The following is a 144,179-nucleotide window of genomic DNA, read 5'->3' on the forward strand; positions in this document are numbered from 1 at the left end:
TGTTCTAGTGCTTTTAGGTATGTTGTCAAGCTGCTAATGTGTGCTCTCTCTAGTTTCCTTTTGGAGGCACTCAGAGCTATGAGTTTTCCTCTTAGAAATGCTTTCATTGCGTCCCATAAGTTTGGGTATGTTGTGGCTTCATTTTCATTGAACTCTAAAAAGTCCTTAATTTCTTTCTTTATTCCTTCCTTGACCAAGGTATCATTGAGAAGAGTGTTGTTCAGTTTCCACATGAAGGTTGGCTTTCTATTATTTATTTTGTTATTGAAGATCAGCCTTAGTCCATGGTGATCTGATAGGATGCATGGGACAATTTCAATATTTTTGTATCTGTTGAGGCCTGTTTTGTGACCAATTATGTGGTCAATTTTGGAGAAGGTACCATGAGGTGCTGAGAAGAAGGTATATCCTTTTGTTTTAGGATAGAATGTTCTGTAGATATCTGCCAGATCCATTTGATTCATCACTTCTGTTAGTTTCACTGTGTCCCTGTTTAGTTTCTGTTTCCATGATCTGTCCATTGGTGAAAGTGGTGTGTTGAAGTCTCCCACTATTATTGTATGAGGTGCAATGTGTGCTTTGAGATTTACTAAAGTTTCTTTAATGAATGTGGCTGCCTTTGTATTTGGAGCATAGATATTCAGGATTGATAGTTCCTCTTGGAGGATTTTACCTTTGATGAGTATGAAGTGTCCCTCCCTGTCTTTTTTGATGACTTTGGGTTGGAAGTCAATCTTATCAGATATTAGAATGGCTACTCCAGCTTGTTTCTTCATACCATTTGCTTGGAAAATTGTTTTCCAGCCTTTCATTCTGAGGTAGTGTCTATCTTTTTCTCTGAGATGAGTTTCCTGTAAGCAGCAAAATGTTGGGTCTTGTTTGTGTAGCCAGTTTGTTAGTCTATGTCTTTTTATCGGAGAGTTGAGTCCATTGATATTAAGAGATATTAAGGAAAAGTAATTGTTGTTTCCTGTTATTTTTGTTGTTAAAGTTGGCATTCTGTTCTTGTGGCTGTCTTCTTTTAGGTTTGTTGAGGGATTACCTTCTTGTTGTTTCTAGGGCGTGGTTCCTGTCCTTGTATTGTTTTTTTTTCTGTTATTATCCTTTGAAGGGCTGGATTCGTGGAGAGATAATGTGTGAATTTGGTTTTGTCGTGGAATACTTTGGTTTCTCCATCTATGTTAATTGAGAGTTTGGCTGGGTATAGTAGCCTGGGCTGGAATTTGTGTTCTTTTAGTGCCTGTATAACATCCGTCCAGGATCTTCTGGCTCTCATAGTCTCTGGTGAAAAATCTGGTGTAATTCTGATAGGCTTGCCTTTATATGTTACTTGGCCTTTTTCTCTTACTGCTTTTAGTATTCTATCTTTATTTAGAGCATTTGTTGTTCTGATTTTATGTGTCGGGAGGTATTTCTTTTCTGGTCCAGTCTATTTGGAGTTCTGTAGGCTTCTTGTATGTTCATGGGCATCTCTTTCTTTAGATTTGGGAAGTTTTCTTCTATAATTTTGTTGAAGATGTTTGCTGGTCCTTTGAGTTGAAAATCTTCATTCTCATCCACTCCTATTATCCGTAGGTTTGGTCTTCTCATTGTGTCCTGTATTTCTTGGATGTTTTGAGTTAGGATCTTTTTGCATTTTACATTTTCCTTGATTGTTGTGCCGATGTTCTCTATGGAATCTTCTGCACCTGAGATTCTCTCTTCCATCTCTTGTATTCTGTTGCTGATGCTCGTATCTATGGTTCCAGATTTCTTTCCTAGGTTTTCTATCTCCAGTGTTGCCTCATTTTGGGTTTTCTTTATTGTGTCTACTTCCCTTTTTAGGTCTAGTATGGTTTTGTTCATTTCCATCATCTGTTTGGATGTGTTTTCCTGTTTTTCATTAAGGACTTCTACCTGTTTGATTATGTTATCCTGTTTTTCTTTAAGGATTTGTAACTCTTTAGCAGTGTTCTCCTGCAATTCTTTAAGGGATTTTTGTGCTTCCTCTTTATTGTCTTCTACCTGTTTACCAGCGTTCCTTTGTATTTCTTTAAGTGTGTTATTAAAGTCCTTCTTGAAGTCCTCTATCATCATCAGGAGATATGCTTTTAGATCCGTGTCTAGCTTTTCCGGTGTGTTGGGGTGCCCTGGACTGGGCGAAGTGGGAGTGATGGGTTCTGATGATGGTGAGTGGTCTTGGTTTCTGTTAGTAAGATTATTACGTTTACCTTTCACCATCTGGTAATCTCTGGGGTTAGTTGTTGTCGTTGTCACTGTTTAAAGATTGGAGCAGAAGCTGTGTTCCACTCACCAGCAGTCTCAAAATCCTGTGGCTGGGGTCGTGGGTAGCTGGAGGTACCCGGTGCTGGTCCAGCAGGAAGAGGCCTGTGGTCCTACTCAGGCCTGTTTTCTGCTTCCCTAACTAATGCAGTCTCAGGTCCCGCTTGCAATTGGATTGGAGCAGAAGCTGTGTTCCACTCTCCAGAAGTCTAAGATCCTGTGGCGGGTGTTGTGGGTAGCTGGAGAGTGTCTGCCGCGCCCTAGCTTCCCAGGTGCTTTTCTGACCGGAAGAGGCTTGTGGTCCTATGTAGGCCGGATTTCTGCTTCCCCAACCAGAGCAGTCTCGGGTCCTGCGTGATTGGACTGGAGCAGAAGCTGTGTTCCACTCACCAGCAGTCTCAAAATCCTGTGGTGGGGGTCGTGGGTAGCTGGCGGGTGTCAGCAGACCCTGCGCTCTAGCTCCCCTGGTGCTGATCCGGCCGGATGAGGCCTGTGGCCCTACTCAGGCCGGTTTCTGCTTCCCTAACTAATGCAGTCTCAGGTCCCCCGCGCAATTGGATTGGAGCAGAAGCTGTTTTCCACTCACCAGAAGTCTTAAGATCCTGTGGAGGGTGTTGTGGGTAGCTGGCGAGTGTCTGCGGACCCTGCGCCCTAGCTTCCCAGGTGCTTTTCTGACCGGAAGAGGCATTTGAAGTCTTAACACTGTCAGCTCTTGGGGGAGCACTTCTGTTTAAGTGGATCATGGCCAAGATCAATGTACCTTTATCACAAAGTGATCTCTCTTATCTCCCAAATTTTACCTAGATATTAAAGTTACTATGTCTGTGTCCAGTCTCTTTGCCACTGCTTTGTTTTAGGTGTGAATTACACTTGTTAAGGCTGCAGAGTTGGCTTAATGTTTAAGAGCACTGGCTGCTCTCAGGGAGGATGGGGATTTTACTCCCAGCACTGTAGAGCACTTATAAATATCAGTTACTATCGTTCCAGGGGATCTGATGCCCTCTACTGACCTCACATATGGTGCCGACATACATTTAGGGAACACACACACACACACACACACACACACACACACACACACACTACATTTTGTAGAATCCTATCTGATGTCTATCTAAACTACAATGTTTAGGTTTGAAATCCCCAGGTGACAGGGCTGCTGATGCCTGCTCCAGCATGCAAATCCTCCTTGCCAGTCCGTCGCTGTTCGACTTTTATTTCATAGCATGAGTTTCACATTTCCTTTTGCCTGTCCATCAGTTTTCACGTGTCTGATGCCATTTCCTGCCAGAGCCTATTTTCTTTTTAAATGATGTGCAACTCCTGGCAAGAGAATACCCTTTTCTTCTCATTGTGAATGTGTTACTTCAGCCCAGAGCAGCCTTCCTTCCATCTGCTTGTAAACTCAAAGAAGTGCTTTTATCCAGAACAAGACATTTGTTTATTTTTTCATTTAACTTTATTTCCAAACTTAAAATATTCTTTGCATTGGGTGGATATGGATAAGAATTGAATCCTCTTGATGATAAACATTTTTAAATATTGTCTAGCTAAATAGGAAACACTGTAATTTTTTGGTACTATCTATTCTAATTTTAGTTTGATGTCCTGATAAAACACTCTGGCCAATGCAATTTAGAGAGAACGGGGAATTTGGCTCACATTTCTAGGTTATAATTCATTGTAAAGGGGAATCAGGGCAAACTCAAGGCTAGAAATGGAAGCATAAGGAGGAATGCCATTTGCTGGCTCACTCTCTGGCTTGCTTTCAGACTCATGGTCAGCTAGCTTTCCTATACAACCCAGGACCACCTGCCTGGGGATTATACTTCCCAGAGCTGGCGAGGTCCTTCTGCACCAATTAAGCCAATTGAAACAATACATCACAGATATGTCCAAGGAACAACCTCCTAGACAACCACTCCAAGATGTTTTTAAAGTAACTCTAGGCTATGTGAAGTTCTTAGCAGTGAGTGCAACCAAGGGTTTCTGGAGAGATGGTTCAATGATTAAGAGTACTGATGCTTTTCCAGAGGGAACATGTTTGGTTTCAGCACCCACATTAGGGGTCTTACAACCACCTGTAACTCCAGATCAAGGGGACCCGATGCCATCTTCTCACCTCTCTTGGCACTCTCACCCAGGTGCCATGCACACATAGACATACACAGTATGTAAAAAATAGAAATAAGTCTTTCAAAATAATGCTGAGTGGGACATTAGCTTCATCTTACCTTGTTCTTAACACTTAAAATAATTAAATGAAATAACAAGCTGAGCAGAGACCTTTTACCTTCTTAGTTAATAAGGAACCGATTTTAAAAGGCTATGTTTGAGAGGCAGTGAGCTGGCACATAAATCATTTGAATATAACCTGTTCCCTCTCTGCAAGTAAGTACATCTTAATAGAACGAAAAATGCCAAGTTCTACCTTGACTTGAGAAGAAAAGTAGTACTATAATGTACTTAAGGGACACCAAAGCGCCTAATGAATTAGTAACATTAAAAAGACAACTATACTTACTTCAAATATATTTACCTTTTAACCTTAAGAAAATTGTAACTGTATTAGTTTATTGTAGCTTTGTTTTCCTGATAGCCGCAACTTAAGGGAGCCATAACAGACATAACCTAAGGGAGAAGGGGCTTATGGGGCATAACATTCAAGATTATGGTCTATTATGATAGAGGAAGTCAAGATGACGGGAGCTTGAAGTAGCTGGAAATACCCACAGGAATGGAGATCAATGGATTTGTGTTCTTCTTCAGCCCATTCTGTCCACAAATATAGTTTAGGAGCATAGTCATGAAACGGTGTCACCCACAGTGAATAGATCTCTCAGCAGCAGTTAGGAAAGTTAAAGCAGTTTCCTAGAGACCATTTACTCAGATTATTCTAGTTGGTGATTAACAGCAACCATCACAATGACTGAGATATACCTCAAGATATCAAGAAAACATCAAGAGAACGAGAACTAAATAAACATAAAACGTCAAAAACAGTTTTTGGAAAAAAATTCTAAATAAAAGTTATCTGTATGTTATATCATGTACTGGATGATTAGAGCATACCTGGGAGTGCCAAGATCCATAAACAAAGGTGACTCACACTTCAGCTGAGGTCTGGACAAAAATAACCTAGTCCATCCTCAGAGAAATTTGGACATGACAGCTCTTACACAAGGCATCATCTTTGAGATGAAAACTCTAGATATGCATTTGTTTTTTTCCATATCTTAAAATTAAAGTCTTGTATCTGTGATATAGTTTTAGAAACTCTAAAAAATTGACTTCCTGAAACTATATGCATATAAGTACATTTGTATTTTTCCCCTCAGTTTTGCTTAACACTCATATCTTTGAATTTTCTAGTACTTTTAAATTCCTGGTTTTCTAAATGATTTTATTCATTTATTGTTTATTCAAACTGTCATTATAGTGCCAAATGCAATCATAAAAAATAACATAGCACGAAGTGGAGGAAAATGAAGAAATAGAGGTAATAAGTAAAGCTATTAGAAGAAAGTTAAAAGTCGAGTGGAGATGGTTGCACATACTATTGGCCATGACATTTTGTATATTTACAAAGGTGGGATGGAGCAGGCTACAGATTGACTTGTTATCCTTCCAACCCTAGGAATGTTTCTCTAGAGTGCTATTATGGTGTATAAATACACAAACACAAATAAACACACACATACACACACTTCCTCTGCAATAGAAGACAGACCTACCCATGGTTAATATTAGGATGAATTCAAAATACTGAAGAGTAATAAAAATATTGCTAACACCTATAGAAAACTTTGCTAAAATACCATTTTCTGTGATAGGTCTTGAGATGACAAAAGGTAGAAATTAGTTCTTTGCGTTTTTTGTATCTATGGTTAGCTTCTAAAAGCCTATCTGGAAGTCTGTTGCTAATGAAGCCCCAGGTGGCACCATCTGATAGCGGTGACAAGTTTAATTTTGACATATATTTTTTAACATAAACTATTTTTAAGTTGAAAATTCATATCAGGAAGAACCTCTATGAGTCTGACGAAGCTAGACTGTGCCCATTTTACCAGAGAGGAGCAAAGCTGTATAATTTAGGTCATGGGATGGTGAGCGTATGTTGAAATGTCCTGAACATTAAGAAACCAAACAACAAAGGGGCTAGACAGGCATTCTTCCAACCCTAGTTAGATATGGGAAGATGGAGCCACAGCCTTTCTCCTTGAGACCAATTTGCAAACGCTCTAAAATGAATAAATGAATTGTTGGCCCCTTGAGGCACAGATAAGTACAAATTGAGAGGGAGAGAAGAAGGGAAAAATATCCACACAGCCAACAGAAGCCAAGAAAAAGTTGGTATGACTATTAAAATACTTGATAGAAAAGATATCAAACACAAAATTATCAAGGAAATATGAAGACCACTACATATTTAAAAAATAAACAAATGCAAATACTTATGCATTGAATATCAGGGATCCTAATTTTTTCATAAGACAAACACTAAAAGGCCTGACTGAGACATCAGCTAAATCTTGCTATAATAATTATAGTAATGGCCAGAGACTGCTACACTTCATATTTATCATTAGATAGATCTTCTAAACCCAAAAACTAAAAGTGAAAATTTATAACATAACTCAACTGGACTTAATAGATATTTATAGCATATTTCATCCAACTTGCAGGGAATATACATTATTCATAATGGTACATAAAACCCTCCCTAAAACTAATTATAGGCTTCCAAGCAAGTATTTAAAAGTACAAAAGAATCAAATGTAGAACTCAACATTAGAGAACCCGCAGTGTGAGGGTTAATGCTGCCCACTTGAGATTTATAAGCTCCCCTCCCCGCTGTCTGTGAGGATGTTTTCTCTTTATGTTGCTGCAGATCAACACAGTAGTGAGTAAAACAGTGAATACACATGGAAGCAATACAAGTGACTGGAAGCAAAGCAATATACTTTAGAAAGAACACTTGTGGGCCACTGAAGAACCAGTAAGGACATTCTAAAAACCATAAAAGCAGAGAAAATAATGGTATGACTTTTTCAGGTGTCTGAGATGTGGCTTAGTCAGGATTAAGAGGAAAGTTGTCATCTGTAAGTACTGCCATTAAAAAGTCAGAAAGAGAAGAAACAAATATTCGAATGATGTGCCACAAGGTCCCAGAAACAGTAACAAGCCTACCACAAATACAACAGACAGCAAGAACTATTAAAGATTGGGGGAAGTGGAAACCAAAGGAACAATGCACAGAATCTGTCCAGAAGTTAATTATTTGAAGAGATAAGTGAATTTGACAAAGCCCGATGCATACTAATCATGAGATAAGATAAGGGACCAAAATAGAAAAGATTAGAAATTAAAAAAATTGCTCTAACAGGCTCTAGTAAAATACCAAGTTTTATTAGAGAAGAAATATCCTGCAAACTTACTTATATCCCCTTTAAAAAAATGAAAAGCAGTAGGAAATGGATAAATCTCTAAACACATTTGCCCTCCTGAAATTAAATCAAGAAGATGTAAACAGCTCAAATAGGTTCACAACAGGCGATGGGACAGATAATTAAATATCTAACCTAAAGGGAACAGTAAGCCCCGATGGAGTCACTGCTTACCTTCAGAAAAGAAGAAAAACAATGCTTCTTATGTTCAATAGGAGTTGGCCTTCTTCTCCAGGGAAGGGTTGCCTGATGCAATCCCAAATGGTCAGCCCAAACACATAGACATGTCAGCAACACTGAACGAACTCAGCACTTATTTACACACACACATATGTGACAATGATCATTAAAGAAGAAGCGGTCATGAATTTAAAGATTGTAAAGAAAGAGAATAATAGAAATTCAGTACTCACACATGAGGTTCACCAAAGAATAAATTAAAAGGATGAAATGTGTACAAAATAAAAGAACTGTTTCACAAAGTAGAAAGAGAAGGGGCCCTCTTAAACTAAGAGTTCACAGTCCGTATTATTACCAAACCAAAGAGTGATAAGGGCACAGAAAAAGACAATACCTATAATCCAACTTACCTGATGAACATAGATAAAGAGCTTCAGAACAAAATACTTGGAAATTGATCTCAAGAACACATTATAATTGCCCTTCACCAACATGTTGGCTTTATCCTAGAGATGAAAGGTTGGTTCAACATATATCAATGGGACAGTGTAGTACAGCATATAATTAGAATTAAGTGCAGAAATCACATAGCATCTCTATGTATACAGGAAGACCTTTGAGGAAAAGGACAACATGGCTTTAGGACAAAAGTTCTAAAGAAATTAAATGTAGAAATGCACTGTAGGTGTCAAAAGTACATTGAGAAAAGACAGTTTCTTCAACAAATGCTGGTGTGACAATGGTTGTTTATGTGGAAATATAAATGTAAAGGTTACATATTACTTATGACAGAACCACAACCAATATTATATTAAATGGGGAATATTGAGTATTCTTTTGCAACATGGAAGAAGATATATGTTTCCACACTCTCCACTCTTATTTCATAAAGTGTCCCAAATCTTATCTAGATAATAAAAACGTATATGTGTGTGTATATATATATAAAACACACACACATATGCTATCTCTCTCTCTCTCTCTCTCTCTCTCTCTCTGTGTGTGTGTGTGTGTGTGTGTGTGTGTGTGTGTGTGTGTGTCTGTCTTTCTCTCTCTGGATATAAATAGAAAAGGTAATTTAAAATGACCCTGGCAGATGACATGATCATTTCCTTAAAAGAATCCTAAGATGCCACCACATCTCTAATGTCTGATAACCACTTACATCTAAGTAGGATACAAAATAATTAAATAATAATCAGTAACTTTTCTACAAATCAATAAAACATTTTCCAGCAATGGGATAAAGATGAGAAGCTCATTAAAAATAAACAATAACAACAGACAAGCAAACCAAACCAAATCAGACAATCAAAACAATGTATCTGCTTATCGAGGACAATGGCATGTATGTGGTTCCTAGAACTTAAGTAAATAAGTACAGAAATAAATTAAATCAATATACAAATAAATAAACAAACATAAAAGTAAAACATCCAAGAATAAACCTTGTAGTAATAATTTTAGTTTTTTCAGAAACAGAAATATTATAAGAATCTCTTTTCTTTTTAATTCCAGATGTGGGATATGGGCTGCCTCAGATTATCTACAGCAGCTGACTATGATTTGCTTAGTACTCTTACAGAGGTGTGATAGCTGCAGATAGTCTCTCTCTCTCTCTCTCTCTCTCTCTCTCTCTCTCTCTCTCTCTCTCTCTCCCTCTCTCTCTCTCTCTCTTCTTTCTCTCTCCCTCTCTCTCTTCTCTCTCTCTTTCTCCTCTCTCTCCCCCCTCTCTTTTTCTCTCTCTCAGAGAGAGAGATTTGGAATTCTGTGCAATCTTCAGAGGGTATATAATTGCTAGAGCCTGAGAGAGTGGATTGTGGTAGGTTGTTTGTGGGTTGTGGTTGATTACTGTTGGTTGCTGCTTGTCAAATAGTTGTGCACAAAGAGATGAGACAAAATTAGATATCCTGATGGTGAAGATCAAACTTGCCACAAAGAACTTGGTGCCTCTAATTAGCAGAAAGTAGTCTGATGATATCTGATTTTATTCTGGGATCTCTCTCTCTCTCTCTCTCTCTCTCTCTCTCTCTCTCTCTCTCTCTCTCTCTCTCTCTCCTTTATCCTTCTTCTTTTTTTCCTAGTGTTAGGGGATTGAAAGTGTGGAAATAGAGGGGTGGAGAACTTGAAAGAAAAAGGAATTCACAAACCAGCTACAAAACCTAGCAATGGAGGATGACTAAAATGAAATCTTTAAATAATTACATAAAATACTTGAATAGGGGTAGGTGCATGTTCTCTGGCAGCCCCAGGGAGTTTAGAGGTCTGGTGAGATGGGGAGTCGGGGGGGGGGGACATCCTTGTGGAGATGGGGGCTGGGGGACAGGGGGCGGGTAGGAGTTATGGGATATGGAACAGTTGGAGGGTGAACCAGGAGGGAAATAACATCTGTAGTTTAAGACAAACAAACAAATAAGTAAATAAAAGATTTTTAAAAAGTATTTGAATAGGACACTAGATGCCTGAAGCACATTTGATGATGCCAACAGATAGGTAGACTGTTGGGAAAATTTCTATAATATAGAAAGTATTTGACTGGTTCAATGTAATCTCCAGTGACATTCTTCCTAGAATTATAAAGAAATCCTCAACTTCATATAGATGAAATGCTTTCAAATAGACAAAGCAATGCTAGAGCTATCTTATGTATTGATCTCAAGTTATACTATAGTCATGGTTGAAGACCAGGTGCTGGCACAAAAACATACCTTCAGACCAATGGAGAAGAACAGGGGCATACACATGAATCAGTACAACTAAAACTACTTGGTTTTCAACAAAGGTGTCAAAAGGATACTGAAAAAAAGACAACTTCTTTAACAAGTGCTGCTGTGACAATGGGTATTTATATGGAAATTACCTCCATATATCTCATCTTGATCAAAATTTCATAATGGGTTTAGCTTAGTCCAAGTTCTCAAACTCTCAAATTTCTAGAACAAAAGAAGGCAAACATTTCATGCTATAAGCATGAACAATGACTTCTTCTTCTTCTTCTTCTTCTTCTTCTTCTTCTTCTTCTTCTTCTTCTTCTTCTTCTTCTTCTTCTTCTTCTTCTTCTTCTTCTTCTTCTACGTTGTCGTCGTCGTCTTTTTTTTCCCCAGTTTTTCGAGACAGGGTTTCTCTGTGTAGCCCTGGCTGTCCTGGAACTCACTCTGTAGACCAGGCTGGCCAAACAATGACTTCTTAAAACAGATAAATAGGACAATATGGAATTTAAAAATATTCTATACAGCAAAGGAAACAACCAACCACCAAAGCAAGAGGTAGAATGCAAGAAACATTGTCTCAAATATACATTTGACTGGGGATTGATGTACATGTGTATGTAAAGATGACATCATCATTTACATACATATGGATATGCACACATATGTCTCATCAAAAACTGAACACTAGCAAAACACATCCTCTAGTTCACAAAAGAAAAAAACACAAATGACCAATAGATACTTGAAAACTTGTTTATATCATGAGCCATGAGGGAAATGCAGATGAAAACTTCTTTGATATCTTACCCAATTAGAATTTCCACCACCAAGAAAACAAACAGCAAATCTTAGCAGGAATATAGGAAAGCAGTAACTTTCTCTCTCTTCTGATATGAATGTTTCTGGTACCAACTCAATATCAAATATCTAAAAATAGAATGAACAGAAGACACTGCTATGCCTTTCCTGGACGTATGCACAGAGGTCTATTGGTCCTATCATGGACATTCTAGCAGTTCCAAGTTTATTTCTTGGTGATAAACTGTGAAGTGTCTCTTCCTCTTCCTTTCTCTATTTTTTCTTGAGCTTAGATTCATTTGCTTTGTAGTGTGCTACTTGCTCACTTCAGGAGACAAGGAGAACCTAATGGAGTTGGATGATACCTGGCTGGTGAGTGGTCCTGGTGCTTTAGATGGCAGGGCAAAGGTTAATTTGGAGGAAAGTGGAACAGGTTGAACAAGCAGAATCAGATGATGAGGACAGGACCAGAGAATGCCTCAACAAGTTCTCCTCTGTTACACTCGTGGTACACGGCCATTGGCTGGATTGGAAGTTAGAAGACTGTGGATAACTCCCTCAACATTCTCATCTCTGAGAACCTCCTCTTTGAACTTCAATGCAAAATGGCTCTTTTCCTCAAGGAAAGCCAAATAATATTCGATTATACCTCTGTTTTTAAATTTTTTATTTGTTTACATTTCAAATGTTTTCCCCTTTCCTGGTTTCTCCTCTGGAACCCCCCTATTCCATCATCCCTCCCCCTTCTGTGATGGTGCTCCACCTTAGGAGTCAAATGTTTACCCCTGTAAATAGAATAAAATGTTCTGACTAAGAATTGGTTTTAAGAATCATTTAAATCATTTACACTATAGTTTGAAGTCCTTGATAATCAGCTGGCTCAAAAAAAAATAGTCAACTAAAGGTATTGTTTAAAAGTTTAATATTTTATACTCATGCATTTTCAGACTATAATAATCATTTGTAAACTAAGGGGGTTATTATTCTAAGTCACAAGCAGAGGAAAATTCTGACTCAGACAAAAGCTTTGATTTTTACTTCTATAAATGTGTGGTTTTGTATAACTTTTATGAAATATCTCTGTGTTTAATATTAACTTTTATTATAGTACCTCCTCTTAGAAATAATATTAAAAATCTTTTATATCATAATTATCCCTGGTTATATAAACTTATTGGAAAAATATTTTGGTCATCAAGTACTGCACCAGGGTTAATTCAATCCTTAACTGCAAAGATTTGACAATAATTATGAGCAAATATCCAATTTATGTATTGAACAACAACATCATTTTTCACATAGGACAGCAGGACAATGTGGATGTGATTATGAATTTCTCAGTGACATTTTACTTAAAAATTACAGAATTCAACCTTCACACTGGGAGACATGTAATCACATTTTTTTATACAAAAAAAAAAGATTTTCATGAAGACACAGTACAATCAAGCATAAAGATATAATTATTTTAAATAAATAATTATTGAGCAACTGTCATGCTGATACATACATAGATACAATAATAAAAACATATTCATGAAAAAAACCTAGATTTTCTAACTCCAAAGTCTATAAAGAAAATCTAAAAGAATAGAAATACGTGGCAAGGCAGGGGAGTCTTTTGTCCCCCTTTTCAAGAGTGTAGAAAAGCATTCCCTTTGAACTTTGAGAACTAACAGTGATTTTCATGTTTATGTTGTTTTCTTCTGTGCATAAAGTAATAGAAAGGATTGTAAATGAATATTTTCCTATTTATATAATGACCTTAAAATACCATTGTTTTGCTTCAAGCAATGTGGAAACTATTTGAAAGTAATCTAATGGAATTTATGCTTTGGCCTGTGGTTTGAAGGAGAAGAGTAAGCTGTTGAAAGTTAAGTTCCACTGAAGGGTTTCTAATTGTAAGGACTAGCCATGTTTCTTGAAATGCAGTTAATTCCTGTTATGACTCACAGCTAATGCAAACCTGATATTATTACATTGTATCAAAGTGCTAATAGCCCTCATTTCAGTTATTATTAGTAACAACTCTAGACACATTCAGATTGTCACTTAAAAGCATAGTTAATTATTCTTCCTGAATTAATGTATACTGGAGTGAAACTAGGTATTACTGTGCCTGACACTTTTACACTGAACTTATCAATAGTTTATAACTACTTAATTATTCCACATTGTGGAAAATGTAGAACTCATTTTTTTTCCTCTCTCTCACACACTTAGGTTAATATTTAACCCCAAAGGAATAAACTCAAAATATCAAGGTTTTCATGATATTATAAAAATTCATAAATCATTCATCTCAAATATATTTGGTAAAATTATTACACTGTCTTATTAGCAACAAAACTAATGACATTGACATCTCACATTGAAGGCTTGAAATATAAAGGAAATAAAGGTAGGTCACTGTCCAATGTTCAGCATTGCTCAGTTCTAAAGCAAAACTTTCCTATGAAGTCTTCTCATTTGCATCGTTAGCACACAATGAAGTAAGTAGTTAAGCACCCCAACACCATTGCTATGTTTGGGGGCCTCCTATTTTTTAACCACTTGTCCTATGAAGGTCACCACATTAATCCAAATCTCTCAGGATTCCCGGGCCCTAATGCTGAGAAGTATATACGCGGTTCATGATTCCATCCCCCGCATCATTTATGCATGTGTCTTATTCATCAGTTTTCTTCCAGGCAACAATTATTCTTGAACATGAATGGCTTCCACAAGACGGAAACTTTAGTAAATGAAAACTCAAGTCATCCGGGTCATGTATAAAGCGCATACGTGCCTTAAAGTCCATCTTCTTTAACATCACACTAAGAACACAGTGGCAATTGTTTTGTAAACTGTTATCTCTTTGAGCAGACATGGGTGAGATTCCATAAGGATGCTCGGGCCTCTTCTCTCAGACCTCCAGCCAGGTGGACAGGAGTGAGGATGGTACTCCCTGCTGTAGATACCTGTGCAGCAAAAGACTTTATTTCACATGGGCTAATACGTTGAGGCCAGGAGACACCATTTAGAGCAGTGGTTCTCAATGCTAAAAGTGCTTTGTAATCATCCATAGGATTTGTAAGCCCCTACATTCCTGGTTACCAAACCCACAAGATTCAGGTTCAGTAAGTTTGGGATATGTGTTTAATATTAACTTTTGCTAAATGTGGGTGTGCTGGTTGCAGGGAGCACACTGCACTGAGAATCACTAATTTAGAACACTGAAATTCTGACTTCTGATGGCCATACCAACACCATCTCTCCTTTCCTCTCTTCTCCTCTCTGGGGCCCTCATCTTTTCCTCTCCCCATGTCTCTCTCCATCTCTCTCCACCTTTCCCCTCTTAAAGTTTCTCCTCTTATTTATATAACATGAACTATCATCTTGAGATCTAATACTGTCTCACAGCTTACAGTTAATGAACTCAATTATATTGGAGAAAAATCGTTATATCATGCTTACTGAGCTGCAAGGCTATTAAGGCTTATTACCAAAAAGATTTGAAGATAACTTCAAATCTGAAAGTGCTAACTGTCATCACAATCAGAAAATTACAGCTCTCCTTGCATGTAGTGTATAGTAGACAACACTCTCAAAAGGGAGAAAGGAGACATTGAAAGTGATTGTGTTCTAGATATAGAACATCATGATATTCAGCCATATAATTTTCATAAACCTCATAGAAGAGGGTAGTCCTGGCTTAGAATACTAAAAGGCACATGGTAACAAAATCCTAAACCCTTGAAAAGAAAGCATGGATAATTTGAATGTGTTACTTTTCGCTGAGTTGGGCAAAAGACAAAATGACAATGTAAGTATTTTCAACTAAAATCTCTCCCAAATATTAAATATATCCTGTTTCTTTATAATCAGAGTGCCTACATACTACCACTACACTATGAGATGAGGAACAACTTGATATGTACACTTTCAAATTCTTAATTTAGAAGTGGATACTTACATCATCAGAATTTTGCAGAGAAAGAATTTGAAATAATCATTCCAATCTCATAATTTAAATATATACAAAACATACTCTAGAGTTTCCATTTGTGTATGAGTTAGTATCAAGCCTTCCACTTTTCCAGCTTCCTGTCTTTTAGCCTAGGCATGCTAAAATTAGTAACACAGAGAGTGTGTGTCATTCAATGGGGGTGGGGTGGGGGTTGTAACAGTCCTGCCAGAGTTGTGGTGGGGACCACTGTCTTTGGTTGTGTGACTTCTGTGCCATGCCTGGGAATCTTCAGCCTTCCTCTCTCACTAGACTACAGTAAGCCTTGGTTCATTTATTTGATGTTGTTCATTTTAACTGATGAGATTTGAACCCCAGTCTAGTGCAGGCTGCTAGGGAAATGCTGAGCCACTTAGCCCTATCCCAGACCTAGAGTACAGCCCTTCTTGAACCCTGTCTGCAGCTTCTTTGACTCACTTCCTATTACCTAGTGTACAGTCACATTCTTAATCCAGCAAGGCTGACTAACTCATTGTCCTTAATTAGAAGAATAATCTGATTTTTATCTCTTAATTTAAATCTTAAATCCTTCCCCAGAGATGAAAATGATTGTGTATTAGCAGTTGCTGCAACTTTTTTTTTACTTTAATACAGTCATTTTGATTTTGTATTATACACACACACACACACACACACATACACAAACTTTATATATTGTAAGGTTATATACCTGAGAACATTTAGTAAATGGAAAATAAAATCAGTGGCAAATTAAGCTTAATTGTATATATTTTATGTGGTTTGGAAAGATATACTTTGAATATATACAAATTATATGCTTTTCCATTAATTAGTATTCTCCCAGGTAGCACATTGTAATGATAGTTTTTATGATTTTTTTTAAAAAATTAGTCAATTAATATTGCTTGTTGTTAACTAGGAGTTAATAATTGTTACTTCCCTTATTAATGATTAATTTTTGGTGATTTTTATCAATCAATTTAAATTGTTAAATTAAAATAATAAAGGGTTATAGAAAGAATTAGAAATGTTCAAACCCTTAACGGCCACAACTTCAGTTCACAGAATTAAGAAAAACTAGCTTGAAATAAATTCAGCTTAATTTAAACTTATAATATGTTCGAGTAAATGGTTCAGGAACTATTTCAAATTTGCTTTTTATTTCCAAAGAGTGATCTATTAAAACCAAAAATGGATTGACAAGTAATTTTAGGTTTAGATCAACTGGATACTAAAACTGTTCACAGAGTTTGTATAAAAGAATAGTTTGAGTCGGGCATCCTCATCATAGCAATAGATATTCTACCAGTTTTGAAGCGGTCCTGCCCCGTTGGCTGCTGGGAGTGTGCTTATGCTGGTGAGCGCCACGTGCTCTGAGAGTTTTGATACATTGTCCAAGTTGCTGATCTGTGTGGTCAGGGACTTCCTGCTCTCTGTGCTCGTGCGTCCCCTGGCGAGGCGGTCTCCTTGGCGATGATGAACCCCAAGACAACAAGAAAAGGCAGCTTTAAATTCCTCTCGAAATTTTCCTGTCAGACCAGAAAGCATGAAAGGAAAGTGAATTATGCATAAACAGCTCAACACCTAATGCGCAGGGTACAAATGAGGCGTTCCCTTGAGCCAAGCTAACAGTGAGGTGGAGCATTTTGCATCAGTAAAGGAAATAGAAAAAGGAAATTAAACGATGAAGTATTTTCATATGTGATACTTGGCATTTGTTTTCCTTCTTTAAAGTCAACCCCCACTGTGTTTCTCAAGTTAGTTTTTAACCCTGTAATAATATCAAATAGCTCTTAGGAAAAGTTTTCCTAGACTTTCAGTTGCTTTAAAAGCAATGAAATCTACCCTGTGTATACGCAAGAAGAGAGATACATTATATTCTAAGGATGTTGGTATCTAAAAGAGTTCAACAAAACAAGAAGGAAATACACTGAAATATTTATGAAAAAAATCGTTTTCATAATCCAAGTGTGGCAAAATAAGAAAATAAAGAAACTGGAAAAATCTGAGGAGGTAGTTATCTTTAAACTATTAATGAGATGGTAGGCAGTTAAGACAATGCAATGATCACCCCCATTAGAGAGCCAAGGGCATGCTAGGATTCTGTTCTTCGTTCTCTTTGTGCCTAGGTCACTCTGCACTAGGCTGCTGGGGTGATTGTTCACAGGCCTAGGACAATGGCAGGCACACACCACGGGCTTGTCAGTGCCCTCACTAGCTCCTCTTAACCTCATACCAGAACTCTGCCTTGCTCTGTGCCTTCTATTTCTTGTCTCCCTATTTCTTTCTGGGTCTCAGCTACTCAGTGCAAGGTCAGAGCACTAGTCAGTATGCAATGATTATTTCAAAGTGACAAAATCCCTTTCCAGAATGAAAATTGGTTGTGCTTTTCTTTTACCTATTATAACTTTTTAATACACGATATTATAAAAATTATATTTCTAGGCTGCCATGAGATATTTTAGGAAATGTATGTAATTTTCAAGGCTTGAAAGGAATTAAATGGATGTAAATGTTTGTTATGCATTCATGGTAGAAACATTTAAAATCCTGTTTTGGTTTTTAAATTTTTGAGACTGATAATAGAACCTTCTATTTGTAGTTATCTTTCTAGAAAGTCTATATCCCTATCTATTTGTTTAAGTTCTAAGTACTTAAACAAATCAAGCAAACCAAAAAGGACAATATGAAATTGGAAGACACTCACTGTTTATTAAATATATAACAAAAATTTAAAAGCAAATAAAATATATGTATAAAATGACTGTATTGTTAGACATGAAAGTAAGAAACAAGCATTTTGGACTAAAACTGTACAAAGATGTGGTTAATCACAGCACAGTTCTGACATGGCCACTTGTTGGTTTCCTAAGTGCTGGTGGATGGCCCTCCCTCATAACTTACAGACAATTTTAGAAAAAAATAAACATAAAATTGGTAGGGGTACATTTGCCAGATTATGAGGAGAATTTGGGGGGAAGAAATGGGGTAGATGAGATCATATCTCATAGTATTTTCTTGTGTATGTATGTGTTTTTCAACATAAGTTTAATGTAAGGCATGCAAGATACCCATTTTTCCCTTTAACATTTATTCTAAGTTTTCCAAGGAAAAAGATTAGATCATTTTCTCTGACAAGCTAGGTGTCATGTATTCACTTTCTTTCTTTCTTCTTTTTTTTTTTAACAATTTTTAATTAGATATTCTCTTCATTTACATTTCAAATGCTATCCTGAAAGTCCCCAATACCCTCCCCCAACCCTGCTCCCCAACCCACCCACTCCTGCTTCCTGGCCCTGGCATTCCCCTGTACTGGGGCATATGATCTTTGCAAGACTAAGGCCTTTCTTCCCAATGACAGCCGACTAGGCCATCTTCTGATACATATGCAGCTAGAGACACGAGCTCAGGGGGTACTGGTTAGTTCATATTGTTGTTCCATCTATAGGGTTGCAGACCCCTTCAGCTCCTTGGGTACTTTCTCTAGCTCCTCCATTGGGGTCCCTGTGTTCCATCCAATAGCTGACTGTGAACATCTACTTCTGTATTTGCCAGGCCCCGGCATAGCCTCACAAGAGACTATAAGTAAATGTGCAATTGACACGGGGATACTTGAGGAGCCCCTGAGCTGATGTGTAAGCTTTTCTGTTTCCTGCTTACTCCTCTTTCATGAACTATTCTAGCTCTACTGGGCATCAGGAGAGTGGCAGAACAGTCATTCTACACAAATCTACTCAGGGGCAATCACAGCTCAAACAGAAACGAAGCCCTCTGTCTACTTTAGAGTTGCCTCAGGGCATCTGCTCTAGAAACTCCACCCTTCAGTAGAGGCTCAACAAAGAAACATTGAAAACTCACCACTGAGAAAATTATAAATAATTGGGTTTGCAGCACTGTTGGCATATACAAGCCAATGAGAAAAAGTGAACCAAGCGTAGACAGTCTCTCTGTCTTCTGTGTGTGTGAACATCCCAAACACTCTGCAGGAAAAGAAACGGAAACAGAACATCAAGAGTCTTAAATAATTGAATCCTAAGGAGTACAAACATCATAGATATTTCTGACCCTGTCCTCTGTAAAGGTACTGACAGCATAGCCTCTTGGGAATGGTCTCCTGTACCCATCAGAACCCCCAGCTCAGAGAAAAACTCTCCATGTCTTCCAACCAGGAAATGCAAATCTCTTGTCAAGAAGAGAGAAGCTGAATATTTATCTCCCTTCTTGTTATCTTGTTTCTGAGTGTGCTTGAGTAACTTTCTGTTGGTATTCCACCATGTGCATGCATGTTTTTATTTGTTTGTTTGTTTTAAGCATGTGGGTGATATGCCTACATGTCTGGGTACCACTTGTGTAAAAGCCAGGTATCTACAGAGGTAAGAAGAGGGTGTGGATTTTCTTTAACTGGAGTTATAGATGGCGGTGAGCTTCCAAGTGGATGCTGAGAACTGAACTGTGGCCACTTCCTGTAGTCAGGCAAGACTCTCAGTGGAGAAGTAAGGACAACAACCTACCCAGGAAACCTTTGATCCAAAATGTGTCCTGCCTACAAGAAGTGCAGGGACAAAGGTAGAGCAGAGACAGAAGGAATGGTCAACCAATGACTGCCCCAAATTGAGCTCCATCTCATGGGCAAGCTCCAATCCCTGAAAGTGTTAATGATACTTTCTTATGCTTGCAGACAGGAACCTAGCATAACTGTCCTTTCAGAGGCTTCACCCAGCAGCCAATAGAAAGAAATGCAGAGACTCACACTCAAACATTTAATGGAGCTCGGGGAGTCTTACAGAAACATTGGGAGAAGGGTTGGGGGACCAGAAGAGGACAGGGACTCCACAGGAAGACCAACAGAGTCAAGTAACCTGGACCCTTGGGGGTTCTCAGAGACCAAAAAAGTGAGCACAGGCTGAACTGAGTTCCCCTGCAAACGTAGCAGAGGAGCAGCTAGGTCTCCATGAGGGTCCCCAACAACTGTAGCAGAGGCTGTCTCTGAGTCTGTTGCCTGCCTGCATGTGTATCCTGCACCCTTAAATGGACAGCCTTGTCTGGCCTCAGTGGAAGAGGATGTTCCTAGTCCCGCAGCAACTTGATGGATGTGTGTGTGTGTGTGTGTGTGTGTGTGTGTGTGTGTGTGTGTGTATGTTAGTGGGGGGGGGGCTATCAGAGGGGGATTCTCCTTCTCAGGGGAAAGTGGAATGGTGGAGTGGGGGAGGGGATCCTGGGAGGAAAGAAAGGGCTGGTATTGGGTTGTAAAGGGAATAAATAAATAACTTTTTAAAAATTCCTTTGAGGAAGTTAGTTTTAACCAACAAGGCTATACATTCTATAGCTTACATGTCAAGAAAATAAAAAAGGTAGGACTTTACATTGTATGAGCAATAAATGAAAGCAAGATTTATATGCAAGGCAAGATTAAATTTAAATACATATCATTTTTAAAAACTGTATTCAGTAAAAACATTTTCAAAGTTATTTTAAAATGTGTGTGTGTGTGTGCGTGTGTGTGTGTGTGTGTGTGTGTGTGTAAAAACACACAGATTGCTCAAAAACTTAAAAAAAAAGTTTTAAATTATACTTAGATTTCTTTCCCACCCTGGAAAAGGAAGCTATTTAATTCAGAATAATAACATGGATATTATTGACAAGAGGGCATCTGGAAATAACTAGAGGGAGAGGTGCAAGCACAGAGGTATAAGAAATTCAAATATGCATCCCACAGAGTGCTAAATCCATTTTCAAAATATTTGATCTGGATTGGTAAAGAAACAAGGGGAGAAGGAAAGAAGAGGGGGAGGTAGAGGAGGAAGAAGGGTAGGGAGAAGAAGGCTAAGGGGAGGGAGAGGAGAGGGAATAAGAGGACAGAGAAAGGGAGAGGGGAAAGGAGGGATGAATCTATTCATTATCATTCATGATTCTGATGCCCTTTTTTTCATTTATTTATTTATTTATTTACTTACTTATTTGTTCACTTTACATATGAATGGCATCCTCCCCCCAGTCCCACCTTTACAAGCCCTGACCCTCCCACTACCCCCTCATATTCTCTGAGGAGGAGCCTTGGGCACTGCCCTGACCCTGACCCTGACCCCTCCCCTTGCCATGGAAGTTGCCTGCCACTGGATTCCCTTCTGCTAGCAGGACTGCCTGGTTTATGGTGTTCTTAATAATCAGGGATGGGGTGGCGGGGCTAGCTAGCAATGCATTTAATACATTTGTGTGCGAGGAAGAAATCGAGAGGGAACCTTGGCAGGAGCAGAGGGTAGATTGTTTTGTGAATGGAGTTTTCAAAACCCTTAAAACATACAAGGCTATATTCTTTCTGAACAAATGTTCATTTTCTACTTTGTCATTGAGGAAACCTTTAAAGAATGGAAAAACAAAGGCCAAAGAGGAGAGGTCTTCGCAGCTGGTTTATACCACTTTTTGTCTGACTCTGGCCAAACTTACCTGTCTCCCCAGCTGTGAGGAATATGACTCTGACTTTGGGAAAAGAGACACGCGAAATTTCAGGCTAAATTTGAAGCCTCTTATAAAGAGAATTAAGGCTGCCTTGGGACCAGTGGGTGTACGTGTAACAGCTTTGATGTTTCCTGAGAAAGCTGGCTACTCATGTCCTGCACTGGACCTGGGACTCAGCATCTGCTCGCTGTTCTTGTCACTGGTCAAAATCATTTCAGCTTCGGAGTTTTGTCTATGTACCTGTGCTCACTGGAAATATAGGATTGTTGAAATATTTGAGAACAAATTTTTATAAAACTCATTTACTCTCTTCCGAAGTACTTTAGAAGTCCAGTGGACTTTTATTTACTTACGAAATTAGTTATTGAAACAATTTTTATTAAAATATTTTCTCATCTAAACCTTAGCAGTCAACAACAGGAGATTAGGAAAACAACCATTTTATCTGCCACTCAACTGAGAATCTTCATCCACTGAAAGAGTGTATTTCCTGTCTGTGCTAGAAGGCTGGTATTGCCTTAAGTGCGCAAAGAACTCCATCAGCTCAAGCAACCGAGTTGATTGGCCAGACAAAGCACCTAGGGAGAGGGAGGTTTGTCTGTTTAGAAAGAAAAGAGATCTTAATTAAAATGCCAAGCTGCTTCACTTTTAAATAAACGCACGGGTTTTTACCTCTTTAGCACATTGAGGATGCTGATTGGTAGATAGCAAATTGCAAAGACCAGAAGTACAACCATGAGCATCCGGGCTGTTTTCCTTCGTGCTCGGATCTGCTTTATCTCAGCAGCAACAGCGCTAATCCGGGCCTTGCTCTGCTGTCCGGACCCCCGGGGCTGAGAAACCGGCTGTGGCTGCTTCCATTTTCTCTGAACCACAGAAGAAGTTCCGGGAATCTGAAAGGAGATGGAATCCCTCATTGGTACTTATCAAAGTTCTACAAAGAAGATGTAACCACAAGAGTGAGAAACAGAAGTTTGGAGTTTGAAATTTCCGTCTCCCCAAGCACTGGCTAGGCGGAGTATGTTCTTAGCACACATTTCGTCAAACACCAAATAGTTATATGTCTGGGGAAAAGTTAAAAGTAAGCTTATATTCTTGTGTTAAAACAGGATAATCTTGTCAAGGTCTGAAGAGAACAACAAAGAATACATTCCCTTATTAAACAGAGAAGGGATGTGTAGAGAAAAGAACGCTAAGAAAATTCAGATTATAAGATTTCATTATAAGTTCTAAATTCAGATGTCGCCTAAATTTAAACACTCATCAGATAACAGGACCGCCTGCCCTCCCCACACACACCGAAAAACAAAAAACTTAAATGACATTTTGATGCATCGATACTGCCACCTGGTGTCGAGTAGAGACACGGCACCTAACCAGCTACTGGGTTTTCTGTGGTTTTCTGTCTCCTGTTGAGACAAAGCAAGTCCATGTGTAAAAGGAACAGAAACTATTCTTCGTGATTTAATGTTCGCACTTACAAAATTGCCTGAAACTAATTTTGCAATTTGCCCTTCTTGAAAGTGCACGAATACACCGAGAATCCTTCCAGGTCTTACACTAATGTCTCAAATAGCCACGATTTGTAGCAATTACATTACACAACGTGCGTTTCCTTTGATTTTTCTGTTGGTTGATAATAGCAGAAAGTTCTGCCAAGTATAATATTTTCTTAATTATAATCTCATGAATTGATAGATCTTAGCAAAATATTAAAATGCAGCTTGTTCATTTTTTTTTTTAAAGATGTGCCAGTAAGTCCACCGCGGGGACAGCTTGATTGTGTTACAGTTACTCAGCGGCTACTTTTATCTCTGCGCCGCACACAGTACAGAGCAGCGCGTTCCCGTGGCCTCTCAGAATGAAGGTTACATTGAACCCGTGGCTGTTTACACTATGAGATCAAAGTCTATTAGAGAATCTTTCATTTGAAAATGGAGCTTTGCTTTGATGTCCAAACAGATGAGTCTCATTACATGAGACCCCACTTGACCATCTTCTTTCAGTTCAGGAGATCAATCACGCAGATTGAAAACCGGCCCTGAGACAGAAACTTCTCAGAAATGGGCAGGGCCACCTCACGAAACCACTGGCTGAGGAGATAAAAGAGTCACAAATGCTCCCATTTTGATGATTCTATTTTTAAATTTTCTAAAAAGATTTTTCAATTTTTATTTTGTGTGTATGAGTGTTTTGATCTTTTGTGTATCTGTGTGTCACGTGTATACCTGGTGCCTGCACAGGTTGGATAAAGGAACTGGATTCCCCGGGACTGAAGTTGGATGGTTGTGATCGGGTTACACTTAATTGCTGAGGATCTCTTCAGTATTGTGGCTCTCCTTTTAAAAAAATAGTTTTAGAAAGAATTGTTTTAGATGTAGCACTAGATCTTAGAAAGTTCCAGAATAATTCTATCACAAAAGCTGGTAAGTATCCATAAGTGGTCTTGAAGTGGAGTCTAAGTAGAACCATAAAGATCATTCTATTTTTAATGTTCCCGTGAAGGGAGAGCCAACATTCTGCCTAGTGACGACTTCTTCAAGTATCAAAAACATTCCCATGAAGAGAGAGTGGCGCAGGGGGCAGAGTTGTGGCCCTTGCGATGAAAAGAAAGGGACATGTGCTGGTGTCACTCTCAGATAACAAACTGAAGGCAAAAGAGGCTTAGTCCTGCCTTCCATGATCCGCTGATAAGCGATGCAGAGAAGCCGAGCAGCCCAAAGGGGACAGCAGAAAATTCATCAGGAGCCATGACATCAACTGACATGCAAGAATTGCACATAGCCTTAAGTCAAGTTCAGTGTGTCCTTAAAGGTAAATTGGAAATTTTATAGATTTGACTGAGAAGATACTAAGTAGAAGACAGCAAAATACTTCAGACCATGTATTTAATTTGTATAGAACTTCAAAACACACCTTATTTTTCAATTGTGAAAGGATTCCTCTTACAAATTTACATACAAGAGAGTAAGTCTTTATATGCATGCATGTGTACAGTTTTATATGCATCCGTGTGTGCAGTTTTGTTTGTGTACATATGTGTGCACAAGCCTTGGAGGTCAGAAGACAATGTAGTCTGGCATTCCTCAGTTGATAGACATCTTACTCTTTAAACAGGGTCTTTCACTGGCCTGGTGTTTGCCACGTAGGCCAGCTGGTCTACCTAGTTAGCCTTAGGGACCTTCCTGGCTTCCCTTCTCCAGCACCGAGGTTACAATTATGTGCCATGATACCCAGATTTTTTTTTTTTTTTGCATGACTTTGGAATGTTAAATTCTTGTCTTCATGCTTACAAGGCAAGACATTTGTAGGCTGAGCTATCACTCTAGGCCCCTGAGTTTTGAATGCATACCTTATAACATAAAAGTACTAATAATGATTTTAAAAAGCCAGAAAAGACACATCCCAATTGTTTGTCCTTATGGAAGGTCTTTCACCAATATGGCACTGAGAGGAATTTTTGTAGAAAGCAAATCACAGCAATACATGTTCACTATATTTTAAATGAACTGTGTAAACTCTCTTTGATATAAAAAAAACATACTGCAATACTACATACTGAAATGTGAACAATAATTATTAGTTCAAAGTACCATACAAATGATGAATACTGAAAAAGAAATGAAATAAGATGCCAGCCAGATAGAAGAGAGGCATTTCATGTTTCTGGATTGGCAGAGTTAATTTAGTGAACATGGTTATACGAATAAAAGTAGCTTGCATATTCACTATAATCCCCATCAAAATTCCAGTGACATTCCTTAGATAATCTAAAAAAAAATCATAATCAAATGTAAACAACAAGTGACCATGAATAGACAAAAAAACCTCTAAACAGAAAGAATACTGTTGAAGATAGCTTAGAACCCAACCCTAGACTGCTATAGAAAAATAGTGAAAAAGACAGCATGGTATTGGCACATAAACAAACATGTACACCAATAAAACAGGATAAAGAACCCATTAATAAATGCACAACAATGGCTACCTAAATCTGAAAAGGATATCAAGAGCATACATTGCAAAATGGCAGGCTAGTCAAGAAATGGCATTGACAAAGCAATTTTTACATGCAGAAGAATGAGCATCAACTTAGATCCACATCTTCATCCCTATACAAAAGTCAATGCAAAGTGTTCACAGATGAAGATGTAATTTTATTCTCTGTCTCTGTCTGTGTGTGTGTGTGTGTGTGTGTGTGTGTGTGTGTGCTGTGAGTGCACATGCCAACAGAGTGTGTGTGTGTGTGTGCTGTGAGTGCACATGCCAACAGAGGCTGAAGGTGTTCGGTCTTTCTGGAGCTGGAATTACAGACAGTTGTGAGCTCCTTGAAATAGGTACTTGGGTCTTCTCTAAGAGTCCAACATGTTTGTAACAACTGGTCCACCACATGACCTTAATTTAAAACTGAGATTTTTGAGCAAAACACAAGGAATATACTTGAAGTTAAGGGCATAAGCACAAACTTTCTTAACAGAATTCCCACAACCCAGACTAGTCCTATGCATCAAGAAGTGGATTGTGTGAAATTTAAAAGTCTCTATGCAGCAAGGAAAATCATCAGCAGAGCAAACAGATATACCATAGACTAGGAAGAAAGTCTTTGCCAGCTCATACAGGGTGAGGGTGTTGATATATAGGATAAATAAAGCACTATAAAATTTAAATACCCAAACCACAGAACTGCCAGTGGATAAATGGGCTAATGAAACAAGCAGTCAGTTCTCAAAGGAAACACAAATGTCCAATAAATGTTTTCAGAACAGTTTAACATTCCCAGTTATCAGACAAATATAAATTAAAACCATTCTAAGATTCTATCTCACCCCTATCAGAATGATTACTGTTTTAGTTAGGCTTTCTATTGCTGTGATGAAGTATTATGACAAAAAAAACACCCCAAAACAAACAAACAAACAACAACAAAAAAAGCAAAAACCCTAACCACTTGAGGAGGTAAGACCCCATGAGGAGAAGTTTGGTAAGAACTGGAGGCAGGCACTGAGGCAAGAACGGAAGCAGGGGCTGGGGGGTGTGCTGCTTGGTTTGTTTCCCATGGCTTGCTCAATCTGCTTTCTCATGGCACACAGTGCCTCCTGCCCAGTACGTCATACTCATGATGAGAGAGTCCTCTCATATCAGTTGTCAATCAGGAAAATGCTGTTGTTTTTTTTTTAACATGGAGATTAAGCCCAAGTTCTCATGTTTGTAAAGCAAGCAGTTTACCATGTGTGCCATCTCTCCAGAGTCACAGAGTTCTTACTGTGAAAAAGTTTCTTTGCTCCCTAAAATCTAATTAACACTATTTACCACAATGATAGCCCATTGTAACCCCATGAAGTTGACTTCCTTACTACTGGAATTGATCTTCCAGTGACTACAGGACACACACATGGATAACTCATAGACTGTGTTTATTTCTCCATTAGTATTTTATTATTTTTTTATTGTTTTCTACTATACCATCTAAATTTTATTGTGTCTTTCACTAGATACTTTTTGAAAAAAAAGTATTTTCTTAGTGGTTACAATGAACAGCTTCATCTAAACAATGATTAATGCTAATCAAATTTTAATCTGTATAAATATATATAGTTTTTCAATATCACTCTACACCCCCTTCATCTTTCCTTTAAGTTACACATTTAGAAGTTGAATTCTTGGTTTTATTTTACACAGTTATATTTCAGTCTGGATACAATTAGAAAAGAATGACAAACAAAAATACCTTTATAGAAAATTCTTTTTGCAAGACAGGGTCCACTATATAGCTTTGGTTAGTCTGGAGCTCTCTCTGTAGATCAGGTTGGCTTTGGACTCAGAGATCTGACTGCCTCTGCTCACTAGGTGTTGGGATTAAAGGCGTGTGCATCACCACTGTCTGGCAGTAAGGCACTACTTTCACTTGTGCTTTTGATTTCCTTGTGGGACTTGAAGCAGTCTTCCTACATCTCCTCTTCCTCTATGACCTTCTGTCCATTTTTTCTCACACTAGACTAATTGTGATCACTTAATATCACGGCATCAATTCTAACTTCTCTAAAACTGTGGTGAACAAAAAGTAAATGGGCCCACGGACACGGTCATAGGATGGAAAACCTTTCAGTCTGTGGAAAGTTCACATCCTGTCTGACTTCAGAGTATATTGCTGCTTACTCCTAATGCCTCATATAGTATGACACACATAAGTGCTTACTAATATTTCTGGAATGCATTAACAAAAGTTTACATAATAACTAAGATCTGTTATTGGATTCTCAGTACTGGATTGAACACTGAAGTATGCACAAGTAGCCAGGTGGGTCAGGCTTAAGAAGTTTCTAAATGAGAGGATCTTGAGAGACTAGTCTGTAAGTCTCATAGCCAGTCAATTCTTTGAATTATATTATCAAGGAAAGGGAAACTTAAGTTGCTAATTCGAGCAAGACTATTGGTACTTTTTAAGTGATAACTGAAGTTCTTAACAAAGTCAGACAAGGGCACACAATTTGCTCAGTAATAACAACATTTGCTAATTCAAAAGTGTAAAACAGAACCCATGCATCTTCATAACTTTAAGCAAATAGGATAGGCCCTTCCCTTGATGGCTCTCTGGATATGGCCCGTGGCAAAAGCAATGCCTGACAACTTTGTTTAGAGGCAGTAACAGTTAGAAGCCAAGCATTGCTCAAGCAGACTTCTATTTAATTATCCATCTGGGGTCAATTTACTTTATTACAGCTGTAAAGTGGGCTCAGCTCAACTTGCCAATTTCCATTCCAATCTGCTTTTAAAATGTTTTAGTTTCACAGTTCAGGCATTTTACTGCAAATCTTGTGAATCATGTGGATAGTACTAAGTGGGACATTTTGTCAAAAAATGTAGATCATTTCTAAGCCTGTAATACAAGTTAAATCTATCTTAAAGGTTTGGAAATTGAGAAATATAAGCTTAAATAATAAATAAGCACACTGTGCATGGTTTAAGAGTCATTTACACATTAAAAAATATTTTTCAAGTTCCTTCTTTGTGCAAGGTAAAAGATATAACAGTTGTTGTCAACACAATGATAGCAAGACAAATTATATATCACTCTTAAGGGTTTTAAGGGCATATTACTTTTTAAGCAAGTGAATATGCAAATATATGCAAATATATGTAAAACTACATAATGGGATATCTTGGTAGTTAATCCTCAGAAACTCAATGTACACTTAAAACCTGTGCATAACTGTATTATGCATTGACACCTTCTTTGAGAAACTGTCAGAGTTTAATTTTTCTAAAGCATTCCTTGGAATGGCAAAGCAATCGATTGCTACATGTCCTTACTTATTTAAACTCTCAGTAGATGTTTTTATGCGGTATTCATCAGGCCTGTGATGATTAGAAGAATACAAAGATTTAGGCTACCATGAACTATCATCCTTTAGTGGCCGAGGAAACAGAAGAATCATTACAGGAATGATCTAAAGCCCCATGAAGAAAATTTTTTAAAGATTTATTTATTTTATGTATATATGAGTACACTGTAGCTGTCTTCAGAAACACCAGAAGAGGGCCCTGGGTCCCATTACAGGTGATTGTGAGCCATCATGTGGTTGCTGGGAATCAAACTCAAGACTGCTGGAAGTGGTTAGTGCTCTTAACCACTGAGATATCCCTCTAACCCCAGGAAAGTTTATTTTTAGGAATGTTATTCAATCAAAAGATATGTCACTTCAGGGGAAAAATTCCTGAATAGAACAGCAATGGCTTGTGCTGTAAGATCGAGAATCGATAAATGGGACATCATAAAATTGCAAAGCTTCTGCAAGGCAAAAGACACCATCAATAAGACAAAAAGACCACCAACAGATTGGGAAAGGATCTTTACCTATCCCAAATCGGATAGGGGACTAATATCCAATATATATAAAGAACTCAAGAAGGTGGACTCCAGAAAATCAAATAACCCCATTAAAAAATGGGGCTCAGAGCTGAACAAAGAATTCTCACCTGAGGAATAACGAATGGCAGAGAAGCACCTGAAAAAATGTTCAACATCCTTAATCATCAGGGAAATGCAAATCAAAACAACCCTGAGATTCCACCTCACACCAGTCAGAATGGCTAAGATGAAAAATTCAGGAGACAGCAGATGCTGGCAAGGATGTGGAGAAAGAGGAACACTCCTCCATTGTTGGTGGGATTGCAAGCTTGTACAACCACTCTGGAAATCAGTCTGGCAGTTCCTCAGAAAATTGGACATAGTACTACCAGAGGATCCAGCAATACCTCTCCTGGGCATATATCCAGAAGATGTCCCAACCGGTAAGAAAGACACATGCTCCACTATGTTCATAGCAGCCTTATTTATAATAGCCAAAAGCTGGAAAGAACCCAGATGCCCCTCAACAGAGGAATGGATACAGAAAATGTGGTACATTTACCAATGGAGTACTACTCAGCTATTAAAAAGAATGAACTTATGAAATTCCTAGCCAAATGGATGGACCTGGAGGGCATCATCCTGAGTGAGGTAACGCAATCACAAAGGAACTCTCACAATATGTACTCACTGATAAGTGGATATTAGCCCAGAAACTTAGGATACCCAAGATATAAGATACAATTTGCTAAACACACTAAACTCAAGAGAACGAAGACCAAAATGTGGACACTTTGCCCCTTCTTAGAATAGGGAACAAAACACCCATGGAAGGAGTTACAGAGACAAAATTTGGAAGTGTGACGAAAGGATGGACCATCTAGTGATTGCCATATCCAGAGATCCATCCCATGATCAGCTTCCAAACGCTGACACCATTGCATACAATAGCAAGATTTTGCTGAAAGGACCCAGATATAGCTGTCTCTTGTGAGACTATGCCAGTGCCTAGCAAACACAGAAGTGGATGCTCACAATCAGCTATGGAATGGATCACAGGGCCCCCAATGGAGGAGCTAGAGAAAGCACCCAAGGAACTAAAGGGAACTGCAACCCTATAGGTGGAACAACAATATGAACTAACCAGTACCCCGGAGCTCTTGTCTCTAGCTGCATATGTATCAAAAGATGGCCTAATAGGCCATCACTTGAAAGAGAGGCCCATTGGACTTGCAAACTTTATATGCCCCAGTACAGGGGAACGCCAGGGCCAAAAAGGGGGAGTGGGTGGGTAGGGGAGTGGGGGCGTATGGGGGACTTTTGGTATAGCATTGGAAATGTAAATGAGCTAAATACCTAATAAAAAATGGAAAAAAAAAAAGATATGTCACCTTGCACAAAGCTCAAGTCCAAGTGGATCAATGACCTCAACATAAAAGCAGATACACTGAATCTAATAGAAGAGAAAATGGAAAAGAGCCTTGAGCTCATTGACATGGGGGTGGATTTCCTAAACAGGACTTCAATGGCTCAGGCTTTAAGATCAAGAATTGATAAATGGGACCTCATGGAACTGGAAAGTTTCTGTAAGGCAAAGACAGAGCCATTATGACAAATCAGCAACCTACAGATTGGGAGAAAATCTTCACTAATCTCACATCTGATAGATGACTAATATCCAAACTATATAAAGAACTCAAGAAGCTAACCACCAAAACACTAAACAACCCAATCAAAAGATGGGGTATAGAACTAATCCGAGAATTCACAACAGAGGAATCTTGAATGGCTGAGAAATACTTAAAGAAATGTTCAAAGTTCTTAGTCATCAGAGAAATGCAAAAACAACCCTGAGATTCCACCTTACACCAATCAGAATGGCTAAGATCAAAATCTCAGGCAACAGCACATGTTGGCAAGGATGTGGAGAAAGAGGAACACTATTCCATTGCTGGTGGGATTGCAAACTGGTACAAGCACTATGGAAATCAGTGGAGGTTCCCCAGAAAATTGGAAATAGATCTATCTGAAGACCTAGCAAAACCACTCTTGGGAATATACCCAAAAGATACCCCACCCTCTGCTGACTCCTGTGGTTGAATTAGAGGAAAGCTAGAAGAAGCTGAGGAAGAGGGTGACCCTGGAGGAGGTCCAGCAGTCTCAATTAACCTAGACCCCTGAGATCTCTCAGATATTGGACCACCAACCAGGCAGCATGCACCAGCTGATATGAGGTCCCCAACACACATCCAGCAGAGGACTGCCGGGTCTGTGTTCATTCAGAGAAGATGCACCTAACCCTCAAGAGACTGGAGGTCCCAGGGAGTTTAGAAGTCTGGTGGTGTGGGACGAAGGGGGTGGGAGCATCCTCGTGGAGATAGGGGCAGGGGAGGAGGTATGGGATGTGGAACAGACAGAGGGTGGACCAGGAGGAGAATAAAATCTGGAGCGTAAAATTAATTAATTAATTAATTAATTAAAAGGATATTCCACTCAGTGGCAGGCTATGAGTTTCATCCTCTAGTATAAAATGAAGGAGGAGGAGGAGGAAGAGGAAGACAGAGGAGGAGTACAAATAAAGGTTCCCATCCATTTAACATGTGCTAATGTAGAAACATAATCAGACTTAGTTGAAAGTTCAGCTAACAGCATAGACTGCTAAGGTACTTTATTCAATGATACTTTAAGGATTTTTATTCAATGATACAAATTTCAATTATTTAGATCCATCTAATAGGTATGATTTTGTGAGCTGTACATCCCCAATATAAACACCATGAAAGTGAGGCTGGAGATGTGACTCAGTGGCTAAGAACACTGGTTGCCTGCCCAGAGCAGACATGTGGTAGCCCGCAGTCTTCTGTATCCCGACCGCAGTAACTCCTACTCCAAGATATACGGTGCTGGTGCCCTCTTTTGGTTCCCACAGGCACTGTACACACACAAGCCCCATAAGATTGGATTAAAAAATAATGATGGCCAAAGTCACAGGAATCATTGACAAACTTTGTGCAACTCTCAAGTAACATGCTCTGAGTTTAATTTCTTGCATTCTTGCCCATAACTGCATTTTCACATTTTCATGCTGTGACATTCCATATCCTCTACCTTCAACTTGTGAGAAGATCCTTATGGCTCTGTGATTTGTGCCTTTTGTCAGAGAATACTGAAATATGTGACTTTGGAGGGCAATGGAAGATTACAAGACAAAAGCTTCTAACAGAAATTTCAAGTGGTGGTGGATATTTTTTTCCAGCATTTCTGTCTTTACTGAGATACCCAGAATGGCATCTCCCAGAAAGCATCACTCACATAGTCTGGCAGAAGAGTAGCTGAGACTAGGACTGGCATGACATGGGAGTGAGACAGAACTGTCGCTGAGAACAGTATACATCTTGGATACTACTATTACCTAGCAAAAGCTGATGCAATAACACACACAAGGAAGTGGGGTGTTACCATAACAAAACATCCTAGAGTAAGTGACATTGGCTTTAGGACAAGTAGAAAGTCTGACAAAATAGTTGCTGGAAATTAAACACATCACTGCTCATGTCTTACAGTGTTTATACTTGTCTTTCTTTGTTTTGATGAAAAAAAATTGGAGAACAATATGTGACTTGACTTCACTGCTAAGTCACAGAAGTTGTAAAAGATTTAAAAAATATACATGTAAATATATGACTATGTATATAAAGATAATGAAAGGAATTATTAAAAATCTTACGTTGTAAAAATAGAAGAAAAAAGAAAAATTAGGACTTACAGAACAGATATGCCTTGACATTGGAAAAGTTGTTTGTTTCCAATTAGTGAAAGATGGTCTTAAAAAGACACCCATGGAAGGAGTTACAGAGACAAAGTTTGGAGCTGAGACAAAAGGATGGACCATCTAGAGACTGCCATATCCAGGGATCCATCCCATAATCAGCCTCCAAACGCTGATACCATTGCATACACTAGCAAGATTGTGATGATAGGACCCTGATATAGCTGTCTCTAGTGAGACTATGCCGGGGCCTAGCAAACACAGAAGTGGATGCTCACAGTCAGCTATTGGATGGATCACAGGGCCCCCAATGGAGGAGCTAGAGAAAATACCCAAGGAGCTGGGGGGAATCTGCAACTCTATAGGTGGAACAACATGAAGAACTAACCAGAACACTGGAGCTCTTGACTCTAGCTGCATATGTATCAAAAGATGGCCTAGTCAGCCATCACTGGAAAGAGAGGCCCATTGAACTTGCAAACTTTATATGCCCCAGTATAGGGGAACACCAGGGCCAAAAAGTGGGAGTGGGTGGGTAGGGGAGTTGGGGGGAGTGTATTGGGGACTTTTGGGATAGCATTGGAAATATAAATGAGGAAAATACCTAATTTAAAAAAAGACAGTTTGAATATCAAGAGTTGAATAAAATAAAAAATGAAGACTCATCCTCAAAAACAAAATAGGACATTTTAGTTTTATATATATGCTTATAAAATAGTAAATTATATGCCCGTGTATGGATATAGATACAGATACATTCATATAAGAGCTTAATGTTTTAATTGGAGTTACACAGGGATAATCCTCCCAGAAGCTGTAAGTTGCAAAATAAAAAGCCTATTGCCACGTATTTAATTATTGATCAGAGGAGTCTCATAGAATACCCAAAGCAATTGCTATTGCTTTGCTTTTATTTCTGACAGATTTTAATGGTAAGACGCTGTCAGTGACAACATTTTGCACTTTGATATGGAGAAATAAAGGTGATGTTGACAGAGATGGTTCCTTTCTGTTAGCTAGTTTTCATAGTATCAGAAGATGCTACGCAGGTACTGGGGGAGGAAAGTCATCACCAGCCCTAAATCGTCTATGACCTTCTGAGCTACACTAAGGACGGGCATTTCAAGATACACCCATGAGTGCAATAGTGGCATGAATGTTATGTGGATAGCCAACCACTTTCTAATTAGAATTTAAGGAGAAATTTTAGCAAAATGATCATCATTGATTTATCCTGGAGTCTCTGAGCTGCCCAGCCCTGGAGTCTTGCCAAGGTTTATGATCTCAGGTATGGTATTTCTAGAAGAGGAAACTTATGGTGTATGACCTTAAACACTCTATTCCTATGTCTCTGCAACCAAAGGTTAGTGTATGTCTCCTACCTTTACAGCTACAGTGGCCTACATGAAACATGCACAAGATCAAGACAATCAACCTTCCATTATGCAGGTAGGAGGGGCCCGGGGTCTATCTGAAAGGTTAGAAAGTTGGTGAGTGGTCAGTAGAGGTAGAGGTTGGGAGAAATGAATTTTCTTTAAGTGTGTGTGTCTCTTGGTGGGTCAACTATGCTTCAGTGATGTCCTCAAGTCCATGAGTGTATGAGAAGCAGAGAATTGACTTGGTTGATTATAAAAAATAAAAATAAAAAGATGATATGACTTTGCAAGATCAAAGATCTGGGAGGCGTTAGGGAGAAGAATCATAGGTAAATAGGATTAAAATACATTGGATATTGGATAAATATATGAAATTCCACATATAATAGAAATATTTCTTTAAAAAGAAAACAAATGAAATTGCTCTTAATGAAGTAAGATGGTCTCTGTAAGTTCTTTCTCAATAAAAATTTTAGACCAAAGAGGCCAACAACCTGTTAGTCCACAAACTTAAGAACAAATACATCACTATACTGGCCGAAGTTATAGAGAAGTAAGAAAAAATGCATCCTTATTGCATTATATAATTTACTAAACAATGTGAGATATATACACTTGGCATATTTACAACTCTCCACGTTTGCTGATTTTTTTCAAGTTATCAATATTCAACTTAAAAGTTCCCATCCTGAGCTAAAGACCCACATCACTCAGCTCTCGAATCCTGAACTTATATTAAAAAGTTGTGCAGGGCGGTGGTGGCACACGCCTTTAATCCCAACACTCAGGAGGCAGAGGCAGGCGGATTTCTGAGTTTGAGGCCAGCCTGGTCTACAAAGTGAGTTCCAGGACAGCCAGGGCTACACAGAGAAACCCTGTCTTGAAAAACAAAAAAACAAACAAAAAGTTGTTTTCACCATGTACCTGATTATCACTCTTCTACAGCCTGAAATTACTGTTCACATGACCTGGTGGTTTAGTTTATAGGTGGTATGTAAAAAAATATTACTATAGGACAAATGAATCACTGGAGGGAATGAAATCTCGTGGCTGTTACCATTTTCTAATTTAGAATTTATTAGAATTTAAAATCTTTCAAAAAATTTCTTAACTCAACTGGATATAGAGGAGATAAAAAGGGATGGGTAGTTGGGGAGCAGAAAAACAAATTTAAATTATCTTCTTTAAATCTACAGAAAATGAGAACATTGACATTAAAGATGTAGCTCATATGTTAAATGTGTTACAAAAATTTCCATTTAAAGTACAACCATTTGTATTTAAAGTCCCTGGGAATTGAAATTAATTTTTGTTACTTATAATGAAAAGCAAATTAATAAGTTTACTTCCAGGGTCTGGAGAGATGGCTTAGCAGTTAAAAGCACTGGGCTGGCAGCTGTTTTTCTCGAGGACCCAGGTTTGGTTCTCAGAATCCACACGGTTGCTCTCAACTCTCTGTATCTCCCTTCAGGGTGTTTGTTTCCTTCTTCTGGCTTCTGAGTGTAACATGTCCATGTAGTGTGCAGATACACATGCAGACAAAACCTTTAAATGTGACGTCCAGACCAAATAAAGCTCAGCTAATTATTGAGGTTAAGAGCTTATCAGAAGTGGAGACTTCTTAAGGTAGAATTTATGTCATTTGCTAAATATCAGTAGAACAGTCAAGGGATGTTTTCATATCCAGAGTCTCGTTGTTTTAGAACAAATAATGCTGTGTTAGATGTGTTATACTAATTCAATGAATTTTACAAAAATTATATACGTTCTAAAGAAGAGTCAAACAAAATTATTGGATATTACTTACCTGTCGGCACCAGAGTTTACGGAATATTTGGAGATAAGCCAATACCATAAGACACAGAGGTGCCATGTATGTCACCAGAAAGAAGCAGATATGGTACATCTTTGGGTAAACTTCACCTGAGATGAGAGTCAAACAGTAAAATCTTCCATTAAAAAATTAAAAGACTAAATCCTTGTTTAAATAAGAGCTAAATGTAAATACAGTTCATTATTCTCATTAAAATATAAGTTTCTCAAGTGATGGGACCAGTTGGGCTCTTAAATATAAATGTGAAAAACGTTGGAAAAATAAATACAATCAATATTTGTTTTGTTGATGCATTGTCAATATACCCACATGTGTAACATTCATACTTATATTTGTAATGAAATTGAGAACTTTAGGAATTTTATAGTTAATTTTTTTATCCATTTTTTATATCCATCTCACCTATTAGTAATAATTACCTCTAGGATTATCGTGATTTTCTTATTTTTCATTAATCCTAAACACAAATATATCTATCACAATATTAGCACTTATTAAATAAGTTAATCAATTAGTTAATATAATTAAGCCTAACAGTATTTAATATTTCTCCTATAATAAGGATTTCTAGAAATGATAAATCAGCAATTAGTTATAATTCTGAATGTTAACAAAGCAAAGCAAAGCAAAGCAAAGATTTCACTTCACTTTTGCTTTTTTTTTTTCATTTTGTTTCTTTCTAAAATGACATATTTTATCTTGACATCAGTCCTGGCATTGATGAGGTGATTATTTAAATAAGAATGAGCCTCATAGGCTAATTATATTTGAATACATACTCATCAGGGGATGATACTATTTGAAAGGATTAGAAGGATTATGTAAAACAGTCTTGTCTGAGGAAATGTGTTTCTGGATGGGGAGTTTTGAAGTTTGAAAATCCCATGCTAGGCTCAGGCTCTCTTTCTGCCTATGAATATAGCTCTCAGCTACTTTCCAGCACCATGCCTGCCTGCATGTGGCCATGTTCCCCATCATAGTGATAGTGGATTAAACTTTTGAAACTGTAAGTAAGGTCCCAATGAGATGTTTTCTTTCATAAAAACTACCTTTGTCACAGTGTTTCTTCCCAGCAGTAGAGCATATATCTTCTTATCTGGAATTGATGAATCTAATATTTTTGAGTCTATTATTTTTTGTATTCTTCATTCTGAAATTATGTCATTTCTCATGCTTTTTCTGTACTGTATTCTGTAGATGGAACAGCCTGGTTCATAGGCTGCTGGGTGGTGTAAGAGATGATTTTGAGGTGTCATTTTTAGATCCTTTCTGGGTCAGGAGACAGACACTCATCCATTTCATTCATTTCTAATTTCCTTTCAAGTTTATCTTGTAAAACAGGTCATTATAAAGAGTGATAGAATCAAGTGCTGGAATAATAGCAGAGATTATTCCCAGTGGAAGTGCAGCAGCTTGAACAGCATTTGCTGGACCAATTTCAAAGCAACTAGAAGGTCACCTCAGCAATTCCCAGGGACCATGGTGGCTTTGATCTTTTGTCTTAAAGAAAGTATCACATGTCACATGCACTACACACATGCACACAAATGCACACACACAAATGCACACACACATACACACACACACACACAGACCTTTGAAGCTTATGCACACTGAAGCTCTAATACCTATCTCAGACTAAACTGAACAGATGGGGGAAAGTAGATTTGATTGCTAACATTTTCCCCTCTACAGTAGCAGATACCATTACTGACATAGCAAGATGGAATTTTGAATGGATGGATGGAAGGAAGGAGACTTTTGGTAATTTTGAAAAAGTGGAAAAATTAATAACTGGCTAGTAAGTATATATTATGACGAACACTTATGCAGAGAGGTTTATCAAACAAAATTATATTCCAGGCTAGAATGAGTGTATTACTGGAGAGGTTGTAATCGATAATTAGGGAAATGAAATGTCCTAAAATCTGCTTTTCATTCTCAGATTGAGAACTAGTTGCAAATTCAAATATACTACTTAAAATTCAAGTTCCATGTGTTAAAATATCCTTGAATATTTCATTTGATAGTAATCACTATCTTTAATATATATTTATGAAACTTACAATGAAAGTTACATAAAACTTGCTTTGCTTAAGCACTGCCTGAGTTAGAAAGTGGCATTTTGCAGACTGATGACTATAAATCTGCGTCTTAGGCAGCAGATGTTGCTCAGTCAATAGAACACTGGCTTATCGTGACTTGAGTTTGATTTCTAGCATTGCACAAAGTCGTGTGTGGTGGTACACATCTCTAATCTCAGAGTTCGGGAGTAGAGACAGGAAGATCAGAAGTTTAAGATCATCCCTGTCTGCATGGCAAGTTTAGAGCCAGGCTGGGCTAACGTGAGTACTTGTCTCAACTACATCAACATCATCAACAGCAACAGCAACAGCATCATCAACATCATCAACATCATCAACAGCAGCAGCAGCAGCAACAGCATCATCAACATCATCAACATCATCAACAGCAGCAGCAACAGCAACAACAACAACAACTAGTATCTTTATTCAACTGATGGAAGGCAATATCTAAATAAGTTCTTGTCTGTATGAATCTACAGAACCATATATTTTGTATTTCTATCTATCTATCTATCTATCTATCTATCTATCTATCTATCTATCTCTATCTAGTTATCATCATCTATCTTCTTATCTATTACTATCTCAAATCAAGAAATCAGAAACAAATATGGATATTATGATGTTTTTGAAATCAGAGATTAAAGAATAATATTCTTCAGAAGAGTTAAGGCACATTGTCCACCAGTATATATACCTAATTATACAAAACCTACAAACATTCTTTTCTGTCCTACACTTGCCAGGGACAAGTATGTTAAATGTAACTTGCCAATATTCAAATTGACAATTTTTAAATTTAATGAGTTTTTTAAACTTACCTAAGTATTTGTAGCTTTACCATTATCCCTCTAATGAATATCTTACAACTGTTAATTGATGTGTGTGCATGTGCATACGCGAGTGTGCACACACACACACACACACACACACACATTTTCTAACCCTCATAATGAGACAACAGCCATAATTACTCTGATCATAAGGAAGGTAGGTTCACTCTATTTTTCTTTTGTCAGACCATCAAAGTACATTTTGTTAGATCCAAAAGAAGATGTATTGTCAATCTACAATATTGTCTGGCTCTGTGGATTATTCTGAAATCCTAGCATTCATGGGGCCTAGGCACTAATAATATATTTGCTGAATCTTGGGGCTGAGGACAGCCTGGGATTAAAAGTAAGTTCTAGGACAGCCTGGGTTACAAAAAGAGTTTTAAGATAGCCTGTGCTACAAAATGAGTTCAAAGACTACCTTGGGCTACAATGAGATCCCCTCTCAGATAAAATTGTAATATCTTAAATAATATTTGGTAGATATTTATACTCATAAATCACTTGATGAAGGCATAATCAGATGAATTGAATGTTAAAAATGAGTAACTTTCTTTAAATAAAGTTTATTTAAGGAATTAATATTCATTTGCTAGCTAAGAAAGTATGAACAAAATTCTGGAAATTGTAAGCTTTATAAATATGGGAAAGGTGACAGATGAAACAATAAACATAGATAACAGTGAAGTCCAACAGCAATGAAGTCAGTAGGACACACCCACATTGTATACTAAAAAGAGCAGCTTAGACACACATATACCTTGTCTTATTTTATTTTCTGTTGGAGTTATCTGTCTTTTTGTTATTACAAAACGTGAACATGAAGAATACAATGATTTGGAAAACATTGATCCATGCATGGCCACTCATCCTTCACAACACTGACATTTAGAAAATTCCCAGTCATCTGGTACCATTTATAATGGGTATTTGCATGACTTCCCAAAGTGATTTGATAGACAAGAGACCAGTGAAAATTCCTATATGCTATCATTTGACAATTAAAGCAATACTGTTTATTTTCATAACCATATTTTTGTTAAATTTAGGGGATAGATTAAAAACTAAGAATCACAGATAATAAATTAATCTCAAGTAGAAGATACTGTAGTTTACAGCCAATGTTTTAAGTTGTGCTAAATGACATCATAGAGAAGTAGCATTATAAACTATGTGTTTTTCTATGGTGTGTGGTATTTTGAATTATGTTTTGTTTTGTTTTGTTTTGCTTTTGCCAATTTAACATAAGCTAGAGTCATTTGGGAAGAAGGAATCTCAATTGAGAAAATGCCTTCACCACATTGGCCTGTAGGCAAGTCTGTGGGCAATTTTGTTAATGACTGATGTCGGAGAGTCCAGCCCACTGTGGGCAGGGCCATTCCTGGGCAAATGGCCCTGGGTTGTATAAGAAAGCAACTGAACAAGCCACGGGTATCAAGCCGGCAAGAAGCATGAAGGCATGGTTTGTACTTCAGTTCCTGCTTTCAGGAACTGCCTTAATTTCTTGCTCTGACTTCCTTTGATGATTGACAAGCTCTAAGATGCAATAAACTTTTCCTCTCACAAGTTGCTTCTGGTCATTGTGTCTATCACAGCAATAGAAAGCAAACTAAGAGAGTTATAATTCCTATGCTGATCTTTAACATTCAATTTGGGCATGGAACTTTAAATAGTTTCATGAACAGGAGTATTCTATTTAAGAATGTTAATATATGAGATTGCTAATGATTAAATGATCAGAAACTATTTTAAATTATTTTGCATTCTTCTTGAGATCAATAAATTACTAGTAATTTGAAACTGAATAGGTGAAAAATAAATTAATGGTTTTTATTGTTTGATTATTTCATGGATTATCACCTCAATTCAATATCAATTTAGTTTGGCCCTAATAATCATTTTGAGTAACTGTGGCCTACTACCAAATTACTTTCAAATAGTTTTATCAATGATTTTTGAATATTTGTATAAAAACCAGATAATAAAATACTAGAAATAGATATAAATTTTGTGTATTTACATTTTATTTGTGATTTTAAAATGTTATGTGTACTTATGTGATACAAACAACACAATATTCTACTTAATTACATTTATGGTTAGGATTCTGTAGCTTGGTAATTTTTTCATTAATGGGGTTTGAAAGATCCTGGCAGAATGGAGGCCCAATGAAAGATCCTGGCAGAATGTAAAAGGACACAGAAGCCCTGAAATTGGCAAGATAGACGTCAGTGTTAGCAGAACTAGCTTCACTGATTTAGAAAAATAGAGGTGCACAATGCTCTGGCCACTCCTTGAACCTGTGTGTCTGCCAATGTTCTGACCAGGTGTGTGCCCATTGCTGCACCTTCATTAGACTCTTTCCTTGTACCCCTCCCATACCCATCTCTTGAGAATAGACATTGTTTAGATCTGGAAATCCCCTACTCTCCCCCTTCTCCTTCCCCCACTGAGGGCCTATAAAAAGTGGGACCTCTTTCCCCTCGAGGTCGACTCCTCTACCCTTGCGTGGGATATGAGTCGTCCCCAGAGCTCTGGCTTTCTCCAAATAAAGCCTCATGTGGTTTTCAACAAGCTCGGTCTGTCGTGAGTTCTTGGGTGTCCGCTATTGTCCTGAGGCCTGAGCTAGGGGCTCCTTTTGGAGTCTTTCAGGTTAATGATGTTTGATTATGTGTGGGGGCTATAGTTTATATATATACATATATATGTATATATATATCCACGAACATATAAATTAAATCCATTGCCAAAAAAACTTTCCTGGCATTTAAAGAGTACTAATTGTTTTCTCTAGCTGACGTTTTCATTATCTCAAGGAACACCCTCCTTTCAATAGTACTCTTGTAATTGACAGGTACACACTGCTTTCTAATTTGAACACATGGTGTAATCTCTGTAGGGCTCATTTTAGTCATGGATTAAGATAGAAGGGTCAGGGTATGGGTTGTAGGATGCTTTTCAGCTATAACTTATGGTAAAGAAATCAAGTAACACACTTCAGCTCTACCAAAGTCATTTTCTCAGGCTGCCTGTGCCCCACAAGCTATGCTTTCTCCCTTGTCTCCTTCTTCCTTAAGATGTGAGGCCCAGTTGTGGAGGTTCTGCCCTGACCAGCATAGCAGAAGTTGATGCATCAGCTATTTTTGCTGATTTTTGTTCAGAGTTCTGCTTTTGGCCTGATAAGAGAGACCTGTGCTGAGAAAGGGAAACCTATGCCAGCATAAGGTAATTTACGTCATCAGTCATGTCTAGGGGTTGGACTTACGGTGTTTGCCTTTATAAGCCTGATGCTTTGCAATAAAGTTGAGCCTTGATCAAAACTTTTGTCTTCGCTCCATTCTTCTCTCATCTCTGTCCCTTAATTTCCAGATCCCCCATTCAAAGTACCTACGTTGACTGGCAGTCGCGGTTCGACTACACCCAGTGAGTGGGGTTTCTTCTGGCAACACATCTTTTCCTTCCCTGGGATACCCATGCCCCGCTCCCAGTTCTCAGAATTGATATTCATCTTTAATGCTCGCTGGAATATTAGCAGCATCTTTGTAAACATTTGTCCAGATGGCCAGGACTGAAGGCGTTATTTCCGTACTATGGTACATAAGTCCATTAATCACACAGTGGTTTGTTTGTCTTTTAGCCTTACTGGAGAATCTGCTCTATTAGGCAAAGTGCCTGGCACACCCTGATGCTCTAGCTGTTATTTGAGCATTAAATAAATGGGACATGGACATGGGAAAGTATTTAGGAACTTTTCATTCGGTTTATTTTTGTCTGTAATATTAAAGGGATATTTTATTAAGAAATTGAAGATAAAAAACCCAAAGTATCACAATGTTAGGAAAGAAGAGTAAAACTCATTGAAAAGATACTCTATATCTTGAGTAACAGGAAATTCAAACTGTAAAATTTTATTTATTATAGTTTATTTTGATTTGTTTTGGTTGTTTTGATTTTTTTTTCTTTCTCTCTTAAGACTGAGTATCAATGTGCAGCCCAGTCTGGCTTAGGATTTAGAATCCATCTATCTGAGCCTCCCAAGTCACCTGGCTTGATTCATCTTACTAATAAATGTGGCTGCATGTATATTTCACAATCATTCTTTCCTGATGTGTAAATTCTATAAGTATGAGCCATTGTAATGCAATTATCTAAAAGAGAGAAATTTGTCCCTCTCATGTGTAGCTAGTACATGCCACACTGAAATGTTTGGTGTCCTTTTGTTATTTTTTTCTCTGTCCATATCTGTGTCTCTTCTATGCGTGGGTGGGTGTGTTCCCATTGTTAGAAGTTTTGCGGCAAAGAATCACAATGCCTCGAAAATGCTGCTTGTTTATATTACTATCACAGCTGGGTATGCACAGATGTATACCATACAGAGGTGATTCCTAATTGATATAATTCCTCACTCAGTGAGCAGGTGTCTCTGTGATACTGTGATGCTCTAAGAACATAGTTTTAAACTGAAAACAGATCATTAACATATGTGTGTTCTATTACAATTCCTACCTCTTCTCCTTAACATTTATTTTTTTCTTCCTCTCTCACAGGCCCCTTTCTAGTTTTCGGGTATCTGCCTTGCTTTATTTGCACAGAAATTCACATTTTAAAAAATTAAATGCTAAGATACCCACATGAGAGAGTATACGTAGCATTTGTCTTTCTCAGCCTGGGTTCACTTCATGTAATATTTTCTATCTCCACTCATTTCCCATGAATTTTTTTTTCATGGTTGGATAAAATTCCATTGTGACATGTACCACATTTTCATAGACGTCTATGTTGATTCTATTCTTATTAAATATTATGAATAAAGTAACAATAAACGTAGGTGCACAGATATCTCTGAAATAAAATACAGAGTTGTTCCGGTTTATGTTCAGGAGTAGGAAAACTGGGTTATATAAAAATCTCTGTATTTAGCCTTTTGAGAAAACTTTTAAAATGATTTTAATAAACTGTTAATTTATAATTTCATTTGTTTCATTGACTACTTGTTTGTTTTAAAACTTTAAGAAATAACTAAAAATGAGTCATTGAATAAACTCCTTGATTCACTTCCACTGTAAAAAATAATTAAATTAAAAATGAAAATTAAATATTGTTCATAAAACACCTCCAAAGGACCTAAATTATTTATGCAAATTTTGTTATGTTTCAACTTTATTTCCACCTCTTGCTGAACTCTTTTGAAAAGATATTAATAAAGTATATAAGACGAATTTAGCATAGTGATGCTAATCCAACATCTGGGTACAATGTCAATGTGAGCACAATGGTGAAGCCTACTTACCGCCCCAGTGTTCATCACATACTGTAAAGAGTGTGGTCTTATTGGCTAGGCCAGGGAGCATGCTGCTGCACTCCATGACAATGGCTTGAGGAATCATTATGATGCAGGAGACGATCCAAATGACAACGATGCTGTTTCGAGCCCGTTTGGCTGTGCTCTTGAACATCAAAGGGTGACAAATGGCGTACCATCGGTCCAAGGCAATGCAGCTCAATGTAAGAACAGACACAGACACTGACACAGTCTAGAGGGGGAAGAAAGGACCACAATTCAAGAGAATTGCTAGGTCTCAGAAAGGAACCTTGAAAACATTTACTGCATCAGCAAAGTAGTTACAGCAGAAAGGGAGCATTCAGGGTAACCCTCACCATGTATTAATTCACATAAATAATTTTCATGTTGAAGAATAATGATGAAAGTAGAAATGTAGACGTGCAAGGGGGAACTTGGTGTTTCATTTCAGATGTGAGGTAGGTGCTTTGAAACCTTGCAGTTTTCTCACACTAAATGTTCAGTTCTTCATGTTTGAATAGTTCCCATCTTTACTTTGCTTTGCATCTTTTGTACTGGCAGTGTAAGTAGTGTTTAACCTCTGAGGAAAAGAAATTATACATGCGTTTCTTCTACAGCTGAAAATTCTCTCAACCAGAATGACATGGCATTGGGTATTTTACATTATCATGTAAGTTTTCGCTGGTTACATTTTGTTATTGTAGATAAGTCATGGGTATCTTATTTCATATTTTTAAATAAAAAGGGGTACTTTATCAATTGATTTTCAATGCACTGGGACAAATAAAAGCCTAGATCACATTAAAAGAGAATTGTGTATGTGAGTATGTGTGCTATACTTTACTCACTGACAGAATTAGTAACTTGCTCCTAAAAACAGGCAGGTCCACCTAGGATAGACTTGTATGTAAATAACAACATCACAGGTGATTCTTCACTTTGGAAATCGAAAGAAATAAACATGTCAACCCTGTTGGTTCCCATATAATTAATGTATGGACCTGTCTTTAATACATGATTCTGTTCTGAATGAAGCATTGATTAAATGGAATTGTGGTGTTAATTGAGATGCAAACTGCCTAACTCAAGGCTTTCACACAAGTGCTGTGTATTTATCATCATTCCTTATATTTTAAAATGACAATGTTAATCATGATACCCTATTTATCATCGTACTTTCTGGAGACTTTTCAAGAAAGACTACTCATAAATAATATAACTAAATCCATAGATTTTTCTCAACTCTTAGAGGCTAAATTTTCTGTAGGTTAATTGTATGTTAGTTGATTATGATTGAGAAGTTTAGGTGCCTTCAAATTCCTCTTTACAAATTCCCTACTCCCTATGACCTCCTTTTCTTTATGCTTAGGAAGCCATGGATCTTAATCCCCAGATTCCACTTCCAATGTGGGTAGGAGAACAGTGTAGCTCTGCAGGGCTGCTGTTTTGTGGCTGCTGGGACAAAGTTATGTTTGTTTCTTCCAGCAATGAGAAGTACAAATGTCCATCGAGGCCTCTCAATGTACTCTGATCATTCCTGTGCTCTGATCACCCTGGTGAGTAAAAGGGAAGCAACGTGGCTCAAATTCCAATGTTATTTCTAGTAGACCTCACAACTAATCAAGTGTAATGGTTAATCCACATAAACTCACTTGAAAGACTGACATCCAGTTCCAGGAGCAACCTGAGTGTGTTGCTTCCTTTGGTGTACACAGAGTGAGGAATTATTCTGGTTTATTTCTAATATGGAAAGCTGTTGAACCTGACAGTAGAATCCATTGCGAGGGATTTGTCAACCAGTGATTTATTTCAATTTCTATATCTGTTGATGTCTTAAGACATATTTAGTGTGTAATTAGCGTCCACCTTATATTCTTGGGAAATATAAAATTGCATCTTATTATGAGTGATTGTAAATGATTGTTTTGTTACTGCTTCTCTCTCTCTCTCTCTCTCTCTCTCTCTCTCTCTCTCTCTCTCTCTCGTCAGCCTGACATTTGAGAAAGTAATCTAGAACCTAGAAATGAACTGTGAATATTGTGAATGCAGACAGCAGGAGAAAGATGTTGGGAATTTCTGCCTTTAGGTACCTTGGTCCTTCACACATATTCTGGGTATTCTGTTTAAAAGGCAAAGCCTGAGGGGGCTTGTTTTAAACCACATATAGATGTTCCAGAAAGTTCTCAAAGACCCATGATTAGGAATGACTGTGGGTGATAGAGCCTAATGGAACAGGAAGAGGCAGTAAGATATAAGTGAGGTGAACAGTCGAACCTGTCTGCTTGTTCACTGCCACTCACCCACATCTCATTTGTTTTGTTCTTTTCCTGCCATTTTCTGTGAAGGGCCTCTTCTGAAACATTTTGTCTTGTAAAAAATACTTTAAAAGAGTCAATTGATCCAGTCAGTATTAATAAATTAAGTATGTAATGATTGCTCACCAAGGATATGTGTTATTGGATATGGAATTACAAATTATTAAATATCTAAGAAACAGCTTTTAATTATTAAGTTGACTTTTACATTTATAAGATTCTTAAATAATTTAAGAATTTGTCAAAGTATTATAGTATATCACTCATAACTCTAAGATATATTGCTTTAAAAGAGAAACAATATGTAAATCAAATTAGTAAAAGCCAAATGCAACCAAATACTCCTGTGTAGCTTTGGTCCATTGAAAGTGCATTATATACGTGCATACAAAATATTTAAGTTACATATTAGGGATAAAAGCAATTAGTGCTAGGCTGTGGCAACTAGGAGAAAAACTACTTCAGTTAAGGAAAGCACTGTCACTGCGCCTCTGTGCCTCTGAAATACAGTTGGAGACTGGTTTTGCCAGTGTGTGACTTTCTTGGTGCACTTGCATGCTTCTAACAAGAGGTCGAGGTGAATGAGTGAGGCAATGGATACAGTTTGTTTTCAGACTATGATCACACATTGGGTTTTGTCTCATGGAGATGGATAAGCTGGACACTGTTTATCCAGGAGCCAGATTCTCCCTTTGTGCCTTGACATTTAGAACTTGCTCATAAGTTATGTTAGATGGAAGAATGATGCCAGTGACTTTAAGCACTACCCATGCTACCAGCATCTCTTGCTGTTAATGTTATTTCCTGTATTTTGATTTGCGCTCCCAAGGGAATTGAAAGGTGCAAGCCACAGCAAGCTTTCAGTCTATCAGAGCCAGAATGCACACTCCTGGCAAAGGTGATAGTCTACATTGCATCACCCCCTTCTTATCAAAACATGGTGTTCACGAGACAGGTATTATGTGGGTTGTCAGGCAACTGGGCACATAAGCAGGTGAAACCACCCTGACACGAAGGGAGCTGTCATTTCCTCCTGGATGATGAATGGAACCGAGAGAAATGCAGTTTACTGGTAAGAACAGGAAGGTCCTCCGGTGTTAGAATTCTCTGCTGCTTTTGATTTTTTTTCTAGTTCCTGCATGCGAGTTCATCCACAGCTGTACATTCTTACTGAGTTTTCTCCCTATGAGGTGATTCTTCTCTGTTCTTCATTTGAATATTTCTTCAAAATTTTTGTTAAAGTCCTTTTGGTAATCCATTGATGGACTTCAGCAGGTAAGCCTTGTAATACATAGTGTTTGTATGTAGCTTATCATTTCTATGGCATCATCACATTTGCTACAAATGATCTCTGATGTTTAAAAATTACTTCTCTTTATAAGAGATCAAGGAGCTGTTGAATTGAAAACAACAACAACAATAACAACAACAACAACAACACTCTAACATTTTGGTTCCAAACAGTTTAAATTATTTTTAGTAATGGGTATTTGTGAGCTCTTCTAGTTTTCTTTCATTTTTTTGTTGTTTGTTTGTTTGTTTGTTTGTTTGTTTGTTTGTTTTTCGAGACAGGGTTTCTCTGTATAGCCCTGGCTGTCCTGGAACTCACTTTGTAGACCAGGCTAGCCTCAAACTCAGAAATCTGCCTCCCGAATGCTGGGATTAAAGGCGTGTACCACCACGCCCAGCTTCCAGTTTTCTTTCATGTGAATCCCATTATCTGTTCATGCAAGCATTGTGATCACCACCTGGAAAGGGTGATGGGGACTGTGGGGTGATACAGAGAGACCACACACCTCTTCTTCTGTATCTGCTTCCTAAGGGGACACAGTGAGCTTTCCTTCACTGACTACTTTCTAAGTGCAGCACAGCTCTTAGGCATGGGTTACTACGGTCACTATCAGGAATATTTTTTTATCAAAGACTATACATTTATAAATACATTAGAAGATGATTCCTTTAAAAGTAGTTTTTAATAAATTTTTATTTGTCAAACAGATACAGAAAGGCTGTACTCACTGTTTATCACCGAGGCATCCATGGTAACTGATTCTTACTCTGAAAGCAATGCTTTGTAAAATCATGATGAGGTAATCACAGAACCAAGAGACTTATGTAAATCATCTAAATAATCTGCCACAACAGCTATCTGAGGTGGATTTTACTGTAATTACCATTTTGGGTAAGTAAGTGCCAAGAGTCAATGTATTTTATGTAATAGTGTGTCATCTAGAGACGACAGAACAGACATTCCAAACCAGAAGCAATGTCTAGACTTGCTCTTCTTTGACCACATACCTCTTAATTTTTCAGGATGAAAAGAAATCATTAAGAAAAATCTGATATTCCTGATAATTTAAAAACAAATGTTCGTGATTATTTGAGCTAGGGTTGTCTTAATCATTAGTTTGTTCAGATCATTTCTTTTATGATGAGGACTGTGAAGTAAATAACAACATTGTTGCCTCAATTTTATCTAGGCATGATTTAGTCAGTAAATCTCAAGTATTATCAACCTTAAATTGTTTATTTCCTGAATATCTATCTATTTATTTATTAACTCATTAACTATTTTACCAGACTGCAATGTCTTTAATTGAAAACATGTAAAATGGCTCAGAACATGTACAAGGGCTCAAAAAAGAATTACCTGTAAATAAGGAATGACCTTACAGAGGGACTGTCCAAAGAACCAAGTCTCAGTGATGTCAACAACGAGGGTAGCTGGAAGGCAGGTGATGGTCACAAGCACATCTGCTAGGGAAAGGTTGACTATGAAGTAGTTGGTGACTGTCCTCATGTGGTGGTTCTTCCACACTGCCACGCAGACTGATAGAGAAAAAAGAAAAAGAGATGGGGAATAAACAAAGAGACTAGGCAGCAATGAGGAAAGTCAAGAGAATTAACATGACTGTGAAGTTCTACTCATGCATGTGCTGAAAAACCCATACCTGTGTGTTTAAAGCTGTGCTACTGTCAGTCCATCTGTTAATCTCTGGGAATTTGGAATCTGTGGTTAAAATAAGTTCACTGACCCAACCCCTGTATTTCCTGTTCATAGGGCTGTGCTGTTTATCGTTTGAGTTGCATGCGAAATCAAAGGGCAGCTTCTGATTGATGTTTCTATTCCTTCAGTGTTCAGTATATAGAACAATATCAAGAAATAGTTCCTGGGCTAGGTATAGCAGCACATGTCCTTAATCTTAGCCTTGGAAGGCAGAGGCAGAGGCAGAGGCAGAGGCAGAGGCAGAGGCAGAGGCAGAGGCAGAGGCAGAGGCAGAGGCAGAGGCAGAGGCAGAGGCAGAGGCAGAGGCAGAGGCAGAGGCAGAGGCAGAGGCAGAGGCAGAGGCAGAGGCAGAGGCAGAGGCAGAGGCAGAGGCAGAGGCAGAGGCAGAGGCAGAGGCAGAGGCAGGCAGATCTCTATGAGTTTAAGATTAGCCTGATTTACACACTGAGGTCCAAGTCAGTTAGGGCTACATAATACAACTCTGCCAAAATTAAAATAAAAACTTGATGAGTTGTAGTTGAATGAGGAGAATTAGAATTAGTAATCTTCAAAGAACAGTTATAATCACCTCATTCATGACCTTGATCCATGTCTTTCCACAAATTTGCATTGTGGACAACCAGAAGAAGAAAATATTAACTATTGGAAAGAAAAACAAACAAACAAACAAACAAACAAACTAGCCTACTACTACCTCACCTTAACTCAACCCCACCTTTTGTCAAATACTTAGCCAAATCGTTCATGTACTTATATTGTGCTATTTGGGAAAATCTTACAGGAAGACACCAGGCATATTTGTGTGTGAGAAAATTGAGACAAAAACATTTATTGGACCTGTTAATAACTCACAAAGTATAAATAGTAGTAAGTTCCAAGTGATAATTGTGTCCTTCACCACTTAGTTTGTCTCCACTTTTGAAAACGAAGAGGTAGTAATAGAGTATATTTAAATTCTAGGCTCCAATTCTCTCTTTATTACTCTCAATGGCCACTGAACATCACGCTGAAATCTGACCTGCTTGGCCTCCTTACCACACTGTGGAACCTTCCTTCTTTAATGCTGTGCGGCCCACTCAACTGCTTTTTATGGAAAGAATATCAATTACTGCACACTGTGCCCTCCACCTGTCTGACACATACAAATTTCAAAACCACCAGTTTCGAAATCTATGCCTGCATAGAGTGCTAGCTTCTTCTGCTAATGAATTCCAGTAAATGGAACTGTGAATGTGTTTTCAGGGTATCCTTAGCCTGTTAGGGTTGTCATGGAAATGACGCTGTGATTGGTAACTTTAAGTAGTGGCATTTAAGTGCCCGAGTAAGAACTTATTTTTGACAATCATCTACTATAGAAGGAGTATCTTGTGTATTGTATGCATGCATTACCTGTCAATTAAAAAACCTTAGGCCTATGGCTAAAGCAGGAAATAGAAGTGGAACACCCAGGAGGAAAAAGAATTCTGGGATAGAGCCAGGTGAGAGGTCCAGGGGAAAAGATGTGAGGAGAAGGATGCATGGCACAGGTAACTAGCCATGTGGCAAGATGTAGGTTAAAATAATTGTGTTATTTTGGTTATGATGTAGTCAGATTAGAGCCTAGCTATATGGCCAAGGTATTTTCCAATATATTTTGAGTCTGTGTCTTATTTCTGGGAGGGACTGGGAGGAAGAACCAAAGCTTAACTTCTACAAAATGGTGCTCAACTGACAGCAGTTAGAAGCCAAGCTTACAGCCAGAAAAGGCCTGGGTAAAAAGCAGAAAAAAGTCAGGCTAGTCTGGCCTCTTTAAATGCATACATACATAATACATATACATACATACAAACATACATACATATATATACATACATACATACATGCATACAAACATACATACACACATACATACATACACACATACATACATGCATACATACATACACATACATACATACATACATACACACACACACACACACATAAAATAGACCAAAATAGACCAAAACCAAAGCTTCCCAGAACAGCACAAGATGAGCTGCTGGGAAGGAAGATTCCTAGCCAAGGAGAAGGAGCCTACAGAGAGATAATACAGAATATGGCTTTTTAAAAGAAGCCCCTAGTAAATTTAACAGCAGAACACAGAAGTTGTGGCTTCTCCCAAGGGCAGAGTGGATGAGAAAGAGGCAAAACTGGCCTGAAGTTCAACAATCTACCATTAGAATTTTCGTATCCTGGCAAAAATACATCCACTAGTTGCTAAGGCTGAAATTAGCTCTCACCTCCCAACATGAAATTTAAGAAAATATTTATACTTTGGAAGATTTAGTTTTTGAATACTTCACTCAATCCTTTAACTTCAGCAAGGTGACAGCCAAAGCATCAGGTGGCCTTAATTAGGATACACTCCAATGCTTCCCCTTGAAGGTGATACTGCCAAATATATTATTTTACATAAATATTTGAACTATACATATCTTAGCAACTGGAAAGCACATGCTTATGGATTATAATAAGAAAAATGAATACCAAATAATATTGCTGGGACCTTTTTAATATATGCTAAACTGTGCAAATTAGACCCAGAAAAGAACATGCAGTTAGTTCTCCTAGCCCCCAAGCCTGTTTGGAAGATCTCCCTTGCTTCCTCCTAGCTTTAAGGTGTGGTCTGATGGTAGTTATGGTTGAGTCTGCAAACTTTACATGTGTAGTTCCAATCTCTGCCTCAGTGGTCACATGATGCTCTCCCTTGTCTAGATTTTTGCACAGTCATCTTCTTACAAGATCATATTCATGTGGGGTTACAGGTTCACCCTAGTACAGTGTAACTTCATCTTCACAAATTACATCTCCAATGACCCAATTTCCAAAAAGGATCACCTTTGGCACCTGTAAAGTTGGCTCAGTGGCCAAAGTATCAGCTGCTCTTTAAGAGGACCAAGGATAGATTCCCAGCACCCATGTGGCAGTGGTTTAGAACTGTCTGTAACTCCAGTTCCTGGGGATCTGTGCCCTCCTTTGGCCTCCCCAGGCATCAGATATGCATGGTATACAGAAATACATTCAGGAAAAAAGTCATGCACATAAAACAAAAAATTTAAAAGCATGTATACAAAGAAAGCCACTGTCTGAAACAATAGAAACCAGGATTTCACTGTATCTTCTGCAGTTAAGGGGCAACATTGAACAGTAGCTATAATGAATTTAAAGTATTTAAAGACCACTGTTATGCCTGTTCTCCCAGTCTTTTCATCTCTGGCTAAATCCATAAGATTCTCACATATTTCTGTCATTCTGTATCACTTGCCATTGGTCCCTATATTATGAAGACATTCTAGGTTATCAGTAATGACTCTCAATGAGCCATATGTAAATGCAAGCGTTTCTATATTTAGTATGTTGAGCAAAGAAGAAGACTGCTGTGTTTTCTATCTTAGTGTCATGACATAGTGCTATACCTATTGATGATGGCATTGCTCAACCTGTATCAGAGACACTTCTTTTTGCAGTGGATGGTAACTAACAGAGACCCAAACTAGACAGTGTGCTGAGTGACATACTCATTGCAACACTCATTCCTAAAAGGGATGTCTTCATCAAACCCCTCTCAGGAAGGCTCAGGGATCTACGTGAATGAAGTAGAGGGAGAAAGATTATAAGGTAGGGAGATGCTGGATCACTCCAAGGATACAGTATATTCCAGACAAAGCAGGATTGATGCACATGCCAACTCAGAGACTGTGGCAGCACAGAGATAGGTTGAAGGCAGAGAGGGTCCCAGCACTGAGAGGGGAAGGGACCACTAAATCCAACAACTGACCAAAAAGCCATTTTAATAGGGTGACACTGGTTATATCAACAATACTCCAGTGTAGGCTCTATGCCCAGGAGCACTGGGCAAAACAAAACTATAGATTTGTTTTTCTTTTTGGAGTATGTGTGTGTGTGTGTGTGTAAGAGAGAGAGAGAGAGAGAGAGAGAGAGAGAGAGAGAGAGAGAGAGAGAGAGAGAGAGAGAGAATGAAAGAATGAGAGATGATCAAAATATATGAAAAAAAAAAAGCATAGACTGTTGCCGACCATATTAAGATAGGCATTCTCATCTCAATTAACATAATTACCTCCAGAGCTACCTGGGACTATACCACCAATCAAAGAAAACACATGGTGGGACTCATGGTTCTAGCTGCATATGTAACAGAGGATGGCCTTGTCGGTCATCAATGGGAGGAGAGGCCCTTGGTCCTGTGAAGGTTCTATGCCCCAGTATAGGGAACTGCCAGGGCCAGAAAGCAGGAGTGGGTGAATTGGGGAGCAGGGGGGAGGGGGGAAGGGGTAAGGGATAGGGGGTTTTAGGAGGGGAAACTAGGAAAGGGGATAACATTTGAAATGTAAATAAAGAAAATATCTAATAAAAAATTTTTAAAAAAAGAAACTCCCTCACAAACACTTTGCCCAGAGGCTTGTCTCTGGTGATTCTAAATGCTGTAAAATTGAAATTCAGCATTAATCATTACACATTATTACAGTAGAGGTTAACAAAAGGGAAAAATCAATAAAGAATATTGTCAGGAGAGTCCTGGAGCAGTTTATGTTAGAGCTTTATGTTAGGTTGTATTATTCTGCCACTAAAAAATAAGGGTAGTGTTTGTATTATGCCCATTCAAATATTTATAGATTATGACTTTGCTTACCCACAAGGCCTTGCTTCTCTTGAACTTTCACCATTTTTCTTATACATAGTAAGGTAGCTCCACTCCTCATTGCCCTGGCCTTGCTTGTGTAAACATTCCACATTGTCAGGACCTGTTTCTAAATGGCCTGTTAATGACACACAACCCTATAGGTATGTTTCCTGATCTGTGCACATGTGAGTTTGTTTACTCACTCTTTCAAGACCAAAAGGTACAATAGTAACCATTTTCTTCTTCTACAGCATGCCAAACTCATCCAAAACTAGATTCAAGCCTTTACTCAGATTTAATATTTCTCTGAAATGTAATATCCTCTCTTTTCCCCAGTGACCAATGCTTGAAATCTCCACAATGTCTTCCACCTGTCATGTTTTTTTTTTTTTCCCTACTCCTATTGAAAGCATCCAGTGTCACTGTAACCATTAGCAACAGCAATGTCATGCCCCTCTGAGAGCTCCTGGCAAAACATCTGCTTTTATCTTTATGGACAGTGTTCTTTGATCACATACTCTAGTTACATTAACTCTTTAATTTTCACCGGAACCATCTCTGTGGAAGATGTAGGTTATCTCTGTTTGTTGAATTAATTTTTAATTAAATACTTTCCCACTCATTGTCCCCTCCAATTCCTGCCACATGCCCCTGCTCCTCAAATTCATTGCTTCTCTTACTTTAATTATTATTATACATATGCATAAATATATCAATGTGACATGTCAAGTGTGTCTAATGTTCTTGGATATATTTTGGGGGATCACATTGCATTAGATAATCAATTGTGGGCTCAACCCAGTGGAAGACTAGTTCTGTCTAGTAGAGCATACCTGCCTGTAGTTCTTTTCTAGGGGTGAAAATCTGTGATGTCTTCCCCTTCCTGTTGACATATATAATGCTATTGCCATTCTTCATGTCTTATTTAGGCATCCATATGGACAAATCATCATTGATATAGCTTCCCTGTCATTTTAGGATGCAATAGCACAGCATATTACAGCATTGCATTTTTTACACTGCTCTTGACAAATATCTCCTCAGCTTTAGGTATGGGGTTTGTGCTGTTGATGTGCCAGTTTGTCCTGAGAACTTTATGATCACTGTTCTTTGTATTTTAACCAGTTGTAGCTTTCACTAATGGTCTTCTTTGTTCCAAAGAGAAGCTTCTTTCATAAGGGGTGATAGCTATACATATTTGTGAGTTCATGGAGAAGTGTTTAGACTTAGAAATTATACTAGCTTAGGATGGTGGTAGTAGTGGGTTCCTTTCTATTCATGACCTCAACAGCCCCAGGTATTTGACTATGTTTACACTACTCGGCCTGATTTCCTTCCTGTTGAGTAGACCTTAAAATCCAATTAGATATCTTTTGTTACTGCCAAGATATGAATGCCACTCTTGTACCTGTAGGGATATCTTACCATTATGGTCACTGTAATGGTTCATATTTATAGGCATCACAGCTGTGTAGGATTATTGGTTTCTTCCCTTCCTTGGCAACAGTCCTCAGAGAAGAGACACTGTATCATATTCAGTTTGACTCTTTTGAGCCTTGAGTTTAAAGTGCACAGTGTCTTCAGAAATAGAAATTTATGCTCAACTTCTAGGAGGCAACCAAGAGCAGATACAGCCATATTGTTTTGGGGAGTCTTTTGGACATACTGGGCCAACAACTCAAAAAAATTTCCCATGTCTGGTAATGGGGTATGTGTCAGTCTATGATTATTAAGGGGAGCATTATCACTCTAAGTAGCATAATTTTATTGAACGTATACATATATACTAATACACACGTCATGTAATTTCAGGAAAATATGGAATAATATGATTCTTCATGAGATTTTCAAATATTCTTGATGCCACTTATCCTTCTTCCCTCTCTCTTATTCAATATACACACCCTCCTGCCTCACCCACATTTCTTCCATTTTCCCCTTCATAGCACCTGGATCCCTTTATTTCTCTCTTTAGCACTCCCTTATCCCATGGTCCAGTTTTACCTTCTTGGTTTCTGTGGCTACTCCAGCTTATACACTCACATCTGAATATTTAAAACAAGGAAAGAAAAGGAGGGAAGATATGTGCCTCTTGTCTTTCTGAATCTACATGACTCAGTATAACATTTTCAATTTCCATTGTTTATCTGCAAATTTCATTATCTTTTTTTTTACAGATAAAGAATATCCTATAGTGCATATGACCACATTTTCATTATTCATTCATCAGTTGAAGGACATTAAAATGGTTGTTTGCCTTCCCTAGCCATTATAAATAGAGTGGCAATGAACATGTCCAAGCAAGTATCTATGAAGTAGGATATTGAGTTCTTGGGTATAAGCCAAGGAGATGTACAGCTGGGTCATATGGTAGATTTATTTTAGCCTGTGAAAAAATTCTCCACATTGATTTCAAGAGTGGCTACACCAGTTTTCAATTTGAGCCACGATAAATGAGAGCCCTATTTCTTCACAGTCTCTCCAGCACTGGTTCTGAGTGGTTTTTTTGACCTTAGACATTTTTACAGGGGTGAGATGAAATCTCAAAGTTGTTTTAATTTTTATTTCTCTAATTACTAAAGATGATGGACATCTTTTGAGATATTTTATAGCCATTTCTATTTCTCCTATTGAAAACTAGTCATATGGATATGACTCTGGCTGGCTGGTCATCTCAGTTCCTCTGGCTCAAAACTCCTTTCCAGGCTAATTAACTCTAGCTTCTCTTTATCTGCCTCCCTTGAATTGCTCTGCTTGCCCTTGTACTAACTTTAGTAACATGTGCTAATCTTCCATATCTTTCTAATTCTCTGGGATTAAAGGTATGAGCTAAGGGCTGAGCCACACCATAACACAATCTCAGGGTTCACAGTATGATCAAGTATCCTGCAACATTTATGTCATTCTGTGTCTTTAATGTTATTAGTTCCCTTATGAAGTTGGCACTATAGAGTTGGGTGCATGTATGTTTAGGTTGTAATGTTTTCTTTTGTTAAATGTGCCCTTTATTAAAATAATGCCTCCTTTATTTCTTCTGATTTGTTTTAGTCTGCTTGGTTCCAGGTCCCATTTGATTAAAATATATATATATATATATTTTTTTTTGTCAATCCTTTCACTCTACAGTTGCACCTATTTTTTAAAGCTAAAGTGTATTTTTTAAAAAAGAAAACAGAAAGATGAATTTAGTTTCTTAACCCATTCACCCTGAGACTGAAGAGCTGAGACTGTAGACTTCTGTTGGTTTTGTGTCTGATGTGGACATAGAGAGGGATGAAAATTAACATAGGACCTTCAAGTTATGGTGGATAAGGCCTGCCTGGGAGGGAAGAAATCAGGTGGACAAAGGGGGCTTGGCTGGCACTCAGTATGTGAATTCTAGTCCAAACCAGGAGTATGAAGACTATGTGGGTAGGGGCTTACTAGATAATGCCTGTGAACTGGATATTGGACCTGGGCTAGATCTAAGAAAAGTACAATATGAGTAGGATCAGGAACACTTAGTGCACTGGGCCATGGTATAAATTATTTGGTGACAGACTGGATCTGGGAGTTGTATTCAGCATGTAAAGGATGAAGTTGAGTGGGCACAGAAAGCCTGGACTGGCACATGGGATGTGTGCCCAAGTCTGAAGCCTGGTGATCACATGAGTGTGGTTCACCATAATAGGCCTGGACACTGAATGTGGGGCCTAGGCTAGATTCTAGTATTGTGGAGGGTTTGTGATGGGTAGAATTAGATGGACTCACTAGGATGAGTCTCAGTGCAAGATATACAGTTGGCTAGAAGATGGAAATATAGCAGAAAGGATGAAGTCAGGTGACTGTAGCAGGGCTGGGCTGGTACTAAGCACCTAGAACTAGATCTGTAGAAGTGTTTCTTGCTTTGGAGATTTGTTCTTTCCCTTTTGGGGTAATTATTTGTATCTCTGTTTAATATTATCTCCACTTCTCAGGGTGTAAATGACTGAATGGTATTTGGTGTTCAATCTTGGGGCCACTCTTGGTTTGCCTGTGGAAATCTAGGGTAGTCTTAGAGATATGTGACAGTCTGGTCAGACTCTACATGAAATGGGATCCCCAGCAAGGTTGTGGGTGGTGTGAATGGCAGGCAGGCAGACAGAAGGGGAAGTGTGTCTGGAGACTTCCAGGTTCTTCGAGAGGGTAACAGTGGGATGCAGATGTTTGGTAGAGTGGTAGGTGGGACTACAAGCAGATAGATGGAAAATGGAGTTCCCAGGTAATCTTCCTACTACTGGAATCTAGTGGGATTGTATCCATCTACCAGAGCCCCCAGTGAAACACACAGAAAATCAGTGAATGTGTGGCATCTCACTTGCTTGTTAAGTATCGTGGTGGTTTGAATATGCTTGGCCCATGGAGTGGCACTAGGTGGTGTAGCTTTGTTGACATTTGTGTGGTTTTGTTGGAGAAAGTGTGTCACTGTGGGGGTGGGCTTTGAGACCTTACTTCTAGCTTTCTGGAAACCAGTCAGTCTTCTCCTGTTTGCCTTTGGAACAAGATGTAGAACTCTCAGCTTCCCCAGTGATATGTCTGCCTAGACACTGTCATGCTCCCACCTTGATGCCAATGGACTGAACCTCTGAACCTGTAAGCCAGCCCCAGTGTTAGACGTTGTTCCTCACAAAAGTTGTCTTGGTTATGGTGTCTCTTCATAGCAATGAAACAGTAGCTAAGACAAATATCATAAGTGCATAAAGCATTAGTCTCAGGGTTCCCAACATACAAAAGGACAAGGCAGGAAGATTGCAAGTTTCAGGACAGCCTGGGCTACATATGTAGACCCAAAAACAAAAACAGCAGAAACACAAAAAGTTTAAGCTGGTATATTTTATGTTATAGATTTTTATCACAATTTACAGAATTGTCTCTGAAGATAAAAAAATCCATAAAAATAGTTGCAACATAATAACATCTTTCTGAAAATTTTTGTATGACAATATCTTTTATGAATTTACCTTATTTGAAACCGATAAGTACAAGTTGATAACTATATGTAATAATGGGGGAGTGCAGTATTTTAAATATATGTATTATTGTATAATGGTTAAAATAATACAAGTGTATCTGTTCACTCACATAGCTGCTATTTATGGTAAAACTTTATAATTTTTTCTCGTAATTTTTAAAAATTAGAGTACATTATAGCTCCCTGTTAATGTCCTGCTATGCACAAGTTCACCTGAACGTCCCTCTTCCCCAGCTATGACTAGTAAACATGGATCGATATTTCCTCATTCACTGTTACCGTATCTTCTTAGCTCCTGTAGGTGCTATCCTAGTCTCCTTGATTATGAGATCATCTGAGTTTTTTTTTTCAGATTACTCATATGAATGAGACCATGTAAACTTGTCTTTATGTCCATTGCTTATTTCAACTAAAATTACAATCTCAAGCTCCATCCGTATTGTTGAAAATAAAGGATTTTTGGAGCCTTTGTAGCATTTCATTTTGCTTATGTAACATTTTCTTCATTCATCCCTCGATTATTGGGCACTTTGGTTATCCCTATTTCTTGACAGATATGAATGGTGAAACAGTTAACATGGCAGCACACATCTCTTGGACTCATAATTTCATTTCTTTTTGGTATTTATTAGAAGTGGACTTCTAGAAAACTTCAAACCTCCTAGGAGCTGAAGTTGTGTAAGAAAACTTGTGCATGATCCACCTTTCCCAGGTAAATTGTTTCTTCTCTTTCTCTCCTTCTCCTAGCACTCAGCCACCTGCAAATCCACAAGCTCGGTTTCATACACAGAACCAGCAAACACACCATCTTCATGTACCACCTATCTTTCCATCTTTCCTGGATGAGTTGCCATCTCTTTCCTAGACTCACTGCTGTCTACAGATCCACAAGTCTAGTCAGATCTGGGTCTGGGACCCTCCTTCATTTATGAACACTCTTTGCCTTTCTCAGGGATAAGCCCCCTTATTTGTAGTCCATTCAGAGTGGTCAGCCTTGAAATCATACATACATACATACATACATACATACATACATACATACATACAAAAATGAACTCAGGAGAACACACATACACATGAATAAATACACACATGAATAAATGTACACATGCATAAATACACACATGCATAAATACACACACATGCATAACTAAACACATACACACACGTAACAATAATAAATAAAAGAGGCTATCAACTTGAAGGGTAGGAGGCTTGGGAGGGACACAAGGGAGGGTGGCTGAGAGGGGCTGAAGAGAGGAAAGGGAGAGGGAAAGTTATGTAATTCTATTTCAATTAAAAACATTTAAAAATTAACAATTACAGTCTCATTGTGCTAATGTAGTATCAAAGAGAGAAAACATGATTTATTGTAGAAACTTTCATTGTGTTCAGTGAAAATAAGAATTATCTAAAACACAAAATTGAAGCATAGATCAGCAGTGTAGGTATTTACACATTGTCTTATAGATATTCTAATGAGATATTACAACTTTATTCTTTTCTAATTTGCAGCTATATATAGAATATGCATTGAGACACTTAAGAAGACAATCTCTCATCTACATTCATATAAAGTATTAACCATTTCAAGAAATTTGTAAAAAAGAGTGTAGTTCCATCTAGTACCACCAAGTGTCAGTGGAAGCCTTTGGAGTCACCTACCTTGGCATCTCAAGGAAGTTTTCAACTTTGAATCAATTGTAACTTTTATTATAATGTGGAAATTAATATGTCCATTTAAAGTCACATTTCACATGACAGAAAGAATGCTGACAGAAGAATAAACCATCCTGTGCAATCTCAATTTATGAAAATGAGTTAGTCAAGATGAAATAATGCAAAAGCCAGCAACAAAATCTAGGTGGTGGAGCCTGCAGTTAACCTTTTCAGTATCCTGTATTGAGTCATTCATGGAATAACTAGGGGGTAGATATAGGAACCCAGGAAGTCATCAGTATATCCCTAATTCTAATATACCACTAAGGCCCTTTCCATGTCTGTGGCCCTCCTTATTTGTAATTTTGGTTTTAATGCCCGTCTCCATATGTAACAATAGACCTGTCATATCAACCCTTATCCACCTCCCCACTTAGGCAAAGTTCTCTATATCTCTCTTGCTCAGAAACATTACACAAACAGTGTTTCCATTTTTACATGCTTCATGGCTGGATTCTTGTCATAAGTGCAACTGAATTATTATGAATTTGTCAACCAAATTTTCAATTAATATTAATAAATAGGAAACTTTTTAAATGCTACTATAAATGTACAAGTGTCTAAAATGACCTTCACTTTTATTTACTTAAGAAAATATAGGTCTGTAAGTGAACAGGTATCTTGGGTACACCTGATTTTTATGTGAATGTGGCCAGGTCTTCTATTAAAGACTAAGAATGTCACCATGGTGCTGATGCTGGGAGGGAGTAATTGCATCACTATAGGAGGAACTTGCTGGGAAGAGATGTAGAAAAATACTGTCTTCATGTACATGCATAGATACATAGATACATACATGCATACATACATACATACAGTGAAAGAAAGAGGGGAATATGGGAGAAGGAGGAAGAGAGAGAGGACAGGGGGAGAGTTTAGTGATAAATTCTTACAGAAGGAAAAAAAACAGTGTAAAGAGTGTTGAATATGTTTAGCAACTGCCTCTGCGTACTACTGGGACTCACCAGCCGGAGGGATGGACTGATTCAGAACTGTCTCTAAACCTTTTGTGTAAAAGCTCCCAGAGAGACAATATCACAGTTATTAATATGTATGAATAGGCAACTAAGGCTCCACTGAAGCACTGGACCAGAAGTTGTGTAGTCAGGTCCTGAGATAGTGTCGATGTGTCCTATATAGTAATTATTTCAATTTAGAGTCGTTTGAGTGGAGTTTGTGTTGCTCATTTCTTTCTTTGTCATTCTTTACAGGTAAGTCACTGCAAGTCCCTACCCTAGTGCAGTTCTACTCAATTGTACCTGCATTTTTACCCTGTGTCAGAGATGTTTTGGGGCACGTGGCCAGTTTTCATTTCTGACCTTTCTGAACTCAAGAGTTGACACACACAAGCCTTCTAGTGTCATTTGGCTTCTGTTCAATCTAATGTCAGAAGGACCTCATAGTTTGATCAGTTTACAGAAGAAAATTTTTCTTTCAGTATAAAATATATGTAATCCTGAATTCCCTTGTTTTCCTTCTCCCCTGCATTTCCCTTAGTTACTGTTATTTGTTTTTCACCCCTCTAGGGTTCATCTCTGGTAGACTGATGGTTACAATCAAAAATCTGAGTCTAGTTCTTGGATAGCTCTCACTTTTAATATCCCAAGTGTCTTATGCTGTGGTAGCCAAAAAAAAAAAAGTAACTGGAGGAATTTAAAAATTACATGTGACTTTGATATAATATCAGAAAGATCAATTTTGAAACTATGTTTCAATTTTAAATCAATAAATTCATGGCCAAACACTGGTAAAATATTAATGATACAAAGGTTACAATGGAGCTTAAATAGAAGGCTTCAGTGGGTGAATGATTAGCTATAACATAAACATGAATTATCCTCAAAGAAGATGTGAGGAAAATTACATGTGGTGTCAAACATTTGTCAACAGTCACTGAACTGGAAAGAAAGAATTAAGAGACTGTGTTCAGGAGCAGAAATATAAGATGAAGAATCCAACCATGGTTCAGAAACACATGTAAATTATCCTACTGTGAAAATCCAGTATATTTTGTAGTTCTATTTTTCACGACATATATTTCATTTAGAGGTAAACATTTATGGTTCACTGGAATAGAGACCATAATTACAGCAGTTGAATGAATAAGATAGCAATGACCTAAGTCATCCAGAAGATGGAGACTACTCAAGAAAATCCAGTTGTCCCCTGAAGTCACATTTGCTGCATTATCCTACACACAAAAAAAGTATATTCCTGGTAGCAGCAGATAAGTTTGCTGCAGTTCAAATACCCTATAAGACATGTGGAACCTAAGACCATGGGAGCAGGGATCAGAGCACCTTGCACATGCCCAGTCTCTCTAAATCATCAGAGCCACGTAATTTGCTTCTTTGCAAATGGAAGACCATCTTCATGGCAATAAACAAAAGGAAGAGCATCTTTGGGTTAAGAACAGCAGAAAGAAAGGTCCCAGTACTCAGTTCCTCTGTTAAAATAATATGAGTGTGCTGAAGAAAACAGAGAGCTGAGCTCTTGGGAGACTGTGAGCTGAAACTTGAGAAATCCAAATGAAAAGAGGAAAATTACTGGAGTTCAGGCTAATCAAATCAGCTAACATTTTTGCCTGTAGCTGTAGCTCCAATCATAAACTCTTAAGGGAAATAACTGTAGCAGACATGGGATCCAAAATGATGAAGTCCATATCCTTTCTCCACTGACTAGAAAGAATGTTTCTGTCTCAACACTAACTGCACAAAGAAAATAAATTCTCTAGGGAAAAGAAGACAGTGTAATTCGAAGCATCAAATACTTTCTACAATGATTTTTTAAATTATTATTAAAAATGCCACTCCACAATCCAATAAAAACTGCACCTGTGCAAGAATACAATACAACACAACAACAATCTAGGCAGGAAAAAATTGAGAAAATTGAGGATGACTGTATAATAATTGTAATAGATTGCTTGTTGTTATTGAGACTATTGGCTAATAATCAGAGAAATTAAAGAGAATGTACAACTAAAATATGGAAAATCAACAAATAGATTTTACTGATTAGATGGAGAGGAAAACAGAAAATGCAGAAAAGCATACTAGTAAAAATATGCAAGAAATTACATTCTTTACATGTGTGTAGAGAAAACAAAGTGAAAGAAATATTTTGGAAATACTAGCCAGGAAGATATATCCCTCAAGATTTACCCCAAACAGAACTATAGCATCCATTCACAGATTTAAGAACTAGCCAAAAATCAACTAAAATAAATATGAAAGAAACTCATGCTTTTCTATAAAATTGCTGAAAAGTAGCATTGAGGATAATCTTAAAGTACAAAGAAAAATGCATCATCATTAAATCATCATAATGAAATTGGCAGTTAAGTGGAGCCCAGATCACTTCCTTTTTCTCTTTATCACATTCTACCCCTAGGAAAATAGTATTTTAATAAAGCTCTGATCACAAGCTGATTAAGTTAAACATGGAGAGCTCACTAACACACTTTATTTTTAATTTATGAAAAAATCACACACACACACACACGCATATAGTAAATAACCGAAACAGTAAATTTAAATTTAAAAAAGTCGATAGTATTTAGTACGTGGGTACATCAAAAAATATAAAAGATGCTACTTGATGCATCTGTTTGAAAATGTCAATTTATGTCCATATTTATTACAGATAATGACTTTTGTTGGTGCCATCCCTGGTGTTGATATTTTTAAAATTTTTCAATTGCAGGACCACATATACATACATGTATTTCTGGGGAAAGTGTCATGAAAGGAATACATCTTGGAAGCTACTGTTCAGACTAAGAAATAATGTATGATCACTGCTCAGATGTGATGATGTTCTTGTGTCTTCTTTGATAACATCTACTCTGTAGCCAAAAGGAAACTCATGTGCTGACTTGCAAAGCAACAGATTAAGATTTACTGTTGTTATCCTTATCTAAATGAATAAAAAAATATCTGTTGTTGTATATCTGTGATTTTCATTCTATAGCAATTGCAAGGTCATTCATGCTTTATGGATAACTTAGGGCCTTTGTTTTGATTGTTAAATAATATACCAGTGTATGTTACTACCTTATCTCTATTGCATTCTGTTGTGGTAAACATTTTGAGTTATTCAGACTCCCTCTCTCTCTCATATATAATACACACACACACACACACACACACACACACACACACACGTATATATCCTACTTTCTTTTTATATCTTTCAAGATACATGTAGGTAAACTTATACTAACTTTAATAAAAGTGCATTTGTAGAGCATGACAGTAGCCATCATCACTGCTACATAACTGCCAAGAGCAGTACTTGATGTAGTTGAGTCTTTATTCTTATAAGCAGGTGAGAGAAAACCTCAAAATGTAGTTCTTTAATATACTTACATTTAGTACTGTTGCATGTTTTTTCCCCAGGTTATAGATATTTTGACAAATTTGGTACATTTTGTTTACGGTTTGTTTTAATATTTGTTATTTATACATTGGCAATTTGAGATTTGTGTAGGAAACGACTCTATAGGTCTTATTAGAGATATCTTGTGAAAAGATATCTTGGGTGCTTCATGGCTACTTTAGAATATGACTCCTTTTAAAATTAGCATGATGGTTACTTTGTTTAAATGTATACTTGTTTTAAAATGAAGAATTTTTTAAATAGTATTTGTGAACACTTATATCTCTACTATTGTATATTATAATATCTAGTGCTCCTTTGAATTTTATATACCATTTTAAATCAGTGATCTTTCATTGTTTTCTTTTCTTTTTATTATTTATTTACTTATTTATTTATTGCACTCAAGATTCTATTTCCCCCACCCTGGTCCACCCTCCAACTGTTCCACATCTCATACCCCCTCCCCTCCCCACCGTTTCTACGAGGATATCCCCACTCTCCACCCAACCAGACCTCTAAACTTCCTTGAGCCTCCAGTCTCTTGACAGTTAGGTGCATCTTCTCTGACTGTCAGGAATTCTTTTTAACAATCTAGTTGGTGGCCAGTAAGTGGTTGCTATCATGCGGTATCCATATGACTAATTGTCTCTTTTATATTAGAGTATTTACCACAAATGTTCAACTTAGAAGAGAACAATACTTTAAGTATATCATAACACCCATCTTTTCTAATTTTTCCAACTTAGATTATTTCACACACATAAACCCACTAAATAATATAGAGTATCTCAGCTGTAGGCTGGAAACAACAGACTGACCTTAAATAAGAGCATGAGACTCGTCTTCACCTTACCAGAAAGCATGGGAAAGCTTTCTATCATGACATAATGCCCCATATCTACCATAAACCACAGTGGCTTCTGCTTTATACTGACTTGTTTTTAAAAGATGCAAACACAATTATTTCTTTATTATTATATGTATAGCTTAATTAGCCTTAGTATTTGTAATAACGGTTTTCTTGCTGCCCTTGAATGTCATTTCAATAGATGAATACATAATTGACAGCAGCATCTATTTGCATATTTCCTAAACATGACTTGCTTTAACCTTTTGTAAGAAAACAGTGTACAGCTGAGATTTGGGTAACAGTGATCACTTTTAGCCTATTTGCTTATTATTGCTTCAGCTTTAATATGTGTTCAGGTGAGATATGTGTACCTATCTCAGAGAGATGTTTCAATGAAGAAAGAATTTCTCCCAGTTTAGATTATAAATGTATTATAGATACTCACTAAAAATGTATACTTCCAATAGAGTAAAAATGTGATCTCTGGCATATGACAATCAAGACTTTACAAATGATTATTTCAGAAACTTAATTGAAGACATTATTTGAATTCCATTTTAAAACTGTCCATTAGTTATCCATAAGCATTCCCTCGTTTTTTGAGCTGTCAATGACTAAGGTAAGATGACATCCTTTTAAACAGCATGTGGGAAATAGATTGATTAAAAATAAATCCAGCCTTAGTCAAGAGGTGAGGTGGGGACTGTCCACCTAGTGACACAAGGAGCAAGAGCAACGGCACGCTCTCTGAGGCTTCAGAACTCATGTCCCATGGCTTCAGTTACGGTTGTAAATCAATTCAGGGTTGTAGGATGCATGCCAATGGATGGATATGTAATCACCATGACACTTAATTGCCCAATTGACTCAATGATTTTTCTATCCCAGCGAATGCATATAAAAGTGAATCACATGAAAATTAATGTTGCATGCTAATGATGCAAAAGAAATTAAAATATTAAAAACTGTAAACCATATAGAATGTATGGTGTTATCATAAACTATGAAAAAATGGGCCAGAACTATTCAAACCATAGAACAGTACCTTACTGTTATTTTGATTTGTAGAAAACTTCCCAATTGTCAGTCCACAACACACATCACCCTTACCTATATTTACCATATAAAACAAACAGGCCTACGGGTATACAATTGATAGCAATATCAATTGAGTTGGTTTCTGAACTCATCTGTGAAAGTGCTGGTAACTTATGTAGAGGATTTTATAAACCCTGTTCACACTCTCTATCTTTTGTCACTAATGTACCAGGCTTTTTCTTCTAAAAAATGGATAAGCATTGAAAAGAAGCCTGTTTAAAAAAACCAGAATTTTATAAAAACTATAAGAATATTAGATTGTTAATCCCAAAAGGTTTAAGAATGCTGGTGAGGGTTGGAGAGATGGCTCAGAGGTTAAGAACACTGACTGCTCTTCCGAAGGTCCTGAGTTCACATCCCAGCAACCACATGGTGGCTCACAACCACCTGTAATGAGATCTGACACTCTCTTCTGAAGACAGCTACAGTGTACTTACATATAATAATAAATAAATATTTTAAAAAAGAATGCCGGTGAATTAGGTGAATTATGGATTTTCTAAGAAATTTGTTTTTACATAGTCTAGACATTTAAACGAGACCTCCATAGACAGGAGTGTGGTAAAACTGCAGGTGCTGCATGTTCCATTTATATACATCACTAGAACATGTTACTGGGATTTTCTTAGTTTGCATCTGCCAACATTATTAGAAAGGAATTTGTGCTTCCTATGAGAAGGCATGCTCATGAACAATACTGTGCCCTTAACTTTGAAATAAGCTAAGTACTTTTAAATGCAGAAATCCTTACAATTTGCTCTACAGTTTAAGCTAATAATATGAAGAACCAGACTTTGATATCTAGATGCCACATGATAAAACCTTACAGTATTATAAGTAAAGTTTAATATATTGTTCTTTTCCTTATTAAAAATCATAGTTGTTTCTAAGTCCCACATAAGAAAATTTCAACCCCTATGCTTTGATCTGTTTTGTTTTTTCCCCCCTTTTTTCAGCTCTCTTCCTCTATCATTAGTTTGGACTCATTTTCCCATCCTAGAGTGATGCTCTATTATAGAAATATCTCTTACAGCTTAAGAGATGAATTTTCTGGACCTTACAACCAGTAATGATGTTTAATAATACTCAATACTGTTATCTTAGTGTGTACTCAACTTGTCTGTTTAACCTGTCTTTACGAGAACAATTTAACAGCCAACCTTAATAGCCTTAGATTTCCCACGGAATCAACATTTACAACCTAAACTAATGCATGAGTGTAATCTTGCATTTATACTTTTCCATGGATGTGACCCAAAGGAAGTGCATATGTGTTTATAAATATATTAGGATCATCATTTTGTGGAAACAACAAATATAGCCTAAAATCAAAGTTATAAATGAATATCCACCATAAATATTGAATACAACATGCAGATAATTGGCAAAAATGGTGTTTATTGTACTGTTTGCTCTCTGGGTCAGATGGAATCAGTTATAGTCAGTTGGAGTCAGTCACTTAATCCTTTGTAAAACAATCTATTAGATATTTTTTGTAAAATATCCCTAATTCTGCCCTCATGTCATGCTTTCTGTGTTGTTCATTGAAAAAGGAGTGCAAAGCCCTTTGTTAAGGACAGGCATAGATACACATACAGGAGTAGATTCACAAGATAGTCTTCAGACAGACACAGATTGAAAGTACACACCAAATAGAGACGTTCAAGACTCAGGGAGAGTAAAGTAGAGAATTCAAAAGACACCAAAAGAAAATGATGTATGTATTTCTGTCCTTAATGTGACACTGGCATCTTATTTGCGACTGAATTTATTATCAATGCACCACCGTGCAGTTCTTTCTATCATTCTGCAGGCCCATATGCTCTCTCCAGGATTCTGATTCATCTGAACTTGCTACCCTTTCCCGTCTTCAGCCATGACTTGTATATCCAGATGTTCAAACCTAAACAAGTTCCTCCCTCATTGTCTGCCTGTACTGCTGTGCCCAAACAATACAGAATTGTCTTCCAGATTTTTATCAGACCCAAATGACTTCCTGATTTCTTTTTAATTTAATTTAATTTTTAATTTATTTTTTACATTCCATATTATATCCCCCTCCCCCCAATCAACCCTGCAACTGCTCCACATCCCACACCTCCTCTCCACCCTACCTCATCTCCAAGTGGATGACCCCACCCCGCACCCCCCACCCCCCACCCCACCTGACCTCTAAATTCCCTGGGGCCTCCAGTCCCTTGAGGGTAAGGTGCATCATCTCTGAATGAACACAGATCAGGAAGTCCTCTACTGTATGTGTGTTGGGGGCCTCATATCAGCTGGTATATACTGTCTGTTTGGTTGTACAACTTTTGAGAGATTTCAGGGGTCCAGATTAATTGAGACTGCTGGTCCTCCTACAAGATTGTCCTTCTCCTCGGCTTCTTTCAGCCTTCTCTAATTCAGCAACAGGGGTCAGCAGCTTTTGTCCATTGGTTGGGTGCAAATATCTGCATCTGACTCTTTCAGCTGCTTGTTGGGTCTTTCAGAGGGCAGTCATGATAGATCCCTATTTGTGAGCGCTCCATAGCCTCAGTAATAGTGTTAGGCCTTGGGACCTCCTCTTGAGCTGGATGCAACTTTGGGCCTGTTGCTGGACCTTCTTTTCCTCAGGCTCCTCTCCATTTCCAACCATTTCTTTCAGACAGGAACAATTAGGGGTCAGAGGTGTGACTATGGGATGGCAACCCCATCCCTCACTTAATGTTCTGTCTTCCTGCTGGAGGTGGGCTCTACAAGTTCCCTCTTCCAACTATAGGGTGTTTCATCTAAGGTCCCTCCCTTTGACAAGTAAGGAGAGAGGGAGAGACCTGAGAGAGAAAGTGGACAGGGTGGGAGGAAAGTGGAGGGGAGAGGGGAACCTGATCTGGTATTGGGTGAGGGAAAAGGGCTTAAGCTCTGAGGAACAGCAGAACGAATGTAAACAGGCAACCTCAGGAAATAGGAGGTTGGGGGACACCCCAGAATGCACCATAGACCTGGGAGGTGAGAGACTCCCAGGACTTTCTGCTTTCTAAAGGCAATTCTATTACCCATTTTTAATCAATAACAAATGCCATTTAATTTTTATTTATGCTCTCTAATCTCTACCTAGGCTATTGGTATCTTTCCTGTACATACAAAATCCTTTGCAAGACAGAGGTCAGTGTAAAGATTGAGGAAGCAAATTTTTGAGTAATTCTTTCTCCTACAGAGTTTTACAGGGAAAGTTCAGAGTTCTATTCCTTTTTTATTGTTGTTAAAAATGGCTTTTATTAAAAGACTGAACATATTCTCACTAGCTGGCAAACCATATTTGGTTCAAGTTTATACAGAAATAAATCTTAAGGCATATCATGCCATGATGTCTTTAAAAGGCTCTAACTTCTAGCGAAAACCTATTAAAGGAAGAAAAGGTGACTTGATTATAAATGCTAGGTTTTATCTAGGGTCACAAAAAATGTAAATTCTTCAACTGTCTTTAGTTAGAGCATTTTTATAGGCATTCAGTATTAAATTACTACATTGTGTCTTTAATAATATTGCCATTAGAAGACAAAATAAAGGGGGTTCTGTTACATTCGCTATTTTTATAAACTGTTCACATTACTTTATTCAATCTTCCATTCAAGATAGAAAAATTTTCAATACCATCAGAAATCATACAGTAGATTACTTAACCATTTGTTATGTTTAGAAGCTTTTGTGATGCTTCATTCATTCCACCTTTTATAATTGTTATTAAATGTTCTTTCCAATAGTACTTTACATTTTTATTCTTACTGGTTCAATGAATACAAGCCAACAAAATAGTGTTGCCCTTATATCCCATATGTTCACAATCTGGTTCAATGTTTAAATTTATTTAAAATGGTAAGCCTTCTTTGAAACAAATCAAGTCTATGGTGTGTATGCATATGCGTGTGTGTGTGTCTGTTTATATTTCTTATGGAACACACACACACACACATATAGAAGAGCAAACTTTAACCTATGGATTTTCACATTTAACTGAGTACCTGGCAAAGAAGTCATTTAATTCTTTATATTATGCTTAACTTAAAACATTAACAAATACTTTCATTAATAACTTCTTTATTTAACAAATTAAGAATAACTCATATAGAATAGAATTTAAGACATTTTAATTCATTGATCAAAACAAGTTGGATAGATTTCTGAAATTATTAACAGTCCTACCATTAAGTGGATTGAGTGGACCCAACTTTAGTAATCTATGACTTTTCATCTCTAAAAAACAAAGGTTCTTGAAATAACTTAAAATTATCTTCAATATTCTTGTTTCATAGAAATTTCAACAAAGATGGACAAGTATAAACTTATTTTGTATAGTCACACAATCAATTAATTGTAAAGACAAAAATTTAATTGATTGTATATTCTAAACAAGTAGATATTTTACATTATGGTAAGCTATAAACTAGGAAATTACCCCAACTCAATGACATAATACAGGCAAAATATATTCTACTAGTTAGTTAAGTATTACCTTTGCTGTTTAATGTAATATTTTAAGTTGAAGTCATTAATAATTAATTTAATCCTAATTTTCTCTTTCTTTTTGTGGTACTATCATTTAAAATGAGGGCTTTTTGTATAGTAGGTAAGAATAAATATAATATTTTATAATAATATATACAAATCATTTCTGTTTCCAATATATGTTATGTATGCTATCTTTCCTTCATTAATTATTATCTAGTTAGAATAAACCAGGACATGACAATAACTCTCCTATGAGAATATATTTAAAATTGTAAGTGGCTTCTTGAGTACTGATAGGTGGTAATAGTTTTATCATACTCCTTGTAGTCCTGTTTTTCTCCCAGAAGAAGTCAGATATTTACCAAAACATGTGTTTTGCTTTTGTTTTTATGGTACTGGGACTTGTACCTTGAATCTTGTGTAAACTAGAAAAATATTAACTCTGAGTTATATCCCCAAGTTTACTTATTATACTTATAGTCTTACAATATTATGAGCCCTACTTGCTGCATCAAAATCTTTATCATTTCCTTATACTTAATTTGGTTAGTGGATAATTAAATACAGATCACCTTTGTTCTGAAAGAGTCCCCCACACCTTAGCACAACTGACTCCATAGTGGAAGTACTATTCAGCACTCACTACCTGCCAAAACTAAAACAAAGGCCTACTCCATCAAAGTCCATAGTTTTGGGAGTCTCTAAATATACTACTTTGCTTTTTTGGCTTCTATAGTTCTACTTTTGGATAACTGTTCATGGTAACTGAAGTATGTCAACCCAGGATTTGGTTTTTATGCTTAAAAGCTTACCCCAAGGAAGGCTCAGAGCTACACTGAGATCTCAATTGGTGTAAGCCCATATCCAATGAGTCTTCTCTGATGATAGCCCACAAGACTTTCCTCTCAAAGGAGATACAGAAAGCCATCAACTACTATCTAAAGAATGGTATTGCTTCTGGTTATAGTTGTCTCATGATTTTACATTTCATAATTATCTACTATCTAAAGAATGGCATTGCTTCTGGTTATAGTTGTCTCATGATTTTACATTTTATAATTATCATCCGTGGTTCTCTAGTTTGCTTTGTAAATGTTTTCTGTCTGATGAATTCAAATAGGCCATAAATATATAAAATTTTATGTCAGTTATAAAATTTTAAAAAGCCTTTTACTTGTATTTGTATAGCTCCTGCAGACACACACACACACATTTAAAAACCCTCTTCGAGGTATAACTTAGTTCTTTTATTTATTGATTTTTTTTCTTTTTTAAAAATTTATTCGTTAATATTTTGTTACAGTCCAGACTTTATCCCCCTCCCTGCTCACCCTCTGACTGTTTCTCCTCCCCCACCTTCTCCAAAAGGATGCCCCCACCCCCTGACCCTCACCCAACCAGACCTCCCACTCCTTGGGGCCTCAAGAATCTTGAGAGTTAGGTGCATCTTCTCTGACTGAGTCCAGACCCAGCAGTCCTCTGCTGTATATGTGTTGTGGGCCTCATATCAGGTGGTGTATGCTGATTGGTTGGTGGCTCAGTTTCTTAGAGATCTTGGGGGTCCAGGTTAGTTGAGATTGCTGGTCTTCCTATAGGTCATGCTCCTCCTCAGCTTCTTCCAGCTTTTCTCTAATTAAACCACGAGGATCATCAGCTTCTGTTCATTGGTTGGATGTAAATATCTGCATCTGACTCAGCTGCTTGTTGTGCCTTTTGGAGGGCAGTCATAATAGCCCCCTTTTGTGAGCACACCATAGCCTCAGTAATAGTGTCAGGCCTTGGGACCTCCCCTTAAGCTGGATCCCAATTTGGGCTGGTCACTGGACCTCCAATCCCTCAGTCTCTTCCCCATTTTTGTCCCTGCAGTTCTTTCAGACAGGAACAATTCTGGGTCAGAGTTTATTACTGTGGGATGACAACCCCATCCTTCCACCTGATGCCCTGTCTTTCTATGGAGGTGAGCTCTACAAGTTCCCTCTCCCGACTGTAGGGCATTTCATATTAGTTCTTTGCAAATTACCAGTTAAGTGAATAAACTATAGTCTTATTATGACAAGTTATGATTAAATCATTCCTAAAACTAAAAAATAGTATTTATCAAATACCATTTAAACAACACAAAACAGCCCACTTAAAAAAAAAATAGGGATGGAGAGATGGCTCAGCTAAGAGCACTGGCTGCTTTTCCAGAAGTCCTGAGTTCAATTCCTGGCATCCACATGGTGGCTCACAACCATCTGTAATGGGATCTGATGCCCTCTTCTACTGAATACACTTTAGTTTTTACTCCCTATTTTTTTTCCTTAGGTTTCAATGGCTCTGCTAAAACATACAACCAAAGACAACTTGCTGAGAAAAGATTTACTTCTGCTTACTATTCTAAATCACAGTCCATCACTGAAAGACATCAGGGCAGGAACTCACACAGGGCAGGGTCCTGGAGGTAGAGGCAGATATAGAGGACATGGAGGAATGATGCTTACTGGTTTGTGCCTCATGGCCTGAACAGCCCACTTTCTTTTTGTACCCATGACAATCAGCTCAGGGGTACTGCCCACAATAAGCTGAGTCTTCCAAATCAGAGAAGAAATGCACCACAGGCTTGCCCACAGGGCAGTATGATAGGAGCATTTTCTCAATTGATTCCTTCTTCCAAAATGACTCTAGGATGGGTTACGTTGACATAAAATAGCCAGCATAGTTGATCTGTTGTTTATTATTCATCTCCAGCATCTCATATTAATAGTAATATCACAATATAAAACAATCCAATCTCTAAAAGTCTCACAGTCTACAAATGCAAGCACTTTAAACGTCTAGTCTCTGTTACATATGCAGCTGGAGCCATGAGCCATACCATGTGTTTTCTTTGATTGGTGGTTTGGTCCCTGGGAGCTATGGGGGTACTGGTTAGTTCATATTGTTACTCCTATGGGCTTGCAAACCCCTTCAGCTCCTTGGGTCCTTTCTCTTGCTCCTTTACTGGGGACCCTGTGCTCCATTCAATGGATGGCTTTGAGCATCCATTTCTGAATTTGTCAGGCACTGGCAGAACCTCTCAGGAGACATCTATATCAGGCTCCTGTCAGCGAGCACTTGTTGGCATCCACAATAGTGTTTGGGTTTGGTGATTGTATATGAGATGAATCCCCAAGTGAGGCAGTCTCTGGATGGTCATTCCTTCTTTCTCTGTTCCACACTTTGTTTCTGTAAGGATGAAAGTATCTACATTTTGGCCTTCTTCTTGCATTTCATGAGATGGTCTAGTTCATCATCAATGGGAGGAGAGGCCCTTGGTCCTGTGAAGGCTCTATGCCCCAGTGTAAGGGAATGCCAAGGCCAAGAAGTGGAGTGGGTGGGTTGGTGAGCAGGGGGAGTGGATAAGGGGCAGGGGTAGGGGGTTTTCATAGGGAAAACCAGGAAAGAGGATAACATTTGAAATGTTAATAAAGAAAATATCTAATACAAAAATAAATGAAAAAAAATCTAGTCTCTTAAAACACCCCAAACCTAATACTCCAAGGCCTTACCAGTACTTTAAAATCTCTTTTAAAATCTGTCTAGTGTGAGATCTTTTAAATAATAAAAAAATGAACATGTTCTTACTCAAAGATAGAAAAAGCAGGGAATGTTCAAAGTAAATAAAAGTTGAAGAGTATTAAAAAGTGAGGTGCATGATGTCTGGGACCCATGTTCTATCATCTGTGCTTTCCAAGGCTTCATTTCTCCAGCTCTGTATTTAACAGAATAAGCACCTTGACTAATAGGCTTGGGTTAGTTAACTCTTCATCTGATGCTGTCCATAATGGTTATCCCATGGTACTAGTATCTCAAAAATGTTGAGGTACTGTAACTGGGCTGCATCTTCACCAATAACTTACCCCGAACTCTCTTCTCTGAGTGGTCCTGTGCCATGGTGTCAAGCTTCAACTTCTCTCCATTACCCCTTCAATCCTGGGGCTTCTATTTCAAAAGAGGGTGTATATTCATCAATCATTCATGGTCTTTCATGGTGCAAAGCCTCAGCTGCTTTCCACGAGTTTTTCATGCCCACCAATCTAGGAACTTCTGAGAAACTCTTACATGACCTTGGTCAGCTACCACTACAAGGTACAGCATTGGACCCTCTGTATTACACAGCATCTATGCGCTAATCCCAAGGATACACTTCTCAGAAGATTTGCTGTTTTTTTCCTAATCACAGCTTATTCTTTAGACCTAGCTGACTAGTATCACTGCTCCAGAAAAGCAAAATATCTCATGGATGCTCCCAAGAGAAACTTTAAAGACTCACAAAATTCCCCTCTGACACTGAGCCAGCCTCCATCATTGCAACTGCTCTCAGCATTATCTTCTAAGTCCCCACCACAGTTTATTAAGTTCTGAGCACACAATGGTTTTTTAGCCCCAAAATTCTAAGTCCTTCCACATTCCTTCCCAAAACACAAAGTCATGTCTGTCGGAGCAATACCACATAAACCAATACTATTTTTCTATCTTACTTAGGTTTCTTCTGCTGTGCTAAAACATTAACCAAAGGTAACTTGGGGGAAGAAAGGGTTTATTTCAGGTTATAGTTCCATAACACAGTCTGTCCTTGAGGGAAATTAAGGCAGAAACTCAAACAGGATAGGAATAGTTAAAGCAGAGGCCATGGCTACCTGGCTACCTCTTTAGAGCTTGTTCAGCCTGCTTTCTCATAGCACCCAGTACCACTCTCCAAGGGTGCCACCACTCACAATGAGGGGAAACTCCCACATCGTGTATAAAATATAATAAACCACACGCTTGCCAACTAATTTGCAACTAAAGTTCCCTCTTGCAAATAACTCTAGCTTGTGTCAAGTTGACATAAAACTAGATGGCACACATTATTTCATGAAAAACACTTTTCTTAAGGTAGTTGACGAGTTCTACAATACCAGAGTAGGCACTAAAACTGCAATATTCACTTCATTTTCTAAATATAATCTTCAATCTGGATTTTACACATTGCAGTGCTGACTGGCATTTCTACTTTGGTGTCTAATACCCAGTTTGGTTAGATTATTGCCAAACTTTGCTTTGCTTGTTTAAGACAATCATTTTGGTGATTCCTTGAGATCATTCTCATATTCTATCTATCTATCTATCTATCTATCTATCTATCTATCTATCTATCTATCACCTATCATCTCTATCTATCTCTATATCTCCCTGCTCCATTTTCACAATCTATATATCATTCAATTTCTTCATCTTCATCTTTGCTGTATCCAACTTATGATAACTTCTTTTTAAAAAAATTATTGCTACCACCTGGTTCAAGCTTTCATGTTGTCTGCTGAACTACTAGAGAAATCTACAGTTACTTCTACTTTTCCTTGTTTAGCTTAATTTTCTTTAAACCAAGACTCTAATTAAAACATTAACTGCATGTAGTTTATTTGAGGACTTTTGAGAAATGCTTTTAAGAAATGGGGTATTCAGGTCAAAGATTGAAAAAGCCAACCCAAATGTAAAGCAGGCTCTCAAAGAGAGAGCAGAGTATATGTGTATGCATAACCCCACCACCAGCCCTGCACATACCCACAAACATACTCTGCAGATATCTTTGCAAGATGCATGAGAGCTAGAGTACTATCAATCAACTTCCATGAATAAAACAAGGTATGGACTGAAGGGTCATACTCAATGTCACTTTCAGCATGCCCAATATGTGCCTGGGAGAGGATTGGGATTCTCAGAGGCATGTTTTGGGTGTTAACAAAAAGCTCCCCTGTACAAAGTAGGAGTTGAGTCTGGAAGTTGGCATAGTGGTTAAGAGACCTTGCTGCTCTCCTAGGAGACCCGGCACACACATGGCAGCTTACAACCATACATAAGTCCAGTTCTAGGGAATCCATCATCCTCTTCTGGCCTCCTAGGGCATTGCATTTGCATGGTACACTTGCAGATATTCAAGCAAAAACTCCTATACATTAAGAAACAAAGAATTAAGGTTGACCAAAATTGACAAAGGCCTGATCTCAACTTTGAGGATGTGTTTTTAGTCCAACAACAGAGCAATCCTCTGAATCATGAGACAGGATATGCTATATTTCTACTTAAATAATAAATCTCCATCTTACTATGGGAAAAAACAATCAAACTGCCCTGCTCAAACATGAAGTTTTTTGAGATGGTTAATAGGTTCCTACCAAATAGTTTCTTTGTTTCCCAATTTCATGTAGAATTGCATAGCATTTAATATTTTAAATAGAGTAAAATTAGCAAGCCATACAGTTCACAAAAAATGACTTAAATATTATTTTGGAATACTTGCTTTGTGAATTCATAGTTTAGAAAGTCCTGTATTAATAAATGATGTTATTCTGAATTGAATCTGAGGAGAAAAAGTTCCCAGCACTTAAGTCATATAACACTCCACTGGGATTTAACATTGTCATTTGGTTGGTCTGGATATTGATCTTCCAGTTAAAAATGAATGAAAGAGAGAAGATTCAGTGGCAAAGTAAAAGTGAATTAGGTGGGAGAATGAAGATGGAACATATTTAGAATTGTTCTACGAAACAGATGAAAATATTGGGGAACATTTTGCTAATGTTTCTAAAAGATGGCACTGTCATGGGATCCATTCCAGAAAGTGAAAAATACAGAAACAATCTAAGTAAGATATGGCCACAGCACAGCAGGTAGAAGAATTAAAAATGAAATTGTGAAATAAGTAGTATTAGTTAATTTTTTGTCAACTTGACATAAGATAGAGTCATTTGGGGAGAGGAACTCTCAACTGAGAAAAACGACTCCAGAAAATTTGCCACTTGGCAAGCCTGTAATGCATTTTCTTGACTAATGATTGACGTGGGTGGGCCCTGCTCACTGCAGGCAATGTCACCCCTGGACAGGTGTTCCTAGATGCTATAAGAAAGCAGCCTAAGCAAGCCATAAGGAGCAGGTCCTCAATTTCAGCTCTCACTTGACTTCCATGCATGATGCGAGGGTTACCTGAATGCTGTAAACTGAAATAAACTGGGTTTGTTTTAGTCATGGTGACTTTTGGTTTTGGTTTTGTTTGTTGGTTTGTTTTTTATGTTAGCAATAGAAACTCTAAGTAAGACATAAGGATTGAAGGGACGTAAATCACATGTGAATAAGGGGTGATAGAATCTAGAAAAACATTCCAGAATTTGTAAGAATTCTGAACACAATGAGATGTAACTCTTCAAGAGAAGATAGTAGACAAAACAGACAAAGATATTAAGACTGGGCATGGTAACACATGACTTAAATCCCTGTACTCAGGAGGCAGAGGCAGGTAGATTTCTATGACTTTGAAGCCACCTTGGTCTAGGTAGCAAGTTCCAGGCAGAACCAGGCCTGCATAGTTGAGATCTTTTCTAAAAATAAAATGTGTACCATGGAAGAAATTTTAACACAAAGCAAGCAATGGAAATATCCATTTAAAAAATAATACCCATATCAAATAAAATAGATTCATAAAATATGAGATAAGAATGATTACAAGGCATGGAGGGAATGTCGTTATTTTTAATGAGCAGAGGTACCAGGTTTATCATTTCCTCACAGCACTAAAATGAAAAGACTTCTGGGCAAATACATACAGAATAAAATCCAAAATGTTTATGGATAAAGGATCTTATGTCCAATCAACCTTAAGCTAACTTGCTTATGAATTGCATTATCTGATAGAATAAGGGAATTTTGAAACACAAAATCAGTGCACATATCAAAACCAAGGATGACAGTGGGAAACAAATTGAATAAACTGCAGTTGAATACTGAAAACAATTAAATACCTGAATAATAACATCCATATTAAACTATGTATAGAGACCATTTATAAAGTATATCATGTTATATAAGATGTATTGACACTATAATAATAGATATGAAGTCAAAATTAAATATTTTATGGAGGGAATGTGGTTATTTTTAATGAGCAGAGGTACCAGGTTTATCATTTCCTCACAGCACTGGCCGTAATATGAAATTACAGATTTAAATTTTAATAATAAGACCAAGAAAATTTGATGATCTATCAGGAATTATATAATGCTATAAGCAGGTTTGAAGAAGAAAGAGCAGTGGCTGCTTTATGCAATAATTGATGTACTTAAAGACAAACATTATCAGAAATCAATTTTAAGTGATGACTTTCAAATCACCAAATGGTACTTTTTAAAAGTAACATAGACACAGGTATAATAAAGTATCTAAACAAAAGAAAATGAGAAAGTATATATTAAAAGAACAATAAGTGTAAATGAAAATGTTTTGTGGGTCATACCATGCACATCTTGGTTGCCGCAATGCGGTGGGCAAGTCCAGTAGGTTGTAATGTTCCCTTGGGCAAAGTGCAGCAGTGACTAGGCCAGTCTGGTGACAAAGGCCAGGCTTCAGTCCCCATGTCTGTCTTCATTCAGAACTCAGGACACACACAGCTCTTAAATGTATTCATTCAAGGACTGAGCAGTTGGTAGTGTGCGGTGAATCACATTCTGATGGATTTAGATTTTTCCACTGACTCATTAAATCCTCCCTTATGAATTTTTCATTTCATTCACTCAAACAGGAAAAACCTAGAATTTTAATATATTATCTGGGTATCTCTGTCAAATCCTCAATTACAGTGAAGGTCCTCTCCTTTCATCTTGAAATTATCCCAAGATCAGTTAACTTTTCTCAAAATAAAATAGATTTTATTATTTTGGAGCAAACGTGAGAAACATAAACATTTGAATTATAGCTAACCTGAAAGCCTTTCTGCTGTCTAGTTTCTGTAGTACCAGAAAATTCTGAGCAAACTGATGAGAGAGGCAGCTAACAGTCGTACCAAGGTGCAATGCCTATGAACCACAATGACCTCCATGGCATGATAGACTTAAATCTGCAATAAGTGGCATGTAGACAGCTGTCTACACAGACTTGAGACCCACCCAACAGCAGAGAAACTTTGTCAGGTACTGGAAACATAGCCACCTTCCTGAGGCTAAAGAATCTACCAACACCAACTTGCTAGATCTGCACATTTCCTTACTCCTTTCTTAATTTTTCTACTCACAGATAAGTGTAACCATCACCCCTTATCAATGAAGCTTCTCTTTACAGCATATAGGGCATTTACAGCAAATGCCTCTTATAGCATATATAGCTCCTTACAGGATATACAGCAAAACACAAGTACAATGAAGAGATCAGTGTATAGTGACAAGACCAGCCGCAGTAGATACATCTGCATCACAATTCTTGCATCTATGTCTCAGGCACCATGGCAGAAAGTGGGGGCCAAAAAAGATTTTTAAGACTCAGAATATCAGTGAATCTGCCATGAAACAGTCTTTTCTAGAAATGATTTTATAAGCAAGACTAGAGCTATTACAATGTCTATAGATGTGTGAAGTAGAAAGGAAAATATTTCCCTGGGTCCCCCTCTTAAACAAATATATGCAATTAAATATTGGGAGAGGGATAATTAGCCTCTTTCACATGTATTCATACATATATACTATGTAAGAATAATAATAAAAATAGGGATATCATTTTGAGAGTGGAGATCATGGAAAGCATTGGAGGGGTGGTACTTAGTGGGGGTGGGGCAAGGAGAGGGAAGAGGGAAGTGATATACTTCTATTTTAATTAAAAGTACATTTTGAAATGGAACACTAAACACTATTAAGTTCTATATGCATATTTACACTTTTATTTATTTGCTCAATGCTGACTAGGAAAAGTTGATGAACTAGGAAAAGATAGAAAACTATTTTGTAGATTGAAATAAATTCTATTTAATAAAATCCCAGTGACCTAGGAATTGTTTCCTACCAAGCATTTGCATTGCCTGAGACAAGGAGTGACTTGTGTTCCCCAAAGCAGTTTATCTATAGTTCATTTTATGGGCAGGAGTTTAGTATTCTCCATGTTCTTAAAGGAAAAGCAGACTTGTCTTTAAATTATATATATATATATATATATATATATATATATATATATATATATATATATATATATATACATATGTGCATTCATTTAATTATTTATTTATTTAAAGAAGGGATTCATTATGTAGCCTTGGGTGACCTGGGGCTCACTGCATAGATCAGGCTGACCTCAAACTCAGAGAGATCCACCTGTCTCTACCTTCTGAGTGCTGGGATTAAAGGACTGTGCCATAGTACCTAGATCATCTCCCAGTTAATAACATGACACATACACATTGTGGCTAATTCTAGACTTAGTTTTAAAAATCAGACTGCTCAGATTAGAGGTAGATTGGAAGCAGATGGGGTTTGAATGAATATTTTAGGGTTAGAGTTCAGTGAAGTGCCAAGTTTCAAGGTGCAGTATCCATGAACATTTGGGGCCATAAGTGGGGTTCGGTTTAGTGTTAGTGCTGTAGTTTTGTTAAGACACTAGGTAGACTGGAGACAGTAGTCTCCCCCATTCATTAGACAGAGGCTGGAAAAGCCATGGTTCCAGCGTACACATCACATACATGGGGCAAAGTTAATGAAGTCTCCCAGGGGTGCAAATTATTAGAGGGAAACTAGAGGTTTCTTACTTACCTTCCTTCTTTGTCCTCCCTCCTCCCAACTTCCTCTTTCTGTCTTTGTTCCTACTAAGATGATGCATGCATTTTTCCTACTTAACTTTTTATTTTGAAGTAATTCATCCAAACCTTGTGAGTATAAACTAAATAAAGTGCATATAACAACAACAACAACAAAGACAGAAAAGCCTTAGTCTGACTAGATCGTTGAATTCATCCATTTGAGCTCTGCCCCTCATTGCTGTGAATTGCTCTCATGGGTCTCCACTGTAATGATTAAAGCTCATGGTGTCATTGTATCAATTTTCTTATTTCCCTTATCTGCACCAAACTTCTGCCAATAAGTAACAAACAGAGAATTTTAGATGCACACACTAGATGATGTTTAGTTTTGTTTCTCATTCTGCAGCATGGCAGGCAAAGCTTCACACCATCCTACTCTGTCCCATCCTGATGGAAAATCTCTCTTCTGCTCAGCATACACATGTGGTATATCATACTGGGTTGTTAGCCACATGAGATCTCAGTGCCTATGTTTACAAGTGTGTGTGTGTGTGTGTGTGTATATACATACATATATATATCATTATTAACTAACAATTATCTCCAAATGAAATAGCATAGGTGATGGAAATTAGGATAAGCCAAAGAGACTCTAAAAGAACTTCTTTTTAAGTGAAAGGATGAAAATTCTTGACTTAACAATGAAATGGAAGGTGAGCATGATGCTGAGACTTTTGGTAACTCTCTCTTCCCCTTGTTCCTCCCCATTCCCCTTCCTCCTCCTCCTCCTCTTCTTCTTCATTGTCATTACTTTCAACTCTGCCTGACTTATAAAGCTTTTATCTTAACTATGTCTAAGTATGTACACACAGAGAGACAGAAAGAGACAGACAGACAGACAGTGATACACACACACACACACACACACACTTTCTGAGGCTTCAAGCATCTACCAGAGGCTACTACTACACTACTATAGGTGATTGCTTTTAAGTGGAAAAGGAAAAGGTCTTGGTTATTTCTATGTCTAATGATTCACACTAGCAAGAGTCTTAAAAGAAAATATATATATACACTTGTTTTTCACAGATCTATGAAAATGTAACACACTGTGATTTTTTTTCTTGGATGACCTCTCTTTGACCTTCTAGGATGACTGAGGGAAGGGAGATGGAAAGTCAGGTCTGTTCTGGGTCTCTACAGCTCCATCATCTTTCTGCAGAGTAGAGGAATCCAGGTTCATCTTCTAAAGGAGAGATAGTGTCAGCAGAGGACAACGAGCAGAGGGGACATGATTGTCAGGAAGACAGATATGTTACGTCTCTTTTCCCACAAGCATACACAAGCTCTTAGAGCTATGGAGAGAAACTCTCAAACCAACCAGGCTGCCTAAAAGAAGCAGAGCTTAGCTAAAACAGCCCAACAGAAGGAGAGACCTACTGAGCTTCCTGTAAGCGGCTCAGCCAACTTTTCTTCCAAAGGATACTTTCCAATATATTGAGCTGCCTGCAGGTCATGCCCTGTGCTCCAGGTTTCCAGTTTTCACCAGTGGCCATCTATCCTGGGAGGGCTTTTGGTGATGCAGCTGCATTTCAGTCATTTCTGCCCCTGTAAGTCACCCCTCATCAGCTTTCCTGTAACGAAGCCCAGTAAAACTCATGGGTTCACCCAGTTAATTGTTGGTGAGGTCCTTACTTCATCCTGTCATAGTTTCCCTATCTGAGGTGAGTGGGGGTGTCCATGTCTCCCCAGAAACTGCCATACAAGAGCAGCATGACCTATTCTGGCTTGTGTGGTTTAAAAGAGATACACTTGTAAACAAGCTATATTTCCAGTGCATTTTAAGGTGAAAGCAGTGTCACATGTACTATAAGGTGAACAAATAGGTAAACGGTGCTTGTGAATGTTAGACACTAGAGTTTGATGCTTGGAATGAGAAGGAGAAAATAGTTTTCCTCGTTATTTGTATTATCTGAAGAATTGCAGGTAGCAGAATTTTTCTTGTGTCAAAGCTTCTTAGTCACTTTTGAGTTTTCTCTTACCTCAACTGTCATCGCTTCCTTGATATCCAATCTCTGGCATTAATATTTCATTTTTGTCCATTGAATTCCTCAGTGTGTGTGTGTGTGTGTGTGTGTGTGTGTGTGTGTGTGTGTGTGTGAATATATACTCAGGATATCTACGTTCTCTATCTAAGATTGGTCATCCTCTGTGATTTACTTTAATTATCTCATCTCTGGCCTCCTCACGATGTATCTGACTTCTCAAGGCAATGAGGATATATTTTTAAGAGTTGATGCTTCTATTATCAAGAAAACTCCAAACAACAGGCTCTCTGCATAGTGGTTTCATGAAGGATGAATGAATAATTTTAACAGTATTGGGATTTACTTTGTATATACTCAATGGAGGCACACCACTGAAGTTAGATCTCAGCAGAACAACAGGATGCAAGCTGTGAGATGAAATATCTTTATTGATAAAAATGATTTTCCATGAGTTTCCAAAGGAAAGCAGTTCTTGTGACCTTGCTTTTGCTATCCAAAAGCTTCTAGCGATTTTCTTCAGTTCTCAGATCTGAACTCAGATCATCTTTCCTTGTACTCATGATTAGCGTTGCAGTTTTAATTATCATACTGATGAGGAAAATGGTCATTAAGAGAACAACATATGTTTAGCTCTTGTACTGTATTTGCAACTATGGATGAATCTATGACATTTAGAGACTGCCTACAGAAAAGGAAGCCAACTATATTTGCAATGAAGACATTTAAATTGTTTTATAAGTAAATAGTTATCAATACAGAAACTCAGCACAAAGCAACAAAGTGCTATTTAAGGAGCATAAAATTGTGTTGAAAGTAACTTTTATAGGAAAAGCTAAGAAAAGCTTAAAACATTTTTGTGAAAGTAAAATGGAAGCCTCAAACTTTAGTACTTTGTAAAACATGTAATTTAAAAAACTTACTATTAATTACATAGACATTTATTTAAAGTGTATGAGAAACAGAAACATTTATATATACACACATATATGTGTAATGTATATGTAATGACATATATAGAAATATTAGTTATGTTAAAACCTGAATAAATTTATTTAGTTTATAACAAAGTAATTCTCTAACTTAATTATACCTTATGCATCTCTAGGTTTATAATTCTTACTCCATATTTTGCAAAGACCTAATTTTTGGAGGAATAATGTTAGCAAGTTCTGAAAATTTGTAGAAAAAGATAGTCAACCATTTATCTACAGTGGTTTAGATAGAGCTTGCCAGGATCTTCTTCTTCCTTTATAACACATTTAAAAATTAAGTATTTTGGGGTGGAAATTGCATTTCTAAAATTTAGATATAGAAATATCCTTAGACTCACCCCCCCTTTTTTTTTTTAGATTTCTCATCTTGAGTCATTCTTCTAGTGTTTTCACATTTTAAAATATTGTTAAAAATGTTTAATGCTTTACAAATTTCTTATAATCCCAATATGTGACCAATGACTACTGAAATTTATGACATAATAAATCAGAGCTACTAAGAATGACTCAGAGTTTGGCTTTCATAATCCTTTGGTGGTGACACCCCTTTAATTTTCATGTCACCACTTCAGTTCCTTCTATGACATAACTGATTTACTTACATTTGCTTTGCAAGAGTAATGTGTGTGTGTGTGTGTGTGTGTAGATTCTGTTTAATGGTTCAAAGGACACAATAAAATGAAATGACTTTAATTTAATTTTGCAGAGCTGACTTGTTATGTAGAAAATGTAGAAAAAGATTTTGTACTACTAATTGTCTTTTGCAATGAAATTGCCATCTCAGATTTCATACATCTCCTTTTCTGGTGTAATGTTGTATAATAAGACATATGCTGATTGTCTGTTACATAATTACGTGTGCTTAAGTCCACAGTTATAACTATACATTAGTTGTGATATCAGAATATTTCTTAAAAATTAATGCCAAGAAAAAATTTTAGAGTTCTGATATCTTTAACTTCTGTTATTTCCTCTATCTTTTCCTATTGGTCTCTTTGTTAAATTTCTTTGTTATCTAGTCTAATTCCAATTCAAAATGGGTCTTATATTCTTCCCTTGGAAACTACTGGCACAACCAACTTTCATTTAAAGTGAAAGCATTTTTTTCTTTCTAGCAGCTCTCATCTAACACTTGGGGTTACATCGTTACTATTACTGATGGCAATGATTTCCATCTTCATTGTACTAAGTAAGATCCTAAACAAAATGTTAATTCCAAAGTCTGTATACCTTTGGAATTCTGATTTAAGAATTGAAACATGGGCCTGAAAATTAGATTTCTGATGTGCATTTAGCTTTGGTTTTCTGGATGATTTTACAAGTACATGGTTCAAGATGATTCTTTTCAAGTCTCAAGCAAATATAAAAGGAGAAGAATGCTGTTTAAAAGCAGCATCTGGGATGAGAGAGTTTGGATGGAAAAAAGTCAAGATTGAAAGCCATCAAGTGAACAATAAAAGAATGGATTACAGAAAGCATAAAGGAGACTAGGTAGAAATTTCTTTTAATGAAACCAGCCTGTACCCTAGCCACACTAAGCTGCTAGTGCTGAGCTATGTTCCATCAGGTAATTGTGGTGGAGAACTTCAAGTGCTAGTGAGTATAAGCCAAGGAGAGGGCCTTTGCAATGCGGAAAAGATGATCAAAGGTTAAATTCAGTGAGCGTGCCAGGAGAAGAACGAGGAACACAGCAACTGAAAGAAAAGGCACCAGGGCAGTAGTCATGGAGTCTGAGATTGAACAGAACAAAACAAAACAACACCCAAACCCTGCCATTGCCCCAATCAAGAAAGATATTGGAACCCTAGAAAAAGCATGGCAGACTGTGGAATGAGGGGAAGCTTCCCACTTAGAGCATCTGCCCCCAGGCTCAATATCTGGAGCCATTCAATGTCTGAAGCAGAGAGTCTCAGCATCTCCACCCCAACTACACAATTATGAGTCGCCTTCCTTTATACAGATGACCAGCTTACCAAGAAAGAAATCAGGGAAGAAATACTTTTTCACAGTTGTCTCAAAATTAATTTGCCTTAACTCTAATCAAGCAAGAGAAAGACTATTATAAAAAGAACTTTAACACATGTGAGGAAAGAAATTGAAGAAGACATCAAAAGATAAAAAGACTTCCCATGTTCATGGATTGGTAGGATTACTATTGTGAAATAACCATCTTACCAAAAATAACCTACATAGCCAATAAACTACCTATAAAAATTTCAACACAGTTCTTCATAGGAATTGAAAAATACTTTTAAATATTATATGGAAACACACACACAAAATACAAGATAGATGAAATAATCTTGCATGATAAAAGAACTACTGGGAGTATCACCGTCCATATTTTGAATTTTACTACAGAGCTATAATAATAAAAAACCTGACATTATATTTTTATAAAACTGGAACTGATTAGTAGAATTGAAATCCCAGATATAAGCCCATATGCTTATGAACACCTAATTTTTGAAAAAGAAGCCAAGAAAACAAAACAAAAGAACACAGTGGAGGAACATTAACATCTTCCAAAAATAATCCTGGTCAAAATGGATGGCTACATATAGAAGAATGACAATGCATCCATATTTATCACCATGCACAGAACACAGTTCTAAATGGATCAAGGACATCTACATAAGACCAGAATCCCTAAATCTGATAGAAGAGAAAGTGTTGGAATAGACTTGAACTTATTGACACTAGAAAAGACTTTCTGAACACACCCCTGAATGTTTAGGCATTAAGACCGATGATTAATATGCAGCACTCTATGAAGCTAAAAAACTTCTGTGCAGCAAACGACTCATTCACTGAAGCAACACAACATGGCAGCCTATAAATTGGGGAAAATTTATTTTACCAATTTTACATCTGACACAGGGTTAGTATCTGGAATATAAAGGAGTCACAAATCTGAACATTAAGAAAATAAATTAAACTCAATTAAAAATAGGGTCTAGAAGCTAAGCCATGGTGGTACACACCTTAATACCAGCACTTGAAAGGCAGAAGCAGGTGGTTTTCTGTGGGTTCAAAACCAGCCTGGTCTGCATAGTGAGTTCAGCCAGGGTTTCACAGAATAACCTTGTGTCAAACAAAACAAAACAGAACAAAACAAAACAAAACAACAACAACAAAAAAACCCAAAACCAAAAAACAAAACAAACAAAAAAAACCAAGCAAATGAACAAACAAAAATATATAAATAAACAGAGCTCTTAAGTAATGAAGCACAAACAGCTGGGAAACACTTAAAAGTGTTCAATATCCTTATCCATCATGGAACTGTAAGTGAAAACTATGTTGAGATTTCATCTTACCCTAGTCAGAATGACCAAGATTAATAAAACATGAGAGCATTGTATGCTGGTGAGGTTTCAAGGAAGGGAAATACTTATTCATTGCTAGTGAGAGTGCAAACTGGTACAGCCACACAGGAAATTAATGTCGTGGTTCCTCAACAAGCTGAAAATTGATATACAATGATACAGGTATGACATTCTATGGCATATACCCAAAAGACTGCATCTACTTACTACAGAGACGCATATTCATCCACGTTCATTGCTAGTCTATTCATAACAGCCAGAATTTGGAAACTATTCCTGATGGTACATTGCGATACCTATCTCTGATCAGTGCATCTCTGAATCCTTATCAGAGAAGCTTCTTCTTACAGCAGCTGGTAATTAACAGAGACCCAAACCTGGACAATGCAGAGAGCAAAAGACTTCAGAGCACTCGGGAATGCAGAGGAAAGGGAAGGCAGACAGATTGTAAAAGCCAGAGGTAGGAAGGTAACTCCAAAGAAACTGTGTTTTATAGACCAAAATGTGCTGATGAATGTATAAATCAAAGAAACACTGATAGCATGCCCTAGACCTACCCAAGTTTAGAGCAGGCAAAATCTAAGCCTGAGATGGGACATTCATACAATGTCCCATCCTAACAGAGAAGGTCTTTGTGACTGATAGTTGCTTGGAAATGAAAAACTGAGTTTTCTGTTGTAACACAGGGTGTAGCAACCACACCCCAGGTGAGGTAAAATGATCAGGGATAGCTGGCCAACATTATATGTGTGTGTGTATTTGTGTGTGTGTGTGTGTGTCTGCTTTTTTCTGTGTGCAATGTGTTTTTGTTCTTGTTTGTTTTGTTGGTGTTGTTTTGAGAAAGAGGAATAATATGAAATAGGTGAATATGGAGCAGGGCTGGAGGGCATCTGGGATGTGCTCATGGAAGGGAAAGAAGATCATGAAAATACAGTGTGTGAAAAAATTGAAATTAAAACAAAAAGAGACCAAAAAAAATCCAACTCTCTAATGGCCGAAGAAGTGCACAAAGTAGGAAAGATATCCCCAAGCTGGGAATCAGAGATTGTAAACAATCTATGAAGCAAATTGAAACTGTGAACAAGTTGGCAACTTTAATCTTATATGTGATAAAGTAGACTTCAACCCCAAAACTAATCAAAAGATCCACAGAGGACAACTACATATTAGTAAAAAGAAAAAATCATAAATATGCCACTATAATAAACATTTAGACAACAAATCATTTGCTATTAGTTTCATAAAACAAATGATAAAAGAATCATAGACCACACAGTTCCTAAAACAATAGTAGAAGAATTCAGATTTCCTTCATACCTGGATATACCTTATAGAACTGAAGTCAGAAAAGAATCCTAAAGGCTGATTTATAGCATAGATCAACTGTATTTAATATAAATAAAAAATCTTCCACTTCACAGATAGGGGATAAATATTCTTTTCCACCCCACATGTATCTTCTCTAAAATTGAGTATATTATAGGCTACAAAGCAAGACTTATCAAATATCAAAAGTAAATTGAAATAATTATAACAATCTTTCAGATCATTAAGCAATAAAACTGGAAATCTCCAGTAAGTGTAACCTCAGAAACTACAGAGGTGCTTGATATGCTTGGGGGTTAAACAATATGCTTTTGAATTAAAAGCATGTCATTAAAGAATGCAGAGAGAACTTTTATTTTTTAATTCCTGGAGCCAAATGAAAGCGAAAGAACAAACTACCAGAGCTTCTAGAATATAACCAAAGCAGGACTAATGCAAACTTTGGTCTTCCCAATTAAAAAAAAAAAAATCAGAGAGATCTCATTACCTAATGATGTATCTCAAGGTTCCAGAAAACCAAGAAGGGCTCAGCGGGTAAGGACACTTGCCACCAAGCAGGACTACTTGAATTTAATTCCCAGGACCTATATCATAGAAAAGAACTAGCTCCCACAAACTGTCCTATGACTTCCACATGGGTACTAAGATACCCAGGCACCCCACCCACATACACACAGAAATACAAATACACACACTAAATAAATTAAACATAGTTTTAAAAGCATTCAAAGTCCTTCGCCATGAGAAAAATGCAAATTACAACCACTTTTGTAGTCTGCGTGGGGTAGTCTATCTCACCCCACGCAGAATTCCTACCCTCAAGAAAACAATCCCTGTGGAGAATCTGGAGAAAGAGGAACCTTTATTTATTGCTAATGAAAGCGTAAACTGAATGTAGCCACTAGGAAAATCAGTGGTAACATTTCTCAAGCAGTTAATACAACCCAGTTATGCTACTCCTGAGTATATATACTCAATGGCTCCTATATCATATCAGAGATACTGATATTCTTTTTTTTAAATTGCTCTCTATTTGTAATAGCAAGAAACTACAATCAGTAGAAGAAAGAAAATTTCTTTTCCTTGTTGCTCAAAAACAGCATATGAGAGAAAAGATAACTTGGCTCTCAATTCCAGGTTAAAGTTCAACAAGAGCAGGAAATGAAGTAACAGAAGCTTTGGGAAGCTGGGGACATTTCATGCACATGCAAGAGCAGAGCAAAGTGAACTAATGCATGCATGCAGTGCTCAGCTTGCCTTCTCCATTGTATGTAGTCTAGGATCCAAATGCTCCCGCCCACAATTAAGCTGTGTCTTCTCACATAACTCAAGGATGAATAAAACCCCTCATTGGCTTTCTCAGAGGCTAATCTTCATCTAGATAATTCCTCACAGGTGTACCTCCCAGTTGTTGAGTGACAATTACCACTAGCCATTGCAGTCATATAAGGACTAGGGTTTGGAATGGTGGTCAAGTATGCTTTTGAGGACCTCCAAACAGAGGAGAGTATTGCCATTGAAACTGGTTGCTCATCCAGACTAGATAACACGACCCTACTGATGAAGAGAACACAAACCTCTTTTGCAAGTGATAGGAAAATCAAGCTGGAACTGAACTGGAATCTTCTAGCTGACTCTTGTACTGCCGGAGATGTTATATGACCACCAGGGTAGAACAGGAATCAACAGTGTTACTCATTGGTAAATCTAGAGTGTTACAGAATGCACCTTCCAGGCAAGTTTGTACTGATTGGTACAACAGTGGGATTAACCAACCATTCCATGCTTAGATTTGAGGCCTGCTCCTTCAGAGAGAATTCATGCCTTGTACTGGAAACTCAAATATTCATGACTGGGGAGGTCGTAGACACCAGGGATTGCTTACTACTGTTATATTGTAAAATGGGCATGACTTACACAGCCTTCTAAATGTTTATATTTACACACTTAGATAGGTGTTCTTCTCAGCCTTTGATCAGAGACAATCCTTTTTGCAACAATGTGTGTAAATGAAAAGACTCTTGGCTGCTCAATGAGCTGAAAATAAATCACTGGTGCGTGTTCAGCTCTAAAGGGGACACCAATATCACCCTTTCAGGGACCAGTAAACCTTACAGAAGAGGTTACAGAAAAGCATATAAGAAGCAGGTGATGAGAAGGAAGGGTGTGAAGCACTGTCTCTTTGGTATGGCAGATGCTGCAATTATTAACTCACTGCAGCTGTGGTTCTCTGCACTGGGCCTCTCAATATTCAGTCAGAGCTAGTGGAAAGGATCATAGGACCATGCCCTCCCTGGAGAACTATTGATCATTGATGGATACTGGAAGGACTGTCATTGTCTTCAGTAGTATCATCATTAGTGGGCCCCATGCTCCCATGGATGATAGAGCCACAAGCGTGCACACACGACAGCCTTGATTCACTTGTGCCACAAAACTAAACCAAAAGGACATGGCAGAAAGAAGTGGACTTGTAGGAAGGAAGAGATGGAGAGTGTGAGAGGAAATGAGAATATAGGTTGTATGTTTAATCAGAATGCATGCATGCAATTGTCAATGAGTATGTGTTATTAAAAAAAAAACAAGAAAGGAATCACAAAGATCCTGTTACTTTTGTATGCTAGTTAAAATAATTTTAAAAGCACCTCGACATATTTGTTTACTTTATATAATTTTACAATTCAGCATATATAAGAATGAAGGAATAAAATATATACATTATACAACCACACTACAAGGAAATAGAGTGCAAATGTACTGTGCATGGCATGTAGGATGTGAGCCTCATTTGAAGCTGGAAGATCCCATGTTGGCATTCCTCTAGCAATGGTGACTCCAACCCTTGTTGCCAAGTTCCTCCTTCTTTTCTTTTCCTCTCCTCCTTTCCTTCTCCTCCTCCTTCTACCCACCATACCTTATTTTCTTTGCAGTCTTTCTGTCTACATTAATAAAAAGATGATGAGAGCAGCATACTTTCTTTGGCTAAAACTGTATATTTACTGTCCAGTGCATTTTTTTTTTTTTTTACTCTTGTGCTTCTCATGTCTGATGAGCTGCCAACTTCCAGCTCTGTAAGTATCTTCTGTATTTGTTTCATTATCTTCCTAGTCATCTGCTGTGTGAACTTTACCCTAATAATCCTTGTCCTGCAGAATCTGGAGCAGGCTTGTCAGTGTCAGGTCTCTCACATCTTCATTCTTACCCTGCTCCAAATTGATCTTCCTTCTGAACTCTCACATGTGACAACAAAGTCATTTAAAAACTAGTCTAGGGAATGTCTAGAATTGCAATATCCTGTTGGCAGGGTTTTCCTTCGATGGGTGTGTAGTGCTCTTCTCTATCTTTTCATATCAGTTTGTGTGTTCTTTAAAGTCCACAGACTCTTTGGGTTTGGTTTGGAGTCCATTTTGTCAGATATTAAAATGGTGGTTTTGTTCTTTCAATCTACCATTACCCAACACTACAGAAAAGAAATACAAAATAAGGACCCACAAAACAACAAAGGAAGAAATTCAAAGAGTCAAAACAAGTATTATGCTAAATTTGTCAAGAAGCATATGAAAACGAAGGCTTTGTGAGATTTCTGCATCGCTTTTTGGCAAGGTTTCTGGACAATTATGATGTATTTCCAATTTATTTCAATTTACTACTTTATCAGCTTTACTGGAATGTTTTGTACCCTCAGAACGTTTCAGAATTATACCCACATGTCAACAAATGGAGCATTACACCGGTTTTTTTTTTTAGTGGAGAATCTGACCCCAAGTCAGATTTGCTGTCCCTCCAACTTTACATTTCCCTCTTCAATTTCTACCACACTGTACTCTATTATATACAACTTAGACTCAAACATACAATTAGAAATTCCTTGTAGGTAAGGGTCATATCTCATTAGCTTCTCTATTTCCTCTACAGAATGAAATAAAAGAGATTGCATGTTGTGGGTGTTTAATAAATATTTGCTGAATGAAATAAGGAAAGGAAATAGCTCCAAATTAAATAATCCTAGAAAATTACCATGTTGCTGCAAGACATTGTGGGTTTGTTTTTTCTGTCTGCCCCTCCCTTCTATACAAGACTGAGTCTTCTATAAAGCTTTGCTGCTTTTGTTTCCACTTGGATGCTAAATATCTCCCTTGATATATCACTTGTAACCCATAATCTTCAGAGAGTTCCTTTGTTGCTGGTGACGCTCGGCCCTTAAGAGTAGTTGTAAGAATCCTTTTACCAAGAGGGAAAATGTTGCATCTCTGCCTTACTTGTTTTCCTTATTTTGTGTCTTCCCCTCGTCCCTCCCTCTAGTACCTGTAATCAGTTACTCGGGCAGTTATAGTTATACATCGCCGAGTCCATGGTGATTGTAGAATTCAAAACCCCTTAAGTTAATGCTACAAGAAAGTGCACATAACAGTTTGTGTGTTCCGTAAAGTTCACAGACACTTTCTCTTTTTTCCCCCATTTTTTATTAGATATTTTCTTTATATACATTTCAAATGCTATTCCGAACGTTCCCTATAAACAAAATACCCATAAAAGGAGTTACAGAGACAAAGTTTGGAGCTAAGACGAAAGGATGGAGTATCCAGAGACTACCCCACCCGGGGATCCATCCCATAATCAGCCACCAAATGCAGACACTATTGCATATGCCAGAAAGATTTTGCTGAAGGGACCCTGCTATAGCTGTCTCGTATGAGGCTATGCCAGTGCCTGGCAAATACAGAAGTGGGTGCTCACAGTCATCTATAAGATGGAACACAGGGCCCCCAATGGAGAAGCTAGAGAAAGCACCCACAGACACTTTCAACTTGTATAGACTAACATATGCATACCAAGGATAAACATGGATAATAGAATGAAGAAAGAAGTCACTGTTTAGGAATGAGAAGCTATTCAGAAAACTAACACAGGAGCAACTCTCTGACACTGGATGTTGCCACTTAGGGAAGGAGAGGTAATAGCTCTGTCATCCTTGTTACTCAAGGACTCAGTTGGACTATTAGAACTATTCTGTTGAAGAATTATGTAGTTAGGACAATACAATAGCTCCCCAAAGCAAATTCTTTAAATTGTACTGTAGTTCACTGACTGCCAACAATGAACACTGTTGAGAGGTTGCTTTGATTGATAGCTGTTAGACTTAGTGATATTATCCTTCTTGTGACAAAACTGCACCTTGGATTTAATTTTTTTTATTAAAATTCCCGAAAATTAAGAACAAGACCAGAGAGTTACTTTTGTTTCTCTTTTTCTGTATTAAATTAAGTTTTGGGGACCATCCAACGATTATCAATGTTGATCTTATACTTCACCAGAAGTGAGATTATTTTTTTTTCTTTTCTTCTCTTTCATTTCCATTTTCTTTTTTTTTTTTTTTTTTTTTTTTTTTGGTTTTTCGAGACAGGGTTTCTCTGTATAGCCCTGGCTGTCCTGGAACTCACTTTGTAGACCAGGCTGGCCTCGAACTCAGAAATCCGCCTGCCTCTGCCTCCCAAGTGCTGGGATTAGAGGCGTGCGCCACCACCGCCCGGCTTCCATTTTCTTTATCTGAGTACTCTGTATTCTGTGGCTGATTCACTTCTCCAGCATCCCTCTCCTTCCTTCCTTCCTTCCTTCCTTCCTTCCTTCCTTCCTTCCTTCCTTCCTTCCTTCTTTCTTTCTTTCTTTCTTTCTTTCTTTCTTTCTTTCTTTCTTTCTTTCTTTCTTTCTTTCTTTCTTTCTTTCTCTCTCTCTCTCTCTCTCTCCCTCCCTCCCTCCCTCCCTCCCTCCCTTCCTTCTTTCTTTCTCTCTCTTTCTTTCTTTTTCTCCCTCCCTCCCTCCCTCCCTCCCTTCCTTCCTTTCTCTCTCTCTTTCTTTCTTTCTTTCCCTCCCTCCCTTCCTCCCTCCCTCCCTCCCTCCCTCCTTCCTTCCTTTCTCTCTCTCTCTCTCTTTCTTTCTTTCTTTTCCTCCATCCGTCCCTCCCTCCCTCCCTCCCTCCCTCCCTTTCCTCCCTCCCTCCCTCCCTCCCTCCTTCTTTCTTTCTTTCCTTCCTTCCTTCCTTCCTTCCTTTTTCCATTTTTTTTTTTTACACAGTGGAAAGCTCACAGTTATGATTTACTTGTACATTATGGAAAGTTCCCAAAGTTGAGCCTTTGTTGGCACTTGAGGCACCTTGTGCTCAGGTAAAGATGTGCTTGCCTAACAGAACTATGGAGTCATGGTGACATTTGGGATCAGCTCTTATCCTGTAGTTAGAACATGAAACTCAAGTGTACCTGTAGACTCATAAAGGCAACTAGGGATTGTTTTGAAGCAAAGATAGTTGAAGTGAAGGGTTTGTACATTATGTAGTCACAGATATTGCAGCAATATAGAATATTTTCTAGTAAGATCTGGGTGTACTTTCCTTGAAGAAGAAGAAAAAAAAAAAAACAAAACCTTGAACTAGTGCAGCTCTAAGTTTCCTAGAGGAGAAAATGGTTTCCTGGTATGAGCCCCTGAGTGATGCTGAAGGGCTTGCACTGCTGGAAAGAGATGTCTTAAATGGTACCTTTCAATTATTGCTTTAGTAATTATAACGTAATTCTTTTGAAATGTATGTGTCCTTAAAAAACAGAACAAAGTTGGGCTAAAAATCCTTTTAGTGATACAGTTTATACTTGATCATATATGGAGATTCAAATTCAGTCCTAGTACCAAAAATATGTACATACGTACATACATACATATATACATACATACATATATAAGTAAATAAATACAATAGATTTATCTCCATGTATTTATCTTTCCTGTATTACTGAAAATATTTTTAATTCTTTGAGAATTTCATACATTATTTTTGACCACATTCATTCCTCTCCTCCATCTCCATCCAGATGTACTGTCCATTCTATAATAGCCCAATGTGGGTCCTCGGATGAGTTTTAAAAATAAATCCATAGAGTCCAATTACTGATGCTTATATACTCTTGTGTGTAAGACCATGTATTGGAATGTGGTCAACTTTCTCGGGCCTATATTTCTAAAGAAAATCACTGTACTCTTTTTATACTTATCAATTACCAAACAGCTCATTAGCTAGGGACTTTATAACCAGAACACTCAGCTGGATAAGTGATTATTTTTAATCATTCAGAACTATGAATTATGACTGCCATCACTATGAAAGTTATCCAGAAGGGATGACTCTCCAGGTTGGGACCAACTTGATTTCTCCACGTTCCATGACTCAACTGTGTGGTATCAAGTTCTAGGTTTCTACTTTCTTAAAGGCTAATTTATTCATACTGGTACTAATTAAAAATATCCTCTTGAGCTTGGGAAGTTCAAGACACTGACAATTTAAAGAAGGATATTATAATTTTATAACAATATCCTCCTTATTTATTTTTGTGTTCATGTAGATGTGTATCTGTGTTGTGTATGGTTATGAACTTGCCACCATGTTCTCATTGAGGTTAGGAGACAGCTTGTGGGAGTCAGTTCTCTCCTGTCATGTCATATCATGGGGCTTGGCAGCAGGTCCTCTACCTACTGAGTCTGCCCAGGATACTTCAATGTTAATCACTGCTGTGCTTTCATTATGAATCATAAAAAACAAAAGTTTTAAAACTACTCATGCTTTCAGAAATTTTAACGTCTATAGTGTTGCTAACCTAGAGAGAAACATTCATCAAAACTCTTGGACCTTAGGCATAGAGCACAGGCTGTTCTTGGTCCATGCCTCATCATAACCCAGACTTATCTGCAGTCTTTCCTTATCTGTGGTAACATTAGTTTTGTAGTTCACTTCTCTTTGATTTTGTTTATGCTGTTTTCTCTGGTTAGAATATCCTTACCCAATTTTTGTTATCCAGGCAACTTGAATTCACTCATTAATACTCATGTTAGGAGTCTTCTTTTTCTTTCTTTACCTGTGGTGCTTTGAATAAAATGCCCCCCCCCTCCGGGCCCATAGGGAGTGGTACTACTCTGAGGTGTGGCCTTGTTGGTGTAGGGAGGTGTGTTACTATGGGCTAGGCTTTGAGATGTTAAAAGCTCAAACCTGGCCAGCCTGCCACAGTCTATCTTCTGCCACTTCTGCTGCCTGCCAATCCAGGTATAAAACTCAGCTCTTTCTCCAGTACCATGTCTGCCTGCCTGCCTGCTTCCAGACATGATGATGATGGACTAAACCTCTGAACTGTAAGCCATCCCTAGTCAAAAGTTTTTCTTAATAAGAGTTGCCATTGGCATGGGGTCTCTTCACAGCCATAGAACGACTAAGACGCTACCTCATCATGCAAAGGAACTTACAGTCTTCTCAGGTGTTTCTGTTACTCTCTGCGCACTCTTCCACCATAGATAGCTCTTGCCATATCATAGTGAGACAGTTGGATGTCTGCCTCTCCTGCAGTGTGTGCCTTTCTCACATCTTCTTTGTCCTCTCAACTTAGTACAGTGACTGGTATAAAAACTCTCAACATTTTCAGCTAAATTTGTTGTTAAGAGATAGAAAACTAGGCATCAGTAGGTCAGCTTATCTTAATGGGATGCTGCTGGGTACGGAATTTCTCTCATTTTCCTTATTCTGACTTTATGCCGATTAAAAATACCATTTAGTATCATCCCTTTTCTGTGAGAATGATGCACATCTCCCAGGCTCCTTTGCAATTAGGTTGACAAAATATAATGTTAAGTGAGGCTCATAAGAATTATGAGCATGATTGTCACTGTTCACATCATAATTTTGTTAAAGAATATGTGTCTATATATTTTTTTAATTTTTAGTTCACTCTTATTCTACCATGTGTACTTTAGGATATACCCATCAACTTACCTGAAAATCTCATGGCCTAAGGTAACTGAAGTATATTCTCAGTTTCAGAGGATGGAGTTGGGATGGACAATCCTGTTTCTGAGTCTGTCATTAAGTGTCAGTCAAGCTGGATCAGGCATCTGTCACAGTCTTCTCAAATGGCCCCTCCCAGAAATGACGGATCTTGTTGTCAAGGTCACACATAAAGCTGTTAAAAGCCTTTCTCTCTGGATTGTGGAAGGAGTTCAGACATAACCCTGAGTAGGCTTGCCTCGGAGAGAAATACTTAAGAGCAAGCAAGAAAATATGCATTCTGTTTGCTGTTGTCATCCAGACCAAAACAAAGATGATGCCAATTTTGAAGAGACAAGGCATGAACACTAGGAAGCAGAGATATTAGAAGCTATATTGGAAGCTGGTTACCATAGGTGCCAGGGGTTGAGGTGGGATATAAACACAGTAGATGCTTGGACCATGAGGTATTGGGTAAAACAGACTTTCTGACCCACATCCTTTGTTAAATTATCAAGACAAAGTTCTGAAGAAATTGCTCTGTGGTTAAGATTACAGACATCTTTCACAGAGGATGGTGATCTAGTTCCCAGCACTTGCATGAAGCCTCTCACAAGTCTGCTACTTCATCTCCAGAGAATTTTTAACATCCCCTTCTGGCCTTTGTGATGCACATGACCCCTCAAAAGCACACACACAGAAATAGTTTTTTAAATCCAAAAAAGGAAATAATACATGTATGCAGTCTGAGACAAGGAAAATTCAGGGCTTATTTGCTATTGTGGCAGGGAATTGTTATTCAGACCAAACCTTATTTTAGTGGTTTAAATGAGAATAGGCCCTGTGATGGTTTGAGTATGCCCAGCCCAGGGAATGTCAGCATTTGAAGGTGTGGCCTTGTTGGAGTAGGTGTGCCACTGTGGACTTGGGTTTCAAAACCCTCATTCTAGCTGCCTGAAAGTGAGTCTTCTCTTAGCAGCCTTCAGATGAAGATGTAGAACTCTCAGCAGGAAATGTAGAACTCCTGCACCATGCTTGCCTGGAATCTACCATGCTCCCACCTTGATGATAATGGACTGAACCTGTGAGCCAGACAAGTCGTCCTTTTAAGAATTGCCTTGGTCATGGTGTCTGTTCACAGCAATGGGAACCCTACCTAAGACAGAAGTTGGTACCAGGGATTGGGGTATTGCTGTGATGGGCCTGACTGTGCTTTTGTTTGGAAGGATGTAGATTTGGGGACTTTGAATTTGGAAAGCAGTAGACTGCTTTAAGTAAGGCTTAATGGGCTGTCCTACTAAGGATATGGAAGAGATTGGTGTTGAGGGTAATTTTAACTGTAGAAGCCTGGTTCTAGAGGTTTCAAAGGAGAAGAATTTTAATATGTGGCCAAGAGTCTGTTCTTGTGATATTTTGGTGAAAAATGTGGCTGCTTTTTGACAATGTCTGAAGAGTCTACCTGAGGCTAAGGTAGAGATTTATTTGCTTTTGTTTTTGTTTTTCTCCTTTCTCCTTTGTCTGATTTCTTTTCTTTGTTTGTTTGTTTTGTCTTTTGAGACAGGGTTTCTCTGTGTAGCCCTGGCTGTCCTGGAACTCACTCTGTAGACCAGACTGGCCTCAAACTCAGAAATCCCCCTGCCTCTGCCTCCCGAGTACTGGGATTAAAAGTATGAGCCACCACACCTGGCTTGAGGTAGAAATTTATATTAATTGTATTGACAAAATAAGTCTCCAAAGAAGCCCCCCCGAGATTTTGTTCTCTGGTTAAGTTTCATAAAGAGCATTTTGAACACAAGCATAGCAAGTTTGGAAAGGAAAAATATAATATATGGTTTGAATATTAAAGGGGCATCAGGAAGTGAAATGGAGCTGAATCCTGTCTTCAGTTGAATTAAGGGAGTGGTGACCTTGGGGCAAGATCCCATCCACCTAAATTTAGTTCCAGGCATGGTGGTTCATACCTTTAATCCCAGGAGTCAAAACCAGACAGATCTCTGAGTTCAAGGCCATCCTGGGACAGAGCAAGTTCTAGATAAAGAAAAACTTAAATCCAGGAGTGGTAGTGGACACATTTAATCCCAGGAGACAGAGAATGCAGTTCAAGGTCAATCTAGAGACCAAATTCCAGGACAGTCAAGTTTAGGCAGTGAAGGATTTGGAAAAGAGTAAGCTGGTAACAGAACAAGGGGGTCATGTTCCAGCTCCAGTAAACAACAGAATTTGGCAGTTTAGGCAAGAAACTTTTGCCTTAGAGTCCAGAATAGAAGGAACTACTTCAGCAATTGATGCTGGTTAGCTGGAGCAAAAAAAAAAAAAAAAAAAAAAAAAAAAAAAAAAGAAAAAAAAAATAGCAGTGATTAAGAAGAGACCAGCATCCCTGAAGTGAAATCTGGGAAGTGTTTTTTGAGAAAACAAAGAAGCCTGTGTTCCAGAAATGCCAAGGTTGTTCTGTGTCCTGCACTTGACTTGATAATGTGTAAGAATCACCCAAGGGGTACTGGTTTTGAAGGTATGAGAGATCATGCAAAGAAGCTGAGGCTTGACACCATGAAGAGAGCCTATGAGAGATAATTGGTGAAGTACAATAGAAACTAGTTACAGTGGAAGACCCCAGTATTGGTGTTGGAGATGCCAGTACCATGGGATGATCACCAGAAATAGCAGCAGCAGTGGTGTGGAGTTAACCAGAGCCTACAGTTTTACAGAGGGGAGAGCTGGAGAAGTGATACAAGCCCTTTTGAGAAGCCCAGAAGATCATGTGTGGATCCCAGACATTGGAACAAGAAGCTGCTGTGACATTGAAGTTGCCTTGGAAAGCCCAAGATGTTAAAGATGCCACAGCCATGGTATATCTTCTAAGGAAAGCGCATAACAGGAAGTGGAACCAGCCCAGAAGAAAGAAGTTTGTTGGAGTCAGCAAAGATGGGAAAGGAACTGGAGATTCAGAAGACTGCTTTGACATCAGACATGGAGATGTCGAGTTTAGAGTTTGCCCAGCTGGTTTCCTGTCTAGCTTTGGGAATTACAGTTAAATGATTGGATGAATCTCAGAAGATACTTTGGACTTTTAACATTGTTGAGACTGCTATAGATAATGGGCACTTTTGAAGTTGAACTAAATGTATTCTGAATTATGATATGTTTAGGTATGGCCCCCACAGACTCATGTTTGAACAAACCTATGGAGGCCAGGGAGTTGAATGTGATGGTTTGAGTATGCCTAGCCCAGGGAGTGGCTTACTCAATTTGAAGTGGCTTACCTATTTGAAGGTGTGGCCTTGTTGGAGTAGATATGCCACTGTGGACTTGGGTTTCAAAACCCTTATCCTAGCTGCTTGAAAATGAATCTTCTCTTAGCAGCCTTCAGATGAAGATATAGAACTCTCAGCAGGAGATTTAGAACTCCTGCACCATGCCTGCCTGGATGCTACCATGCTCCCACCTTGAGGATAATGGACTGAATCTGTGAGTCAACCAATTAAATATTGTCCTTTTAAGTACATGGTATCTGTTCACAGCAATGGGAACCCTAACTAAGACAGCCACCATAGTCTGATAATTTGAATGCTTGGTGCTCCGTGGTGGAACTTAGGAAGAATTAGGAGGAGTTACCTTGTTGGAAGATGTGTGTTACTTGGGGTTGAGTTTGAGGTTTCTTTAGCCCAGAACTAATGTTTGCAGTTAGTACTCCCACTCTCTTCTTTCTGCTTGTGGATCAGGATTTAAGCTCCCAGCTACTGCTCCAGTGCCATGCCTGCCTGTCTGCCACCATAGTTCCTGCCATGGTGGTCATGAACTCACCATCTGAAGCTGTAAGTCCCAGACAAACTGTTTCTTCTGTAAGTTTCCTTGGTCACAGTATTTTCTCATAGCAATAGGAAAACAACTTCATGTTAGTCTTCATGTTAGTCTGCCTACAGAAACAATTGATGACTAGAAAGACTTTGGTCTTTCAAGACCTTATAGTTATTTCTTCCTTCAAAGCAAGATATTTGTACTGGCTAGTTTTGTGTCAACTTGACACAGCTGGAGTTAACACAGAGAAAGGAGCTTCTTCAGTTGAGGAAATGCCTCCATGAGATCCAACTGTAAGGCATTTTCTCAATTAGTGATCAAGGGGAAAGGTCCTTTGTGGGTGGAACCATCTCTGGGCTGGTAGTCTTGGGTTCTATAAGAGAGCAGGCTGAGCAAGCCAAGGGAAGCCAGCCAGTAAGGAACATCCCTCCATGGCTTCTGCATCAGCTCCTGCTTCCTGACCTGCTTGAGTTCCAGTCCTTACATCCTTTGGTGATAAACAGCAGTATGGAAGTATAAGCCGAATAAACCCTTTCCTCCCCAACTTGCTTCTTTGTCATGATGTTTTGTCCAGGAATTGAAACCCTGACTAAGACAATGTTGAAATCATCTTATTTTCACAAGTTCTTTCATTTGATTGAATGTGAATGTGTTCCCACTGTACTGACAAATTCAGGTATCAAAGATGGTTTAGCAGAGGGCTGGGAAAAGGTCACTGTGCTCCTGATCTGGCACTCTGGACTGATAGGAAATGGACAGTTATTCTCACTCTGAGCAACCACCTACAGGATAATTCTATCTGATGCTTTTCTTTCATAGTGCCTCACAAGACCTTGAATCTTAAATACAACCTACCTTAGAAAGGTGCTGCAATGAGTAACGAAGACAAAGTATCACAGGATTTCTAGAAGAATAAATACTCTACAAATATTATACTTGATTTCTACTGTTGAAGGCAAGTTGCTATCAAAGATTCAATGACAGTGATATACAAATGAGAATAAAAGAACAAAACAGATACTTTGAGGAGTTAGATTATGAAGATCTAATGATGAGGAATTCAATGTAAATTAACTATCAAATCTACATAGTCAAATTAATAACTAAAATCTGTTTAACAAAGTATTAATATTTTTAATGAATCACTATATTTGAAAATAAAGAGAAAGGACAAGGGTCTCCAGGTTACATCAGGTTTTAAGTGGTTTCTGGTCTTACGTTATGTCTAGCAATAATACTTTCAATAACATAAAAAATCCCTAGCCAAAATTATCTAACATTTTTCCCAGTGAGTCAGCTCTCCAGAACAGGCAAAAGCATTTTTGGCAGTACCTATTTTACCTTGAAACTTTCTCTCGTAATGTAACCCTATCCTGACCTTGATTGGCTTATCAAATGAGCTCATTCTCAGAGCTGAAGAAGTGTAGTCTATCAAGAGAAACAGTGTGACAACATGCCAGGACAGCACTGCACACTGTCTAGAGGGCACTGGAGCATTGCCCGTCCCCTCCCTTCACCTGCGCTTCTCCTGTCAAGCTTAGATGATAAAGAAGTTGTGTGAAGCACTACAACATGGATCATTGGCTCTGACAAATCCATATTTGAGATTTAGTACTGCCACTTTCTGTGTAACTGAACTTTCAGACTGGTTAAAATTGTATTTTTCTCATTTGCTAAACATTTACTAATTTCTGGATTATAATTTGATTGTTGGCATTTAAACATACACGAGTGGAGCCTAGCTAATGGGTCTTGAGGTCATAGTATTTAATAAATGGTCTTCATCTTTCTTTAGTGTGAGAAAAGGAATGGGGGATAAAGGTATCAATCATACATGTTACATGTTACTGACTGATCAATCCCAATGAGTCATTACTTATGAAAGCTAGTACCTCTAGCAGAGCAGGGAGCTCCAGAGTGCTGGAACAAGCAACAGTGGGCTTATCTTTCACCAGAGAAAGAGCATCAGAGGTGGTGGTTTTGAACGTGAAGAGCTTAGTGAGACCTCAGTGAATTTAAGTGTTAGCATGGGGAAGTTTCAAGCAGAGCTAAAAATGCTGTATGATGAAAATTCTTCAACTATATTAATTATCATCTCCCACTAAAATCCGTAAAAGAATCAGGAAGCTGAAACGTTTTGTGTTTCATTTTTAGATTAAGCACCATACACTTGATCTTACTACCTTTGATTTTCAGGTAAGTTGATATACATACCCTAGAATTCCCATGGTAGGACAAGAGTAAACTTGGGGAAAGGTATTGTGATTTTTCCTCAGCCCAATATGTGACAAACATGCTCATGATGGCTGGGTCTTCTCTAATAATATCACATTTTATCAACCTAACTGAAGTAGAGGCTGGGAGTAGAGTTGTAACTTTGCAAGTGCGACCTCTGGGATACAAAATGTACTGTAGAAAATGGCTACATTACATATGTGTGTACTATCTCACAAATAGAATTTGCCTTCACTTTTACTGGCTAGATCCTTAAGTGCCAATGTAGTATAACTTTATTGAATCAACATATTATAAATAATTATTTAGAACATTATCAATGGTAGACCAAATGACTAACTGCAACTGCAATAAACAAGCAGATGATCAAACAAATAAGACATAATGCAACAAGAATAATCTGTGAGAAAAAAAACAGGTAATCTATAATTAGGAAGAATTTTCATGGAGAAACAGAAAAGCAATGTCAAGTAGACAATACCAAGGGGATGCATAGATGGATCTGATACAGAAAGGGAGAGTAATTTGGCCAACTCCATTTTACTTATTTCTTTTAGGAAAACCCTCTGTTAAGGAATGGGCCGAGAACAGAGGCCTGAAAGAGCCACATAGATCAAGATGGGAAATGGCAGCAGAAGATGGCTACAAACCCACTGGAAGTAAAGAAACAAAACATAATGTTAATTAGTATTTACTATTTTCCAAAAAAATATGTTCTCATGTTGTTCTTTTCATCAGGAGAAAGGCTTCATATATTATTTGTGTTATGACTTTTACAAGGCAGCTAGTATCAGCTTCAGTTTATAATTAGCAAAGGCTAGATGAGGAGATTTCAGAATTTGATAGTGGACACACAAGCAGCAAGAAGCAAGTCTAGGTGATTGTTCATTGTTGGAATGCTTTGCTCTTTCTATATTGAGGCAATGACAGGGAGATTTGAAATTTCCCAAGTGAAATAATATCATTCAGATAGGGGAAGAGTGGCAGAGAATTGAGCATTTTCCTGGGGATTTAATATTTGAATGAATAGAAATATCTTTCCATCCAGGTTTTTTTCTCTAGGAACAATGGCTAAAGATTATATCTAATTTACTTATTTTAGTGTTATGAAGACTTTTCCTTCTTATGCACATCAATTTTATAAATATAATATTGCTCAAATATATCAGTTAAATATGTAGATGAGTGGACTTGTTTATACGATATAGAACCTTACCACCTACTGCTTCCTAGGACTTAAAGTTCCATAATTAGACATGCATATGACTTTCTGCTGGAACACAAACACTCATCAACTCCCATTTACAGTAATTGTACCTTTTTGTGAATGACTTTGTCATTTGTTTCCAGGAAACTGCTTTCTATCTCTGCAAGGAGCATCCTTATAATGAAGTGGGGACATAATGTTGGTGAAAGATTGTCAGGATGAAAAAGAAGAGGCTGGACAATCAAGACTTTGCTTTTCTGCTTAGACAGTATTCTGCTATATCATTTTACAAAAGGACATTGTCAGAGAATGGACTTCTAGCTAATGGCAATACATTTGTAAGTTCAACAAGGTTGATATTTTTCAAGTAGTCAGCTACATGAAAGTGTACATGTTGTATGGAACTGAGGGTCAGTAATTAGACCTGCTGCCTGTACTGCCTTATGCTTCCTTCGCATGAGTGGAATCCCTTTGTTTATGCCACATGAGTGGTGTCACCTCTCCTGATACCCTAAGTAGAGCTATTTGTACCTTGAGGCAATAAAGGTAATTCTTGTTCCAATCCATTTTGCAGACTTGACAGTGACATCAAAGATCACGAAGTCTGTAAAGCAATGACAGTGCTCATTTGTTTAAATGTCAAACCCAAACCTCTCCAACTTTCAGGAACTATGTCAGTAGTGTAGGAGTTTCAGTTCCCCCAGAGGAGATTTCAATGTTATTCAGGTGTAATTCACTCCCTGGGGAAATAGCTGTCAGTGTCTACAGAGTAGAGTTCCTTGGGTTCATCTTTCTTTTAAGCTGAATGGAAGTGTTTCAAGACTCCAGGCTGTGGACAATGCTGTCTTCGTTGACTCTATGAAGTAGCCTCAGTGATGTTTCTCTTCCCCCAACCAGCAAATATATATGTCTGAACTATGTAACCAGGCTGCAAAGACTCTGCAAGAGAAGGTCTATGAAATGCAAACAGGAATAACATCAAAAAAGAACATTTCTCAAACACATTAAGCCTGAAATGAAACTGGGAAGGAAATGGTGAAGGTTTATAACTATTTCTTCTTTAAAAAAAAAAAACAAAAAACCCCACCACTTTTCTTGAATTTAAAAGCAGTAATATCTCTTCCTAGACAGTTGGGTTGTTGTTGTTGTTGTTATTGTTGCTTTTGCTGAAGTGAATCATAGTGGTACTTTGCTGGCAGCGTATGTAGATGCAGAAGAGAAAAGGAAGCTTTTTGCAGACAACCCCGAACAGAGAATCCATTGTGTATAAGCTTTCTAGCTCTAGAGTAGAATTACAGTAGCAAAGTCTGGATCTGAGGTCAGAAAAAAATGAGGCTGGATATGAATCATGTCCTCTAATAAGCGTTTGTTGTTTTTTTTCTTTCAGTGTACTTTATTTTAAGATTTAAGTAAGAGAACATGTGTCAAGTGGTCTTGCAAAAGTAGATACTCAGGGCACATGTTCAGTTTCTGCCACTCACTTAGCAATAAGTACGTGCCACATGCGGTCAGCGCTGCTGAGCTCAGAGTGCTCTGTGCATAGCCTATAACTGTAGATGGCAAGGTGGAGACCAGAAGATAAACCATTCTTCTAACAAGAGGCTGAATCATATCCATTCACCTGTCCCTTCACTTTCATTGTATCCTAAGAAGATTCTCTTTATTTTTAATCTTTAAAAAAAATCAAAAAAGTCAAATATCCTAAAATAACAAAGGGCAAGCTAACGTTGTTGGAGATTTCTAGTCTCAAGACTAATAGTCTCCCTAATGAGCCCCTCTCCGTCAGGAACTGTCAGCTTGTCTACACTATGACTTCGAAGAGAAGGAAAAAGCATTGGTTGTGATGGATAGCCTGGCGAGTTCTTTACTGCCCTTCATTTCAGTTACAACCTTTGGTTTTTTTACTTCCCAGCTTCCCAGCCTCTTTCCTTTCACTCACCTCTCCGCCTTATTGGGAAGGAAGCACTGTCTCCAAGCTGCCTGCCTCCTCCTGTCATTTTCAACAGACTTCCTCCACACTGCCCTCTGCATTTGAAAAGCCTCCTGTTCTCCATTCATCAAGGTACATGCTCCTTCCATTCACAATTTAAGCCCTAGCTCTCTGGAGAAGCTCCGTGTCTTGAAAGCGATTCCCCATTCTGTCCTAATAAATCCATCACCACAGTCCCTATAGTTTCCTTACCCCTCACTTGGTCCCTCAGACATGGTGGTGGGGAGAATAGTAATGAGAGCGCAAGAGAACCTGTGTTCTCACAGACCAAGACAGATTCTGACATTAAGCTTAATCTTGTTGTAAGAAAACGAATCAGTTGGTACAAATATTTTTCTGAAACTGATAACAACCACTCGTGTAGGGGTATGCATTGGTTGAATGAATGAATGCATGCATGTATACATGAATGAATGCTTGAATGGATGGTGAGAGTGAGCTCCGGGGTACTTTTTAGGATGCTCCTCCTTCCTCCTGCGGCTCCAGGCACCGCTTCTGTTTAATTCTGCTTTTGCGATTGAGCGCGCTCCTCTGTCTGCCTTTGCCTCCACTCTGCCCCTTCTTTACCACTTCTTAACCCGAGCCTAAGCCTCCTTGCTAAAGGACGTGCCACCGAGCTCACGAAGGCCTTATGACTTCATCAGTTTCTGCGGGTGCAAGTCCTGCCCAGTAAACCCACCCAGCCTCCACAAAAGCATTACAGATTCCCCTACACTCAGCAAATCCACCTGGAGGTCCTTGTCCCTCTCCTTGCGCTTGTGTTCTTGGTTCTCAAACAGAAACAGTTTCCCTCTTTTCTCTGCAAACAAACAGAATAATCCTTCTAGAGATCCCTCCTAGTTTGTAAATTCAGAAAACTTAAAAAAAAAATTATTAGAAACCTCAGCCAAGAGCAGCGACCTCTTTGTTTGCACCCCAGGAGAAGGGAGGGGTCTCCCAGCCTTGCAGCCTGGGCTGAGGGGAGGTGACAACCCTTTTGGAAGGCTGCCCGAGTCCAGACTCACCCAGGACGTTCCCGATGAGAGCCACAACGAACACGATGATATACCCTGCGATCAGGACCCACTCATATTCTTTCGGGTGTAGGTATTCCCTCCACAGGTACCGCAGGAATTCCTCGTCGTCATAGTCCGTGGGGTTTAAAAACGGCTCTTGAGTTTCATTCAGCTCTGAAGCAGATGACCAGTTGCGACGAGAGAGGGAATCCTCCAGTTTGGTGCTGGACATCACGGACTGGTCCGGTTCGGCTCAGTGCTGCAAGCTTGTCTCCGCCTGCCCCATGAGCACTGAGGATCCGCGGTGGGAAAGGCTGCGCCGCCGCGACTAGGGGCTCTGGAGCCGGGAATGACGTGAAAAGTTCCTGAGCCAATGCCTCCAGAGCCTTGCGCCCGGCAACTTCGGGCTGCTGCTTCAGTGTCTTTGCAGGGGATTTGCACCAGGAGAAGCTGCCTAAGAGCCAGGGAAATGGCAGGGGAGGTTGCAGCAATGATTCTGGAGCAGAGATCCTCCTTGACCTCAGCTCCAGCTCAATCACTCTTCATTCCAGCACTTAGCTTGCAACCCACAGCTGTACCCAGGGTTGAGGGACAGAGAGATGAAGCTGGAAAATAAAAGTGGGGCGGGAAAGGGTGAGGGGAGTAAAGACAATTACCTTAACCTGTTTCTTTGTGGATTACATGTCCCTTTTCCATCACTTGCCTTCTATTTTACGTGCAATTTCTATACTATACTGGTATGCATAAGCCTGTGGATGTGGCTGGAAGGTCAACGCATGGTTAACGGAAGATCCATTTCTTCGCTTGTCTTAGTGATGCAAACGTAAAAGTAATCATAACCCACTCTAGCCTGGGACAGGCCTACGCAAAAGTCATTCCATCCAACTATTTTAATATTTAATATAGCCTCGCAGTATTTATCATGTGCCAAGTTGGCAATGGCTGAATTGTTAAGGCATTGCCTGCCACTCCTTATCACGAATGAGGAGAGGATCGTTTTTAATTGAAGGCTGTATGTAATCGGGATTTGCACTTTCAAGGGCAAATGTAACAAATCTCAGCAGAACCTACTATTCTGCTAAGTGGACATAGTATTAAACTGACTCCTAATGACTTATTACAGTAATAGATTAATTAATGCATCTCTTAACCCGCACCAGAGGAGATTTCTGTTTGCATTAGATGCTGGTTAATGTGGAGACGCAGAACGGGCCAAGATGCAGAGATTAAGACACTGCATGATGTTTGGCCCTAAAAAGAATACATTATACCATAAGCCCCCCTCCCACAGCTCAGGGATCATTTTGGGAAGAGAAGCCTGGAAGAGCCTAAGAGTCTGAGGCAATCGATGACGGGAAGGAATCAGTGACACTCAGTGTCGTCTGGATACAGTAGAAAAGCTGCACATAGGAACTCACAGTGGTTGTGACAGCATGTTCAGGACCTGTGCAGGTCTAAGCCTGAACAAGCCCCAGCATGGGGAGGGGAGCTGGATACAAAGTACCCATCCCTGTTGATGGTCTACTGACAATTGTTAACTCCTGGGAGAGTCCAGTTTTTTCCCCCCTAAGGGTATATCCTCTGGTTATCTACCACCCTCCAGTGAAGGTCCCTGCATCCAAGAATATCTGAGTTCAAATTAGCCTTGAGGGAATAAAAAAAGTAACAGGAACACGAAGCTGAGTATGCAGGAAAGGCAAGATTGATCTTAGAAAAGTTGGGAGAGGGAGTGGATGGCTCAGAAGAAGTACAAAATTCTCAAAGAACTAACCAAACGATGACATGTCCATGCATACATTTAATTTTACTGGAGTCTTAAGATCATTTATATGCTAACATTATCATTCAAAAAATCATCCATTCTTCCAGAACTGTTGCCTCCTGTGAAATTGGGGACAGGCCTACTATGGACTTAATTCAAATCCACTGATACAAATGTGGTACCTGTTGAGAACTGGTGTCATTCTGTGATATAAATATTTGGTCTTCTTTTCCCTACACTATTCATTTCAACTGTGAAGGCTTGTTGCACCTTTGATTAGATTTATACTTGTTAGTGCCTGGAGATTCCTTGCTATTGGTGATCTATAAACATGGGCTCCATCTGCTATTTCTGAGTCACTGTCATTAGCTGTCATTTTACAGCATTTAACCTGTCTATACTTTATCTTCCTTTTCCAAGTCTTCTACTATGATTAATCATGCCTGTGTGTTACAGTTGTTAGTGGGGAGAAATGAGAATATCTTTACGACACTATTCCAATGTCTGCCTTTGGTTGTAGCAAGTGTAGATTTATCTATGGCCTACGAATGTTCCATTTCCTCTTCTCTCTGCTTTATCAGATACTTTCCTTAAAGTCTGTGTTACTCTAATGCTGTAAAAAATTCCACTGAAACATCCCACTTAAAATATGCTTTCCATTTCTGTAAGCACAGGAGAGATGATGAATATATCAGTCTTTCTTACTGACTGCCCCCCCCCACCTTTTTTTATACCTGCTAACATTCACTTTGAAATCTTTCTGCTGTATATAAGGAAATGTGTCAACACAGTATCAGGAGACAATATTATTTCTGATCTTAAAGTTGCCACATTAAATCCGCTAAATTAGTTAGTATATTTAAAATAATGTTTTATCTTTAAAAACGTGTGGGGGACTTTTGGGATAGCATTGGAAATGTAAATGAAATAAATACCTAATTAAAAAAAGTAATCCAAATCTATTTGTTAAATACAATTTTAAAATGTATTATTGTATTGCTTTTGGTCTAAAACCATGTAAATTATGTGATTTCCCAGCACAAGTATTATTGGCTATATATATATAAATTTTTACATTAATACTTTTCACAAAAGGAAAATAAATCTTTTAATATTCTGGATAGTTTTTATTAGACAGCCTTGACCCTTCTAGTAAATTGAATATATCAAAAATTAGTGACAGTGAGTAAAGTAAGTCACAGAACCAGCTTTTTTTTTATTTCCTTGTGGTTTTATGTAGTTTTCTTAATGACATCAGAAAATGTTTCCTGTGTCACTTGTTATTTTCTTATTTCCACTATGAAGTCATTTTATCATCCTTTTCTAGGTTTACCATAACTTTGTGGACCCATTTCAGTAAATTATTCTGAGTATTTACCCAATTTCCAGTAGTTTATCTAGAAATTAAGGCCATCAGTAGAAGTAAGATCACCCTCAATAATCAGTCTATCCTCTGGTGGATGAACACTGTTTAGGTTTTCAAATCCCTGCATTATTGGGGTAGGGAAGAGGCACACAATACCATGGGGTCATGAAGGGATACATTTGTCTCAAGCAGAAACCCAGGGTGGATTGCTTTGTTACTGGAACATCCCTCCAGCTGACTCCTTAAAGACAAAGAGGAGGTCACTCAATCGCAAATGGGGGAGGCTTTTAAGCAGAGGAAATTGGAAAACCAGAAGCGAAAAGGTCAAAGGAAGCAAGATGGATTTTGAAACCTTCACTGGAAAGTGTGTAGAGATTGCCTTGGGAAGACAGAAGGGAGGGGAGGGACCAGCGAAGTTCTGCTGAAGGAGAAGAGGTTGTGGCTGTGAGATCTGGCTAGAATTAGGCAATACTTGAAAGTATGAGTATGAATATAGAATTCTACTATGAGATAATAAGATGACTGAACATTAAGCCTGCTTTTAAGACACCTAGTGACTACATATTTATGCAGTATAGGATGGTAAATATAATGATCAAATCTGGATAATTAGTATATTCATCACCTAAAGCCTATCATTTCTTTGTGGTAAGTATACTTAAAACCATTTTTTTTTACTATGTCCATTCCAACTTTATTCACAATAGCCAGAAATTGGAAACAACCTAGATGTCTCTCAACTGAAGCATGGATACAGAAAATGTGGTATATCTATATAATAGAATAGTACTCAGACAACAAAAACAGAACATCTTGAGTTTCACAGTCAAATGAGTAGAACTAGAAAATATCCTGCATGAGAAAACTCAGACCCAAAAGGACTTGCATGGTATTTACTCTCTTATTGGTGGATATTAGCCATAAAGGACAGGATAACCATGTTACAATCAACAGAACCAAAGAAGCCAAATAACAAGGAGGGTGCAAGGGAGGATGTTTGAATCTGTCTCAAAAGGGGAAACAAAATAGATATTGGAGGTCGATGGAAGGAGGGAATTGTGGGAAGAGGGTATGGAGAAGGGAGCAGGGCATGGTGAGGAAAATCATATGTAGGGAGAGCAGAGGAGAAAGAAGGGAAATGGGCTGGTGAGGGCATCTCTAGGACGTGATAGAATGGGAAGAAGCCCCAGAGGGCCTAACAGGGTAACTCTAGCTGAGATTCCTAGCAGTTGCAGGATAGGGTTCCTGAAGTGGCCACTTTCTATAGCCAGGCAGGACTCACAGGAAGGATGTGGACAGCAACCCACTCAGAAAGCTTTTGACCCAAAATGTGTCCTGCCTACAAGATGTGCAGGGACAAAGATAGAGAAGAGACTGAGGGAATGGCCAACACCCCAAATGAATCCCTGACACTATTAAAGATACTCTGTTGTGTTTGCAGACAGAAACTTAACATATCTGTCCTCTGAGAGGTTCCTCCCAGAAGTCACTGGAAAGAGATGCAAGGCTCACACCTAAACATTAGATGGAGCTCAGGGAGTCTTATGGAAGAGTTGGCAGAAAGATTGAGGAACCCAAAAAGGACAGGGACTCTACAGGAAGACCAAAAGAGTCAACTAACCTGGACCCTTGGGGCTTCCAGGGACAGATTACAATCAGAGAGTGAACAGGGACAAAACCTAGGCCCTCTTCATATATGTAATAGATGAGTAGCTTGGCTTTCATGTGGGTCCTCCAAACAATTGTCCTGAGCCTGTTGCCTGCCTGCCTGCCTGCCTGCCTGCCTGTAGATCCTTTGCCCCTAAATGGACAGCCTTGTCTGGCCTTAATGGGAGAGGTTGTGCCTAGTTCTGCAGTAACTTAATGTTGGGGGAGAGCATGTTAGATGGGGTCTCCCATTCTCAAAAGAGAAGGGAAAGGAGGAATGGGGTTACTTTCCTGAGGGGGTACTAGGAGAAGAGAAAGGGCTGATATTGGGTTTTAAAGGGAATAAATAAATAGATTTAATTTAAAAAGTTCAAATCCTCTGATGGATGAATCATTGATGAAGAGTTTTCCTGATAATCATTATGTTTCAGACTGCTCTCATAGACACATATAAGTGTGTAAAACCAATTATTAAAGATACTGTGAAATAAACATAGCTGTGACTTGGTACATGCTAGCTGATCTCTTTCCTACCTCTACGTTTCCCAGTCTTTGGAGCCAGTGTTCTATTTTCTGTTTCTGTGAAATGAGATTTTTGAAGACAGGATTAGAGTGATAGCCTGTGTTTGTCTCCTTGCTGCTTGAAGTTGTTTGGCTCCCTTCTCTGTTGGAATGAGACTGACCACTCTCAGTAATGACATCACTGACAGGATGCTTGATGTCACTGAGAGCTTGTATACACTAACTCAGTGCTGATATCTCTAGATCTCAAGCACACATTTTCTTACAACACAACCAGGAGCTAAATCCTGCTGGAAAGTTCAGAGTTATTAGGCTCTAGAACTCTATGAGAGAGGAGATGGGTGCTCCTAATCAGCTGTTAGAGTGGGAGTCTACTGATAAAGAATAACTTCCCACAAGAGAAGACTCGGCCATAAATAATGAAGGCCACCTTACACAATTTACTGCAACAGGTGTCCTCTCTACCTCTATCTTTCTATTCTCTGCTATTGCCTTTTTAAAAACTTAAACTATTTTGGCTATTATAGAATCATTCATAAATATATATATATATATGCATAGACATATATATATGCAATATATATATATGTCTATTCAAATTCTTATACTTTTGAGTATTACCCAACTACAGTTAGTCTCCACAGCCACTGCCATAATCTCTTTTCCTGTAGCAGAACTTTAATATATACATTCATATCTTCACTAACTCTCTCTCTCTCTCTCTCTCTCCATCAAGCTCCTATCCAAGTTTCATGTCTTTCTGTTTTATTCTTATCTTTGCATTTTGGTTTAGCTATGGGTAAAATCATATAGCTATCCACTGAAGCATGAGCCATTCACCATATCAGAAAACAATGACTTATCTCCCAGCAGCCCTCAGTTCTCATTAGCTCCACTGGGTTGAGTGTGGTCCCATATGTTCCTCTCCTATCTTTGACTCATTTTTGACTGATTTATGATATCAACTTTGTGCAAATCCTATGCAGGCTGTTGTGAGTGGTAAGTGCCACGGCCATGTCGTGTTCGACAGACAGCATCTCATAGTTTTCCTCCCTATCTTTTGTATTTTTATCTTTTATCTTTTTTCCACCTCCTTCCACTATGTTCATTGAGTCTTGAAGTGGGTAATATAGGTGTCCCAAGTATGGCTGAACACATAACAGTTACATGTCCTCAGCATTTTGATTAGGGATTTCTACATTAATTGTAGATAACTGCGAATAGAAGCTTCTTTCGTTAAGGTTGAAGACTGCACCAGTCTATGGTTATTAATATAAATATTGTAGAGAGAGTTTGACAACAGTTAGAAAAACAAAAGTAGTGGATTTACTACTACTGTTTATGGTCTACCCAGCCATGGGTCTTTGACCAGGTCTACAGCATTAGGATTAGCTCACTCTTACAGAGTGGGTCTCTGAATAACAAGAAACCAGTTGGTTATCTCCTTGGCATTCTTGCCATTAATACATCAGTAAGCACATTTACATGACAAACTGCTACAAGTTGCAAGGTCCAAAACTGGAAAAGATGTCTGACTTCTTTTTCCACAGAAACTTGCATAGCAACGTTAAGCATAACAAAGATTACACATCTTGAAGAAAGCTTCCATTTCATTTCCAAGATGGTCTTTTTGAATTTTGCAACCAAGTTGTCACAACCCTTTTGATACTGTCTCATCTCTAAGGAGGTTCTACGTTCCTATTTGCCTCTTATTCTGCATTGTAGAATATTTTGACATAAAAATTTTACTATATCTCTAACCTGCGTTGAGCTTATGTGGACATTTTATCTGTTTTATCAAGCTTTGTTGAAAAATAAAAGCATAGAGGGGCACATGAGAAATTTGATTCTGTAGAAAAAAGATATTTAGGTATGGATATACCTAAGAAGGTTTGAATTCATAAGTAGAAGAGACATATAGTCCTTCAAAATGATGCCAAGAAGGCCATCTGGAGGTGGTATGTGTGCCATATTCTGCTTCTGAATATGTGTGAGGCAGCTGGTACCAGATGGAGATCCATGATTGCATAGGCCAAAGCTTTGCCAACAACTTTATGTATATCCACAAAATTGACCTTCATGACTCAAATTAAGAGGTGTGAGGTGTTATCTACATAGTATATTTTGATACACAGTTTGTAGTACTGAGTTGGTGGGATTGGGAAGAATTAGGAGATATAGACTTTTTGGAGAAGGTGTATCACTGGGATGGTTTCAAGGTTTCAAAAGCCCACGCCATTCAGGGTAGCTTTCTCTACCTCATGCTTGTGGATCAAGATATAAACTCTCAGCTACCACTCCAGTACCATGCCTGCCTGCCTGAAATGATGGTCATAGACTCCCCCAATAAACTCTTCTGTAACTTTCCTGGTCATGATGTCTTATTACACTAATATAAAAGTAACTAATAAAGAAAAGTTTATGAATTATTCAAACTGACGCAGAAACTGAGATATAGACAGTCTGAGTAATTTGCTTAAGGCTAGGACGCAAGAAAGTTTTAGAGTCCTTCACCAGATATGTAAGGACTAACTCCACTCTACATTCCATCATTACAAGTTCTTTTTTTTTTTTTTTTTTGGTTTTTCGAGACAGGGTTTCTCTGTATAGCCCTGGCTGTCCTGGAACTCACTTTGTAGACCAGACTGGCCTCTGGAACTCACTTTGTAGATCAGACTGGCCTCGAACTCAGAAATCTGCCTGCCTCTGCCTCCCAAGTGTTGGGATTAAAGGCATGTGCCACCACACCCAGCACAAGTTCTTATTTCATAACATAGAAACAAAAACATATCTGTACAATTACTTATTCTTATAGTAAAAATCATAAATTCTTATTCTTACCAAATACAATTATAGAATCACATGATTTTGTATGTTTCAATAAGCCTTAATTTTTATATTATTTTTAAATATTAATTTATTTCATTTATGTGCATGGGTGTTTTGCCTGCAAGTAGGTCTGTGTACCAAATGTATGAAATACCGTTGGTCCCTTGGGACTGGAGTTGCAGGCAGTTATGAGTTTCCATATGGTTGCTGGGAACCAAACCCAGGTCCTCTCCAAGAGCAGCAAGCACTCTTAACCCTGTGCCATTTTTCTAGCCTGTTTTTATATTTTAATGAAACTTAAACTGTAAAAATTCAGGGAAATTGTTTCATTCTGAAAGATATTTCCCCTAAGTAAAGTTAGTCTACCCTGGATTCTCTGGGACACTTTTCATAACACTGTGCTTATAATCAATGATGTTGTCTAATTCATATTTCTTGCTTACCAGGCAGCCTTTGCCCACTGTTATTTGTTGATCAGGTGTTAGTTTTAATGCAGATAGAAATTTATTTTTCAAAATGTGAATATTTTATCAAAATTATATAAATATCACATTGGTTCATGTGAGCATTATAGAAATTCCTCTATGTACAACTGATAATGTCTATTTCTGGAAGTAGAGTTGGGAATCTTTCTGTTTGATTTGCCTGTCTATGATTTCACTTCCTCTTTGCAGAGCCACTTCTTCTCCTGTCCTTTTCACTGCACATGGAACTGTCATTTTGACTGCCCTGGCTTTCCAGGAAGTCCACAAGATCACCGATCTCAGTTCCAGAGTACTAGAATTAAAGGCGTGTGTCACTACCTGGATGTTTTAGTTGGAGCTGGGGATCCAAACTCACGTTGCTAGGCTTCCATAGCAAGCACTTATCCCATGGTATTGTCTCCCCAGCCTGATAATAATACAATTCCTATTTTATGTAGAAATTCCAAGTGTCTGAAGAGGTGGCTCATCTGTCAAGATCACTGGCTGCTCTTCCAGGGGACCTGATTTTGATTCCTAGGATCTACACCTGTGGCTCATAAGCATTTGAAGCTCCAATTTCAGGGGATCAGATGTGGACTCCATGGGCATGCAGACAAGACACTCATGAATTAATTACTCTTCTTATCCAAATATACACTCTTCAAATATTTCCCACTGTATAGTCATCCAACTGAACTCTTTATACTGTCACTCGATATACAATTGATTCACTTTTTAAAAGGTTTATTTGCTTTTTGTCTCATAATTTTAGACATCGTTGCCTACTATCTGGTTATAAATAATTACAGACCTTTCCTTCCAAAAGTTTTATCGATTTAGCTCTTAGGATATTGGATCTATTCTGGATCCATTTTTGTATATGGTGTGGGGATGGATCAAAACTCACTTGTTTAGATATCAAGTTATTCCAATACCATTTTACCAAAAAGACTTTGCATCTCTCACTGAAGGATGTGGATAACCCTGCTAAAAATCAATTAACCATAGACATGTGGGTTAATCTGTCGTCTGCATGCTAGTCCATGCCCACCCTTATGTCAGTTGTTGGAACCTTTGAAGTATTGTATCTTTGTAATATATTTTTACAATTAGTTAAGTGTGAGTCTGCCAGTTCTTATTTCTTTCTAACGTTGTTTTGTCTACTAATGAGTCTTTAAAATTTCATACCGCATCCAGGTTCTACTAGTTCATGTCTAAACAACAGAAAAAGTATTTGGAGCTTTGGTAGGACCTTTATAGATTATTTTATAGCATATGGATATTTTAAGTCTTCTTCTCTATGCACATGGGATTTCTTTCAATTTACTTAGGATTTTAAAAATTAACTTCTATAATATTTTATATCGTTTACATTGAAATACATTTTAATCCAAATTTAGTTCCATAATTCTTATTTTTTCAGATGCTATTGTAATTTTCTTATTTTTATTTTCCTATTTTTCATTTCTAATGTATAGAAATGTAAATGTGTTCTTATATTGCTCTTATGTCCTACATTGTTAAGTGACTCATTATCTGTATGTGTGACTGTTTGTGTGTGTGTGTGTGAAAGAGAGAGAGAGAGAGAGACAGAGAGAGAGAGAGAGAGAGAGAGAGAGATTAGCGCATCTCCCAGAGATAATTTTACTTCTTCCTTTCTAAAACTTAACAGTTAGAACTCCCTGAGCAATGTTACTAATTCCTTGTGAACCTCCCTTTCTGGTCCTGACTTTCCCGGGGGCTGTTTTCCATCTTTCACAGCACAATATGCTATTGCTGACATGGTTTTGTCTCTGTCCATGGTTTTGTCTCTATAATGTGGTTTCCTCCTATGATGTTTTGCTAAATTGTTTTTTGCTGTTACTGTTGCTAAATCATGAAAGCATATTGGGTTTTGTCAGCCTGTTTTATGTCTATTGAGAAGATCATGTATTCTTTACTTTTATTTTTAACTAAGTCATGTCACTTGGATTCACTTTATGTGTTTGAGCAATTTTGCCTGCCTTGGATGAATCCCAGTGCTTTATGGCATAGACCCCCTTCTAATATCCTGCTGTATTCAAATTGGTTTTGTATATGCATTCCTAAGAGATTTTACTCAGCTACTTTCTTCTCATATGTTCGACTGGCTTTGATATCAACAGAGCACTGGTCTTATAGAGTGGTTCTGTGATTTTTATTTCAATTTTACAGAGTGTTTGAATTCCTGAGTATTTAAATTCTTGAGATAAACAAATGGTCAATTGTTTAAAATTGGGAGTTGAAATTTCACTGGGTGTTTCGGTGTTTGAATATAAAACTATCGATTGACAAATTAAAAATGTTGATTGTTCATTTCTGGGTTAACACTCCATATTTTGAATCACAGTAATTATGTAATATTGTGAAGAGTATTAGCATAAGAAGAATAACAAACAGCAGTGTGGGAAAGAGCTGTACATTAACTAGGGTTATTATAATTAATTGGTTTTATTCATCATCAGAGCATCTTTGAAATCAGTCACAACATTCCCAGTTATAAGAATCTATTTCCAGTAATAATGAATATGACAAAAACTTATATTTCAAGAATATATATGTATACACAAAAGGGGGGTCACAAAATAAGGCTGAAGCTCTTGGTATGTATTAGCTCATTTTATCTTTACAATACTGTAATCAAAGCAGTTGATATTGATAGTTTTTATGACAATAAAGTGGCTGAAATGTGAATGAGTGATGGGAGGCTAAAAGGTTACAAGTAACAGTTACCTTTCTGACATAGGAGTAAATAACAGAAATTGTTTTTAACTAATATCATATGTTCACAAACTATTCAAAAATGATAAGCATTTCCCAAACACCCACTTGGTTAAGGTAAAATGAGAATAGTAATAAATACATCTATATTCTTCTAATATCATAAAATTAACATTTCTGTTGTTTAAAAAATTAACTTTCTTAAGAGGCTTTTATTTACTGCTTAAATGAATAGTCACTGGCATGGTGCTTGTTGAAAATACCTAAGCACCACCCACACACACCGCAGCAGTGAATAGCTCTTAGGCCTTGGCAAGTCAGACAAGTATTTTCTGAAATAAAACACCATTCACTTACACAAACATTTAACATTAATGGTGAATATTTTTCCTGAAAGACAAAACCAAACCCATTATCTGAAGTTTTACTCAATTAATAAGGATGTGATTTGGGATAAATTTAAACATCCTTGACTATTCTGTGCTAACTCAGAATACTATTTAAATATAGACTCAACTCTTATAAACACCCAAAATATATTTATTTGGAACTGAATGCAAAAAACAAAGAATATTTCTTTAAATATGTCAATGAACACAACTTCAGAAAAAATAAAATGAAAAGAAACTCATTTTTATTGGCAAATAAGCCATGGATTCAATATTATTGGCTTAAACATATTGTGATGATTATGATTTCCATTTCTGTTTAAAAATATTAGTATTTTGATAGGAAATACCTATATGTAAATCCTATCAGGTTCTGTAGCTACATGAAGTACTATGAGCATGCTAAAAGTATTAATTTCTTCACTTGTACCTTTCATTACATCATTGGTATTTGACAGTTTTCACTGTATAACTTTTTAATTTTTCTGAAGTAATATGTTTATTTTATGTCATTAAAAATGGAATTTTCCTAATTTCAATCTCTAATAGTTTTTTAATTATCACACAGAGATGCAACTGATTCCTGTACATTGACTTTAGTATGCTGCAACTTTACTGAATGTACAACTTGATTCAAATTATTTTTTATTTTGCTTAATCATGGATAGGTATTGGGATTTGTCTCTGCATTATTCATTACACACTTCAAAGCAAAGCTTCTCTGACAAGAGCCAAGAGGAATACTGGTTTATAGCTATAATCATAAACAATTAGAAGGCAGATTGATATCATGTTGACTTAGCAAAAGAAAGTTCCCCTCTTAGGGCCTATAACCTCCATAGCTATGAGCATTTATTCAAGTGTTCATGCTAGATGCTCCATCTCCTCCTGTGATATAGATTCCAATCCCACCAGAAAACACTTGATTTCCCCCTTTCCTTCTTTGATAAAATGTTGATAACTTCAATCTTTGATAAAAGGTTCCCAAATTAATGATTCTAAATGTTAGTGAAGAACAGGGAAGTAATGCAAACTTACCAAATCATCTCAACAATTTTCAACCAGAAGTCCTGAAAGCCAGATTCATTTATTAAGGTGGTATACAACATTTTTTGAAACTAGTACTCTAAATTTGACAAAGATATCACTAGATATAAATAAAGAACAAGGATTTGCACAATCTCTTAAAGAGGATATTTAAATTTATTTTTAAACGACTAATATAATTGATGCTGTATTAGAATATCCATAAATAATTTAGATATTGCTTGACATACTTAATTCCAAATACCTACACTGAAAGTTTCACATTTAAAATTTAACCTTATTGGTCATCTTCAGAGCATCTTTTTGGCTTTGTTGAGATATTGTGTCTTATCTTCAGTTGTTTTGTTTTTTTTCTTGGTTATTCAAAAGAAGAGAACAGAAAGTACAGCTGTTATTAATTGAAATGGCAATTTGTCTATCTCCCTCGCTACCCATAGTTCTGAGCAACTGCAATTGTTAGTAAGATGTTGAAATTACATTGCCACAGCTAAACGATGTCAGAGCAAATTCCTGCTGTGCATTATTAAAGTCTATTGAGTGTCCATACTGGTCCAAACACTCAGTGCACTGAAGAGGCCTTTTTGGCTCAAGGATGATTATGAGCACACCTTCAATTGTCATGTCCCCCCCCCCCACGAATAAAAATGTTGAGGTAGAACAGAAATGAATTTAAAGAAATGGCAGACATAAGAAATTATGGGGAATAATCAATTAAATCAATTGAACTGGCCCCTGTGATATGGGGATTTCCCTCTTTGAGGTTCTCTGGCTATAATTACACCAGAATAATCAACCAAGTAATAATAAACTTGCTCTAAGGTTGTTAGTATAATTGTCAATGCTTTGAACCAAAGATGTTAACTTTCTTGACTTCATGATAAGATTTAGATTAATACCATAAAAAATGAGAGAAAAAAAGAATATATCTATACATATCTACCAGAAATAGCCATTTTGCTTTCTTATCATTTAATTTTTCTTTAAAATTGCACAGAAATGAACTTAGCTTTTCACAGCTATGATTCTTAAAGTCTGGTAGTTCTCACAGGTGTGTGATCATTTAATAGCATGCAATGGATTCTATCCCCCATTCAAATCTTCATATAAATACATGCCATATTGTATGCTACTTATCCATACACTTTCAAGTTCATAATCTCAACCTAGTCAGATACAGGGTTTGAAGTGTCTCAGAAAGATAGAACTTTCCTGTAAAAAAAAAACCTCAGAAAGTAAAGGAAGAAAAAAATCACTGCTAATTTCAATAGAGCAGGAGATTGGTTCTTCATTCTTTCCCAGAGGTAGGCTTTCCTATCATCCATCACAATGGCTATCCTAGTCATTATGATCTACACAATATTATTATAAGCAAGGTTGTAGTAAGTACCTGGGGACAATAGGAGAAAAGAGATTTGTAGCTGACAGCCAGTGGATTTAAAGAGTACCTATCCTGTGATTTCTAGTGAGCAATTGATATTCTGGAGTCCAAGTGAGTGCTTCTGAAGAGAGATGCTACAGAGATAACAGGTAAAATTATGCTCTTTATCATCTTCAGTGGCACCTTTTATTTCATGGTTTCAACACTGAGCAACCTTCTCGTTCACCAGAATATATGGTCTATGTTTTTTGCTGTCAGTATTTACTTTAAGAAAATTTTCATATTCCACCACCCACATATACACTCAAACGAATATGTACTCTTATTTAGATATATACATTCTTCTATATAAATATATATTTCTTTAAAAGTATGTGTGTATATACATATGTGTACAATACACTTACACACACGTAATACAATATACATATATATGCACATGTACACATATATAGTGATAGAGCAGAAAACTGAATAAGCAGAATACTTTCTGAATATTTTATACTTTATATTAATTTTGTCTTAGCTGTCACTGTGTTGCTGGAAATTGAAACCAGATGACTCTCAATCTAGGAAAGTACTTTACCACTGAGCTGCATACTCTGCCCAATTTTTAATAAATTTTTTTATTGTTTTAGCATTTATTTAAAAATATTTTAATAAATATTTTATCAATTATTTGAGAAGTTTATACAATATATTTTGATCATACTCACCCTAAATCCTCCCCTTAATTCTTCCAAGATCCATTCTCATCCCATTAACCTTGCCAATTTGCATCCTTTTTCTTTAATTTAATAACTCATCAATTCCAATTTGTTCTGTCAATATATTCTTGGTGTAGAGTCATTCACTGGAGTGTGGTCTACTCACCTTTAGAGAAAAATTGACTCTGCCTTCACCAGAGTATGGACTACTCACAGCTCCTCAGTTGAGGTGCCCATGAGCCCCCTTCTCATTCCATGCTAGAATGGTGACTGCTTTAGTCTTATTCAGGGCATATATGGGTTACTGCAGGTGCTCTGAGTGCACGAGGGCAGAGGTGCTGCCATGTTCTGAAGTCACTGTTTGACTCTAGTCCTGTCCAATATCTGTTTTTTACAATCTTTATTCTTCTGCAGTGGTGCCTGAGCCCTGGGAAGAGGTGATATTAATGTCCCACCTGTGACTGAGATCTCCACGGTTACATAGTCTCTTTGTACTTTGACCAATTCAGAATTTCTGTGTTAACCACCATTGATTACATAGGGAAAGTTCCCTGATGAGGCCTGAGACCTGCACTAATCTACCACTGAAATCATTTCTGTAATGTTGGAGGATTTTGCTGTTTTAAATATAATGATTGCAAAGCTTGGTTTACCTTCACTGTTAAAAACAACAACAACAACAAAATTTTTGTTTGCATTATAAAAAGAATGATCTTCAAAAAATAATTCCACCAGTCCCACTCCTGCAGACTCCAATTATCCATTGAAGTTTCTATGATGATTTCAGTAAAACATCCTCTGCAGAGTTAGTCTACTTACTCCCAGAGCAGGTGCGAAGCAAATCTTTCCTTCCTGCATATAACTACTGCCTGTAACTGTGCATTGCTACCTTCAAGTGCTGAATTTGAAGTGATGTTCTCTCAAGAGGAGGTGGCACCAGAGTCATTGGACAGAGCATCGAAGTGAACCACTGTAAGAACATAACTGACTGATTCATTCCTACATTAGTCTTAGTGTGGCCTCTTGCTAGCAAATATACATTAGTTCAGAACAACAATACCTAGTTTATAAAGTTGATGTGAATTACATGTAAAGCACTTAAGATCATCTTGCCTATGATAAAAATGTCAGTTAGTAAATATATGTGTGTATGTGCATGTGTAAATTTATAATATTCTTTCTAAATACTGTTGATATAGAGTCCTACTGCACATTAGTTGAATAGGAGCAATGGTATGATACTGTTTATTTTAACCAAGTTGTATACCTTTTTTGGTCAAAAAACATAAATTAATTTATACCCCATTCTTTTACCAAAACATTAATATACAGATCAACTATAAATATGATAACATAATTACTTTATTCATACCCTTTAATCAAAATAACAAGGCAAGTATTTAACAATTTGCATGGGAAAAACTATGTAATCATTTTAAATATTCTCTAAATTATTGTTCCTCAAGTTTTCTATCCATCTGAAATATCTGGGCAATTTTTAAATCCCAAAGTGAAGAAAATCCCAACCCAATTAACTCTGAGAAAACACCAGTAGTTTATAAAGATCCCCTGGTTATCCAGAGCCCAGCAGAATATGAGCCTCTGCCTTAAACCCTCCTTATCTCATACGTGGTACACGACCCCAAAGCCTTGGAGCCACAGGGGAGCTTACTGGCAATGCAGAAAAATGAGCCACACTCTAGAGTAGCAAATCTCAGTCTACATTATCAGTGGGATCCCTGGGTAATTCGTACTCATGTCAAAGCTTGAATCACATTGTCTGACATCTGAAAGAGAAATAAAATCCCTAAGCAGAATAACATATAGAAACAAATTCTGGCAAAAATGTTGGCATCAAAAAATGGCTGCATCGCTATCTAAAGAAGAAACGAAAACCTTGGAATTTTTTCATCATCCTTTCTCTAAACTTAGATTCTGATTTTTTTTTATTCAAATACCAGTTATTTTGTCAGCAATGTTAATTGTCCAGTCCTCTTTTCAATAAAGTTTCTTCCATTTTCCCAAATCCGCTTAGCATTTTTGACCTTGAATTGCTAGGCTTTTTTTTTTAATAGATCCATGTTGTGCGAATTAGTGTCTGCAAACTGTTTTCTTTATAGCAGTATAAATTTTATTACAAGATGGCACTTATGCCATAAAATGAATAAATTATTTCTTTTATACTAATGCCAATGCACTGTTTTCAAGTTCTTTTGTATTTGAACAAAATATCATAGTTGAAATTGTTCTTTTTGGAGATAGATATTAAAATATAACACTGCCATGCCAATCTCATCACTGTTCTCTGCCTTTGAACAGTATTTAGTTCTATGCTATTTGTGAAATATCTATTATGCACCAAAATTTTTTGCCGATGTATTTACAAAGGCTCATTTCCAATGCCATGCATCACGCAAGGGAAACTTAAGTCAAAGACCCTTTGAGGAACCCATTGATAACGTTTTCCTAAATGATCAGGTCACCAGACTACTTTCTAAGTACCTATGTCTATATCCACAGATCTGTGATATTACCAACATCTGTTAGCACAGCTTCTTAGCACAGTAGGTGCTGGCTAATGCAGAGACATTGTACTGTTCAAGTGTTGAGAAAAAATGTGACAATGAGCTCAGCCATATTGGGATATCTGTGTAAACCTCCTCCAGCAGAACTTAGGGAACACTAGGAGGCTGGACTGGAAAAATATAAGAGACAGAAGATCAGGAGGAGCAGTGTGGAATGGCGTCCTCAGCATTGCATGGCTTTTACATATATGAACTATGCATGCATACACACAGTATCTGTGGTCTGCTATGTGAGACCTTCGCAAAGTAAGTTACAAATTCCAGAACGTAGCAGGAAGGAGCTCCCAAAGTCTCAGTCCTAGCAGAAGAGCTGTAAGCGATGAGGAAATCACGTTTCTTTCACAAAGTGGGCACTGATAGATCTCTATGTCACAGCAGATGATCCCATGATAATGTATATTAGGGAGGCACCAGCTGGATTCTGTGGGTAAAAACAAACAAACAAATAATTGAAAGGTGAAATTGAGTGGCTAGCAGATGTGATGGGTGTTTCTGGGGGGATGTGAAGGGCAAAAGGAGGAGTAAATATGATCAAATATATTGTATACATCTAGGAAATACTCAGATAAGAAAGATTCTGTGCTGGTAGAGAGATGCCACTATAAATGTATCTATTCTTAAAAAAAATAAACAATGCCAAACTAGCTTTCGAAAGTGATAGCTTCATGCCCAGAGAAATGATCAGAGTACCAACTAGGTGTTTATTGTGATAGTGGATATGTATGTGAGGTTTATGGGACAAGACCACCTGAGCTGCCCTGAAGTGAAAGAATGAAGCTATATGGAGGTATGGACTGCACAGCTCTCTCTGGAAGAAGGTGTGGCAGCTGCACCAAAGAGGAGTTTGGTTTTCATAGTATGGTTTAAGTTGGGTGGGAGAGTGGCATAGCACACTAAGGGGAAATGGAACTATTGCATAGAAACTTTAATAAACAGAAAAATTTTTGCCAGAGAACCATTGGTCACTAACATAATGAAATGCTTTTGGGGTTAAGATAACAGGGTGCAATGTTCTTGTGTAAGATTCCTGAGATGTTCAGAAAACGCAGGCTTCTTACCCACCAGGGATGGTTCCCTCTTGGCCAGAGACTTGGGCCAGTCTGACAATATAAATAAGAAGACATAAAGTGTATTAGCAATGTTATCAAGTCAGGTCTATCGGCTGAATGGTTTAAAGATGATAAAGCTTGGGAGAGACCAAATACATTCTGGAGACTTTTCTTTGGTGTGATATGATAAGGTATGAGGCTAAAATAAATCGGAAGTTATACTTCAGACAAGGAGAAAAATTTGATAAGATTAATTCTTTCATGTTTCCCTTATGGCCCAAGGAGACAGTGATACATACCAATCCAGAGCTCGTCTGGACAAAATGCTCAACATCACTGGTGTGCACAGATGCTGAGAGGCTCCTATCATTGGGAAATTGATGGAGAGTCATCCTGAGCCTAAAAACTTGTGAGCTATAAACATTTACAGAGCATGGGGGAGAAAATGAGTTTGCAAATGACATTGAGAAAGTGTTGCAGTAAAGGTGAGGCAGGGCGGGATTGAGTAGCATGTTTTGTAACAGTTTCCTAGGCCAGTACAACCTTCTTACACACAAGCTTTTTAAGACTTAGGGTATTAAAAGAAAGAAAGAAAGAAAGAAAGAAAGAAAGAAAGAAAGAAAGGAAGGAAGGAAGGAAGGAAGGAAGGAAGGAAGGAAGGAAGGAAGAAAGAAAGAAAGAAAGAAAGAAAGAAAGAAAGAAAGAAAGAAAGAAAGAAAGAAAGAAAGAAAGAAGATAAAACCAGGCTACTCTAAGGGGGGAAGCTATATAAGAAGACACGGGATGTTATAAGGGAGATAAAACAACAGGATGCTTTAAGAAGCAAATCATTTCTCCAGCAGCGGAAGCTCAGGGAATAAAGAATTCATTTCCTTCAGGAATTTCCTGAAACTGACCAGGTACGTTAGACTCCCCTCTTCCCAAGCTTATGTAAGTTGTAAGGACTGCTGAGCGACACTCTCAGACAAGCTAAATTTCCTAGAAGAAGCAGAGATGTCTGGAAGATGCTCAGAGCAAATGAGCTACCTGCCAAGGACACTATCTAACCCGTGCCATTGCCTGCAGGGTGCTCAGGGCCCTGCAGATTTCCAGCTTTCAAGAAATGTCACCTACACAGGCTTTGGTGATGATGACTTTGGATTATTTCTTGCTTCTGTCAAGTAACCCCTCACCTGCATTTCTGTAAATAACTCAAATCAAATACATTGGCTCACCAAGTTGGACTATGATGCTGTGCTTATTTTTCAGTCAACTTGACACAGCTAGTGTCTCCTGGGAAGAGGAAACTTCAGTTGGGAAAATGCCTCCATCAGATTGGACAATAGGCAAGTCTCATTTTATTGAGTAATGTTTAATGTGAGAGGACCCAGCTCACACTAAATGCTACCAACTCCGGGGAGGTGGTGCTGGATTGTGTAAGAAGTAAGCCATGGAGACTAAGCCAGTGGGCATCAGTCCTCCAACATCTCTGCTTCTGTTTCTGGCCTAGGCTCCTGCCTTGAGTTCCTATTCTGACTTCTTTCAATGATGGTTTGTGATATATCTACTCCAGATAAACTGTTGCCTCCTCATGTCACTTTTGGTCATGGTATTTGACCACAGGTGTTTATTACATAGAGAACAAACCAGGAGAGGGAGAATTCTTACTTAGGTTTTCCACTGAATCCCTCTTGGTTCAGTCAACTCTCTCCAGGAATAGTGTCACAGAACAGGGCATCACATACCAACTTTCGCAGGACAATTAAGATGAGACATGTGCCAGTAAATACCTTTTATAGTTCAATCTTTCCAAATGTGATGTCTAGCTAACATGTGAGTTCAGTTCCTTTGTGACGAGAGAAAACCAATATAAGATTAAATGGAAGGAGAACAAAATCGACAACTAACTCAATGTCATTTGAATATGGGTCTTTTGCTTGTTTGTCTGCTTTGTTTTGTTGGATTTTGTTTTGTTGGAAACAGGATCTCACTTGGTAGCTCTGGCTAGCCTAGAACTCATTATATGCCTGGTAGACCAGTTCTGTCTGGACTTCATGGATACCTGCCTGCCTCTGCCTCTAGAGTGCTGCTATTAAAGGCATATAACATCAGCCCTTGAACTTGGTTTTAATCTGTATCACTAACAGTTGTGATGCACTTATTTGTTTGCATATTGTGCTTTGGTCCTAACATATTATAAGAATAGAACATATGTATCTCAAAACTGTCATTCTTCACCCAGACACATTCATTCTTTATGCTGACAGCTTTTCATACACTTGGATAGTGGGAGGTTCTTTGAATAAAAATAGTATGGACGCCTTTGAGTTATGGATATGGTAACACACCACCAGAAAGAATACATCATTATTCCATGTTTGTGTGTGTATCAGAATCAATGCAATTTCTTTAGTTAAAAAAATGGCAAATTTGGGGCTCAGCAGTTATGAGCTCTTGTTCTTTTAAAGGACTGGGGTTCAGTCCAGAATCCCCATGTAGCTCCAGTTCCAGGGAATCTAATGCCTTATTATGGCCTCTGTAGGCACTAGGCATGCACATGGTGCAAAGACATTCAAGCAGGCAAAACATTCATACACATAAATTAAATAAATCTCAAGAAATTTTCCAAAGATGCTAAATAAAAGTCTTGAAGTACTGTGCAGCAAAACAAGGAAAAATACTTTTTTCTGTCAACTATTCATGCGAACTCATATATTAAAGCTTTAAAATGCTGACCACACAGATCTATATCCAGGAAAATAAATAACATTTACGAGGCTCTATTACTTTTCTAGGAAAGGATGAGTCAATAGGAGAAATTTGGAGTGAAAGTTAAAAGATGGAGGTTAATGTGTAGGCTCCATAGTATATGCTTGTAACCTGGTCTCTGCACCAAGCTTACAGAAGTGGATGCTCACAGTCAGCTAGTGGACGGATCACAGGGCTCCCAATGGAGGAGCTAGAGAAAGTACCCAAGGAGCTAAAGGGATCTGCAACCCTATAGGTGGAACAACATTATGAACTAACCAGTACCCCGGAGCTCTTGACTCTAGCTGCATATGTATCAAAAGATGGCCTAGTCGGCCATCACTGGAAAGAGAGGCTCATTGGACACGAAAACTTTATATGCCCCAGTACAGGGGAATGCCAGGGCCAAAAAAATGGGAATGGGTGGGTAGGGAAGTGGGGGAAGGGTATGGGGGACTATTGGGATAGCATTGGAAATGTAATTGAGGAAAATACGTAATAAAAAATATATTAAAAAAACAGAGTCTCATAGACTGTGGGTTGCATGTGTGTGCCTTCTGTGTATATGTATGGCCCTGTGTATGGAGGTCAGCCTCAGCATGACTCCTTAGGCACTGTCTATATTATTTTTTGAGATGAGATGGGGCTCTCACTTGGAACTGGAGCTGACTGATTTTGCTAGGCTGTTCTCCAGGAAGCTCCAAGGTTCTGCCTTCCTCTGCCTCCCAGCCCTGAGATTGCAAGCACTCTGTGTTTGGTGTTTACATGGGCTCTGGGAATCAAACTCTGATCCTTATGCTTGCTTAGAAAATATTAACTCAAATTCATATTTTTAAAAAGATAGGTAGTATACAAAACATTTACAAAATCTAAATGTCTGTAAATGCTACTTATAATTCTAAATGATGTTTTATTGTTCCCCCAAGTATATCTTGATGACAGTAAGGAGCAACACGCCCCCCCCACCCCCCCCCACCCCCCGCGCTGTTTAAACTCTTGGCATATTTCTCGGGATGATCCTGAACTGAAGCTCAAGTATCAAACAATCTACATACTTCATCTTCTTGAATATCTCAGAGTTAACAATGCCTGTTACTCTTCCTAGACGAGGGCAAGGTTTTTAAAACTGATTTTCCCCCCTCTGGTCACCTATATCTGCTCTTGAAAAGAAAGATTTTTTTCCTTTGAATTAATCTCTCAAGAAACCTTTACAAAATCTGAGTGTGGTACTTGGAGTAAAACTGAGTAGTCAAATAATGGAGCAAAAACTACTATCCCTAGTGGACTAAAGGCTGGATACTCCCAATACATTGTTTCAGTTGTGAGCCTTAGCATTTTAAATACACTGAGAGCTATATCAGGGTCCTGTCAGCATTTTGAAAAATGCTGACAGGACCCTGATATAGCTGTCTCTTGTGAGACTATGCCACTGCCTGGCAAATACAGAAGTGGATGCTCACAGTCATCTATAGGATGGAACACAGGGCCCCCAATGGAGGAGCTAGAGAAAGCACCCAAGGAGCTAAAGGAGTCTACAAACCTATAGGAGGAACAACAATATGGACTAACCAGTACACCCTCCCCCCCCAGAGTTTGTGTCTCTAGTTGCATATGTAACAGAGGATGGCCTAGTAGGCTATCAATGGGAGGAGAGGCCCTTGGACTTACAAAGATTATGTGCCCCAGTACAGGGGAAAGCCAGGGCCAGGAAGTGTGAGTGGGTGGGTTGGGGAGCAGGGCAGGGAGAGGGTATAGGGACTTTCGGGATAGCATTTGAAATGTAAATGAAGAAAATATCTAATAAAAATCATTATGCAAAAATAAAGAAGTAAAAAAAATACACTGAGTATAAAGAGATTTAGCAAGACAGTAAAATAGACAGACTTACAGAGACACCTCTTGGTTATGAATTTCACTCTAGGGAGACGGATGGAGATGCCTTATTGATATTCATTTCATTGTAGAGTTGCTAGACTACCTTCTCCAAATCAGAGCACATTTCTTTTTGCTTTGGGGATCGTTCTAATAGGAGGTCTGAGATACCACTGTAATGTTCCCTATGGTCAAATTAACCATCCCAGGTTTCAAAATAATGGTTGACATTTTACAGAAAACATTTTTAAACCATATCCCAACAGCTGTTTGTATTTCAAATCAGTCAATTTTGTGCCTTCTGAGTTTCAAAGAAAAACTCTATTTTCTAATGGAAAAAAAAAAACCTATGAAGTGATCATTAGATTCCACCTCCTTTAGTTGGGGGACTAAGTAATATGATTTCCTGTGGTTCAGCCTGTTGCTTGTGTTTTCCTGACCAATATTGAGAAAATAAGAAGATTTAGCTGAGAATGAAATCAGGTCCAATAATTATGGATAATAATGCCTGGCACCTTACAACACAGAGCTTTGAAATTTCTGGTCTGCCCGATGCTTTTATTACACATCACTTCCTTTGATCCTGCAAGATTACCTGTAGAGAGAGAAGTCGTGTACTATTGTGTTTTACTGAAAAGTAGAATCAAGACTTTGAAGGTTCGGGAACTTGTAAACTTCTTTATGGAGCAGTAAACAAGTAATCAAACACAAAATTTAGTCATAGAAAAATGGGACTCTCCAGTCTTTGATTATTTTAAAATGACAGTCTACCATGCAGGTAACAGTCATTGGCTTTGGTAGAAGAAGACAGGGCTCTGGCTTGCTGCAGCTGTCTCTACTGGCTCTGCTTGTACACCAAGGTTCTTCATACTATAGACAGTGTGGTTCTCCAAACACATTTACCTATTTCACTTCCTCTTACTTCTAACCCCCCAATGGCCATCAAGTTCAATAGAAAAAGGATCCATAGTTGTCATTCTGACCTATGAGGCCTTCCAGAATATAGCCTTCAGGCCTTTTCTTCATTCCAAGATCTAGCCAGATCTAACCTGTTCTGAACAGAGCTAAACAGAGTCTGATCTTCAGACCTTTCCATCATCCCATTCCACAGCACTTTATCTACTTCTTTCTTCTACCTGGGCTCATCATCATCATCATTATCATCATCATCACCATCACCATCATTTACTCCACCACCACCATCATCATTGTTGTTGAGAGGACAATTATACCTTTTCCCTCTTCCCTGTTCTCCCTACATACTCTGCCACATACCCCCTTGCTTTCTTTCAAATCTGTATTTGTACTATATATGTTTATACATCTATTTATTGTTATTTTATGCATAAATGTATAAACATATATAGTCCTAAATATAACATGCCCAATCTGTGTAATTTTACTTAAATGTCTATTTTTAGGACTGACTATTGGATAAACAACTAAAATGCATTTTCCTAAGGAAGATGGCTTCTCCTATTCTGAGCATTCCTTAGTTGCCTATAAGTCTTTATGTAGGGTGAGGACTCACAGTCTTTTCCCCATCCAGCTTGACATGTCATTGAGCTTGTTCAGCTTGTGTTTTGGCAGCTATATTGATGAGAGATATGACTGTAGCTTCTGACATTATTAGGAGACACAGTCTCACAGCCAACTCCCTCATCCTTGGGCTCTTACAATCTTTCTGCTCCCTACTCCACAGTGCTCCCTGAACTTTAGGTATAGAAGTTGTTTTGTGTATGCATCTATTGGGATTGGACTCCACAACTCTGCATTTTATTTGGCTTTGCTTTTCTGTAAATTCATTGCAAAGAGAGGTTTCCTTGATGAGGGGTGAGGACTACACTTCCCAGTGGGGATAAGGACTTTAAAAGTAGGTGGAGGCTATGCTGGTTTAGTGAAATCTACCTGGACTTTTCAGTTTGTGCCTGAAACGCTCTTTTAAACACAGCAGCCATCTGCTTGCGAATACACACTTCCATTGTGAGGAGCAGTTTGGGGGTCCATGATGGTCATCCCTTCTCAGGGACTTGCACATTTCAGAATCCCTCAAATTCACACTCACTCCCTGTTTCCCCCTCTTCTCTATTTCTAGCTCCTAGGAGTATATCTTGCAGGCATAAATTTTAACAAATATATCCTGAATAAAACATGAGAGAATAAATGGCTAGATCCAGTTGAGAGGAAAGAGGCAGAGCTAGGCTCACTTTTGGCCTTATTAGGCTGTTCATATGGGGCTACTCATCACTGGGTTAATTTTTTTGAGAAATTATTGTGAAACACATTCTTCCAAGAGATAGCCCACTCGCTGGCTGGTCAGGAGATTAAAATGGCACATGTAAGTTGTTGGCTAAAACTTAGATGCAAAAATGTGATTTATATTCCAGAAATAATCAGTTTGGGTAAAAACGCACTATAAACCAGTGAAAGATTTTTAACCATCTGTTGCTCAGCTTACTAACTTGAATTGGAATAACGGCTTGATATTGCTATATGTTATTGGCCAGATATCTGTGTAGTACCGATATAAACTTAATAAATTAATAGTTCCTTTTGAACTCAAAGATACTGTGACAACTTGCACAGTCCCTACCCAGGTCTAAGCCAGAATGGGTCACAGCAATGAGAGTGGAAGTGGACATAAGACTCCATTCCTAATGCAGAAGCTATCTCCAATTGATAGTGCTTACCAAGTAAAAACTCGTTTTCTCCAGTGGTATCTCACTATGTATACAAACCACCCCTAAGGACAGACTCCAAGCCCAGCAGTACAGTGAACAGAACGACATTTTTGGAGGTCCTGCTCTCACAGTCCTTTGTCTGAGCATTAATTTTGTTCCTCTGGCTTTCTTTTTATTTTTCCTTACAGGCCTTTTGTATATATACTGTGGTTTCCACTGTTGCATTTCTATGGCATTTCCGTGTTTGCAAATGTGTATATCTTGTGCATTTGTACATGTTTCTTGTGCTTTGTCTCTGGCTTTTTTTCTCTTGGTAGTTTGGTTGCCTCATCTTATCCTGGTTTATTTTGTCATATTTTACATGATAATACTTTACTATTTTTTAGATGTCTGTTTGTATTTTCGTGAGAAAGAGAAAGAAATGGTGAAGATCTGAGTGCGTGAGGTGCTGAAGAAGACCCAGAAGAAGCTGGAGGAAGGAACACTGTACTTGGAATATATTCTATGAAAAACTCCATTTTCAATTAAAAAGTAATAGTTTCTTTTATTTCATCAAATTATGCCCTTATTTGATCAAGTTTAGCTCTGGAGGGAAAACCATAGGAGTCTCATAAACACAGCACACTGTTTTTTAAAAAAAAAAAAATAAACCTCATGCTAGATGCTGGAGGCAAATATGCAAACTAAACCCATTTGAATGAACTAACTCTTATCTTGTCAATCACTTAGGATCTCTTCACATGAAAATCTTTTTGGACTAAAACAAATATTGGGATCTGTTTTGGGGGTAGAAAAGTTGAGCCACATAGCTACCCATCCCTCCTTAAAGCAAAGGCTGTATAATCTGAGACAATAAGGGTGAAGTCGATCCTCACATTCTGGCCTATCAGAGCCACTAAGAATATCTGGCTATCTCCCTCTGAGGTCCCCTTAAATGTCAGGAAAGGAAAGCCAGGCATTACTGGTAATGGGAAAACCTGTGCTTGATCTATGGTTCCTTGGAATAAAATGAATGATAGTTACAGGAGAGGGTTTCATTTGTTTGCTTTGGTTTTTATTTCTATTCTTAGGAGGATTCATTGGGAACTTTGAGACTTACATAGGTCTTTAGTGGTTTTGTTGAGACTAATGTGGGACATTTTCTTCACAAAGTAAAAAAGGTGTTGCCAAACCTGAATGATCTAGACCTGCATATGAATGTGAAATTGTCTTAAGGATATTTAAACAAAAAAAAAACCCAGAAAAAAACAAAATGAAATAAACAAACAAAAACAAGGATGAGACAGAAAAATGTCTCTATCTGTGTCACTTGAAACCAAATATGAAAAGAGCCATGTCTAGCTGGAGTTTTTAAGGAATAAAATGACGAAGAGTCAAGTGCATAGCTAGTGAACTTCCAAATGCTCGTAAGACCAAGCAACAGTTCGCAGAAGGCATTAACGACAAAACAGGGCAAATAAAAAGACTGAGTTTGTCCAAGTGACAGCAGTCATTTCCAGAGAGCAAACATATTTTCTTAACAGAAAATATGCTGAAGATGAAGACCTAGCCTGGGGCTTCCACAGAAGCAATGAGAGGGAAGAAAAGATTATCTGGATAGCTACAGTTGCAGTGTTTAACCCTTAACCTTCCGGACCACGACCCCTCATAATAGGGAGGTGCAACTGAGGGAGAGTGAGTGACAGTAGCTGCAATCTAGAACCTGTCAGATCCAAGAAACCGATTCAAGTGACAAAAGGAAGCAAGGTCCTGTTCCCCCTCACACCTGCATCAGGCCAAGCAGCTTAAGCCAGCTCTATGAATCCCTCTGGAGATGGAGATACACAGTGTCCCATGCAAGTGTCCTAGGGTAAGGAAACAAGCTTGTTTCCGGAGAATAACCATTATATAAGTTTACCTAAGGTGGTGCCTTCCTTCCATGACGTGGTATCAAACATCACTGTGCACAGAATTTGACTTGGTCTTACATTCTCTTTATACTGCAGATTTAGGTTTCTATTGCTATTGTGTTTAGGAGGAAAAAACACCAAAGGTTTATTTCATCTCAGAGTTTGCTGTCCATCATTGAAGGAAATCAGGGAAGGAACACAGGGCACAACACAGGAAGGAACCAGGAGGCATGAACTGATGCAGAAGCCATGGAGGGATGCTGCTTACTGTCTTGCTCCCTATGCTTTGCTCAGCTTGCTTTCTTATGGAACCCAGGACCACCTGCCCTGGGTAGCACCTCCTAACAGTGAGATGGGCCCTTCCCCATCAATCATCAATCAATAAAAACAAAAATGCCCTGCAGGTTTGCTCACAGGCAGTTTGGTGGAGGCATTTTCTCAGGTGAGGCTCCTCTTCTCAAATGATTGTGTTAAGTCCACATAAGAGTAGCTAGCACAACCACTCAATACCTTTATAATGATGGCTACAATTCTTACTTATTTCATTTTCATGTTTTGTAGCTCAAAGAAGACTACCGTAAGATTAAAACTATAGGTTCCTCATGATTGCAAGCAGATATTAATTTTTTGCACTTTTTTTTTTACAGCTGATTTCTTCAAGAACCAGATGAAGGGCATTGGACTCTGGAACTAGCTCTCTTCCTACAAAACTCCACTGTCATTTTCAACTCTAGGGTGTAAAATTATTCAAATCATTATGTAGCCACTCCCCCAAACTTCCAGAGTTCAGGGTGATAATGAACTTTCTCCTTGCCCAGTTTTTGAGATTGTGGAAAAACAAGAACAAAACGTGGCTCTGCGTGTCTGAAGTATCAACTTGATCTCAGGAGTCTTGAAAATGTGGCTACTAGAGAAAACAATTAATAAGCAAGAGCGCTGCTGTGGTTTTTCTTTCTCTCTGCTTTGACATGAAGGCTATTACTTCTTTTCTCTTTCCGATGCACCTAAATTTTAACGGTGTAAGGAAGGTTGCTGCTGGCTGCCATTCAGGCTGTCAGCCCTTTAAATATTGCTAGCATACTCTAAAGGGTTTTTATTCCTTGATCCTGTCATTTCTGTCAAAAGATAGAAATTAATTTCAGGAACTCTAACTATGGGGAATTATGGCATCACGCTCTTCCACTGCTCGGTTTATGATCCAAGGTCATGTTGACAGCGGTCCTCTAGTGCTCATCCACATCTGATTTTTCCTCCTCTGGCTCATGTGACTATTTCTGGTTAGTGGAGTGTGAGCAGACATGAGGAGGAATTTACTTACTGCTACCAGACCTTTCAGAGTACTTCTCTTGCCTCAGCAGTTGAAGAGGCCTCAGCTTCCAGATGGAGAAGATCAACCAGCCAGTAAGGGTCCTCATGAACAATAGGGCATATGCCAACAAATGAGCGCCATTCTGTGGTGAGGGAGAAGAAAGCTCTTTCAGCATTAATTATTGAGATTTGGAGGAGAGTAAATATGTGTTTTCCCCCACTACAGTCTGAAATAGTGACTGTGAGATAATAAGTGTGTTAACTGACTTAATTGTGGTAGTCCCTTCAGATGTGTGTATACATCTAACCATCACATTGGTTGCCCTCAAATATACTAATTTTAATTTCTTAATTATAACATGGAAAAACATGAAATTTAAAAAGAATTCAAAACAATTTCCCTCAACAAATCACCAATGCATTTTCACTGACAACACAGTTGTCTTTACTTTTATCAAAACCCATATAAAAACTGGTTCATGTTGGCTTACTAAAATTTGAAAAAAATATACAATTAACTGAATTAAAATATCACAAGATAAGCGTTTCCATTTAATAAAACCTTTGTTTTATGTATGTACCTTTACATAGTTTCTGATTCTGTTTAAGCAAAACAAGAAACCATGGATTCTCTGTTACTGTATTTAGTCAACATTATATAGAAATGAATTGAAAAATTGGCAGAGGCCACATGGTTATGTGATAACAAAAAGGGAATAATCTATTATCTCATACCAAACTATTTCACATCTCATTTATGACACCCATTGAAATTAAGCACAGCTAGTGCATATATACATGTAATCTTGGTAGAAAAATAAGGAGTTGTGTAAGAAGTATGAAATTAAAGAAAAGGAAACATATTTTGAGTTCTCATGAGTTCTGCATTTTCATGAGGAAAATTAAATTTACTTAATAACTTCAGACTAAGTAAATAGCAATTATTTCACAATTTTTGAATAAGAAACTTATTTTCAATACCTAATTTTCTATGATGTTTGAAGCAATAAAATAAAATAACATTTTTAAAGAATATAGTTTTCTGAATCTACCTCTTCTTACGTAAATTATTGGTTTATTTGAAAACAAAAGATTTTAAGTCTCTAAGGAGTAAATTTATTTATAAATTGTAAGTTATTTTGAATTTTAAAAATAGCAAAACAGACATAAAATAGATAGTATTGTTTCTATTGTTCTTAGGGCTACAGTGATTGATCATTTCTAGCAGATGCTAGGATGAAAATAGATATTAGCCTTGGGTTCAGATCCAATAATTTATTCCTGAATTGCAGATGACCATGCACCAGATGATGAATGCTCTGAGAGGGACATGAGATTTTTTTAGCTTGAGTATGTGTTATTTCTGATTCAATCTGCATGTCTTCTGTATGTTATAAGGAATACAATTTGTGTGTGCGTGGGTGCACATGCACAAGCGTGTGTGTGTGTGTGTGTGTGTGTGTGCACGCCTATGCTCTCCCTCCAACAAATATAACTGTATGCAAACACAGAAAGCAAGTAAGTGGTAAGAATATACCTATCAACCTCAATTTTGTATGCATAAAAGTGAATGAGCAAAGGGAATGAAAACACAGGAGCAAGGAGACAGGAGATAGCGAGTTTCATGTGTTCTACCAAGGGAAAAATATTCACCTTAAAATAAGCTCTGTTATTACAATGCTGGTGTGAATTTGAATTTATATTCAACATAAATGTGTTTCAACAATTGGCAATTAGCCATGTATTATCATTCTTCCAAGCTAAGAGGACTGTTGTCCGTGATTATTATCTATGCTAGCGTTGGAAGGATTGTCAGAACTCAGAGGACACTGTCATCCTTCCTATTGTAAGTCAAAAGTTTCATATAACTTAACAACTCTATCATGTATCTACATACTTAGGTCAAAAAATATTGTTTTGATTTATTTCTACCATAAAATATGATTTATGAAAGTCATTCCCAATTAGACATAAAGAAATGCCACTTTCACAGTTCTTTTGTTTGTTTGTTTGTTTTATCATTTGCCCAATGAATGTAATGATAATAGTGGATTTCTCTGTACCAGAGATGTTCTGTGATTTTCCACCATTCCTCAGTATCCTTTCTCAATTCAGGCACAAGTACTGATTCTAATAGCATAGGGGTAATCCTGAACTTGCTTGATGAATGATTGCTCGCACATTCAATTTTATTGAAACATACACATCTACTTCTCCATGCTCCAGGGATGGCAAACACACTGGTCAATAGTCTCCTCTCTTATAGAACACACAAACGATCAATAACTACATCATCTTGTACTTAAGACTTTTTTTGATTCTGCATCATTACTTCAGATAGTCCTTAACAGTCATTCAGAGGTAAAATCTTCTTGCTGTTCCCATTTCTTCTATTGTTTTTAAAAATATTTTTATTTCAAGTCAAGAGTGCAGGAGATGCAATTAACTTCAACTTTGCTCTTATTGTAGCACTTATATTAAAGATATCCTCATTTAATTTTGTATAACTTTACCCTGACGTGATGAAGATTTTACTCATCAAAATTTGTTAGTTTTGTTGAAGACAGTTAAACTGTCTACAACTATGTGAAAATTATGTTATTTATTTAGTCTAAAGAAAATATCCCCAAAGTATGAATTCAAGACCCTATTCTTTTCTTATGGTACAGAAGAAATGTATGTTCAGAATGTATCATAGGGCTTAATTAAGATGATTAGCCAAAAAGTACAGAATACCTAGGATACAACCCATAGGCCATAAGGAGTTTAACAGGCAAAAAGACCCAAGTGAGGATGCTTCAATCCCAATTAGAAGTGGGAAGAAAATAATCAATGGAGGGAGGCAGAGGGAGGGAGGGATCTGGGTGGGAAAGGGGGGAAGGGAACAGGATCAGGTATGGGGAAGGAGACAGGAGAGAAGCCCAGAAGGGTAGGAAAATGAATGGAAATATGCAGCCTCTGGGGATGGGAGGAAGGGAGGCCCTCTACAAAGTGCCAGAGACCTGGGAGGTGAGAGACACTCAGGACTCATTGGGAATGGCCTTAAACAAAGTACCCCCCAAAATAGGGAGAGGGAACTTGAAGAGTTCACCTCCAACAGACAGACAGAGCCTCAAGTGGAAGGACAGGGTTACCAACTCACAGTCAAAATTTCTGACCTAGAATTGTTCCTGTCTAAAAGAACCGCAGGGACAAAAATGGAAAAGAGGCTGAAGGAAAGGCAGTCCAATGACTAATCCAGCTTGGGGTGGTGGTGGTCACCAAAACCTTTCAGTATTATTGATGCTATGATGTACTTACAGACAGGAACCTAGCATGGCTGTCCTCTGAGAGGCTCTACCAGCAGCTGACTGAGACAGATGCAGATGCTTACATCCAACCACCCAACCACTGGAATAAAGTCAGGGACCCATATGGTTGATTTAGGGGAAGGATTGAAGAAGCTGAAGGGGAGACTACCCCACAGAAAGTAACCCTGGACCCCTAAGAAATCCCAGACATTGAGTCACCAACTAGGCAGAATACTGGGGCTGGTCTGAGGCTCCCAGCACATATTTGCATAGGATTGCCTGGTCTGGCCTTCTTGGGAGAAGATGAGCCTAATCCTCCAGAAACTTGAGCACCCAGAGAAGAGATATTCTCTAGGAAGGAAAGGGGAAGGAGAATGAGATGAGGAACTGTGGGGGAGGAGTCTGTGGAGGCGGGGGGGGTGTGTGTGTGAGGGGGGCTGCCTCCAGTCCAGGATGGCTGGACTGTAAATAAATTAAATAATGTTTAAAATTTAAAGATTAAAATTAAAATTTAAAAAGATGATTTCCGGGGCTGGAGAGATTGGCTCAGTGGTTAAGAGCACTGACTGCTCTTCCAGAGGTCCTGAGTTCAATTCCCAGCAACCACCTGGGGGCTCATGACCATCTATAATGGGATCCGATGCACTCTTCTGGTGTGTGTCTGAAGACAGCTGCAGTGTACTCATATAAATAAATAAATAAATAAATAAATAAATAAATAAATAAAGAGATGATTTCCATGATTCCATGATTTTAATATTATTTTCAAATTTTGAAGTTTGTGTGCCAGTTACATGCACTCTTCCTTGGAAGACTTTTTTTTTTTTTCCTTTTTGCATTTTATTTGCAGCTTTAATGCCCAGTGTAGAGATTCACACAGAACAACCATGACAAGTGTTAACAGAACATGTAACTAAGTAACTAAATGTTTTATTTTCCAATAAGCACTTATCTTACCATGCTTCCATGGGATGAATGAATTCTACCCACAGCGCTGGCAAAGCATTTCAATTTTCTTGTCGCAATGAAATTTGTACAAGGACATTTTTCAAATTTATATTTTCCCTGAAGATACGGCCTTGTTTTACTCATTGGAATATGAAATCGAGTGACCCTAGTATATATTTTTAAGGAATAACTGGAAGATCTTTACATAGTTTAAATTATATAACTAATTTTATTGGAACTAGCCTTTAAAACATTATAGGCAGTTGTATGGATTTTCCAAATTGTAAATATTGATATACAAGATCGTTGATGGCTGCCATCATTGAAGGAGGCCATGATTTCTTCCCTAGAAAGTCAGGAACTTGCCTGTATACCAGGCTGGCCTCAAATTCATAGAGATCTGTCTGCCTATGCCTCCAGAGTGCTAGGACACACGCCACGCATTGCCATGCCCATACATTTATCAAAGGTTAATTACTTTCATTTTTCTTTTCAGAATCCAACTAAAGAAAGCTCTGAAAAACCAGAACTCATACAAAAAGGAAATCACTGTGTATTCACGACCCGTAATAACAAGATGATAAACGTGAAGTTATTCTTCCAACTTTTAAACAGCAATTTTTCTGAAAAGTTGTTGAAAATGGCATGTCACCAGACACACTTGAAGCTGTTTTTCAGTGTGGTGCCGGTTTATGTCATGCCCACCTCACTCTCACTGATAATCAGCAGACGCTCACCATTCAGAATCGTACTTGGCATTTCGATATTCATGGAGCTCTGGTCCTTCTCTGCTTTGCTCTCAGGTAACCGTCCCTGATGATTCTTAGGGATTGTGATTCACAGACGTCAAGGGCACTCTTCTTTTATATATGAATATGTTTCTCAGTCAGAAGGGCTGTCTGTGGAAATGATTGGCTTTAAATCTCGAAAGACTGGTGATTATAAGCCATCTCTATGTATTTCAGTATCAAGGTTTAGAAATGACGGTACAGAAAGAAAGAAAGTCATAGCATAAGGAAAGGCTGTGAGCTGTGAGAAAACATTGGGTCTTTTAAGGTAAGGATGGCTTTAAGGCCAACATACCTTTTCTGACACTGTTAAGAATATTTGTCTTAGGCCCATTGGACTTGCAAACTTTATATGCCCCAGTACAGGGGAACCCCAGGGCCAAAAAGGGGAGTGGGTGGGTAGGGGATTGGGGGGGTGGGTATGGGGGACTTTTGGGATAGCATTGAAGATGTAAACGAGGAAAATACCTAATAAAAAATAAATAAAAAAAAAAGAATATTTGTCTTAAATGAGGATATGAGATTAAAAGCATCTACTCAACAAGAAAAGA

At 37.9% G+C, this 144,179-nt stretch overlaps 1 protein-coding gene across 1 annotated transcript; it reads right to left on the minus strand.

Annotated features, from left to right (window-relative positions):
- Positions 1–13,777: 13,777 nt before the first annotated feature.
- Hcrtr2 (hypocretin receptor 2) lies at positions 13,778–109,905 on the minus strand. The gene is made up of 8 exons (XM_021172745.3): positions 109,651–109,905; positions 49,837–50,015; positions 44,860–45,103; positions 36,623–36,738; positions 22,494–22,714; positions 19,224–19,345; positions 16,672–16,894; positions 13,778–14,358 (listed from the first exon to the last, which is right to left on the minus strand). Exons 1-8 carry the CDS (start codon positions 109,871–109,873, stop codon positions 14,304–14,306), a joined length of 1,383 nt encoding a protein of 460 aa, XP_021028404.1. The 5' UTR covers positions 109,874–109,905; the 3' UTR covers positions 13,778–14,303.
- Between the last annotated feature and the right edge of the window lie 34,274 nt (positions 109,906–144,179).

This window comes from Mus caroli, unplaced genomic scaffold, assembly GCF_978045245.1.
Source record: "Mus caroli unplaced genomic scaffold, Mus_caroli_1 scaffold_11, whole genome shotgun sequence".
Classification (NCBI taxonomy): Eukaryota; Metazoa; Chordata; class Mammalia; order Rodentia; family Muridae; genus Mus; species Mus caroli.

Bases quoted from the DNA above. Each gene is read 5' to 3' on its own strand.
- Hcrtr2 (XM_021172745.3), bottom strand. From the start codon at position 109,873: ATGTCCAGCACCAAACTGGAGGATTCCCTCTCTCGTCGCAACTGGTCA. The intron at 22,715-36,622 runs GTAAGTAATATC...ATCTCCTTTCAG, and splicing joins GTAAACTCTGGTGCCGACAG to ATTCCCGGAACTTCTTCTGT. The intron at 14,359-16,671 runs GTAGAATATCTA...TTTGCTGCACAG, and splicing joins GCAGGACCGCTTCAAAACTG to GTATCTACAGCAGGGAGTAC.